This window comes from Dipodomys spectabilis, unplaced genomic scaffold (genome assembly GCF_019054845.1).
Source record: "Dipodomys spectabilis isolate Male_0828 unplaced genomic scaffold, ASM1905484v1 ptg000001l, whole genome shotgun sequence".
Taxonomy (NCBI): Eukaryota; Metazoa; Chordata; class Mammalia; order Rodentia; family Heteromyidae; genus Dipodomys; species Dipodomys spectabilis.
In genome coordinates, this window is record NW_024870678.1 from 15,794,061 (window position 1) to 15,938,239 (window position 144,179).

Sequence of the window (144,179 nt, forward strand, 5' to 3'; positions counted from 1 at the left end):
TCCTTTTTCTCTAAATAACAAAGAAACGAGGAGATCATGTCAAAGAATAAAATTATCTCTACCAATTACCTTATAATTGCTGTTTGTAAGGTAACATATAGTTTTTAGGACAGGCTGACTGAAGATCAGATGTGTCTGATGTGAAGCATGCCTGTCCTCCAGAAAGTCTTATCAAACAAGAGTATCTCCCAAACTATTTTCTGTGGTACACAGGCAATGGAAGAGTCCGACAAGACTTAATGTAACAGACAATCGGTCTTCTAGTCAAATAATTTTGGGAAACTTTGGATTAAAAAGAATTCATCAGGTTTCATTACCACAGAGATTCTTAATCTTTAATCAGTAAAAAACTGAAATCAATTTTTCCACATCACTAGTGCAATGTGGAAAATTCTACAAAAAAATAAGATAAATTATAAGCTAGAAAAAATAACTATACAAGTATTAATTCTTATTGAATAGCTTAGTAGGTAATAATAATCAGTAGGTACTATTAATTGATTAGATGTCTTGTCAGCCATCATTTCATTCCTTTAAAGTGAAATTTCTTTCTAATATAAAGTCACTTAATAATTATACTTGATAGAATTAATAAAGTTGTATTTCCCCCTAGGAGAAAGTCATATTGGATCGAAAACTATTATTGCGTTTTATTTTCTTATCAATGCCTAGTTCCTCAGAGATGATATGAAAAAGACCATCTTTTATTTGGCAAGTGTAAGACCTCTTATTAGTCAATAGGGAGGAAATAAAAAGATCCTGGGGTGTTGGATTTGTGTCTTCACATTTAAAAATTAATCACAGCTGTTGCATTTACCACGATGACAAATGAAATATGATAAGTCATTCACTCATCCAACAAATATTTGATTTTAAGACTTAGAATGGTAACTACTTACATTTGAAAAATGAATATTGAGCTTTTTTGAGACAAGTTCTCATTGTGTAGCTCAGACTTATCTTAAGTTTCTACTGCTTCTACCTCTTGAATACTGAGATTTCAGGCATGCACCACTATACCAGGAACTTGCTTATTTTATATTTTATTTCTCTAGTTGGGAATATTGATCTTATATAAAGAGCTTTCTGTGTGGATTTCTCATATTTCTAGAAGATAGATAAATTATAAACCTAGTATTCTGTGGCTAACTGAAAATTAGATTAGAGTAGATTTTTAGATTCCTTTTACATATTTTCTAAAAGCATGTTTATGTGTATGGATGTGTATATATGTATGCATATGCATAACCACATATATACATGCATACTGTGGTATAATATATACACTTATGTACACACACATATTAACGTTTAATACCTCTAAATTTTGTTTAAAAGATTTTTTAGGTTGAGTTTCAGCAAAAACCTGCCTTCTTTCCAGGTTTCAAAACAGAAAGGAATTAGAAAAGTAAAATTTTAAAAAAATAGATCTATCACCAACATCTGAAAACATGAGTTGGTAACATAATAATCTAGAGCATAGGCAAATATAATTAAATCTGTAATAACAATAAATAGCAAACACTACAAATATCATGGAAAGCAATTTGGAAAATTCTCGTAAGGTAATTCATGTTTTGAGATCTAGGAATCCTATTTCTAAGCATGTATTTCAGAGCCTAAAGAAATAGTCACATGTAATTATAGAAACATTGTGGTGGCGCAAAATTATAATAACACAAATGACTTTCCATAAGAGAAAGGATAAATTAATTGCAGAATACTCACAGTGAAATAACAGTAGTTTAAAAATAAAGAACAGGACCAACCCAGATGCCCCTCAGTAGATGAATGGATCAAGAAAATGTGGTATATATACACAATGGAATTCTATGCCTCCATCAGAAAGAATGACATTGCCCCATTTGTTAGGAAATGGAAAGGCTTGGAAAAAATTATATTAAGTGAAGTAAGCCAGGCCCAAAGAAACATAGGTCCCATGGTTTCCCTTATTTGCAATTTCTAGTATATGTATGAGTCAAGCGGAAAAAGTCAGATAATGTGATGTTAGGAAAACGAACCCTCAAATATGTATTTTAATGTTTTTGTTTCTTTCATGTATGTGTTTCTAACGCATTTATAAGATTATTTCTTGGTTGCTTTGTATGTCCTTCCCCCACAGTGTAACCCCCGCTTTCACTATATTTGATGTCAGTATAACATGTGGAGGAGATGGGGACAAACAAGTCGTTTAAGGATTCAGGTGGACCTGTTGCAACAATGAGAAGTACAAAATGTCATGTCAAAACCAGCTTTACAATGTCGGTGTGGGGGGGGGGGGAGGGAGGGTATGATTGGGTGGGGGGGAGGGGGGAGGCTGGGAAGGGAGGTGAAGGGTAAACAAAGGAGGAGGCTGTAATGCTTGGTAAGAAATGTATGCTTTATCCTGCCCATGTAAGTGTAACCCCTCTGTACAGTATGTTCTCAAATAAAATAAAATAAAATTAAAAAAAAATAAAATAAAAAAAAATAAAAATAAAAGAAAGTCTGGCCCATAAAAAAAAATAAAATAAAGAACAGGATGCATATGAAATATTTTCATAAATAGTAATGAACAATGAGGTTTCAGAAGGATAGTAAAGCTAGTTGTAAAAATTGTTCAAAAACTTGCAAATAATATTACATATTCTGGAAGAATATGCCCTTACATAGTACTTAAGAAGAAATATGTGTGTTTACATGTATATTTATATATGTATATGTGTAACAGATATTTGATGCCTGTATATGTCATCAAATTTGTGGACACCAATAACCATCAGGTATACGGTGTTATGCCTCTGGGGCTATAGAGCACTCTTAGGAAAGGCTGTGAGCATCAGTATAAACTATATTGGTAGCATCTTGTCACTGAACTGCTTGATGTGCCTCCATATATCATCATTCTATTATTCTTTTTCCCTTTGATACATTGCAGTAAATTAAAAACATCAAGCTAAAGCAAATTGTTCCCTGACTCTGTGATTTGGGTTTTCCAGTCAGGTCTGTAGTCTGGAGAAAGTCCCTCCATAGTGTCTTCTGGTACCAATCCAGTGCTGCGAATATATAGACATCTTCCTTTTCCCCTCTGCTATCTATTTGATATCCTTTGCAAATAACAGGCTGCTCAGAGCTATTATATGGACCTTACCATGAAGGCTTGTTTCTGCCCCCATATAGTAGCTTGACATACAGGCATTCATGGTAAATGCACCTTCTACTCAGAACTATGTAAAATCAACCATGGAATGAGCTGATACTTCCTGGGTCTCTCATCCTATAAGACTTTATGCCCTCTAATACCTACATACCCGCCAGTGCTCCTCAATGACCTGCAGCTCCCCTGAGGTTGTATATTGGCCCTTTCTTTCCATTTAAAATAGAGTGATCAAGAAGATGGTACATTTCCCAATATAGCTGGCAACATACTATTCATGGCCTTTTAGTAGTTCTCATCTTCATTCCCCAAAGCACTGCGTCTGATTTCATACATGAACCTTGCCATTTCTCTTAGTGTAATGAAAAACGGCTTCATACAGCATGACCCTGACCTATCTTTGTTATTTTCAGCATGCCCAGATTTTTTTTCACCCCGACATGTTTGCAATTCTGGAAGACAGTGTATACTGACATGGAGATTTATGGCCAGGGGCTCCCCAGCGGAGTCAGTGGCAGGAGAGAAAAAGTGGTCACAACTCACATGTGTTTGAAATGAACATTCCAAAGGGAAGTGATTAATTTCTGTTTAAAACCCAAAGGATAAAATACCTTATCCATAAGTATTACTACCTCTGCACTCTGTCTCTTCCTTGTTCATTTGTGTCTCATATTTACTTTCTTTCTCGTTTTCTGTGTGTTCCTTTTTATTTGCAAGCAACAAACTCTCAAAAGCTTTTTTTTTTTTAACCCTCTGGGGGGGGGGGGGAAATATTATGAACCTATAAAAGAGTTTCTTAAGTTACAGTTGCTCCCAGAAAATACTGCTCTAGAGATAAAGATCAAAAATAAACTTCTAACATAATATGCTAGTACTAAAACATACATTAACAATCATCTAGTGTCCTTGTTTTGTGAATTTGGAAGCTGAGCCTTTCTCCTCTAGTCTTTCCAACATGTGGGGAGCTGTGGAGACAGATTGACCCAATTCTGGGTTCTGATGGCCTGGAATTGCCACGCTGTTAGGGTGATACCCAAAGCTTGCATTTAGCTGTAAACTTTGAGGGTGGAAGAGATAGGGAAGAATGATGAAAGGGTTGACACTAATCAAGATGCATCATTCTCATACTGATACATTGACTTTAGCTACATGTTGTTTTGAACAACTTACTCAATTGAACAATATGTTCAATTGTAAAACTACTTAAAGATAATAGCTTCTTAAAATCTTTGATTAATATTTAAATGTTTGCTTCTCCCTCTCTCTCCAGTTAAGTCTTACTGCTCAATACCATGACACAAACCAAATCAAATATAGACAAACAAAGGAATGAGAAGTTTATATAATAAATTCTTTTAACCATGAGAATACCAAGTGGAACTGACTTATAAAAGTCAAATTACCTGAATATGAGAACTATATCAAATTATTTGTAGTGAATCTGCCTCATATAGTCAATTAATGGGTAAGATCAATGAAAAGGATATTTAGTAAGATATTTATTTATAGATGAACTAAAAACTAATAGCAATAAAATGGTCTCTGAGCCTAATGAAATGGAACATCTCTAAACACAAACTAGCAAAACCATTAAAGTAACTATTTAAAAGGGGAAAAAAAAAAACAGGTAAGAGCTAAGATACTCCATTTGTTTTACCACTCCAGCCTCTAGGCATGGTTCTTATCGCTGAGGATACAAAAGTGAATGAAATCTGGTCTTTGTCATAAGTCACGTCACATATTAATGGATCATTATTGTAAAGTAATGTATTATAAAGTAATGGAAGGCTATCTGTAAGATAAATTAACAGCACCTTCATAAGAATGCTTGCTAAAGAATTTGACTATTTGTGAAAAGAAAGAACTTTTTCTGTAAAGGTCTAGAGTCAAAGAAGTCAAAGTACTCCTGAGTCAGTAAAAGATCTGAGTTGGCACTATTTCATTATTTCTATTCTTTATTTTTTATTTAATTTTTTAAACTTTATTAAGAAAATTTTGTTTCTTGGCTTTGCTATGCAAGTGCTCTACCACTTGAGCCACATTTACAGCCTGTTTTTGATTTAGTGATTTTTCAGATAGAGCCTTGCACTTTTGTCTTGGACTGGTCCAAGTTAGCCTCAAGCCTCAGTCCTCCTACCAATGATTATCACTAGTTGGGATTACAGGTGCAAATCCTCACACCCAGCTGGTTATTTGAGATAGTATCTCTCTAACTTTTTACCCTACTGACCTCAAACTGTCATTCTCCTAAGTCTGACACCCAAGTAGCTATGATACCAAGTGACCTACCACTGTGCCTGGCTTACTTCTATTCTTTAAACTAATCCTCTATGGAAACACCTCTACCAACTGGATTCTCAGACTTCACTTGACTACAACTCCAATAACTATTATTGACATATTCCATTTTGAAACATTTAATCACTAAATTCTTTCTTACTATAAAATTAATCACCCCAGCTTATAGCTGATTGTGAGTTCAAGTGAAGTCTTAGTGAAATCAATACCCATATTTCACAGTTTCATGCTCCATACTGGCTCATGTAGGAGCCTTGTATTATTAGCTGTCCCAGAAAAAAAAGTCTCATAATTGCTAATTAGTAAATCTGATCAACTTTCCAATAAATTGTTATACAGAAGATGATACTTCAGCTAGGAAACTACTCAACCCATGTTATCAGTCAGATTTAAATTCCAAGGAGAAAGTCGGATGGTGCCAGTGGCTCAAGCCTTTAATCCTACCTATTCAAGATCTGCTTACCATAGTTCAAAGCAATCCCAAGCAGGAAAATCCCTGACTCTTTATTTCCAATTAACTACCAAAAAAAAAAAAAGAAAAGAAAAAGAAAAACAGAAATGGAGCTGTGGCTCAAAGTGGTAGAGTTCTAGCCCTAAGCACCAAAGCTCAGGGACAGTGCACAGGCCTTTGAGTTCAAGCTCCAGGACTGCCAAAAAATAACTAACTAAATAAATTAGTTAATAAATCCCAAGAAGAAACACAATTTAGACTCAACGTTGAATCTGGCAGACTGACTTAAATAAGAATATGTATCCTCTTGATTGTAAATTTCTGGTCACTCTAGCATAGTGCTTCACATACAGGATGTTTCTAATTATCAACATAACCACTATCTCTTGAATACTAGTCTTATGGTGATTATTTTATTTATTCCACACAGAAATTCTGGGATGTAGACCTTCTTTATGTCTATTTTACATAGAATAAACTGATTATGGAAACATTAACTAATATGCTCACGATCAAAAGGAAATCAGTAGTAGGGCTGGGATTTGAACTCAGAGAATTTAACTGCAGGTTTAACCACTACATGCCTTGCCTCCCTACCTTGCAAATAGAAGCACTCCATTTATAAAGTAAACTGATTGATGCTTCCCTTTAAGGACAATTAACCATTCATGGCAGACCCAGTCATCTATTTAAAGATAATTCTTAGGTTCCTTGGCAATTACAGAGTTTAGCAGTCCTGAAGAGAAGTCAGATACAAGGGATCTGCTTAGGTAAGTTGAAGTTGAGAATGGCTATATCACAGGAATCTGAAATTTCATGAATTTCTTTTGGAATGAGTGGCTTATTTGATCATACAATTAATTATTCTCTACTAACATTTTGGTATTTGGGGGGAGGGGGTTGTCCCTCCCTCCCTCCTTCTGTCCAATTAAGGATTTTCAGCATCTATAGGTTAAAAGCCAAGGATGGCCTTCCACACAACAATCCACAGTCTTCCCCAATCATCTTCTTTGCTCCACATTGTCTCCCTGTGCTTGCACTGGCTTATTATGGCCTTGAAACTGGAAGCTATTACCTTGGAAGTCATTAAGGTAGATACATTTATGTACTGATTGTGACTTCTTAGAACTTAGTATGCAGATTTATCAGAAATAAAAAATTCAAGGTATATACTTTGAAGTATAAGCATTATTATCTTTCTTTAGGGAGGATGAGAAAAGATTACAGTTTGCAAATCTCTTTTCAAAGGAGCACCACTGAATTTAATTCAAACTTTTCTGACCTTTTACATTGCTTTATTGCTTTATGTACAGAGATGGTTACAGCTACATAAGTCAATAAAGAGTACATTTCTTTTTCAACAGTGTCACCCTTTCTCTTGTTCTCTCCCAGTTTTTCCCTCCTTTCTCCATCCGCAAGTTGTATAGTTCATTTTAACATGGGTCTAGTGAATATTACCACTGCATTTGTTCACCCTTTGTCCTACAGTTTCTGTGCTTCCCCCTTACCCTCCTAAAGATAGATAAACAAACAAATAAGACAAAAGGAAATGAAAACAAAAACAGCAACAAAGAAAAGAAAAATAACCCTCTTGCTCCCATTTCCTGAGTTCATTTCCATAGATATTATTTTATATGGTCAGATGCATATAGCAATTGTGCCTATGTGATCCTCTCCTAAGAATACTCTCTTTTGGTCTCACACGGTGTTGACCTCTCTTATAAATTCAGTCCCTTAGCAAATTCTTATTCAGCTAAACAAAACTATTTTAAGTGAAGGGTGAAATAATTGAGGGGAACCTAGCATATCCTCTCTTCAGCAATGGTTTTTAGTTAATTAACCTAAGAGCAATCATTGAATAACTCGGAAGAAAGGTTTGCAGGAAACTAATGTGCAGTAAGTTGAATTTCTTTGCAAACACCATATGTGAGCAACAAGCTCCCTGACCATGAAGGAACTCAGCTGTGCTCTGGAAATGTGTCAGAGAAGTAGACCCTGGCCTATCTCTGGGAATGGCCACTAGAAACTCACCTGTACCCAAACGTCCCTCTCTCACTAAGGTTTAAGTTGGTCTCAAACCAGAAAACCCATCAGCATCACCTTTGGACTCATCTTTCAAAATATCCATCTATGTCTCCCATCTGTCTCTTCCCGAAACTGCACTCCAAGACTTTGTATTGAGTTCTTATATTAACTACTGCACTGACTCTTGCTTGTTTTGCTTCAATTCTTGGATCATATCATCATGCTGGACATAACAGGAAAAATAAAGTCAACCTTAGCTGTCAAAGTAAGTGCTATTATCTGGGTTTCCTTTGTACTATAATTATTTTGACTAGATACCAAAACAACTACAAGAAAGATGAACAAAAATGTACATAATGTCAGAGGTTTGGTTTATTTCTTTTTCCTTTACTTATTAAATAAGAGATAGCTTCCTTAGTCTGCCAATAGACTGCTGTGGCTTAAATCACCTCCCATTAATTTTGTTCTGTCTTCTATTTTTTTTTTTTTTTTACTAGATATGGCCATACAACTTGAGCACAGTAGCTTTCTTTAATTGACTTCAATAGAACTGTTTTCAAATTCATGTAATTGCTATATGATGCACATGATAGCAAAAAAAAAATAGGCCTTATTATCTTTTTTTTTCTATTTTAACCAGTTCTTTTCAGCAATTTTTGTCTTCCATCTTTGTTCTGTCAGCATTTGTAATCCCTTAATTACTTGTCATCATGAGTTTCGTTGGGCATTCAAAACCTTGCCTTGTGTAGGAAAATTCTTACCTTGATCTGGCTTCTCACAACTTTTGTGCATTTGAAAGAAAACCTTTCTAAAAGGAGATGAGAAGCAGTAGGATGAACTCTCAAATGGATATGTTGATTGGGAACACAATGGACAGTGCCAAACTACTTACAGATGTTTCACTTGGCCTCCTTCCCAGCCAGATATTTGCATGAGAGATAAAAAGCGTAATCTGTTCACATATAATGATTTGACTCCCCCAAAACTTTGGTTACATTTTAATAACCATTTACTCTTGAAAACTGATTTCTTTTTTAAAGACCCTGGGCATCTGTGCATCTAGACACCCATTGCTCCATTTTCTTCAATACTGAATGTTGGCCTTTTTCCACAATTGTGTTCACCTCTCTGCTGGTAGGTCCTGGTCCTGCTACAGTAATGGATGAGCAGATGAGTTTGAAGTAAAATCATCTGTTTTCTTATTCTGGCTTAAAAAATCTGTGAATTTGAATGCATTGTTTGACCTTTGAAGACTTCTCAGATTCTTTATTGCCAACTTATCTCCTAACCCATCTTCCTAAGACAATGCGACAGGCTGGACTTTGTTCTTGCTGCAGTTGATTTTGTTTGCTTTTATTTGTGTGGTATAGCCTCAGTAACCTAGGATCTTAGGCTTTTTAGGTAAACACTCTACTGCAGAGCTATATCCCTGGTCCTTTGTATTTTATTGTGAGGCAGGATCTCTCCTAAATCACCCAGGCTGCCTTACACTTGCCATCCTGCTCAGTTTCCCCAATAGCTGAGAATTCATGGGAACATGTTTTCAGTATGAGAATACAGAAAATAAGTGGCAAAGGGGGAAGGAAGGACCTATCATTTAGGATAAACATATTTAATTTAAGAGGTGTAATGACCACCAACTAGCCACTAAAACACAGTCTACTCCCATTATTATATTGCTGCCACTTTAAACTATGCTGTAGTCACAGAAAAGCAAAAGCCAGTGCACTTGGCAGCCTTCTCTAAACATTAGTTGACTAGGAAGTGGAGCAATGCCATGCCATGAATTCCATCCAAGCACATTTACTAACCACCTGCAGTTTACACCAACCAATCTTCACATTTCTTATGATGAATGTATCACTGTCAAAATGTTGTGGCCTCTGAAGTTCTCATGGACTTTCTTCTCTTTGGAGTCTGTGCAACTATGCCAGGGCCATAATACACTCTTCAATGAGATTAATCTGAATGTTGATTTATAGTAAATACTAGCATCTCAAAACAAAAAGTTCTTGTTTTTTGTTCAAACACCAGAAACTGATTTGAATGCCCTAAAGGATGATGGCCATAAACTGTATCATCCAAATTGTAGATATTAAGACTAAAAAGGAACAGTAAAAACAATAAATTAACATAATTATTGTTTTAAAAATTATTCTTTTTTTTTACCTCCATATATAGCATTTGCTTTCAAAAATGACTTTTGTTTTGGTTTTGTTTCTTAAATCTTTTTGAAGCAGAATATTACCATAAAGCCCAGTATGGCCACTAACTCGTTATCCATCCTTCTCAGCCTCCTAAGTATCAGGATATCAGGTGTGTACCACTACTCCTAGCTCAGATAGTTTTTCTTAAAGATTAAAAATAATACACAGTTGTGTACATTAAATCAGAAAGAGTAAATTGATTATATAAAGGCAAAGAAAGTCAGATTCAGTATTATCAGTACATACACGTGCATGTCAATCAGCTCTGTAGCTGAAATAGTACAGGATACATTGTTCAGAACCAGAATAATAGCTCCTTTTAAAACATAGTCTCACTGTTTTATTGTAGTTACAAGGGGGGGAGGCTGGGAAGGGATGTGAAGTGTAAACAAAGGAGGAGGCTGCAATGCTTGATAAGAAATGTACGCATTATCCTGCTCATGTAACTGTAACCCCTCTGTACAGCATGTTCACAAAATAAAATAAAATAAAATAAAAATAAATAAAAAAATGTATGAAAAAAATTGTCTGAAATTTGCATTCTAATTTTATGTTTAAAATTTTGAAGATATGAATATGTTTCTATCCCTTCTTTGTACAAGAAAATATTTCTATTGGTATCCTGGAAAGGTTGGTTATCTCTGAATAAATTATTCTAAAGGAGGTAGATTCCCAATTCCAATTCATTTTAATACTGAAATGTGTAAATACTTCAGCCCAAACATTTTTCCAGGCATTGCCTCTTTTGGAACTATTTAAAGTAACTTCCTTCAACAAATACTTTTTGTTATTCAAAATTTGTGAAATAAGCTTTCTCTACAATTTTCCTGAAATAAAAACCCTACCAAAACTGTACTGTCTTAATTTTATTCCATTATAGTACATAATAAGAAATTACCTCCATTAAAAATAGGATTTTTATCAACAAATTCTTCCTATTAGTTACTCCAAAGTCATAATTTCAAAATTAAATTTTCTATACTTTGTGTAATTACATTCTGCAATCAGTTCAATTCCTCCTTGCTTTATAGAAAGATGGCTCCCTGTTTCTGAGAGTATCTTCAGTAGTTACAGTTAAAAGCTCCAAGAAGAAGTTATTGTTATTACAACACCATATGTTGAATTCTTTGTTTAAAAATTTACAGCAGGTTTTGAACAAAACTTAGCCAAAGCGTAGATAATTCATTGACCAAAATGTGCCTATCATCGTTGGACACTGATGCTGATTTATATATAAAGTAGTTATTCAATGGTTCATTCTTAAAATCTTACTGATGAGAGTCTGTGAAGACATACTGTCATGTTGAAAATCGTTGTTTTCCCAATCCGTGGGCTTTCTATTGATCTTGCTAGCTATGTCCTTTGCCATGCAGAAGCTCTGCAACTTCATGCAATCCCATTTGTCCAACCTTTCTTTGATTTGTTGTGTTTCCGGGTCTCTATTCAGAAAATTTCGGCCTGAGCCAAGGAGACCTAGGGTTTCTCCTATTCCATCCTGTAATGTTTTCAGAGTGTCTGCTTTGAGTTCAAGGTCTTTGATCCATTTGGAGTTGAATCTGGTGCAGGGTGATATATAAGGATCTAGCTTTAGTTTTCTACATGTAGTTAACCAGTTTTGCCAGCACCATTTACTGAAGAGGCTGTCTCTCTTCCATTCTATTGTTTTAGCTCCCTTATCAAAGATTAGATGGCTATAGGTCTGTAGGTTCATTTCTGGGTTTTCAATTCTATTCCATTGGTCCTGAGGTCTGTTCTTAAGCCAATACCAAGCTGTTTAGATTACTCTGGCTTTCTAGTAGAGTTTGAAATTTGGTATTTGTATTCCTCCAGCAGTGTTCTTTCCGTTGAGGAGCGTTTTTGCTATTCGGGGTCTTTTATTGTTCCATATGAATTTTTGGATTGCCTCTTCTATTTCCTTGAAGAATGAGGTTGGAATTTTAATAGGTATCGCGTTGAATTTGTAGATAGCCTTGGGAAGTATTGCCATTTTCACTATGTTAATCTTCGAATCCAGGAGCATGGGAGGTTTTGCCATTTTCTAAGTTCTGTTTTGATTTCCTTTTTCAAGATTTTAAAGTTTTCATCATAGAGTTCCCTCACGTTTTTGGTTAATTCCTAGGTATTTTATTTTTAGTGGGGCTATTACAAATGGAGTTGCTTTCCTAATTTCAGCTAGCCATACAACAGACAAGGGTCTCATATCTAAAATATACTTGGAACTCAAAAAATTAAATCCCCCAACAACAAATCCTCAAAAAAACAACTGCCCAATAAATAAGTGAGCTAAAGACTTAAAGAGAAACTTCTCTGAAGAAGAAAGAAGGATGGCCAATAGACACATGAAGAAATGCTCAACCTTCCTAACCATAAAAGAAATGAAAATCAAAACAACATTGAGATACCACCTCACTCCAGTTAGAATGGCAAAAATCAAGAATTCTAACAACAACAGATGCTGGAGGGGATGTGGACAGAAGGGAACCTTACTTCATTGTTGGTGGGAATGTAAACTTGTTCAACCACTTTGGAAAGCAGTATGGAGGTTCCTCAAAAGACTTCACATAGAGCTCCCCTATGACCCAGCAATCCCACTTTTGGGCATTTACCCAAATATTTACAAACAAGACCACACTAAAGCTACCAGCACAACTATGTTTATTGCAGTATTATTTACCATAGCTAAGATATGGAACCAACCCAGATGCCTCTCAGTAGATGAATGGATCAAGAAAATGTGGTATATATACCCAATGGAATTCTATGCCTCCATCAGAAAGAATGACATTGCCCCATTTGTTAGGAAATGGAAAAACCTGGAAAAAATTATATTAAGTGAAGTAAGCCAGTCCCAAAGAAACATAGTTCCCTTATTTGCAATATCTAGTCTATGTATGAGTCAAGCAGAAAAGGTCAGATAATGTGATGCTAGGAAAATGAACCCTTATATATGTATTTTAATGTTTTTTTCTTTCTTGCATTTATTTCTAGCGCATTTATAAGATTATCTCTTTGTTGCTTTGTATGTCCCTCCCCCACAGTATAACCCCCGGCTTTCACTATATTTGATGTCAGTATAACTTGTGGAGGAGATGGGGAAAAACAAATCGTTTAAGGATACAGGTGGACCTGTCGCAACAATGAGAAGTACAAGTTGTCATGTCGAAAATGAGCTTTACAACGTTGGTGTGTGTGTGTGGGGGGGGGACTGGGTGGGGGTTGAGAGGGGAGGCTGGGAAGGGATGTGAAGGGTAAACAAAGGAGGAGGCTGCAATGCTTGATAAGAAATATATGCATTATCCTGCCCATGTAATTGTAACCCCTCTGTACAGTATGTTCACAAAAAATAAATAAATTAAATTAAATTAAAAAAAAAGAAAATCGTTTTTTTTTTAAATTGTTTTCAAGTAGTTATACAGAGGAATTTCAACTCAACCTGTTAGTTTTTGAGAATTAGGGCATTTTTTTCTTTTTTTGTTGGTTGTGGGGCTTGAACTCAGCCTGGGTGGTGTCCCGGTGCTCTTCAGCTCAAGGTGAGCGCTCTACCACTTGAGCCACAGCGTCACTTCCGGTTTTCTAGTGGTTTATTGGAGATAAGAGTCTCACAGACTTTCCTGCCCGGGCTGGCTTTGAACGGCAATCCTCAGATCTCAGCCTCCTGAGTAACTAGGATTTCAGGCATAAGCCACTGGCACCTGGCTGAATTAAGGCATTTTGATCAATGTAACCTCTTTCTTAATGCAGTATTAGCTTTAATCAAAAAAGTAATTAATAATTCCAATTGTGTAGATACATAAATAATTTTAGAAATTTGGCAACTATAGTTTCTTTCTCAACTGGTAGAATATTACCAATATTAGCTTGTTTGGAATTGCACCTAACTATACACCACAACCAACACCAGTGACATTTCTCCTCTATGAGCTTCTTAATTTACTGGATATATTGTTATTACCCATGATAATGTACTCTTCCAAAATGTCTATTCATGAAAACAAATACTTCAGAGTCCTACTTGACATTCACAATGATCTCACATGGTTCACTTTGAGAGAATGACTACCAAAAGTGTTACTTTGATTCCAGTCAACCTCATGGGGAGGGAAATGAACATTTCTGGAATTAACTGATGTTCAATTTGAGGCCTCTGCTGATACAAAATTGACATTCTTTAAAGTTGAGAAGTTCTGCTATTAATGAAGCCACATTTCCTGCCGTTGCGTCCTGTTTCATGGATGCACAATAAACCTAGAAATGAACATGAGCAAAATTAATTTAAACCAGCAGTCAATTGATTGAATTTGAAAAAGTGATGCGGAGATTCACCTTCTGTATTTGCATTTGTAAGGGTGGTTTGTTTTTTGGCATAGTCTCCCTCAAATAATAACCTTTGAAGTGGATGCCTATGAATTTTTAGCAGATTTTTGTCCTTTAGTTTTGATCTGGTCTGTGATATTGCCATGGCTTTTGTGATGCATATAGAATAAAGTGCCATGGATGACAGAAAGGTATTGAAACATTCACAGGGAATTTCTGAATAATATTGTAGCAACAGACTTTCAAGTGGTTGATGGCTAACATCCTTACAGGAATATTAGTACATTTTAGGCTGGATTGTTCAATTTCTCTTTTTTGAATATAATTTTTATTGTTATTCTTTTTTTGGGGGGAGGGTCCAGTTGTGGGGCTTGAACTCTGGGCCTGGGCGCTGTCCCTCAGCTCTTTAGCTCAAGGCTAGCGCTCTACCACTTGAGCCACAGCGCCACTTCCAGCTTTTTTTCTTTTTGCTTATGTGGTGCTGGGGAATCGAACCCAGAGCCTCAGGCATGCAAGGCAAGCACTCTACCACTGAGCCACCTTCCCAGCCCTTTATTGTTATTCTTAAGGTGTTGTACAAAAGGGTTACCATTTCACAAGTCAGGGAACAAGTACATTTCTTTTTGGGACAATGTCACCCTTTCCTTTGCTTTTCCCGTTTCTCCTTCCCATTCCTGCCCGAAAATTGCATGGCTCATTTGCCACATAGTGCCCTCCCTTCCTCCCTTTCTGTACCCCTTTTGCTCCCCTAAAAAGACAACAAAAAGTGAACGCAGAAACAAACAGCACACAATGATGACAATAACAACAACAAAAACCTATGTTTCTAATTCCTGGAATTCATTCCAATAAGTAGTATTTTAAATGTGCAAAGGAGTTATGCCTCTGGGTTCCTCCCTTAAGTGTATCTTCCTTCAGTCTGACTGTGTATGAATGCCTAGAGTCCAGTATAAGTTGACATGTCCAGTTATATTTTAGGCCTGACTTTCACATATGAAAGAATGCATGCACTGTTTGTTTCTCTGACCTTGGCTTACCTCACTTAGCATGATTTATTCTAGGTCCATCTATTTTCCTGAAAATGACATAATCTTATTACTTCTACTGGATGGGTAAAATGCCATGGTATGTATATAATGCACTCATCTACTGTAGGACATTTGGGCTGTTTCTATCACCTGTTATCGTGAATAGTGCAGCAGTGAACATGGATGCACAAGTGTCTTTACATTATCCTGACTTGTAGTGTTCTGGGTAGATGCCCAAGAGTGATATGGTTGGGTCATACCAAAGTTCTATGTTTAGTTTTTCAAGGAACCTCCAAACTACCTTCCAGACTGGTTTTACTAGTTTACATTCTCACCAACGGTGCAGTAGGGTTCCTTTTTTGCTACATCCCCACCAACATTTGTTGTTCCAATGCTTGATACTGGCCAATCTAACTGACATAAGATAGAATGTCAAAGTTGTTTTGCTTTGCATTTCCATTATGGCCAGGAATATTGACCCTTTCCTCATGCGTCTATTTGCCATTCTCACTTTTTCTTCTGAGAAGTCTCTCTTTACCTCATTTGCTCATTTATTTATTAGTCCATTAGTTTTGTGGGGGGATTAATTTTTTGAGTTGCTCGTATATTTTGGATATGAGACCTTTGTCAGATTTGTTGCTGGTAAAGATTTTCTCCCAGTCTGTTGGCTATCTTTCCAGTTTAGTAGCTATGTTCTTTGCTGTGCAGAAACTTTTAATTTTGATGTCATCTCATTTGTAAAGTCTCTCTCCTATCTGCTGTGTCCCTGGAACCCTTTTTGAAAAGTTCCTGCCTATGCCTATGTATTTCCCCTACTCTATCCTATAATGGTTTCAAAGTTTTAGGTCAGGTCTGACATTGAGGTCTTTGATCCACTATGAATTAATATTGGTGACAAACAGGGATTCTATTTTAGTTTTCTATACATGGATGTCCAGTTTTCTCAACACCAATGATTGAAGAGGCTATTTTTTCCACCATATGTTTTTGGCTTCTTTGTCAAATATCGTAACTCTAAGTATATGGTTTTATTTCTAGATCTTCTGGTCTGTTTCATTGATCTTTAGGCATGTTTCAGTTTCTTTTTTTGTATACATGTGTGATGTGTACATAGCTATTATTTCCCATATTTTTCAGTAACTCTTGATTTGATTATTATACAAAACCCTCCCCTCTCCTAGAGAACACCACAACTGCCTGTTAGATTTGGTAGCAGGAAGGGGTTAGACACACCTAATAACTCTTCCATCACCACCAGGACAAAAAGAATTATCTGCTCATTTCTGAGTACACTATGAATTGTCATGAATCTAGAAAGGATATAAAAATTTAAAGGAGAGAGAAATCGATTCTTTTTATATCTTACAGTGTGTATTTATTTCATACCTACCACCAGTAAGAAAATGACAGGAGTTGAAAATAGAGTTCTAACAGACATATCTTGACATATTTTATGCAACTAATATTAAAAATAGTTGAAAAATGGAAATATTTGGACAGATTAAACTAAGACTTTCTCATACAAATAGAATAATCACCTTTTATACCAATCTACTTCAGGGCCATTTATTAAGGGCCGGGCCTTAGGATATTTGAAGATAAATTAGTAACTGATTCATAAATCCCTATTCTTTGGGTATATTCGATTTGCATTGTTCATCTTTGGAAAATATGCAACATTCAAATACTGAATTAATTCCCTTGACTGAGACATGCGCTTTAAGAAAAGCACCATTTTCGTCTGCCACTGTTGTTTTCAAAGAGTTCCTCATCCAAGGGCAGTCATCACAGTGCAGCACAGCGGACAGTACTCTTGTGAGGACAGTGCCCCTTCTTGGCAGTACTGGGATGGACCATTGCTGGAACTAGCCTTTCTCTCTCAGCAGGGCCCCTCTGCTTGGTGCCACTCAGCTGCTTTGAATGTAGCCAAGCCACAGGAATGTTAGGGTGATTATTGGCCAATGTCAAACTTACTTTGGAGCAGAGGCCTTGTAAGTTCAGGAGACAGATTTACCTTTCTTATAGGCTTAATAGAATTAAGCAAATCAGCACTTCCTGTCCAAGGAGGGCTGCATAGCCACCAAGCTAGCAGTATCATTAAGAAAACACATGTGTTTGAAATAAAATTGTTTCTAACAGTAAGTCTCAAATACCTGCTTTTCTGGCATACATTTTGACTTTAAAGGTTGTTGTCAAGCTGAGATGACTTTAATCTTATTCTATGAAAAGCCTTCCCTATCTCTGCTTCTATTCATCAATACACTTGGATTTTTTTCTAATAAAAAGGGAAATACAGTATACTCGAAATATACTTGAGAGTTGAGCTGGTGTCAGTTTTTTTTTCCTTCTTCATAGGACATTGGCATTTCATTTCAACCAATGTCACCCATGTTTTCCTTTTCCCATACAAAATCTAGATACCAACAGCTTACAATGAAGTATCGTAGCTTAGGTATAACACATTTTTGCTGAAAACTGATTCTAGAATATTTCTAGGTCCTGCCAACTCTCTGGTTGTGTGTTCCATCTGAGCATTAGTAGCTTTTCTTTGTGAAAGCAACTCCAGTTTCCACCTTTACCAGCAGGACATTGAAATCAAGTAAAACTACCATGGTTTGGTTGATGTCTTCAGCTATGAATCTAGTAGGCAAACTACTTTTATATGTAGATTTATTTTATTTACATTTATTGTATATTGTATTTACATTTATATTATGTGACATACACATAGTCATATCTAATATTTATAATTAATATACTGTCCTTTTGTTTTTCATAAATAGAAGACAATTAAAGACTTATCTGGCAAAAACCAGATAATAGAAAGTAGTTCAGGTGGAATCAATAGCAAAAATATACACTAAAGAAAGTCTACAACTGGTTAACTACATGTAGAAAACTAAAGCTAGATCTTTATATAACACCCTGCACCAGAATCAACTCCAAATGGATCAAAGACCTTGAACTCAAAGCAGACACTCTGAAAACATTACAGGATGGAATAGGAGAAACCCTGGGTCTCCTTGGCTCAGGCCAAAATTTTCTGAATAGAGACCCGGAAACACAACAAATCAAAGAAAGGTTGGACAAATGGGATTGTATAAGGTTGCAGAGCTTCTGCAGGGCAAATGACATAGCTAGCAAGATCAATAGAAAGCCCACGGACTGGGAGAAGATCTTTACTAGCCATACAACGGACAAGGGTCTCATATCTAAAATATACTTGGAACTCAAAAAATTAAACCACCCAACAACAAATCCTCAAAGAAACAACTGCCCAATAAGTAAGTGGGCTAAAGACTTAAAGAGAAACTTCTCTGAAGAAGAAAGAAGGATGGCCAATAGACACATGAAGAAATGTTCAACATCCCTAGCCATAAAAGAAAGGCAAATCAAAACAACATTGAGATATCACCTCACTCCAGTTAGAACAGCAAAAATCAAGAACTCTAACAACAACAGATGCTGGAGGGGATGTGGACAGAAAGGAACCTTACTTCATTGTTGGTGGGAATGTAAACTTGTTCAACCACTTTGGAAAGCAGTATGGAGGTTCCTCAAAAGACTTCACATAGAACTCCCCTATGACCCAGCAATCCCACTTTTGGTCATTTACCCTAATGTTTACAAACAAGACCACACTAAAGCTACCAGCACAACAATGTTTATTGCAGCATTATTTACCATAGCTAAGATATGGAACCAACCCAGATGCCCCTCAATAGATGAATGGATCAAGAAAATGTGGTATATATACACAATGGAATTCTATGCCTCCATCAGAAAGAATGACATTGCCCCATTTGTTAGGAAATGGAAAGGCTTGGAAAAAATTATATTAAGTGAAGTAAGCCAGGCCCAAAGAAACATAGGTCCCATGGTTTCCCTTATTTGCAATATCTAGTATAGGTATGAGTCAAGCGGAAAAAGTCAGAGAATGTGATGTTAGGAAAACGAACCCTCAAATATGTATTTTAATGTTTTTGTTTCTTTCATGCATGTGTTTCTAACCCATTTATAAGATTATTTCTTGGTTGCTTTGTATGTCCCTCCCCCACAGTGTAACCACTGCTTTCACTATATTTGATGTCAGTATAACATGTGGAGGAGATGGGGACAAACAAGTCGTTTAAGGATTCAGGTGGACCTGTTGCAACAATGAGAAGTACAAATTGTCATGTCAAAACCAGCTTTACAATGTCATGGGGGGGGAGGGGGGTATGATTGGGTGGGGGGGAGGGGGGAGGCTGGGAAGGGAGGTGAAGGGTAAACAAAGGAGGAGGCTGCAATGCTTGGTAAGAAATGTATGCATTATCCTGACCATGTAATTGTAACCCCTCTGTACAGTATGTTCTCAAATAAAATAAAATAAAATTTAAAAAAAAAAAAAAGAAAGTCTACAAATTTAAATGTGCACATTATTAAGCAAGAATTAGTCAATCAAAAAGAAATAAAAGGAAAGAATAAAACAGTACTCTAAGAGAAATTTGCAATAGATTGAAATATGAAAAATAGAATTAATGCCCTCATGGATTATTTGCAATAAAAATAGATGTATGTCTAGAAAATCTGATTAAAAGAACAAAGTAAATGAACAGAATTAGAAAGAGAAAGGCTAGGGCTTGGGGAGTTAGCTTACTGGAAGAGCTCTTGCCTTGCAAGTGCAAGAGTTTGGTCCTCAGCTCTGCATAAAAGGAAAAAAGGAAATGTACTCAGAAAGATAAAGACTAATATCAAAAGCAAATTGAACAAAATGTGCAAGATCACTATTCAAAACTCTAATGTTAATAAATATGTAAAACTTGTGAAATAACAGATGTTTGCAAAATATGTACACAGCAAGAATAATTTATTTTAAAAATCTGAATTGAATAACAACCATAATACAAAACATTTCAAAAATTATCCCCAATTCTCAAGAAGTTGTTTTATTACTGAATGATTTGAGACTTTAAAGGAACTAGTAAATTCAATTCCATATAATTTATTCCAGAACACACACAAAAATGGAAGGTAATCAAATCTATCTCATGAATTCAAGATCATCTTAACATCAAAAATCTGACAGACATTGTATAAAAATAAATAAATAAATGAAACTAAAAGCTGATCTCTCTTATGAATATAGATCCATAAATGGATTGATATCAGGAAATGTGTGTCCCTGGCATTATGAGCCACCAAACAAATACTTCCTACATAACTGAGGACAACAGAATATCCAGAGTAAATCTCCAGGTCCCACATTTACACAATTCATTTTCAGAGTAACCCATGAAGATGGGCTACATTTCCTTCTGCTTCAAGGGGAGTAAAAGTGACTGTCTTTGCTTCAAGAATAGAAACTTTTGACCTTTTCTACTTTTCTACTTTGACCTTTTCTACCTTGTCCAAGATATATACTAGTTATTGCAAATAAGGGAAACCGTGGGACCTATGTTTCTTTGGGCCTGGCTTATTTCACTTAATATAATTTTCTCCAAATCTTTCCATTTCCTAACAAATGGGGCAATGTCATTCTTTCTGATGGAGGCATAGAATTCCATTGTGTATATATGCCATATTTTCTTGATCCATTCATCTACTGAGGGGCATCTGGGTGGGCTCCATATCTTAGCTATGGTAAATAATGCTGCAATAAACATAGTTGTGCTGGTAACTTTAGTGTGGTCTTGTTTGTGATCATTTGGGTAAATGCCCCAAAGTGGGATTGCTGGGTCATAGGGGAGCTCTATGTGGAGTCATTTGAGGAACCTCCATACTACTTTCCAAAGTGGTTGAACAAGTTTGCACTTGCACCAACAATTCAGTAAGGTTCCCTTCTGTCCACACCCCTCCAGCATCTGTTGTTATTAGAGTTCTTGGTTATAGCTATTCTAACTGGGGTGAGGTGGAATCCCAATGTTGTTTTGATTTGCATTTCTTTTATGGCTAGAGAGGTTGAGCTATACATATGACCAGATAAGATGAAGTTAAGGGAAATGACCCCCAAGATAGGGACACAAGTTTTTTTTTCTTCTTTCTTTCTTGCTATTGTTTCTAACGTATTTATAAGGTACCATGTGATGTGATTTTTTTGTTGTTGTTGCTTTGCATGTCCCTCCCCCACCGTATAAGCCCTGTTGTCACTGTTTTTGATGTTGGTATAATTTGGAGAGGAGAAGGAAAATAACAAAATGCTTAAACAGGGATACAGGTTGACCCATTGCAACAATGAGATGTACAAAGACACTATGTTGAAAAACGAACGTTACAAGGGGAAGGTGCAGAGTGTAGTTGTGGAGGTGGGAGGGCAGGGATGGTAGGGAAAAAACAAAGGAGGAGACAACAATGCTTGATAAGAAATGCATTCATTACCTTGTTCATGTAAGTGTAACACCTCTGTACAGTATTTTCACCATAAAAAACATAAATAAAAACTTTTGAAAAAATAGAATTTTTAGTATGTTCTGTGTCCTATCCTAAGGCAAATCAGTTGTCAGTGTGACTTTTTTGGTTACTTGTAACCTCTTGCTTTTTTGTATTGTTTTACTGATCACAATGATTATTTCCTCAGGTCTGCATCTTCCTCTGATTATCACCAATTAACATTTATGAAGTGCCAGGTGGGCCTGGCTTTCATGACTTTGCCTTTAAGATTTCTATCTATTGAGGAACCAACTGAAGTAATCAACTCCAGGGCATAATGAACACGTTCTAAAATGTGGCCCTGCACATGGCTAGTAGTAGACCTGCTAAGGGAGGTCTGGGAAAATGTCTTCCCAGTGCCATGTTTTTATCATTCTCCTTGCTACCAAATGAGTAGTTTGTCATCTTATTTCTTTACTATTCATTCATTTCTTCTTCCACTGCTCCTCAGGAACCCCCTGAAACTCCTTTGCCAGATCATAAATAGTTCTTTTGCAAAATCCAATAGAGACATTTAGTTTCAGCTATTTTAAAATTCCCTGTAACATTTGCTATCATGATCCCTTCTTTCAAATTCCCATGCTAAATTCTGATTTTACTTTTTATTTAGCCTTTCCTACATATCTTTTCTGTTTGATTCTTCCACCAGTCCTTTACTATGAATGAATTATTACCTTCTCAGTGTACATACTGTCTCTCCATACCCAATCCTTTTCACCTAGCTCCCCGGTTTTAGTCACTATCTAAACATTGCTCTTGATCTATTTCTACAACCTGTAACTCTCTTTTGAGATCTCCAAATTTCAACTGGATCTTTCCAAATTAATGCTCTTTTGATATAGTAAACATCTTCTTAAAATGACCCCAATGTCTTCTCAGATCTCTTCCTATACATGCTAGGACAATGAAAATCATCTCGGTCCTAGACTATCCCTCCCACCAACTTTGAAACTGCTGTTCTGATCATCACACTATTCAGGATGTTTGAAGTCTGCCTCTTCTCTCCCACAATCTCCACCTCAAGTTCAGACCAGTAGCATTTATAGGAATTGTTTAAGTGGTTTCCTGACTTTTTTCTTGTGTAAATATACTTTTTTTTTTAAATTGCCAGTAAAGGTAACTTTTAAAAGGCATACCTTTTTTGTTGGTGGTAGTGGTGGTCATGGGGCTTGAACTCTGGGCCTGGGCACTGTCCCTGAGCTCTTCAGCTCAAAGGGAGTGCTCTACCACTTGAGCTACAGCACCACTTCCAGTTTTTTGGTGGTTAACTGGAGATAAGAGTCTCACGGACTCATGGGCTGCCTTTGAACCATGATCCTCAGATCTCAGTTTCCTGAGGAGCTAGGATTACAGGCATGAGCCACGGGAGTCCAGGGAAAAGGCATATCTTTGAAGATCACTCTTTTGTGTAAATTTCTTCAATAATACATTGAGAGTTTTAATGCATCACAGAAGGGTCTGGTGACATGACTCCTATCTCCTCCTCTCTTCTCATCTCTCTATGATGAATAATTTCCTAAATATAGCTTTTTATCTTAGCTCTCACAGGAGGTATATATTTTGACCAGAGTCTGAATCCCAATGTTCATTTGTATCTGAATGCCCCAGAAACTCTTATCTTTGTTTTTCAGTTTTCTTGTAACTAAGTCAATCGGCTTTCATATTACAAACTTATATATGCTACCTCTTCTCTCTGAATACTCATAGCTTATCAGGAAGACAAAGGATATTTTAACAGCTGGTTGTATCTATGTTTATACCCTCAGCAAACACCACCACTTGAGCATACGATATTCCATGAATATTGAACTTCCCTGAGTCTTATTATAAGATCAGTGTTCTTTTTAAACTTGGAAACTAGTTATCCATTAAGGACTCAAGTATTAAGTAAAAAACAAAGTGGAGAGGAAAAGACATATAACATCATCATAAAATGAAATCAACGTCATTTTTAACTCCAGAAGATGTATTAGTATATATGTGAGTCAATCAGCAGGAGGTGGGAGATAGAGGTAAGAGAGTAGGAAGAGAGGAAACAAGAAGACACAATCTCCCCACTCTGTAAGAAGTTTCCTGTGGGCTTGGACTTTATCAACATAGCCACACATTTTTTACCATTATCAAAATGTAAGGCTCATCCACATTCCAATTTTAAAGTAGATGTCCTTGTTCTGATCTAAAGGTCACTAATTTTGAGGTTGAAATCTTCTATATAAGGACTTAATACTTGGTCTGAAATAGTGTAAACAACGTTTCCCAGTTATATTAGATATACAGTAACAAATTAATAAATGGGTGTTCATGCTTTGCATATGTAACATTTTGTGAGTGAAGTTTGCTGATTTATGTTTATGTGTATGTTCAAGTCTGGAACATTTTCTTAAAGACTAAATCATTAAGTTTTCCGGGGTGAGTCTAGACTCAGAAATGTGCCAAATTACCGTGATTTCTCTGATGAAGTATTGTGAGAGACTCAGAGGGCCTTTCTAGTGCTTCCTTTCTCTTCACTCTTCTCTGTGAAAGCTTCCTCTTCCGCATTTTCCCCTAATCGAGCTCTCTCTCTCTGCATTCCTGAGCATTGTTAAGACTCTCACCTTGTCTTATAATTACTTGTTTAGGTGTCTCCAAACAAATAATAGCTCTCATGAAGAACACATACTCCTAATCATATGAATAAATGAAATGAATAACGTACTCATAAATGCATACATCAATATATTGAAGTCTTAACATTTGATGTGGTTATTTTTCTTCATTGACTTTTTTTAAGGTCTAATCATTTACTTGTTATTCTTAAAGACTCGGATTCAGAAGTAGAAGCTCTCAGAGAAGACAGCCTCTGGTTGTCTGTTGCTGGTGTTTTGCTTTGGCTTCCTTCATTCTGGAGCCTCTTTCAGTAAATTGTTTCTTCAGTAGAATTGGGTGGCATTTGTGTGACAGGACACATGGAGAATAACACACTGAATCTTGGGTAATTTTTTACCTTCTTTGTTCAGGGAATTTTGAACAACATATTGGCGGACATCATCTTCTTTAGAGAGATTGAAAAGTTTGCAGATACTGCTAGCCCGCAGATCAGAGAGGTATCTGTCAATTCAGGGATATCTTTTTTTCCTTTTTCTTCCTCCTCTTCCCTTCACTCCCCGCCCCTTATCCACCTTCTCCCCCTCTCCCTCCTCCTTTCTCTCCCTTTCTCCTCCTCCTCCTCCTCCTCCTCCTATTTTTATTTTGTTTTATTTTTTACAAAGACACTCCAATTGGCACCTTGCTGGGTAGCAAAGAACTCAGCCAGGAGTCACGACACCTTGCTTCATGGGTAAACCTTGTTTGTCGTTACCACCACTGATTCAGACCATATATGCCTTCCATTCTTCACCACAGTGTCAGTGGCAACTTCTGTGGAGTTATGCTTCTTATAGAAGGTAGGAAGTTTGCATTCATCTTCCATTTCAGTTATTGCCAACAGCCAATGGCTGGAAAGGAGATACTCAGTTGCATGTTGAAGCAGCAATTTGCCCACACAAAACAGGATACTTCCTCAAAAACCAAGGCCAAGGTTGTTATCAAACAAGACAATTCAGTCTAGAAATTGTTATCATTCCCCCGGGTACTATATGTTTTAGAAACTTTGAGTATGCTCATTTGCTTATCATCCAATTATTTTCTGTTTTAATCAAACATTCATAACACATTTACTTCTTGTTTCACATAGGATCTACATGTGACTATTTTTGTTTGTTTTCCTCAAGTTTGGTTTGTAGCTATTAATGCCACTGGACTCAGCCCCATAGATTATGTTGTCTCTTAGTAAAACACCCACATAAGCAATGAAGCTGTTGTGTTCTGAAAATTGATTGTGCAAAATACTCCTATAAGCTGCAGCTTCTAGAATCAGTGTATATCCTAACAGTTGTTCAGTAAGTAGTTTAAGAGGTGTTTGAATTATTAGGTGAGGGAAGTCACTGTAACAGTTAAACAAAATAACTAAATACATCTGAAGCCATATAATTTAATGTATTAGGAGCAGATCTTTTGAAAATGTCTAGAAAGTTATCCAATATCCTAGTGACCAGCATTTTAAGACACATTTTATAGCTTAAACCCTCAACTTAAGTGCCTACATGGTCCACTGAGGGAGAAGGAAATGGCATACAGGTAACCCTAGCCATGGGAGTAAAAATGCTGTTTCTTGAGTGCAGCATTATTTCCTTGTAAGTATTGTAATTGACAAGAAACTTCCCTTAAATGTGCTAAATCAATTAATTACCCACACACACTTGCTTTAACATCCTGCACCATTGAAACAACTTCCAGATGTCCCATTTGCTAATAATTCTTGGGTCAATATGTTTCAGTGGTTCTACTGTATCAGTCCAGCCAGGAGTACACAGGGCTGAGTCATAGACAACTGACGTCAAATCACACTTGTCATGAGCTGACTCTTGGCATAGCCGCAAACTTATTTGTCATCTTGAGCACAGAATTTAATCATTTTCTACCTTGACTTGTTGTAATAAGTAAAAATGAATCAATCACAAAAATATCGAGAAGTACCCAAAATGAATAGCTTTGTGTTTTGATAGGAACTAGATGAGTGCTTAGCAGTGACAGTATTTTGAGGCTTCCCCTAATCAATCTTGCGTAAGAATGAACTCTTTAACTCATTTTCCCATTGAGAAAGTATATATGGCAACATTGTCCTCTGTTTGCTATTAAATCTGGCCTTTTTTTCATTTAGAGTCTAATGCTTGTTTTATTTTAGCGCATTTAAAAAAAATGTTATTCTAACATACCCAACGAATTAGATTTCTGAAGTCCACTGTTGTGGAGAAATCTGAATAGCTTCATGTTTATCCTAATAGTTAAGTTTTCTTCATTAAATGTCATTTTGCAAGATGAAGAGATACATTTGGAATTGTTTTGCTGCCTTTAGATTTTTTTTTTCTAGAATCTTTAAAACCACATTGCCATTAGTTGAACTTTTTCTCAAGTTTTATGCATTTTATTAACATAAAACCATAAGGCAAATTTGCTTTTAATACATTTCTTCAAGCTTTGTGCTTTATTAGAAATAACTCATTTACAGAAAACCTTTCATTTGGATTGGTGGTGAGAATAAACACATAGTTCTCGGTGACTTTTATTATTTATTATAAAGTAATTTGGCAGGGTGTTGTGTAGGCAACTAAATGAAATAAAAGATTAATCAGAACTACCAATCTTTTTTTGATTTGCAGAGTAACAGAAACCAGCAGTCCAGCTCTGTTTTACTCCCCAAAGGTCTGGCTCAGTATGTGCCAGTGATGGAAAACATCGTCCTCCTATAAAGCAACAATTAGGGCTGGTTTCCATTGACTCAATCAGTCAAATGTAAAAATACAAAAGACTAATATAAAATAAGCCCTTTTCTGTGGGGCTTCGCATGCCAGAAACGTGAACACCCTCGGATATGTGTTGCTCCTGCTGTTTACCAATGCTCTATTGGAATTTTAGGTTTAAAAGTTCATAGTTTAATTGTAGAATGAAATACAGGAGAGTAAACATCAGCAGCTTTCCTCTGGACAATGGCCTAGTTTAGAGAAAAAGACATCATTCACGAAAGGTGAGAGTCAAGGGGAAGCTAATGAATTAAATGACTTCGTCTCTTGGTACTTCATTTTCTATCATATTTGTTATATTAATTGAAATTAAATATTAGAAAGAGTTCAAACCCACATAAGTGTTTGGTATTTTTTTCAGACTTATTTGCAAAAACAACACTAAAAGGTCTTAGTTACATGTGCATTGTTGTGTATATATTTTAATGACAAGGCAGCAAAAAGTGTTTAAGTTGAACATTAAAATTCACTGTGAAGAAGTATTAAGGAAAGATGATCATGTAATTGTTGAGGAAAGATTTGGAATTCAGATATTTTCTGGGGAAGAATATTAAAGTGATATAACAGTTACAGATCATGAAATGCTATGATAGATTCACTCACAGTCAGCTATCTATTATTTACACATATACATGCATGCATACATGTTCATTTGCACACTTGCACACACACAATGTCTTTGAATTACATAGAAGAAATGGAGAGTAGATATAGGAAAGATCTGTCCAGAGCTAAGAGTAGAGAACTGAAAGTGCTGTAAATATAGAAACAGCTGTGTCTCAGTAATAACAAATGTCATTCTTTTGGGATGGATAGCTCCATCACTGCTTGAGAGAAAAGAAGGTAGCTAGATGATGCTTAAAGAGCTTTTTCAATTCAACCCTTCCCAAACAGTGTGCTAAGAAGCCATTATAACAGAAAGAGAACTATTAAAAGATGAAGGAAAAGCAGAGAACAAGAAAGATAAGAAAGAGTACTAAAAGGGATTAAAATGACCAAAATACCTAGATGCATCCATGGAAATATCATGAGGAAACAAATCAATTGCTGTGTACAATTATTAGAAACACATTATTATGATTATTATGGATTGTCATGTAAGTAACTTTTCAAACAGTTTGAATGTTTATTTTAAATAAATGTTTATTATAAATGAAAATATTTGTGATCACTTTAGATGATATAAAAAGCATTCTTTTCTTAAATCCTTCTAGCTAACATTTTGCAAATGTGTTGTTCTTATTAAGAAACTCAAAGAAGCAGAATATCAGTTACTATTTAATGACATAAGGGACTTTGCTTCAGTTTGGCAGGAATGTGTGTGTCTCTGTGTGTGTGTGTTTTATATTTTTGTCAGGGGCGGGGGGCACTGAATGTGAAAATTCTATGTCTCTGGGTTCTCTACCACCCAGCCTGGTTTTATGAGCATTTGTCTAGTTCTACTCAAGAATAAAAAATGAAAAAATATGTATCTATTCTGATTAAAATGAAGAAAAGACAAGCAGAGACCTAAGAGACTTCCTCATGGATCTGCATAGCTTACAGAGTAAGAGCACACTTCTCAATGAGCTGGTAATTACCAAGCCTGTAGCGAGTCTCTCTTTCACCTCATCTTAGTCCGTTTCCTGGTTGTTTGTACTGTGTCAGCACACAAAAGAAAAAACCTATTAGTAAAAGAACTTGAAACAAGTAGCATGAGAAGATATTAAACAACCAATAGGACAACATAGGGAAGGAGAGTGATAAGAACTAGCAGATGGTCTGACTGCCAAAGTCCTAAGTTACCAACTTCAAAGAGCTCTTTGAAAAGAGCCACTTGATATTTGATATTATATAACAATATATATTAATATTTGATATTATATATTTGAAAATGGCCACCATGATTCATTTAGCTAGATATTAGTATTTATCATTCTATTCAGGTCTTAAAATTCTCTAATTACTCTAATGCTTTTACTTTGCTTAAAATTCTCTAATTACTATAGTGCTTTTACTTTGAAAGGCTAACATCTTCATGATCACTTAGGTCCCAGTTAAAATTTCATGTATCTACTAGTACAAGTATCTACTCCTTCTTCCCATCAGCATGTTGCCACACATATTTTGATGTTGGCAGCATTAGCGATGGACCATCCATGTTGTAAGTAACTGAAGTGGCCGAAGGATGGGGATGAGTTATTTTATTACTTATCAGCAGCTCCCTGCTCAGGTACTGATGAATGCACTGTGCGTTTAGATTATTCTCAATGGACCTTTATTGAATGAATAAATGACCCAGTGCAATTTGCCAGATCAGAGTTGGTGAGGAATGGACTGGTAAACAAAGCTGCTATTACTTCCTACTGTTAGGAGCAGGAAGAATCAGATTCAGCTCTGCCAGTTCCTGTCTTGGTACCCAAAATAGTCATTACGGTCATTGGGGTATTGATTTTCTCTTCAATAAAAGGATTTGTACACCCTATTCAAACTTAACTTCTCCTGTGGCTTCTAATATTATCAATATATTGCAATAATACCTTATTGAGTTGGCATTACCAGTACATAAGAAGATATGGGTACCCATAGAACCTGTGCCATACAATACTGTCTGTATGACATAACTCTGAAAACAATTGGCATTAAAAACACTCCCTAAGCAGTTCAACTCCTTTAGAGGAAAAGTCTTCTGTTCCCTCATACCTACAGAAACCAAAATGGAAAACCAGTTTGTGGTATGTAAAATGGTCTTAGGGAAAAGATTAGTAATACGTAATCTACTTTAGGAAATATTCTGTATTATATGCTAAAATGTACTGTATATACTTTATAGGTTATAATGTACTTTACCAGTGGAAAAAAATTGGAATCCATTTCCTCTGGTAATATGAGCTAGTTACTACTTTTATACAAAAATGGAAGTATACCCAGAAAGATGAAATTATCTGCATAGTTAAAACCAGATGAGGGAATTACCAATGTATCAGTAACCTCTACCTAAAACTGAACTTGAGTGATATATTTCACCAACATCACAGCAGAAGAAGTATGCATTCTTCTTAAACTCCAAAATATGAACACTAACCAGATACTTTTCTACTTAACAACATCTAGTATATATGTTGTATATATAGTATATATGTTTTACACATATTATTTAAAGGCATGAAAAGACTGATAGCCTTATTTTTTTCTAGTTGAATAATGATCTTGATGAGGATGATGACGATGATGACGATGATGACAATGATGATGTAGCAAGGAAAACATTGTTAACACCGCCACCAGTAAGGAAAAACAAACATTCAAAGCTTAGAAACGTCCTTCTCCAGTTCAGATGAAACAATAGCAAAAAACAGGTAAAGTTCCCTGTATACCTGCTTAGATAACACACATGCATTGATTCTGTTTACTGTGAACAGTAGGTGGTTTTTAATTCTATGGGGGGCTGTGTAAGGCTACAGAGAGCCAATAGTACAAACATCTGACTGAGTAAATTCATTCCAATTGCTGATCAAGTTCAATAAAGTTAAAACAACAATTAGTGCACTAAGCTGGCTAAAACAGTTGATTGATTGAGCAAGTAATATATCTAACACTGCCAGCCAGACTAAGAACTCAATCCCTCAGAGACGGTTAAAGGAAGGCAGCGAAATGAGACTGGGTAAGTAACAAATTTCTCTATAGTTCCTCAGTCTATCTTGGGATAGACCCAAAACAAGTCCTGAATAGGGAGGTTTACACTTTTTGAAAGAATCTGGAACAAAACATTATACTCTTGCTTATCTTTTCTAATCTAAGTGTCAAATCTTATTCTTCCAATTTTTGAGCTTTATCTAAATGTTAGCTCAACAGCAATAATTCCTATTTCCAGTTGCAACCAAAAGTATCATGCTATTAGAACATTAAAGATATAGATCCTACGGCAATGGCTACCTGCCATCTTGGTGGAATGCATTTTCCATGCTGTAGCCATTGCTTTTTCTCATTCATGACAAGGAAATATTGCTGAAATTGGTACTGTGAATGACAAGCGCTGGAACGAAAAAGTATCATTGAAGGGTGTTCTATACTGATGAAAAATGAAATTTTTATCACTCTGAGCTTTGCTCTTACATCTGTTTCCTGGAAAGAAGAAATCAATGCCAATAACAAGTATGTTAATTACAATTTGGGCTATAGCTTCAAAAATCTTTAAGTAAATGCTGAATACTTTACTTTAGTCAGGAAATTTGCTAAGACACATTTCTCCTGGCAGCTGCCAAGGAGAATGTCTGTTTTTAATACTTGAAAGATATACCAGATTTGCACTTTTAAATAACCACAGTTTTATAGTTTCTATTGGAGTCCCATTGAGTTCTTGGGTCCATTTTCAGTTTTCAAAGGCAGAAAATGGGTTTCTTTGATGCCAGCTTATAACCACTCTGAACAGCATTTAGTTCAGAGTCAAAAAAGCTGATTGCTTTTTCAAACATTATTCTATATATACTCAGCATTATTTAATAATTCCAGGCATAAATGTCCAGTCTGCTAGAATCCAGAGGGTCTACGTTCATGAGCCAGATGAAGACAACACAGCCACCTTCTTTTAACAAGACCATTTGAATGAACAATTCTGATCTCATAATACATACATGTATGTATGTATACATATATACTGATATATGTATATATGTATGTATATATACATATGTATACATGTATGCATATACATACATTTGTGTATGTATCTATGTATAAATATACAATTTATGTATATATGTATATATATACATATATATGTATATATATACATATATGTATATATATGTGTATATATATATATATATATATATATATATATATATATATACCTTAACTTCCTTCATATAAAACTGGTTCAGAACTCTAAATTAAGAAACTAAGTTAGTGACAAATGGCAGAGAAGATTTTCCAACTTTAGTCTTCTTAATGATCATGTTTACAGAGGAAGTTGTAAAGGCAAAATTAAGTTTCATCTTACATGATCTAGTGCATTAACATGTCAAAGATATGAAAACATTTGATATAATTTATTTTGTGACTTCCACCTCTTCTTTCCCATTGTGGAAAAAAAAAAAAAAACAATCTCCCCTACCACAAGAAAAGTTCAGCTATGTTCTGGTTGCTCACACTTGTAATCCTAGATGAAATCTAAACATTAAATATAAAAGTTAAAGTTTGAAGCCATCTCAGGAAGGAAAAGTCTATGAGAGTCTTAGATACACTAGCCAAAAAACAGAAGTTGAGCTGTGTCTCAAGTAGTAGAGCACTAACCTTGAAGAAAACCTAAGGGATAGTGCCCAGGTCTTGATTTTGAGTACACGGTACAAACACACACACACACACACACACACACACACACACACACACACACACATGCACGCACACAAACACACACACAATCAAAATTAATTGACCACTAGAAGGGTGGACATGCTGATTTTTTTTCCTCAACCTTCTTTTGTGTTGTATTTTTATTATGGACCTGCTCGGCATTTGATTTCAATATGGCTGAATAAATCCTGACTTTCTTATACAGGCCATACTTTGAACAACGTGGAAGTTTGGGGACAAATGATATTTTTGTTGTTGTTTAAACAGCTTAATTAAACATCATAAAGAAAATATTATATATATATATATATATATACACACACACACACACACAATGCTATGCAATAGTTCTTTTCACATTTAGAATGCTGGCTGAACTTTGATATCTTTTATAGAAGGAGACAAAGTGAACAAGCTTTTTGTTTTGTTTTTTATCATCATCATGACAGTGCCTTTACCACTTCTGTTATAGTACACATTTAAGGAGAAATAATTCATTCAATCTCATAAAAGTCATGTACCATAAATACTTGTATCTAATTTCATAGACAAGGAAAGGATGTTCAGAAAAGCAAAGTGGCTTGCAGGTGCTTCTGCAGATCGTAAGTGGGAGAGCTGAAAGTCACAAGCACGTCTATTTGAGTAGAAAAGATTTGCTCTTTGTGTTAGGTTTTGTTCTAGGATTACTTAAGATTGACTTAGCCTGTGCTGGTGGCTTACACCTGTAATCCAACCTACTCAGGAGGCTGAGATCTGAGGACTGTGGTTCAAAGCCAGCCCAGGCAGGAAAGTCTGACAGCTCTTATCTCCAATTAGCCACCAGAAAACCAGAAGTGGTGCTGTGACTCAAAGTGGTAGAATGCTAGCAAAAGCACTCAGAGTCAGCATCTAGGCCCTGAGTTCAAACCCCATGACTGCCAAAAACAAACAAATGAAAAAAAGAAAGATTGACTTTCATGTTATGTTCAATGATGGTTGTTCGGGAATGACAAAATATGTAGAGATGGATTATTATTATAAGGGATAGTTATTTAAGAATTCCAGATTTTTAGATTGAAAGGACTAGAGATCTATCGAATTCCTGAATTACTCTTCCATATCTTGTCATTTACTTTTTTTTCCTGTTGGTCATGGGGCCTGAATTCTAGGCATGGGCTCTGTCCTTGAGCTCTTCAGCTCAAGGCTAGAGCTCTATCACTTGAGTCACAGCACCACTTCTGGCTTTTTCTGCTTATGTGGTGCTAAGGAATCAAACCCAGGGCCTCATACATGCAAGGCAAGAACTCTACCACTGAGCCACCTTACCAGACCCTGATTGTTTACTTTTGTGTCCTGAAACTGACAACAGGTGTTCACTCCTGAGTCATATTTTACTCCTTCAACTCATCCACAAATGTTCGTTAAAATTACCATATGCTATGTACTTTCCCAAACACAGAAAAGATGACGAAACCAAAGTCCATTTCTTCCTTTTATTGACCCAGACTCTTTTACCAGTACCTCTAATCTTTAGTACAAATTAGGCCCTCAAACTGTTCAGAATGTGTCTTTAAAGTGATATCATTTTGAATATCTTGAGTCACCAAACACATCACATGGATAGTTTTGTCTTTTGCTTTTAGAACAATCTTCCTTTAGAGAATTCCTCCTGCAGATATATCTTGTTTGGGAAAATGAGAGAGAGGAGCCAAAGGATAAAAAGTGGAGAAGGGAGAAGTAACTGAAGAACGTTTCTAGTATGGTTGTCAGGAGTGATGGTAATGAGCATTCTTGACATCTGTTACGTTGTTCTGAGGTGAAGAAACAAAACAATTTAGAGGCAAATTATAAATATATGTTTAACTGAAAATAACCCTTGTATCTCCTGATAATCTAATTATAGCTATGCATGGCTAGATGATGTAGAGACACAGAGGATGATATTGTACGGGTTTCTTCTTTTCTAACTGGTTATTTTTCTAACTGGTTTCTAACAGTTATTTTTATCTTTATTGAGTGGCTGTATGAAGAGGTTACAATTCTGTTAATCAGATTATGAGTACAACACATCTTGATCAATATCACCCCTTTCATCCCCCCCACCATGATTCCTACTCCCATTCCTACCTTCAAGTTATGTCATTCTGTTTTTGTATAATATATGTTGAATGCAATGACTACATTTGCTTATCTTTCCTCCCTTCATTCATGTGGCCTCCCTTGGCCTTCTCCCTCCAAATATGTTTTTGCTTCTAGGTATTCATTTTGATCATAGTTCATTAGTTGTTCAGAGGAGTTGCATCTTTTGATCCCTCCCTTAAGCATATCAGCCTTTAGTTAGCTTGTTTGTGGGCATAAAGGCCCATAGGTCATTTCCCACATGTGCAGTAGCATTTCACAAAGTAGAACGTTTCTCTTTATCTAATTGGTTGTCTTAGGATAGGCTTTGTCTATATATTTACATCCTGATCGCCTCAAGGCAAGGAGGATCTCTATATTCTTTGTTGCCCCTCATAGTCTTTGATTCAACACCAAAGGTAATTACAATTGCCATAAGAAGAAGGCTGAAAAGCATTATAAATGAATTTCTCTAAACATATGCCACACAATTACAAGGTCAATATCAGCAAAATATTTCTGTTGGGTCTATTGACCAAAGTGCCCTTCCTGAATCTCAAATCCATCAGGCTAAAATTGAATGCATCAAGTTCACTGCCAATTTCTATTTGAGTGGTTGGGGCTACCTGCCCAAAACAGATAAATACATCCTTAACTCACTTTCTTCCATCCCTATATTTAACCAGACCGTAGTCTTACCCACATTCCTCAAATCCACTTAGCTATTTTACTCCACACTGCTAATATCCACTTTCCATGCTTTCTGTCTTCCCCTGGAAATCTAGATCCTTATCTCTTCTTTCTGCTTCCTTCATAGAAAATACTCACAGCTTGGTGCTGGTGGCTCACACCTTTAATCCTAGCTACTCAGGGGGTTGAGATCTGAGGGTCAAGGTTCAAAGACAGCCTGGGCAGAAAAGTCTGTGAGACTTTTATCTCCAATTAACCACCAGAAAACTGGAAGTAGAGCTGTGGCTCAAAGTGATAGAGCACTTGCTTTGAGCAAAAAAGCTCAGGGACAACACCCTGGCCCCGAGTTCAGGCTCCACGAGCTACAAAGAAAACAAAACAAAACAAAATTTCATTTTCTCTTAGTTACATCCTTCACTAAATCTAATTACTTAAACCAAATTATCTATTTTTATAGACTTAATTAGAGCCCTGCTTTTCTGACTCTTATATTAAAAGATGAGTAGATTTAGGTTATACCTTTTCCATCATTTCTTTTCCCTCTAACTCTGTATCTGGCTCCTGATAGCAGGGGAGAAGTGGGTGGGGAGGGGAAAAGGAAGAAAGAAAGGAAGTTAGGAAGGTATAAAGAAATAATAGTAGGAAGTTTTATGATTCAACTTGTTCTCAAATAATTCGTGAATGTCAGTACTTACTATTTTGACTTGATTGCAGGCACATTCCCAGGGAACAGCAACCCATGCCCACCCCACTGTGCACTTCCAAAGTCAGAATCAACAACTACCAAAACAGCAACATCAACTGGAGCTAGTGCTTCCAAATAAATAGCAGGTAGAAGAACCCAAGCTACAACACATCCAGTGGAGTTACTAGATGTTTACTCACCAAAGTCTCTCAATTGTCATTGAGGCACAGTCATGATATCAAAAGAAAGAAAGAAAGAAAGAATATGATGAGGAGAAGGAACAGGTTCGGATTATACAGTTTGGTACTTTAGTCAGGCTTTCTCTGTTCTCCCTACCACTTACATGAAAAGCTCAAGGCCAAATATTGAGCATTCAGCAATCATTGAGTCAAGCCATCATTCTTCGCTAAAAACATCTCACTGAGGGAGAACATAGCCAAGGTGTCTGGATCAGGCACTGTGAAACTGCCTTGGCCCTCCAGACATCATGTGATTCCACACAGGAACTGCAAAACTCAGCCCTAAAGAAAGGATTTCAAAGCACTCTGTGATACGCTCTCCAGCTTTCAGTCAGTACCAGCTACAGAGATACGAGTGCTTTTGATGCTATCATTTTGCAACCAACAAAAGGCAATATTATTTGTTAAACACTTAAAAAAAACATGAAAATTTGTACAGTAAGTTTAGGCATTCTATGAGTCTATGTAGAAGGCAATTGCACTTCCAACATGGATCATTATGTAGAAGGTTGGAGAACAGTCAATGATATCAAAATAAAGAAAGAAAGAATATGATGAGGACAAGGAATGGGTTCGGATTATACAGTTTGGTACTTTAGTCAGTAACATTATTTCTTGAGAGGTGAAATTAAAAGAATACCTAATTTTCTTAATGGGATATTTAAAGTAGGAGGCCAAGAATGAAACACAAACACTTGTGTCTAGATAGCAAGACAGTATGCTTCATGGCTCCTTTTGTAATTGTATTAAATGACAGAGAAGAGGACTGTTGAGCAATAAAGAGAGTAAATTGGAGATAGTTTGTGTCTTGGCTCTGCCAGTGTTTAATCTAAGGCAGTTTGTTTAACCTTGCATGTCTGTGTTTCCCCATTAGTAAGGTGAGACCTATAATAATGTCTGCTTCACATGGTCTTTATGAGAATTTGATGGCATAAATGTTTGGTAACATGCCTAATACATGGTAAGCTTTACTATATGATAGCTACCTATTAATATGCTTGTCTTTTTTCCTTGTTTCTAGCTCTTGGCCATTATTTGTAATTTGAAGTATAAACCAACTTCAAAACCAACTTCAAAGTTCTGGGGCTTTGGTGCTTTCTCCAGAGAACAAAACCTTTTGAAGCCACTGTTCTTCCATGTAGATGGTCCTTATCAAATAAGTACTGGAGACTCCAGTTCACAGAAACTGCATACATCCCAAAGAATAACTGATGAGCACTCATTGCTGAATATTTTGAGAAATATGAGGATCTCTCAAAAAATGATATCCACCCTACACTAGTTTTACCATGTTCTTTCACTAGTAAGCAGAAAAACGTAATATATGTTGCTGTTGTTTTCTCTAAGAGACAGAGGGGAACATTAGCGAATAAGCACTGCTTACTATAGAGGAGGCAGAAAAAAGGAAACTAACACTAAAGTGTATTAATAATCCAACGTCCAGAAACAAAAATTGATAAATAGTTAGAACTGCAATGGAAGTTAGAATCAGTAAGTTCAATTCCCCTTACCAATATGGCAGCCCAGAAAACTGTCATAATAATGACAAGTGTTCCACCAAATTCAAGTAGGAAAGTACAGGCCAGAGCAGAAGGTAGCCCCAGAAGCTCCTGATGTGTTTGCTAGTACAGGTTCTCCAACAGCTGAGCCATTATGAAATATTAAATATTAAATAGAACATTAGTAAATGTTCCAAGTGAACATGTTCAACAAAACTTCAGTTTAGGTATACTTAAAAATAGGGACAGGATTTTTTTCCTTATTTTTATTTGTTTTTTCTTTGAAAATTATAAATATAGTTATTGGCAAATTTAAAACTATGCTTTATTTATCTTTTTTGATTTTGAGTGAAAATCAGTAGAAGCACTTGTTTCTTATGTACACTCTCATATTTAATTCTGTTCACATTTATTTCTAATACTGTTACTTCCAGACATGACATGTTCTTTCTTCCTCCCCTATGTATCTGAAGTCATTCTCTGTTACAAAATAGTTCAAGCACTTTAAATCAACCACAGATACTTCAAAGTTTCTGAAATTTTGCTCTTTGGACCCTTTCCTACCTTCCTTCCTTCCTTCTTTTCTTCCTTCCTTCCTTCCTTCCTTCCTTCCTTCCTTCCTTCCTTCCTTCCTTTCTTTTTTTCCTTCCTTTCTTCCTTCCTTTCTTTCTCTGATTTTGCATGTGTATGTATGTACATAGGTATGTGTTGCTAAGGATCAAACCAGAATCCCTTACATGCTAAACACACAATCTATCTTTAAGGTACATGTTCCCCATCCCTCCAACATTCACCTGTATTGATGTTTCTCTCAAGCTACATTTTTTTGGGGCTGGGAAGGGGTGGAGGTTGTATATTCCAGTCTTGATTTCAGGTTTTTTTGTTCTAGGCTAAAATTCTACCACTTCAGCCACGGATCCACTTACATCTTTTTGGTGGTTAACTGGAGATAAGTGTCTCATGAAATTTCCTGCCGGGACTGGTTTCAAGCTGAGGTCCTCAGTCTCCTGAGTTGGCTAGGATTACAAGAATAAGCCATCAACACCTGGCCCAAGCTATTTTCAACTTATTATTTAAATAATTTTATTACACCAATATCTCAATAATAGGCACTCAACGTCAATATCAGTAACAATGTTAAAAACTACCCAATTTGTATCTTTGCTTAAAATACCACAACCTAGCTGAAAGGGGTCAAGCTAATAACACAAAACCTTTTATCTGCAATAGGAATTCCAGGTTCTAGGAATTGAAATGATTTGTCAGAAAAACGAATCTCTCTCTCTCTCTCTTTTTCTCTCTCTCCCCCTCTATCATGCTTTTCATTTAACATATACTCAATACATTCTCTTTATAGAAATGAAATCCCTAAGAAAATTTTATTTCTACCATCAGCTAGGGTTTCAGACAAATCACTGATCACATCTTATTTCAAATTTTGAAATGACTTTCCTGAATGTGAAGAAGTTAAAGCACTGGGCAGATTTCCATGACAACAATAGCTAATAGTAATGGCCCCAGTTAGCTAGCTCAGCCAGTGTTTAGGCTGTACTACAGTTCCTGTTAAATGTCTTAGAAGAATGTCTACTCTATATTTTCCTATAAACTTTTGAGGTTAGCTTGATGCATTCAATTAAATCAACAGTAAGGTAAGAATAATCTTTAGAATACTCTACATTTGTGTGTGTGTGTGTGTGTGTGTGTGTAACTGAGTGATAGCATTTTGTTGTTACTGATGCTTTGCCAGAAATGCAGTCTGTAGACTACCTGAGTTACTAGCACCTGGGATGTTTGTCAAAAGGGAACCTCTGAGATCTGAAACTGGACTAGTCAATCAGGTATCTCTAGGACTAGGCCAGTAATCTGAGTTTGATGTACCTTCAAATTTGAAAATCAGTGAACAATAAAAGTAAAGCACAAGAAGTTACAAATGTATATGAAATTTAAAAAAAAAGCTCAAGCCAGGCACTGATGGCTCATGCCTATAACCCTAGCTATTCAGGAGGCTAAGATCTGAAGGTCACGGTTCAGAGCCAGCCTGGACAGGAAATCCATGAGACTCTTATCTCTAATAAACCACTAGAAAACCAGAAGTGACGCTGTGGCTCAAGCAGTAGAGCACTAGCTTTGAGCTGAAGAGAGAAGGGAAAGCTCCCAGACCCAGAGTTCAAGCCCCATGGCCAACAATAACAGCAAAAAAACTCAGCTTAAGGAAAACTTGGTGAAGCTCATTTACCAAACCAAATCGTTTATCTATGGCATTTCACTGACTGCTTTTTGATTCCCTGCTCTTCACATTTGTAGCACAAATCATTTCTCACCAAAGGTTATTAACTTCCCTTAAGTGATGAGATTTCATTGGAAAAGTACAATTGTTCTGCCAGAAATATCACCAGTGAGTTCAGAAGCAGAAGCTGGCTCCAGACAGCTTGTCTTCTGGATGACCATGAAGACAGCTTTCTGACTTGGTTTATAATGGACCCAAGGTCCATGTGTAGGTTGGGTGGTCTCTGAGAACAGTAGTTCAAGAAGTAGAACAGAAAACACCCAATGTAATTTAATATAGCATGCAGTTCTCAGGCTGGACAAGGCCCAGGGCTGATCCCATGTGGATATCAAATTTCCACTGTGTCCACAGAATGGAGGACACCCTGTCCCCAACCACCATTGGCAGCCTTTGTGGGAAGACTTATAAAGCAGCTGTGCTACTTTATCTAGTCAAAGAAAAGAAAGTGATCATTAGATTCCAGGGCTGCTACTCTTTTAAGTGTTATAAGAACCATGAAGGGAGTGTGGAGGTAGGGGAGGGGGCAACACCTTGAAGGTTTTTAAAAGAAAAGAGACACAAAAATTGTTCTCATTCCTTTGAGAATATGATCCAGGATTTATTTTCTGAAATAAAAACTTAGGAGGAAAAAATAAACACACATTAAACTATCAATGGCTAAATATCACTTTGGGATTTGACTATTTTCCTTCCTGTAATAATGCTATGGAGCCAAAACCAGAATGCTTAGAAAGACTAATTACAACTGAAATTGAAACTGCTAAGTATTTGATTCACTTCTGTCAAATATGTTTAGTATCTTATATTGGGTTACATTAGGAAAACACATTAAAATTTTTTAAAAAGTAGAACCTTTTAGCCGGATCAAAAATTTTTAAAAAGCCATTCAATGAATCAGTGGAACAATGGAAAAGTCTAGCCTTAGAAAACATTCCACCCAATAAAATACACAAAAGCATATTAGTAATAAATCTGGACTACATAGTGGTGGATATTATCTATGTGACACTAAAGGAAGCTGAAAGCAGACATATTTTGAATTGAGCCTTTTATTTCAACTTTCCTTACAAGAGCCTGAGCTTCAAACCTCAAGCTCTAAATTATTCTTGATTCTTAAAGTATCCAGAATTTTCTAGAAGTCAGTTTATTTTGATGACACTGAAGGTGAACAAATCTACTCTGGTTTGCCACAGCCTCTGGAGCTGATGTCTCTATGGCTCTGAGATGGACAGGTTTATGGCTATCTTACATCTGTTCACAACTATCTTCAAGTTTTATCCTCTTAGGTCAAGGACCCTGTCTTTGTTGGTTTATACTTTCTAAAGCAATATATTCATCTGTAAATAATTGTGTTTGGTCATCACAAGACACCTCAATTGGGTTTTTCCATAAATGAGAATGGTATTTATAGTTTAAGCTCACCAGGACATTTATTAAGCTGATTGATGTAAGCTCTATCGAGGCATACACAACCAAGAAAAGTGGAGTCATACCAAGGTGAAAGTCACAATCCAGAAAGACTGGTTTATCTTTTTAAAAAGAATATGAATGAGGGTCAAAGAATTGCTGGCAGCACCCTCTAAATCAGATAGAAAGTGATGGATATGTGCTTTGTTATTTGGGAAAATTTGAGGTGCAGTATTTTGCTTTGGAAATGACTGTTGGTTGAAGTGTTAAGGGTACAGTAAGATCCTTGTTTCCTAGCAGTCATTAGTGCATATTTGATGGATTTTTTTTCCACTAGCATATATTCTTGTTATGATTTCTAACTTTGTGGCACTTCAGAATCATTATAAAGCATAAGAATTGAAATCTCCACCACCACCAGATTTCAGTGCATTGACTATTCATTTGGGGAGCCTGGAAATCTGCTGATGTACAAAGCTTCAGCAGTGAGTCTAGTTTCTGATGGTCCATCAGGTTGAAGACCCCAATGTTTACTCATACACGAGATGCATTCCCACGATATATTGCTTGTGTTTCTTCCAAGGACCCTGGTGGTTCTCTGGTTAAAACACAGAAGGATATCATGGGAGTCAGACACAAAATTAAGAGGAAATTCATCACCTCACAGACTCCTTATTTGACAAAAAACAAAAAAGTCACCTGGAAAAGTTTGCAAAAGTTTGCAAAACATGGTCTTCTAAATGGGTTATCATCTATTTGATTTATTGACACCCTGGAATCTTCTAAAATTTTCTCAGATGATTTTTAACCTGAAGCCAAGGATGTGATTCGCTGAAAGAAATGAAAAGAAAATTCCTCAAACAGCACCAATGAAGTATAATTGGCACATGGCTTAGATTTTTGGATATGGAAGTCTCCCTTTAATAATTTTAGAGAAGCAGTGAAAAGCCCTCATATACAGGTGAAGAAGCAGAACTTTGTGACAGCCTTTCTCCTCAAAGTGCAATCCATGTACCAACAGCATTGTCATCATCAGGAAACTTCACAGAAGTACAAAGTACCAAGTTTGAAGCTGAGCCTTGAAAGCAGAATCTAACTTATTCCTAGGACCTCCCCAGTAGTGGGGAATTACAGCTTTGAAAGGTGCACTGCTGGAGAAGATTCATTTCTGCAAAGCTCCTCATGGCACTAAATGAACGAATGGTTTCTATGTCACCTGCCTTGTCTTCCAGAAACATATCTCATGCCTCAGTCCTTGTGTGAACTCTCAACTCCTGGCCTTGACCCTGTTGCTCCTTAAATCTCAGCAGAGCAATAAGTAAAAGAATCTTAAATCCTATACACAGATGAAGGACTTGTATTGGGAGGCCTTAAGCTATTCATTGTTCACATACACTACACTGGTGTTAGGAATCCAAGATGAATAGGCAGTATCCTTGGTTTTAAGAAATACATAAATTATTAGGGGACATATACAATATCAAATCACTATAATGTGTGTGACAAATGAGAATTCCGTATGTTGGTGAGGGCGTAATGAGATCCATACCTCATATATTGCTTGTTGGAATATGAATTGCTGCAACCTTCTGGCAAACAATTTGCTAAATACATTAAAAGTCTCCATGCATTCTCAAATTTGGATAGTTTATTCACAAAAGAGTGAGGAGCTATTGTATGAGACATAGTAGGAAGGACACCATCAGATTTATATTTTGGAAAGTTTACTTTGGCATAATGTAGAGGAGGAATTGGAAGGGTACAAACTGGAAGCAGGGAGATTAATTAATAGGCAGTTACAACAAACTGACATTTTTCTAATCTAAGAAAAATGAGATCTTGGAACAGGGCCAAGATTATGTCTACGTTCTTTGAGCCTAATACGTTTATAGTCTTATTTCAGATGCAGCTCTTCTAGAAACCAAAGATGCACGACTGACAAAGATTTATTTACAAAGATGTGTTGCCAGTGGTGTTTATAGTAGTGGAAAAAATTTAAATGTCTAACAATATTCAGTATCTAACTTACCTTTAAACGAATCTTACTATAGACATTTATTATAGCTTGTATAGTCATTCAAAGATTATTTATAAAGAATTGATATGGCATTAGGAAAATCCTGTGATCAAAATTTCTTCTTATCTTCTCCTAGTTTACTCACTAGAGCTCTAGTCTCAGCCTATGTCCCTTTTCTGTGTCCGTGATACTTCAATTATACTGAATTACCAGATATTCTCTAAACATACAAGTTCTCTCATGATCCCATGCTATTATACAAATGAGGTTTGTTTGGGTTCTTTCATAAAGCAAAACAAAACAAATAAAAAACACTTTATATATTTTACAACTAAGAAAAGTTGTGGTTGCACCTCCTCTCTGTACCCCCCAGCTGAGCTCTCTTCTTATATAAGTGAAGCTCACATCTCTGGAGTCAATTAGTATATTAAATAATTCTCTATTTAGTTGTCCCTTGGCATTTTATGAGCATTAACTATTTTTACTTTTCCTCAGGCTGGTTCTATGGCTACATCTGCAAAAGAACTTGGAAGTGCAATTTTCCCCGTGATGGTCTTATTCATAGCCTCTCCTCCAGGGGCATTACTTACCTTGCTATAATAAAAGGCTTCTGAGAGAAATATATTCCTTCTGAATATCTTAAAACCACCAACAGTGCAAAAAATGTCCTAAAGACACTGTTATTATTCTTCAGATTAAATAAAAATTGTTACAAATGAGTTAAATAATAAATGTTGGTGAAAACAGAAGACTAACTTATTGTGCCAACGACTTCATGGTATATAAAGATTTAATTCTCGAAAACACAGTACACAAGAAATATTCCTGGGATTCATTGTGTTAGGCAGAAAATGTTTTGAATGCTAAATCCAATATTAAAATTAAAAATAAGCATTTCAATAATACTTGATTTAATAAAAAATAAAAATCAATAGAGTGAGTAAAGACATTAGTATGCTAAATCATCTCATTTTATTACCACATAATATGTATGTGTATCAAAGCAACACATAGAATCCCCCAATCATGCATAATTATTTTGTCATTTTAAAAACATTATACACACACACACACACACACACAATCAAGTTTAAAGTTCCACTTTAATGCAGTGAGTGCCACACACATTTTAGATAAGAATATCTGCAAAACTTAAAAATCATGGAGTTTCTGGCCTTTAAAGTTCATCGTATGGATGGAGAGACAGACGGGAGTAAATACCATTCATGAGTAATGGATTAGTAGAGTGCAACCATTATGCAAAGGAAGAAATTCACCTGAGAAATGAGGAAAATGTCTTGTAGTAACAAAGGTTTTTAGCTGTCCTCTTGAAAATAGTGGGTTTCAAAGCAGTGTGGGCAGAGAAAACAGCTTAAGCAAAGGTAAAAAGGTGGGATATTGCTGACTATATACTATATACTCTTACTATATACTAGTAACTCTTCCTCCAGCTATATAATAATTCTTTGTATTTTGCACAATTCATTGTATTGCAATGAGATTAAGGTATGAAATGAAGGAACAATGATCTATCTAAAATACTATGAAATTAAAAGATATTTCTTTTGAAAATAATAAATGTATGGTAGCTCTTGTAAAATGGCAAAGGTTTATATGTAGTCTACAGACTTTGGAGCTTTAACATTTTACTCAACTTGGTTTCTGGTAAATATTACTGGAATCCATACTTAAGTGGATAGGTCAATCACATAGAAAATATTTAGTAAATGAAAGAATTAGCAATCATTTGGGGGAAATCCAAAAGAAAGAAACTTCATGCAGACAAATAACTATAAAAGAAAAAAAACAAAGTTTCAATAAAAAAATCTATTGGAAATAGTGGAGTCAATTCTTTTGAGTTTTGTATTCATATAAAAGGAAATAGAAATTGTGAAAATGAAAACTGGGGTAGCTGGAGTGAAAGCACAAAACCTCTATAGATGGAGTGCATAGGAAATAAGCACAGTGAGGCTATAATGCCCTGAGCCAGAAGAATGAGTTATGAAACTTTGACAATAACAGAAAAATAATAAGGCAATATGGAAAGGTCAGAAAGTAAAAAGGCAAGGGAAAGAAATTCCAATATCCATTTAATAGAAGTTCCAGCAAGAAGAAAGCAACTGGAGAGGAAAGAATGACAAAGAAGTCACTTAAATTCTAGAAAGAAGTTTGGATTTGGTAGTACAATTGAAGGAACTTTTAGAGTACCAATTAGGTCACCAAGATTAAATTTCTGAATACGAAAAGAAAATCCTAAAGGAGAAAATAGATACACTACTACAAAAAAACAAAACAGGAAACAAAAGCACAGAAACAACAAAACCATCTCACAAAGTAGATGAACAAGTCGCTGCTTGGCAACACTGAAAACCCGAAGGTAATGAAGCAATAGCTGAAGAGTTATCACCAGGAAAATCCTGTCCAAAAGTCTGCACTTCACTTCACTAGTATTTGACTTGGAGGGCAAACATAATGATGTTTTCAAACAAGTGATGAATCACAAAATTTACCACCCACAGTTCTCTGAAAACATTACTCACATGTAACCCCGGGAAAAGGAGCCCAAGAAATAAAGAAAAACAGGTTAACAAAGGGGAAAAAAAGATAAGCAAAAAAAAAATCAATTAAGTCAGTTATTCTTCTGGAATAAAAATCTTTGAGTCCATGCTCATACCACCCTGCATGTACTCAATCTGGTGTGAAATCCGAGTCTTTGGGATTTACTTTCTTTTCAATTTTTTATTAGCATAAAGTAATGGTACTAAGCCAGTTTTCACGATGATATTTACATCATGTATATACTATTCTTCAATCAATTCCTCCTGTCTATCTTAACAGTTTTTGGTGTACTTCATTATGTACTTTAATACAAATACAGATACTCTAATTCTTAATATTGACTATCATTCTCTCCTTTCCTCTCTCCTCTCTGTCATAACCTCTTCTCCATAAAATTGTTTTAATTTTTAAATAGTTTAACATTTTCGATATTTAATATTAGATTTTATTATTTGCTATTTAATATATCATTTAATATTTAAATTTTTTATATTTTACACTTTACATATTTTACATTTCATATTTTATATTATGCCTGAGGTATAATGTAAAGAATTAGGAATTATATTCTGGAATCATATTCTCAGATGATTTTAGCATAGAATGATGGTAGAGGGCTAGAAGTATGGCTTTGAAGATAGATATAGGATATTTTGTCCTAAATTTTCACAGAAAGCCCATAGATTCAAATAAGTGAATATATATATATGCATGTATATATTTATATGAAATGATGATTAAATTATACATTTGATCTGAGAAAATTGAATGATAAAATTGATTACAAATAATTTTTTTTTGGTCAGTCATGGTGCTTGAACTCTGGGCCTGGGTTCTGTCCCTCAGCTCTTCAGCTCAAGGTGAGCACTCTACCACGGGAGCCACAGTGCCACTTCTGGTTTTCTAGTGGTTTATTGGAGATAAGCATCTCATGGATTTTTCCTGCCTGGGCTGGCTTTGAATCACAATCCTCAGATCTCAGCCTCCTGAGTAGTTAGGATTACAGGTGTGAGCCACCGGCACCCAGCTACAAGGAAATACTTTTATCAACTATTAGCACATACATCAGCCAACACAACCAGAAAAAAAAAATCATGTCATGAAAAATTGATTTATTTTATAAGAGGGGAAGAGAAAACAACATAACTAAATAAAATAAAATCACGTCATCAATTAATAAAAGAACATGTTGAAAGATTAAAATCATCCATTAAAATGAAATAATCTGGTAGAGTTTTTAAAAGTCAGGCTCTTTGCTTATTAGAATAGTCTCTTTAAAAAAATACAGAAAACAAACACAAACAAAAGTTAAGCCAAATGGTAAAATGAATGCAGAAGGTTCTTGAACAATGTGAAATATAGAGATGCTACCATTTACATGATCAAAAGCACATCATATATAAAGAGCATAATGAAACCCTTTAAAACTGTCTTAAAAGGTAGGTTGGTGATTTAGCTCAATGGAAGGACACTTGCCCTGAGTTCATTACTAAACTATAAAATAAAGGGAAAAAAATGTCGGTAGGAAGGAGAGGATTAAGAAATAGTAATAGAGGTGGTTTGATCAAAGTAAAACTCTTTCACACAATTCATTTATGCCAAGTTTTAAAAAGAAAGAAATGTCATCTCCCAAGGTTGGGTAGAGTGATGCAAGATCCAGGTACATGGGAAGTAGAGATAAGAGGAGTTCAGTTCAAGGCCAATGCAACCATGAGCTCAGAGCCCAAGTTTACCATGATAGCAGTAGGAAGTGGCCCTGAACTGAATATATTAATACAGTATCCCCTATGGTGAATTTGATGCAGATTATGATGTAATACCGAGCATTTACATTTGTTTACATTTCTTTCAACTGAAAATGGTATCATGCATGAACTGTATTTTTGTGTAAGTTTTGATCAAAATTAACCTTTTATAATAGCTTTGTGCATATTTGATGCATAATGCTGGATTGTTGTCTGCATATATTTTATGCAATTTGTGGCATACCTAGCTATTTCTTAATTATTTCTTTTTTTTCTAGGCTACTCAGTTCATTGGAAAGTGTTTCCAAATTGCTGCAAATCTTTTGAAAAAAATCCATGTGTAGGTAGATCTTCAAATTGGTGTTTCAGGAACTCTACACTCAAAAATCAACAAGGTAGCTTTAAAAAGTATTGAAATGTACTATATCCCATATTCTTAAGTGATTCTATTGCTATAAGTTTTAACCGGTTCACAATAAACCTGAGCTTTGACTGCAGAAATCTTAGATGGAATAAATATAAGAAACTAACAAATCTGGTTATAATTTTGGTGTATAATAAAAAATAAGCAGTAAGCCAGGTGTCAGTGGCTCAAGCCTAAAATCCTAGCTACTCAGGAGGCTGAGATCTGAGAATTGTGGTTTGAAGACAGCCTAGGCAAGAAAGTCTATGGGACTCTTTTCTCCAATAAACTACTCACAGAAAGCCAGAAGTGGCGCTGTGGATCAAGGGGCAGAGTAGCCTAGAGCCAAAGAAACTCAGGGATAGTGCCCAGGCCCAGAGTTCAAGCCCCAAGACCACTAAAATAAATAAAAATTTTAAAAAAGTAGTAGATAAAAATAAACATAAAGTCTGTAAAAATACAATATATAACTCTTATTTGATAGATAATTATTTTGTATACTGAAAACAGAGAACCTACATTTAACATACAATAAATTCAATAATTCACAATTTATAAAGATCCAAAGAAGAAAGGAGGTGGAAAGTATTCTAACTGAAACAGAGAAAATATAGAACACGCAAATAGATGGGAGTGCGGTGAGGAGGGAAAGTAGGAAAAATGAGGGAAGGCGTAACAAGCTTGACAAGAAATGAGCCCCTTACCATACTTATGTAACTGTCACCTCTCAGTATATCACCTTGACAATATAAAAAAAAAAATAGATAGGAGTATGTCATGCACAGGGAAGAGGCAGGGCAAAGATTATCCTTGGCTTCTGCTCAGTCCCAGCTTACTAATTATGTCTTTTTTTTTACCATGTCTCCCTTGATGTCTTTTAATTAAGTCTTGAAAATACATTAAATGTTGGAAAATCTACGCTTTAAAATTTCACCAGTGGAAGGAAATATCTAGAAAATAAGCATATTTATCAGCAGCCATTAATCCTCTGATATATACAATAAATAGAGAGAACCATTTACTCTTGATCTTCTTAAATATTATCAATACATATTTAATTATAGATATATACATGGGCATTACATTCATGCATTTGTGCACATATTTTATGCATATTTACATACATTGGTATTATAACATGTATACATGTACAATATGCATATACAATATATACATATATGCATGTATGTATTACAATGTACTATATGTTAACATAAATGGGTGGATACTTTTGTGTATATAAGTACACACATGCACACATACATTTTATGTATGCATATCGATGTATGCATGTGCATTTTAATATAGAGAGAAAAATAGTAAATATTCAAGAAATGAATAACTCCATAAACATTGAATAATTATTAACTTTATTTGTTATGTCCTATTTACCTATAAGGTATATAGAATAGTATACTTTCATAAAAAATTATTATTTGCCAGCACAAAACTTTTAAAAGTCATTTGGTGAGCTGGGTACCACTGGCTCAGGGCTATAATCCTAACTACTCAGGAGGCTGAGATCTGGTGGATTCAGGCTCAGAGTAAGCCCAGACAGAAAAGAGATGGGAAGGGATGAGAAGGGGAAACAAAGGAGGAGGCAACAATGCTTGATAAGAAATGTACTCATTATCTTGCCCATGTAATTGTAACCTCTTTGTATGGTATTTTCACAATAAAAAAAAGAATGAATAGCACACCGTCCTTTGATAAATTCTGTGGCCATGATAGAGCACAGTTGCTTTGAAGCAACTGTCTTTTCCAAGATTGTATATGTTGAGCTTACACTGCCAATATTGCAGTATTTGGAGATGGGGCCTTTGGGAGATAATTAAGTTTATTTGAGGCATAAATGTGGAGCTTTCTTTATGAGATTATTGCCATTATTAGAAGAGAAGCCAGAGGGAAAGAAGCTGTCCACACACCAAGAGAAAGTCACTACAAAAATTCAAGCATGCTGACACCTTAATCTCAGACTTTGAGACTATAGATCAGGGAGAAAATAAATTTCTACTGTTTGAGGCATCCATGGTACTATAATATTCTGTTTATCATGGCAGCCCAAGATAAACCAAAACAAGATGATCATACCGAAGACAAGAAAAAACTTATTTCTACAAATATGACCGCATCTAGATATAAACTCAAATACCAAATATGTTTCATAACTCATGAGACACAAATCAAAACCCCAGTAAGGTTGTGTCAAATAACCCCAGTAGAAATCTTTAATTGCTAACTTCTTTGGTGACCTCCTGGATTGTTCTAATCAAGTAGAATCACCTAGATCCTGGGATCATATCCTATAACCTCATAAACCCTACTCTTGGCCAAATTTCTGGTAGTCTTTTTTTTTCCCCAGATTTCTGTGTAAGACCCCAGAGACATCCCTTTTAACCTGTACAAAACCTCAGTAATCACACAACCCTAAGAAGTTGTTGCCAACATATTTTTCTCTTTATAAATTTACACAAATATAAATGAGACAAAATGTGACCCAGAGGAAGAGCAAGCCCACGTTAAGTGCAAAGCAAGGCCATGTAAGTCAGTACACTGGGAATCATTGCTAACAAAGGGTGTCTCAGTCCCAGGTCAGATAGCCCTTTAAATGCTAGATGCGGGGAAATGGAAGACATTCCCTTTGTTGAGTCACTGGTGCTGTACTTCCTATCTTCTTTTCCATCTCTTCCCACTTTCCCATAGCTTTTATGTTTAATCTTCCTCCTGTACTGTTTCTTCTCTCTGTTCCCATGCTCACGCTGCCCATGTATCTTTCATTATATTTATTACTTGTGCAACTTACTTTGTAGGCTGAAAGACATACTTTTTCCTCTTCCATTAACTTCACAATGGTTACTTGGTAAATGTAAGTGGTTACATCACCCTTCTTACTAAAAATAATTTGCTATTTTTGGAAAAAAATGACTTTTTCCATTTCTCAAAGAATGTTTACTTCCTCCCTGTCTCATAGACCTACAGTGCTTTCTGTGGATTTTCTAATAAGCCTGCAAAGAAAGCATTAGGCATTAAATGTAGAGTATGACTTCAGGAGATGAAGGCTGAAGGAATATGGAAAGTAATCTGTCCCTTGTTGATGAAGTGATAATCCCTTGTGCACCAATCACAAAATTTTGATGGGAGGTGCTGGATCATTCCTGCACCTTACTAAGACCCATATCCATTGAACACCAAATGACAGACCTGCATTTGAGAATGTTGTCCATATGAATGCTTGTTGGTATAAAGACATTTGTTAAGTCTACAACATTTATCACAGACAGTTTAATTACAATGTCACTGATGAAAATTTAGATGAGATTATCTATAGTCTCTTACTCTGTGATTCAGTGTAAGAGAAGCAAATCTTAGATATTTAAAACTTTTATTTAGCAAAGGTAGTGTTTCATGTTTTGATCACAACAATCTTCAAAAAATGTATATAATTTTGACTGTCAATAGATGATGCCACGGTGCTGAGAGCTGTATTAGAGAATAAAGAGTCCCTGATTCTGGGGTCTAACTTTTCCTTATCTTTGGCTTTTGTCTGAATCACGGTCTTGGATTGACAGTTGCATTTCACATTGGCTGATTTTTTTCTGGTATCAAAAAGTTGGTAACTCACATAGAAAAACTGTTTTCATGCAAATTACTTCTCATAATCTCAATTATCTCATCTGAAAAGGCAATATAAAATTTGTACCTACTGAGAATTTTTTTCAGAATTGAAGAGTTAATGTACATATAAACATTCAAACAATTTTTGGTACCTATAAAACACTGTTCCTTTCTTCCTTTCTTTTTTCACTTTCTTCTCAAAACCTTGTGTTCTTACTTGGTACTCTACCACTTGAGCCATATTTCTAATTCAGTATTTTGCAGATAATGTGGACATGAAGTCTCACAGACTTTTCTGCCCAGGATGGCTTTGAACTTTGATCCTCCAGGTCTCAGTCTAGGAAGTAGCTCATAACCTCTGTCATAACCTCTAAAACTATAATAAACCCCAGAGACATCATCTGTGTGTGTTACTGAGTCATTTGAAGCTACAAGTTCTTCAATACATTAAAAATCTTAGCCTTAATCAGAAGTTGGACAAGTAATAAATAAGTATCCTGAAGCATAGTTTTATGAAAATGAAGAAAATAAATCTGGAATAAGAATATATAGTTCTGTTTTAACATTTTAGCCACATTGTAGATATTTATCAAGAAATTTATTCAGTAATTTCAGCATTTGTAAAATGAAAAACATAGATTCATAAAGTTGAGCAATTATGCAGCATGAACTTCCAATTATGAACACTGATTACATAAACATGGATTTTGTTACTCAATAAAATTAAAATTTCAGTAGTCATCTGGCACTTACTTAACAGGCAGTATAGATATGCAAGATAAGTTAATTTTATTCACATTGCTTTTATTTTATTTTATTTTATTTGTCAGTCGTGGGTCTGAACTCTGGGCCTGGGCTCTATCCCTCAGCTCTTTAGCTCAAGGGTACCACTTGAGCCACAGCGCCACTTCTGGCTTTTTCAGCTTATGTGGTGCTGAGGAATTGACCCAGGGCTTCATGCATACCACTGAGCCACATTCCCAGCCCTCACATTGCTTTTATAATACCATTTGGTGTGGTCAACATTTAAAAGCGATATCAATGGTTTTAGTATAAAAGTATATGACATTTCAATGTTCATTTAAATGTATTTCAGTTTAACAGATCACTTCATGATGGTCCTTTTTATCACCATGACTTGCATACCTCCAGATGGGTTAGGATAAATGGGCGCAAGAACTCAAGAATACAGTGGGAAATTGGGGGTCATGTTCATGGTCTATGGCTAATTCCCCTGGGTATCTCTTGTTTAATTTCTGTTCAAATTCTTTTCTTCTAGGAGATGCTGAGAGTGCTTGCTCTAGACTCACTATCCAGGATTGAATCAGATAAGAAGAACTCAGGCTAGCAGATTATTCGATTCTGTGGCCTGTGAATCTGTCCATTTCCTTCTTTAAATGATCAGCACATTTAAGCTTTCAAAGAAGATCTAAAGTTTTAAAGAACATAAGTAAATAGAGGAGGGAGAAGTGGGAAAGAGAGACAGACACAGAGAGACAGACACAGAGGGACAGAAAGAAGGAAGAAAAGGTTTTAGAGTTCAGAAAGAAAGATCACCCCAACACTTTTGTATACTTCTGACCAGTTTCCAGACATTTCTGATCACTCAATAGGTGTAATGTGTGACTAGGGGCTGAGAATAGGTGCAATATTTTATTTTAATTTTCTGGGTTTTTTTTTACAGTGGTTTATTGTGGAATTATATAGTATCCTTTCTGAGCTAAGTAAATTTTGTACTAGACAGTGGGAATTGGAGAAGGGAATAGTGATTAACAGGATGATAAAAGACATGCTATCTAACCTAAGAAGGTTTGCAGTCTGGTGCAAGAACATGATAAGGGCATAGAAACATTAATCTAGGGCCCTGAGTTAATAAATGTAAGCACTAGACGTGTGTACAGGGGAATGGATGGATAGTTCTGCTTTTGGAATCAGGAACGTTTTCCCAGAGGATTTAACACTTGACTAAGTTTCCAAGGACCATAGGACTTACTCCCCAGACTAACATAAAGCATATTTTTAGGGCTTCAGGCATGCAGAAGCCTGGTGTGTTCTAGTAGTAGGTCACTATGGCTGGGATCCTGGGAGTGTGGGTGGAGGCAGAAAACACAGAGGAAGATGTGGAGGGGTGGAGAAACCATATGCACACATAGAATTAATATGCCTCTTTCATCTTGCTTGTCCTCCTCCACAAACTGCCCTAGTGTGACAAAATGAGACATGTTCAGAAATTCCTATTTTGGTTCCTGAAAGGCAGTGAATCCAAGCAACTTGAAGAAGAATGGTCCAGGTTATCCTGGTGAGTGGGTGGTAGTGTCACCAAGTGAGTCAACAGGTTGGATTATCATGTCACAGTTAATAGTGTGAACAAAATATAAAGCATTACTTAGAAATGACTATCAGATGGGTTTTCTTGCTGTGTTGAAAATTCCATCAATGCTGCGTTGGTACAGTGAATTCAGTGGTGTGTGTGTGTGTGTGTGTGTGTGTGTGTGTGTGTGTGTGTGTGTGTGATTTGCTGAGAAATTAACATAATATGACCAGTTAATTCTTTACTGGTAACAGGATATGACAAAGCTATCATCTAACCAGTTCTTTCTCCTAGTCTGGCCTTTACATTATGGTTCAAATAAATACTTATAGCTTTTATATCTCTGTCTCTATAGTGAGCAAAATCTTTCAGTTTGGCAGAAAAAGACTGTTCAATCCAGAGACTTCTTTGTCCATCCATCCTTGCATCTGATACCAGTAACACTCCCTATAAAGGAATACTGAACAGCTTGGTAGAGCAGGAAATGGATATGAATGGTGGACAAGAAGTTGCCAAAATATTTGCATTTACATTTCAGCATAAAACTACAAAAAGTCACAAATAACTGGTTTTCTAACAATTAAAAGAAGCATTTAACTGCCTGAAATGGTATTGAACTAGAAGGAAAAAATCAACATATTAATTTGTGTACTGTGAGGTGCTTGTTATTATTAAGTCTGTTGGATGGTGATTCAGGGCCTAGGTACTGTCCCTGAGCTTCTCTGCTCAGGGCTACTGCTCTACTGCTTTGAGCCATATCTCCATATCCAGTTTTCTGGCGGTGAATTGGAGATGAGTCTCATGGATTTTCCTCCCTGAGCTGGCTTCAAACTGAGATCCTCACACCTCAGCATCTTGAGTAGCTAGGACTGCAGGCGTGAGCCACCAGCACCCAGATGCTTGTAAGGTATCATACACCTACAACGAATATGCTTTTTGTTGGCATCTCACAACAACAAAAAATTCTTACATAATCTCAGTCTAATAGTTCTCATCAGCATTACCAATCTTAAGCAGTTCTCTTGAAAGCTCTCTGCAGTAAATCTCTAAAAATGTCCACTTAAGCAGTGGAGGTCATAAATACTTCGTGAGAGCAATAAAATAGAACAGAATTTTGGAAGTTATAATTTTAGTGGATATAACTGCACTATAAAAGGAAAGCCTTGGGGACTCAGAATAAATGCAAAACTCTGTCTGACTAACCGTAGTCCTAACCCATCTGCAAGTGGTAAATTATCCTTAGTCCCAGGTGTGGTGTATTATCCTAAGGGTGTCCAGTGATTAAAGGTAAGAACGTGGCTAAAATCCAAGGGAACACTGAACATTAATGATGGCTGGAAATTGTCAACCGTCTTTCTGGATGTTTGATTCGCTACTATATGCTCAGGCACTAAGTTTAGCAGCTTGTCTATGATCAGTTTCTGACAGGTACAGCTACTCCTGTGAGAGAAGTCTAGAGGGTGAAAAGCAGACTTTGGCTCTTCATTTGCTCTGGAAGGAGTTCTTAGAGGAGGAAAGTTGAGTGCTAATCCTATTATGAACAATCTCTTCAGGTGGAAACCTGTACCCTGAATCCATGATCAAATAGTTATTGCCAAAAAAATTAGGAAAATTTCATTACAGTTGTGTTTTTACTACTATATCATTTATTTTGTTGGGTATATAGTCACATAAACAATGTTGTTTTACATTAAATCTGGTTGGATCTTCGAAATTCTCCATGGGTTAAGAAAGTTTGATTGCCTAAACTTCCCTTCTACTCTACTTTTCGCATCTATATACACAGAAACAATCCAATGCAATTTGAATTCAAGTCATTATTTTTTTTCATGATTTCATCCTTAATTTGTGTGTGTGTGTGAGTGTGTGTATCTTTGGAGTAAAAATATTCTCAACCTTTATGTTTTTATACCAAGTCACCAGATTTTATTTTAGACCCCAACTTAATTTAGTTTGATTATAATTTTGAATAAGGGTGGCAGGAGTAAGAAAGTTACATCTGAAGAGCAGATGAAGAAAAATTTTCATGCAAGGAAGCCAAAGCTTCCAATTTTTAATCAGCGTTTGATTGTGGCCTATTAAAATTCCAAATCACTCCACAGTGTTGTGTTATGTCTTCACAGCTTAAAATAGTCACTGTGTTTTCACCCTAGTTTTCCAAGCTGAAGTAGTAACACATTGTACCTTTCACTGTTTCTTCTAACTTTTTGCTTTTTCTTATTGTATAGCTGAAATGGAACCCACCTGTATCTAAGCGTTACCTTGTCATTTATTTGGAAAACAGAGAAATAAGGTGGGCTGTCTCATGTCAGCTTAACTCCGTATCACGTGTCTGCTCAGGAAGCCTGGCTTTCTGCATGGCCTCTGGTCACTGCTGCATTCACTGCTATTTAGCACCTGGGCCTCAAGATTTCCTAGGTAGTAGATAGTCAGTTCGAGGTTGACCCTTGTCTTCCATTAATGCCTAACTAACCTCAAAGTTTATGTGTAGTATGGATTTGACTGCAGGTTTACAGACTGTTCCAGAGAACTTTCCAGTTCTCTATAAGAAAAAAAAAAATTAAGTGCCTGATCTTCACACAGGTTGGCTTTACCTGTGTGGCCTTTTTACAATCTGTGCATTCCCGAGACACTGGGCTCAGATTGAGGGACAAGGTAAGTCTGGACAGCAAGGAGTGAGTTGATGGATTTGGGAGAAGGTAGCCTGCAGAAAAATGTAATGGATCCTGCAGATTACTCTCTGATTAAGATCTAGGCCTCTCAGTCAGTCTAAAGCAAAACCAGCCTAGGGTGGACATGTGTTGTTTTTGCAAACCCAGCATCATTGTTCTTACTTGTAATACTGTCTTCAGTTTCCTTAGGGAATCAACCCCACCTACTTTCATTCCATGTGGTTTAGGTGGGGCTGACCTAACCCCTGGAATCTGAGGTAAGCTCATGACCCAGATCTGGTATTGTGGTCTGGCTATCCTGATTTGTTAAGCACTCTTCCATAATCAAATGTATCCTAGGAATTTTTCTGGAGCAACTAGGAAAGATGCAGAGAGAGAGAGAGAGAGAGACAGAGACAGAGAGACAGAGACAGAGAGATACTGAGAGAGAGGAAGAGAGAGAGGGGAGGAGCACTAAAAATCTAGGAGAAAAGAAGAAATAAGTCTAAGTTGACATCAGACACCATAAAAAAATACAAATAAGGACAATTGAGAGTAAAGCAGAGCTGAGATGTGAAAAGAGGCTGGCTCTGATGATGGCATCTGAGACCCCGGGATCCAGCTATGATTAAAGCTGGTACTGCTGGAATTTTCAGTATAGGAGCCAAGATTTTTTTTTAAACTTAGGCCAATTTGAGTTGATTTCCTGTCAGTTGCAATCCAAAGGTTCCTGAATAATGTATTCTTGACTTTTCCTTATTTATACCAGATCTCCCATGGATAACAGAATAAATGCACTCCATACACACATACACGCGCATACACATGCACGCAGACACCTACACACACACACACACACACACACACACATCTTCAAGAAAAAAACAATAACTTCAAGGATGTTGAAGTCTAAAACCATACTGAGAGAGGATGGTTTAGAGAATATGCACAGATAACCTGCAGAAACAAAGACTATGACAATTTAGTGTCAGTGTTTGTTTTCCTTTCTTATTTTTAGACAATAAGCAGAGACACAAACTATATAAGCTCCATTACAAGTCCAGAATCAATAACACAACTACACAATTCTTTCATTATATAAAAATTAAAGCAGAAGGCTGGGTGGCTTAATGGTAGAGTACTTGCCTAGCATGCACAAAGCTCTGGGTTCGATTCCTTGGCACCACATCAACAGAGAAAGCCAGAAGTGGTGTTGTGACTCAAGTGGTAGAGTGCTAGCCTCGAACAAAAAGAAGCTCAAGGACAGTGCTCACACCCTGAGTTCAAGGTGGCAATTTTTTTGAAAAACTAAAGCAGAGGTGAAATTACAATTTTTGAGATCCAAGCTCAAATTAATAGGCATGCATCTGTCCCACTTCTTCAGTCTATTTTTTTTATTTTCATGTGACTTTTATTGTGAAGATGTTGTACAGAGGGGTTACAGTTGCATGAGTAAGGCGATGAGTTCATTACTTGTCGGTCATTGCTCTCCCTTCCCTCGCTGTCATTTTCAGTCTATTTTTTGTAAGCAGGTGATCACAAGGTAGGGTTCTTTTGTGTGTTCAAATTCCTGAGGTAAAGAAAAGAAGAAGACTAAATATTCCAGTAGCATTTTGAGTTTAGACAATTTTTACCATTGATTACAATGAGCACAAAAACTATTTGCATTTTTCCCAATCTTTATACTCTTTCTCAATACATGTATATTCATTTCTATTTATGAGAATAGAATGGTTTATATTAGATAAAAATAAATGAATAGTAGGAGGAAAAATTGAGAAATCACTACACTACTCTAGAACAGATGGATTTTATTGGAAAATCTTTATCATTGGGTTGAACACATGACTTAATTATACTCAACTTGAAATGAAAACATTTCCAAATTTTCTAATTTTTATGTAAGAATACTTGTCCAAAGCTAACCATTTTAATAAGTCAGTTTGGTTTGCCATGTGGATTAGCTGGTTTCTTGTGTATCCCTGTATATACATTATAATAATGAAGGCAGGAATAAGAAGAATGAATGAGAGCTGGAATAATTATTTAAAAATAAGAAATTCTTTCTATTTTGTAACACCAAATCTTGGTTTTTCATTTATACAAAATAGAAACTAAATGTTCATGTTCAAATACAAGATCTATCTAGATAGATAGACAGACAGATATCTTTAAGTAGTTTTACAAGGCAGTTTCAATTCAACATGTCAATAGATAGATAGACAGGTATCTTTAAGTAGTACAAGGGCAACATGTCAATTTATGAGTATAGTGGCTGGGTTTTTAATATTAAAACAAATTTCTATTTACATGTTATTAATACAAATATATGATTAGGAGAGCATTTTGACCAGTGATTATTTTCTAATGCTATGTTTGTTACTTTTCCTGCTAAAACATTAGTTTCTGCTAATGGCTTTCCACATTATACAAGTTTGCTTCTTGGAATAAACTCCATGTGGGCACAGCCAATAATTATTTCAATGTGATATAGTCTGCTTTATTTTTTTATAGAACTTATACATATTCATAAGGGGTTAAATCATGTAATTGGTCTTTTTGACTTTGGGATAGTCCTTTTGAGGTTTCTTTAATGTAACACTTTATAATTTCATATTCTTGTTTGAGGACATTATGGTTATGCAATTATCACACTTATTAGTGCAGTTTGCTTTTTAGTAAAAGCAATAGCATTTCCTTTGCCCCAGTACTTGGTTTGCAACTTCATCCAATAGGAGTATGTTATGGTCCTTAAGAGTATAGACCACCTGGGTGTTATTAGTGTCTCCTTAAGTTTTTCATGCCACAAAATTACTGTGAAGATTAAATAAATTGCTACATAGAGAGTCTTACAAATGCCCACAGTGCATAAAATACAGCTACTGCTTTATCTACTGGTTATTTAATAAGTACCTCACACTTAAAGTTTTCAAAACTGGCTAGATCCCCTCCAAAGTATTGCTCTTATAAAGTCCTAAAAAATGGACCACATTTTCACAAAGTTGTTAGATAGGTACAACAAAAAGCTCTTGCCATAATCTTCTCATTCTGTCATCCCTTAGCAGAACAAAAGATTACATTTTATTTATCATATAGAGAAGGGAGTAGATGAACTACAGGCATACTACTCATTGAACCTTCCCAATGTGTGTGTATATATACATACATATCTATAGTAACAACATAGATTATATGGTAAGAAGAATGAGACTGAGATTCAAAGTGGGTCAAAGGCAGTACATTATATAACATATAACCCTTGCTTTTCATACTTGAGGTATAAAGAGGCTCAAGCTCAGGAAAACAAAGTAACCAGGCAATGGTCCAGGTATAATGTATAGAAATGCAAAGTCCCTTCTGCCTTTGTGTGTGCAATTCATGGTCCTTTTCTAAATCTAAATTTCTTGTAAGTTTCTGATGATACTTAAAATGAGAGGAACTCCATGGTATACAATATTATTAATCATTGAAACAAGTGAAATGAGTTGCTATTTAATTCCAGGTATAGAAACACCAGGCACAGGGAGACTGTTTTAAAGAAGATTGAAGTTCCGGGGGCTGGGAAGGTGGCTCAGTGGTAGAGTGCTTGCCTTGCATGCATGAGGCCCTGGGTTCGATTCTTCAGCACCACATAAGCAGAAAAAGCTGAAAGTGGTGCGGTGGCTCAAGTGGTAGAACTCTGGTTTTGAGCTGAAGAGCTCAGGGACAGTGCCCAGGCCCAGAGTTCAGGCCCCATGACTAACAACAAAAAAAAAAGATTGAAGTTCCATAATGACATATATAAGCAAGAAACTTACAAAATATTTGAATTGGTATTTTCACAGCACCTGTCACAGTGTACGAGAGGGATTTCTTGAACATTAACATGCACTTCCTGCTATTCCATGCTATGGATGAGGGAACAGGCACAAAAAAAGCTTAATAACTTCTAAGCTTACATACAACCGCAGGACCCATCGGGGCACTCACTGGTCATTGATCAAAACAAATTAAGCAACTCAACAGCGCGATAGGAGGAGGGAATGAGCAGGAAAGAAGACACCACTAACACTAAGCAAAATGGAGAAAATGTACATATCACCCGATGTGGAAGAAATAACTATATTGTCAAAGCTCATAGAACTCATAAAATTTATAGATCACAATAAAGACAATTTGCTTCATGAATGTTAGAATGTGTTTGTGACTTTAACCAAGTATCACTATCCCACAATACTGTGAAATTCGTGAAATTTATTTAGTATCTTCTACCACAAGCATATTCCTCATATATTTCTAGGTCTCTAAGCACAACCAATATAAGAAATCAGCAAATGCTTCTTTTAACAGTATTACATGGATACAAAGAAATGTATTCAGTACATGTTTAAGTTTCATAATGAAGGTTGAGCCATCTTAATTGTTTAATGAACAGTGTATTTACACTGATGTATAACTATAGTTATGTTTAAAATAAGGACTCCCAATAGCTCCTATGTGAGGGTAAAGATGCAACATATTTTGAAGCCTATTAATTCTCTTATTGATTCACCAAAAGAGAAATAAGCCCCATAAGCAATATGCCTAGCTGATAGTTTAAAAGGAGAAATACATACAACTAAGCCTCCTCTCATTGCTATGTGGTATGTTTAATTCACTTCTCTTCATGGCATCATGAAAATAGTTAACAAGAGGCAAGAAAAAAAAAAAGGAAATGTTGAAGATCTTTTTGTCGGTTGACAAAATATTCATCACATAGTATTTCCAACATTCTAATTGAAAATCACACAGGGATGTATCTTACAACAAGATTCAACAGTGGAAAGAATATCTTTAACTTCAAAAATATGTTTTAAAATGAAAGCATAGGAGCTGGGATGTGGCTGAGTGCTTGCCTTGCATGCATGAAGCCCTGGATTCAATTCCTCAGTACCACATAAACAGAAAAGGCTAGATGTAGCACTGTGGCTCAAGTGTAGAGTGCTTAGCCTTGAGCCAAAGAAGCTCAGGGACAGAGCCCAGGCCCTGAGTTCCACCCCAGGACTGGCTATATATACACACATATATAACTTAAAAAGGACAGTTATAAATTAATACATATTGTTTTAAAGCATTCATTACGTTTACAACAATTTTGTTTGTATCTTGTCTCTTGCTGCTACAAGACTTTTTCTTTCTTTGTTTCTTTTTTTATTTACTTTAAGTAGTTGTATGAAGGAGTTAACATTGAATTACCTTTGACCTCCCAAGTTCCACAAAGATATTTGACACCACATTTATAGGTAAGTACTAAAACTTTACTGAGTAAATAATAGGACATCTAAATTTATAAATCAAGAAGTATTTTTCTTCTTTTCCCTGAATGTTTTTCATGATTTCTTATTCTCCAACATGTACAATGATTACTACCATTGTCTATACATGTAACTTTCATAAGCAATTGAGGAAATTAAACTTCTAAAGTCATTTTAAATAAATAGGATGTGATTAAAATAAGGTAGAACTTTCTGAGACTTAATCTTGAAGTTTGCCCTTTTCCCTAAGCAAAACTGCATGAACATCCATGAATTTACTATGGCTTTCTGTTTCAGGGAGACAAATTAGTTAAGAATTATAAAACCAACACTCAGTTTCATGTTTGTGGGCTGGGTTACTACATGGAATTGGAATATATTTTCTGTGGCATAATATTTTTATAGCAAAGCAGCCAAAATACCACAAACGCATAGCACAAGTTGCAAGCATTCTGGCCCTTCCAGGCATTTCTGTGGCTTGGCATTGATAAATGCAGGTAACATATAGGTTGCAGTTAGGATCAAATTACAGCAAACACTGCCTTTTCCAAAAACCTAAGAGTTGCTGAAACAGCTTCCCTATTACCTTGGGAGGGAATGCCTGTCCGTCAGCACGGGGAGATTTTAGAGCAAGTTCTCACAATTGTCTCTTTTCAATGAGCACAATGTCTGAGCTTAGTCAAAATAAACAATAATAAAAGACCCTTCCCTCCTATTTCCACAACAAGCGTGGTGTGGTGAACACTGAAGCTCCTGTTGATTTCCTTCTCCTGTGTGAAGCCTCCCTGTTCTTAATGGCTTATCTTACCTGCTGCTGAATCAAGAAGAAAAGTTTTTGATTTTACAAATCAACGAAAGGGTTAAGATTAATATGTGTACACATCTTATGGAATCATTTTATCATTTTTCTAGGCCCATCTAACAAGCACATCCACCACTCAAATGATTTCCTAATATAGTTATTATTATTATGTATTATATAGTAGGTTATTATTATAAATGTCATGAATTTTTCTTCTGTATTTTCTCATTAATTTCTAACAAGGTCACATCTGAGAACAACATTATGTAGCTCGGGAAAACAGTGTATTACATATGATATAAGGAATAGCTTGGAATTATAAACAGACTATTATTTAACATAATAGATTAAAAAATAATATTGCTTGTGATTATTTTACATGACTAATTTGGTTTCAGGCATAATAAATACAAAATACATTCTACAGTCTTCTATTTTTTTTACCATATTCACAGTGCATTTTCAGTTGGTGTGTGTGTGTGTGTGTGTGTGTGTGTGTGTGTGTGTGTGTGTGTGTGTGTGTGTGTGTGTGTGCACCATTACTGTGGCTTGAAATCAGGGCCATGCAATCTCACTAAGCTTTTTTACTCAAGGCTGGTGCCTAACCACTTGAGTTACACCTTCACTTCTGTCAGTTATTTTTTGTAATTGTCTAAGAACAGTAATTAGACTCATCAGAGTCAATTTAGTCTTTCATGAGTATCTGTTGAGTATTTCTTTCTTTAGCATTTCTTTCATGTGGCTCTTTCTGTGGGAGCTAAGACTATTGTTGCATTTGAAACAATAAACTGAATGTAGTGGGCTCATACCTTTGGATCCCTTATGAGGTTGAACTGTGCTAAACATATTTCTACTTTAGAAGAAATACATTGTAAACCATGGCAAAAAAAACTATAAGTTTCCAATTATTCTCACAGAAAGAGGTCTTCACACATAATCACTCATTTTCCTTTGTTTCTCTTCTCTGTGATGTCCATTCCTACCACTTTCAACAAACTCCCTGTGGATATTTTGACCTTAAGACAACTGCCATTATTCTTATAGCTACAGAAAAGACATTTATTTTAGTCAGATCAATGCAAAACTGATGCAGTTAAACCATATACTAATTAGTTCCCTCTCCAATTAATCTCTGATGAATGCTTTCTCTAACTGACTGATGTTTTGTTCTTTTGTTTTTATTTTGACAAAGACAAATTGAAATTTTCATTGCCTAGGAAAATACTTGCAACCATCACAATTACTTATATTTGCATTGGTAAAAATTTCATCCCATCCAAAATTTTAGTCTTGCTTATGTTGGAAACAGTAGAAAGGGAATTACCCCATAGTCTAAATCTAGCCTTTGTATTGAATGTTTCCATTAGCAATGTAGAAGATGATTGCTAAGTCCCTGGAAATCAAATGGGACAGGATAGATGTTAGACAATGAAACAGTTTTCTGACTTCCACATCATTTATGTGGCCTGCAAAGCCTCATGGGACCTTAATTGCCTTCTGATATTAGGAACGACTGCTTAGGTTCTGAAGTTAGGAAAGTGTCTGGGTAGCTCAGACATAGCTTTGACAATGCCAAAACAAGCCTGGATGGGGAAACAGTCAGTCTCAGCAAAGATTTGGCAGCATAAAAACCCAACAAATATGTTAATTGATGTTTGTTTTAATATTGAATATAGTCTATCCTTTTTATGTAAAACCAGTCCACTAAAGGAGACACTCTGAAGGAGAGTAATTGAGCAAGGAGGGTCAAAGTGCCAACAGAGCCTTTCTTTATGAAAAGTTATAAAAAAAACCTTTAACTTTCTTGGTAAAATTTCCAAATGAGAGGGAAGAGAAAGTATGAAAACAATACATGCCTTTAGATTATGTATGTCATCATGAGTAAATATTTGTAAAATATTTTCTCACATCATGCTCAGAGGTAGTAAAAGATTAATTGCAGCTGAATATTTACAATATGCCTTAAAGCATTAAACAGTAACATTTTAATTGAACAATCAGGATTCATACCTATGTAAAGGCTACGCACTTAGATTCTCCCTGTGGGAAATTTATCTGCATTAAAATATACTTTGAATGAAGCTTCTCTTTTTTTTTTTTTTTTTTTTGGTCCGGTCGTGGGGCCTGAATTCTGGGCCTGGGCGCTGTCCCTCAGCTAGCACTCTACCACTTGAGCCACAGCGCCACTTCCGGCTTTTTTCTTTTTTTGCTTATATGGTACTGAGGAATCGAACCCAGGGCCTCAGGCATGCAAGGCAAGCGCTCTACCACTGAGCCATCTTCCCAGCCCAGAATGAAGCTTCTCTTAAAACTTAGTTTGTACTTTTGCTAACTATGACTACATGGTGCAATATATAAAAATGCAGTTGATAAAATGATGACATATATATAAACACCCTATTAATTCCTAAGCATATCTATTATTCTGATTGTAGTATGAGTCCTATTAATCTAAGCCTGTTGGAAAAGAAAGGTGAAAGTCACATATGTATCAGAACTAAGAACAGTGGCAATAATAACCTCAAATCAAAATCCACTGAAAGCTGGTCTCTGGTGACTCATGCCTGTAACCCTAGCTACTCAGGAGCTTATGATCGGTGGATCAGTGTTAAAACCAACCAGGGTAGAAAAGTCAGTGATAATCTTAGTTCCAATTAACCAGCAAAAAGCCAGAAGTAGAGGTGTGGCTTACATGGTAAAGCCTCAGCCCTGAGTTGAAAAGTCAACATTATTTGAATTGATTCTAATATTTCTTCTCTTAGCACTTACTGTTGAAATAAGATATTTTTCTTATTCATGATAAGAATGTTTTATTGTTTAATTGAGAAATAATCTTTCAGTTTATTTTTAGTGACAATTTTAGTCAAGTTTGGTATTTAAAACCCAATTCAGAAATTTGTCTTCTTTTTCTACATTCTTAACAATGAAATAGAGTTAACTCTAATTTTGTGAGGCCCAATGCTTTAGGGTAGAGATGGGAGAATATAGTACATTTTTTCCTTTGTTTTTGTGAAACTTCAACTCTAGATTTTCACCTTCTGGGGATTGTTTTGAAAACTTTTTTACAAAATCTCCCATTTCATTAAGATGTGTAAAATTGCTTGAATAAGAAAAATAGTATCATGTGATCTCAGTTTCTTCAATCAATTCCCCTTGTCAATCCTTATTTGCCCTACCTCCTTTTGTTTTTCTTATTAAAGTTACCTGTTTGATTAATTTTCTCTTGAGATTTACAAAATAAAATTCTAAACTTCTAGTGTATTAGTTTACTATATTCTTTCTACTTTACTTGAGATTATTTTCCTAGTTTTTTCTTTCTTTTTCCTGTTTTCTGGGATAAATGCTCAATTTGTTTCTCTTTTTGTATTCTTTATTGACATAAATATTAAACCTGTTATGATTTGAGTATTTCATAATGTTTTCTAAGAAATCTTTCACTTAGACTTTATTTTTTTTTGGTTGTTGTTTAATACTATTTGTTTATTTCTGTTACAGCATTTGTAACTTTCCAATTTGGTTTTTATTTCTGCTTACATCATGTTGGAATCAAAGAATGTTGTCTGTGTTATTTCTGCTGTTTAATGTACACTTATATATTTTATGTGGTATATTTAATTAAATAAATATGAAAGGTTATCATACTTGTAATATGCACATTGTTTCCTAAGCATATGCAGACTTTTTCCTACCCGTCAGAACTAGCTTATCTTCTGTTTGTATGCTGGTATTTAGATCTTTAAAATTTTCTACTAAATCTATCAAATGTAAAAGAAGTGAATGAATATATATTACTAGTGTGTATTTTTAGGTAAGTGCAATTTTGTTTTTGCTGTGAAAACGTTGTTGCTATGTTTTTGTTGTTTTCTTGGTGAAGAGATATGCACAGGTCTCGTATTTTCACTGCTAAAGACACTAAGTGTCATCATAATTTTCTCTTGTTCAGTGTTTCTATCCTATTTTTACACAATTCTGATGTTATAGATTTATACTTCTAATGTATTGTTGTCTCTTTCATTTTCAATCTCTCTGTGCTAAATAAAACACATAAGTAAATCCACAACTGCTGAGTTTCCATGTAGTACAAACTGAGCATGCTTTCCTCTCAATATTACCATGAGCATGTGTGTCTATTCTTAGTTGTGGCAGCAAACTTCATATTGTGCTTCCTGTTTTGCAGTGCATTGTGTGTATGTGTGTATATGCATGTTTATGTGTTTATATGTGTGCCCATTTCTAAATAACACTGCAAATGATTTTATATTTCCCATATCACAAGTGGTTAAAGAGGCAGTTTTCTAGAAGAAAATACCCTGGAGTAAGTCTCCGGAGTAAGTCTCCAGAGCCATGGATTATCATTCTCATTCCAAATTTTTCTAGCCAGAACACTTGGCAGGATGTCACTGGACTTCTCTGTACTATTAAAATAAGATATCTGTTCCATTTACCTTATAGTGGTAACTGAAAATATTGTGAGTATTCTTTTAAAAGATAAAGTATTTTAGACACTAAAATGCCTCTCTCTCCACTTTTCTAACTTTCTCAAGCGATCACACAGCGCAACAGAGCTGTAAGTGAAAGCATTCGGAGGGACTCTGCCTGGGACAATGAGACATTGAGAACCTCGATGAGCGTCATCACATCAGTTACCCTCTGCAAGGATTTCGACACTTGTGGGCTCAGAGGTCACCCTGGCTGGGTGTGCAATCTGCGTAAGTGTTTCTGGTGACTTTTAAGTAGAAGTGACAGAAGGCACCTGATGCTGGCTGCCAGGAGAACATGGCATTACGTGTGATGAACTGACAGCAGGTGAACTGGAAAGTTCCAAAGTAATGGAGGGTCCTCTGTCACTTAGAGTTAATCATGAAAGGGCCTAAAGAGACTGTAGGCATCCCAACATGGGCATAAAAGAGCAAGCATTCTGCACACAAGAAAGAAATGAGAAGACCGGGCCACAGTGGGAAATGTAATGTGAGCCTGGCTGGTGTCCGGGCCCGTTCGTCATCTTCTGTCCTTGGTTGTGACTCAAAATAGAAAACAAAGGCTACCGGCACCTCCTGTGCACCAATCCAGGTCTACACCAATGTATAATCTCAGTTCCTCTGTCACCTAGGAACCTCATGGACATAAATCATCCCTGTAATGTTACTGTAAATAACAGCTCACTGGGCTGTTGATTCATTAACTCCTCGCCGTCGCCAACAACACATCATTTCGTGACACACGGGATCTCTGCAGGCGTGAAGAAAAGCACTGTAAGGAACTGTAATAGGACACATTGCTGTGCATTCCGTGTACAGCAGAATTTTTTTTCTGGATGAGAATTAGATACAATGAATCTTAGAGATAAACAAATTGGATAAGATCATGAGAAAAATATGTATATTTTATAAATTGGTGAATATACAAGAAATCCATGCACCTTACAAAACACAAGATAATTCTATTGAAATTAAAATTTAAAAACTCTTGTGCAAGAAAGAAGCAAATAATTCCTTACTATCCTCTAAATGTACTTAGATGTACTCTATATCAAACTTGTCAGTTATGTGTTAATATTCTTATTTTAATTTTTTTATTATAAAGGTGATGTACAGAGGATTACAGTTACATAAGTAAGGAAATAAGTGCAATTCTTGTCTAACATTGTCACTCCTCCTTTGTTTTATTCTACTATATATTTTGTGTGTTAATAAAAACAACAAATTGAACAATGACACAGAGAGTTTATGTATATTTTATAAAGTTACTAAGTAAAGCATTGTAAACACAAAATTAGGTTTGTGTATTCTGGTGCATATACCATAGTACTTCACAAGTTCTATTATATGAGATTCTGGTCTAATAGATAATTTATAGCACATGCCACTATTTTACCATAAAAGTTAGTAGAGTCCACAAGTAAATCAACATAAGATATGAGGGAAAAAATTTTGATATTTACAGTCAGAAATTAATAAAAGTAGATTTTAAATTTGATTTGGAAAATTCAGAAAGTAATTCGGAAAAAAAGTAGCATTTCACATACTTCCTTAAAGACTGAAAGAAAAGATACTGCAGCAATAAACACACCTCAAAATTGTGTAACAATGTATATGTGATACTTTTGTTTTATAGATGCATAGTGAATACTTTGCAAGTTAACCTACGCTGATTTGTGAAAGAGTTTTTGGCAGGCAATAGATTACTGTAGGTAAGATTTATTAAATCTGTACTTAAACTATGCCTGGGAAAATATGGGTGGCTATTTTTTGAAATAATATATTTTTTAAATAATATGATTTCTTTATAATATGTTAACATATTTGTATCTTAAACAAATTCAGAGTAATGACTCTACTCTTGTTTATGAATGAATGCACCAAAACATTTTCAACAACCAATTACAAAGAATTTAGTATAAAGATATGCAAATTAAAGTTTGGGGTACAGAATACATTGTGTATATATTTAATACCTAGAAAACTGGTTCACATGTGGTCTTAGGAAATCGCTGCAACAGTTTAAAATTCAGCTGTATCGAGGTTCTGGGGTTAGGTTGGACCTAAAACCCTCAACAAACCATATGATCTTAAGGACAGTGGGCTAAATTCTTACAATTGTTATTGACCTCAGGGAAAAGGATCAGACTTCAGTGGAAAGTGACACTGAGCAATTTAGAGTAATACTTGTCTTCAAAGTTACTGTGAGCTTCATTTAAAGTTAACCCATGTAAGAATAAAAACATTCTAATTTGACACCATAAGTAAGCAATGTTTTTCTGCATCTGTAGGAATCTCTCATCAATACAGAAAAGTATAGGTACAGCCATTGCTTAATTAGTTCATGACAGGTATTGCAGTCTTTCCAAAGGAGTCTATGCCATGTTGGAAATATTTCTTGTTAGGAAATTATTTCTGCTGGTTAACATTTTAGATTCACAATTGCTTACATGTTTTCAGTGTGAGGGCAAATAATATTTAACTTTCTAGTCTAAGAGGTTTAATCTAGTTTTGTTTGACCATTTATGTTTTGGAAGCATTACTTTTTTTAAAAAATCTATTTTATTCTTTTTCTTTTTTTATACTTTTAATTGTAAAAATACTGTACAGAGGGATTACAGTTACATGAGTAAGATAATGAGTACATTTCCTATCGAGCATTTTTACCTCCTTCTTTGATTTTTCCCCTACCATCCCTTCCCTCCGGACATCCTCAACTCCTCCCTCCCTCTCCCAAGCTGTAAAGTTCATTTTCAACATAGTATCTTGTACATCTCATTGTTACAATGGGTCAACCTGTATCCTTATTTCAGCATTTTGTTATTTCCCTTCTCCTCCCCAAATTAGAAAAATGTATATACAAGATGCAGAGCAATGACATCAACTACAGTGAAAACAGGGGTTATACTGTGGGGGAAGAACATACAAGAGAAACAAAAAAATCACATAGTAATTTTAAAGATGTTAAAACCAATAGCAAGAAAGAAAAAAACCACTTTTGTCCCTATCTTGGGGTTCATTTCACTTAACATCATTTCATGTGGTCATATGTATATAACCTTTGACCTTTTCTGCTTGTCGTAGACATATACTAGTTATGGCAAATAAGGGAAACCATGGGACCTATGTTTCTTTGGGACTGGCTTACTTCACTTAATATAATTTTTTCCATTTCCTAACAAATGGGACAATGTCATTCTTTCTGATGGAGGCATAGAATTCCATTATATATATACATATGCATATATATGTATGTATATGTAAAATATATATTATATATATATAACATTTTCTTGATCCATTCATCTACTGAAGAGTATCTGGGTTGGTTCCATATCTTAGCTATGGTAAATAATGCTGCGATAAACATAGTTGTGCTGGTAGCCTTAGTATAGCCTTGTTTGTGATTGTTTGATTAATGCCCAAAAGTGGGATTGCTGGGTCATAAGGGAGCTCTATGTGGAGTCTTTGGAGTAACCTCCATACTGCTTTCCAAAGTGGTTGAACAAGTTTACACTCCCACTTAGAATGCAGTAGGGTTCCCTTTTGGCCACATTCCCACCAGCATTTGCTGTTATTAGAAAAAAAAATCTATTTTTAATCAACTTGCAGTAATTGTGGAATACAGTTTGACATTTCAACATATGCATATAACAGGTAATTATTAGATGAAGTTTGCTGGTATAGCTATCATCTCAGATATGAATTGTTTCTCTGCATTGGGAATACGTGTGATTCTTTCTACTAGCCATTTTGAAATATTCAACAAATTGCCCACCATAGCCATTTGTTTTTACAAATCTCTTTTCATTGACTAAGAATGACATCACCTCTCTCTCAATCACAAACTATGATTCCATTGAGAATGGAATGTATTTACTATTTTGATTATATTTGTGTATTTATACATAGTAAAATCTGAATGCCAGGGCAATGAAAATTGATGTTAAAGGTTTGGAAGCTGACTGGGCTGGTACAATGTATTTCTAATGGAATTCACAAAGGCTCCACAAATAGTGTTGCTGAACTTGAAATTCCTGGCCAAGTTCATATCTAACAGAGCTTCCTTCTCTAGAAGCCACTACATTTGGTCTTCCTCCACCTTGATGCTTCAGACAGACAGATTAGCCTTCAGTTACCATCACACAAACACATCCTCACCTTTCATCTTGTGTGTGCACTTTGATCCAAGGTTGTTCAAATGACTAACTTTATGAATCACAACCCACCCATCAATTGTTACATCATCCTTTTCTTCATGTATTCTTCCTGCACTTTCCTATAGCTCATATATTACCCTTATTGATCTTGTAATTGCATGTTGACTGGTATGAATCTCACCACTTGTACTAAGCTCACTGAGAGAAACATATTTGATTATTCCTAGTCACCATGATATATCTCATAGTGTGTGCACATGAAAGACAAGCAATAAATATTTATTTAATGAATTAATGAATGACTTTATGATGTATCTGTACTGGTATGCCAGAGGAACAGTTACTGAGTTTCTATATATCATGGCTATTATTCTTCTTCTAATCTACTTCTATTGCAGCAAGCAAAGAAAGAAAACATAGCAATATTATGACTTTTAAATAAGCTATATAGTAGATATAAGGACTTTGGGCATAGATTTAATGTCTTGTATAGCTACTATAAAGAAAATTAACTTAGGAAGTGACACTGTGGTTCAAGTGGTAGAGCACTAGCCTTGAGCTGAAGAGCCTGAAGGATAGTGCTCAGATCCAGAGTTCAAGCCCCATGACCAACAGAAGAAGAAGAAGAAAAAGAAGGAGGAGGAGGAGGAGGAAGAAGAAGAAGAAGAAGAAGAAGAAGAAGAAGAAGAAGAAGAAGAAGAAGAAGAAGAAGAAGAAGAAGAAGAAGAAGAAGAAGAAGAAGAAGAAGAAATTTTTTAACTTTCTTGATGTTTCTGAATTTACTCTGTTACTGTATTTAGTCTAGTCCCTTCTTAAGTTACAAAAATGTACTAAGCAATTCCACAGATTAAATCCATTGAGAATTTTTCTGGGTCCTTAACACTAGTCTATAGTACTTGTTACAAGGAAAGTGACAGCTTCAGGACCACACACCTGAGAGCATATTGTTTGTTTTTTACTCACTTGAAACTACACTAGAATGTGTGACTCTTACTCATTGATAGTTATGTCAGGCATCCAGCCATATAGATCACTATAAAAGCTCCAGTGCACTCGTGGCTAAATATTGATGGACTACGAGAGACATCTTTAACCTGTATGCTTCTTTCTTCATTCTGACATCTGTGAATGACACATTCACAAATTTAGTACAATTTTCACTCTTAGATAGGCTGGAATCTTGGGGCAAGGGAAAGGAAAAAAAATATGATGTTGATATATATATATATATATATATATATATATATATATATATATATATAATTAAATAAAAAGACTGTGAATGGAAAGGGACCAGGACGTCAGGGGAGTAAGGTTGTCACATATAATGAAGATTTAGTGTTTCAACAATAAATCTAATTCAGCTAGAAGAACGTGCTGCCAAAACGCTGTGCAAGAAATAGCCCCAAGGTATCCAGCAGGGTCTTTTTAAACCCTGTTCACTTCACATTGCATATTTGAACACAGACAGTTGGAGTTCAGAGAGCACACATCTGGGTCATTGTGTAAATCCCTACTCTCCTTTTAAACAAAATGAAATACACACACTCCACCTACTCTAGACTTATTCTACTGCAGCGCTTGCCAAGGAAAACTCTCCCAATCTGGAATACAAAAGCCAAAACACAAAGTGGGAACCAACCCACCCAGAGTCATGTTCTGCTATGTTATGTATCCAAAGAAAGAAACATATCTAAAGCACAGATTCTCAGATTACTTCTCCAACCGGCAACTGTGTACCCAAGGTTACTTTTTTATTACTATTATCTTCTCCAACAAGAACCAGAAATCTCCAGGAAATCAGATTTAACAAAACTATATTCAGCTCCATTTATTTTTCTTGTGCCCGATGTAGGCTTATGTGACATGTGGTACTATTTGTATTTTATACACGGGTGGTGGGGGGGGGGAGGCTCAAAAGGATAATCTAAGGAAAACTGTTTTCTAACTTCAATATCTAGTTATCTATAAAAACAAAAAACTTTCTGTTTGTAAATTGATTTCATCTCTTTTTCTTATTGTTTCTTGGTACTTTAATATAGGAAAGCATTCATATAAGTTGTGGTCAACTTGTAGCAAGTTGCTTTTGTTTTCCCAAAAATAAATGCTTCCATGCATACTTCCCATGTATTTTTAATGATATATATATTTATTTTACTGTAAAGATACTGTACAAAGGGGTTACAGTTACATGAGCGAGGTAATAAGTACATTTCCTATCTAGCATTGTTACCTCCTCCTTTGTTTTTCTCCTACCATCCCTTCCAGACATCCCCAACTCCTCCCCTCCCCTCCGGAAGTTTTAAAGTTCGTTTTCAACACCGGAAGTTTTAAAGTTCGTTTTCAACATAGTGTCTTGTACATCTCATTGTTACAATAGGTCAACCTGTATCCTTATTTCAGCGTTTTGTTATTTCCCTTCTCCTCTCCAAATTAGAAAAATGTGTATATAAGATGCAGAGCACTGTTGCAGCAATGAGAAGTACAAAATGTCATGTCAAAAACGAGCTTTACAATGTCGGTGTGGAGGGGGGAGGGGGGGAAGGATTGGGTGGGAGGGAGGGGGGAGGCTGGGAAGGGAGGTGAAGGGTAAACAAAGGAGGAGGCTGCAATGCTTGGTAAGAAATGTATGCATTATCTTGCCCATGTAATTGTAACCCCTCTGTACAGTATGTTCACAAATAAAATAAAATATTAAAAAAAAAGAAATGTACTCACTATCTTGCCCATGTAATTGTAACCCCTCTGTATAGTATTTTCACAATAAAAAAAAATTAAAATTTAAAAAAAAAAAAGATGCAGAGCACTGACATCAAGTACAGTGAAAATGGGTTATATTGTGGGGAAAGAACAAACAAGAGAAACAAAAAAAATCATAGTACATTTTAAAGACATTAAAAACAATAGCAAGAAAGAGAAAGCCACTTTTGTCTCTATCTTAGGGTTCATTTCACTTAATATCACCTCATATGGTGATATGTATATAACCTTTGACCTTTTCTGCTTGTCTTAGACATAATAGTTATGGCAAATGAGGGAAACCATGGGACCTATGTTTCTTTGGGCCTGGCTTACTTCACTTAATATGATTTTTTCCAAGTCTTTCCATTTTTAACAAATGGGGCAATGTCATTCTCTTTGATGGAGGCATAGAATTCATATATATATATATATATATATATATGTATATATATATATATATATATATCTGAGGGGGATCTGGGTTGGTTCCAAATTTAGCTCTGGTAAATAATGCTGCAATAAACATAGTTGTGCTGGTAGCTTTAGTATGGCCTTGTTTGTGATCATTTGGGTAAATGCCCAAAAGCTGGGTCATTGGGGGCTCTATATGTAGTCTTTTGCGTAACCTCCATACTGCTTTCCAAAGTGGTTGAACAAGTTTACACTCCCACCAACAATGCAGTAGGGTTCCCCTTTGGCCATATCCTCTCCAGCATCTGTTATTATTAGATTTCTTGATTATAGCCATTCTAACTGGGGTGAGGTGGAATCTAATGCTGTTTTGATTTGCATTTCTTTTATGGCTAAAGAAGTTTAGCATTTCTTCATGTGTCTATTGACCATTCTTAATTCCTCTTCAGAGATGTTTCTCTGTAAGTCTTTAGCCCACTTATTCACCGGGTGGTAGTTTCTTTGAGGATTTGCTTTTGGAGGATTTAATTTTTTGAGTTCTAAGTATATTTTAGATATGAGACCCTTATCTGTTGTATGGCTAGTGAAGATCTTCTCCCAATTCGTGGACTTTCTATTGATCTTGCTAGCTATGTCCTTTGCCATGCAGAAGCTCTGCAGTTTAATGCAATCCCATTAGTCCAATCTTTCTTTGATTTGTTGTGTTTCTGGGTCTCTATTAAGAATATTTCGACCTGTCCTGAGGATACCTAGAGTTTGTCCTACTCTTTCCTCTAATGTTTTCAGAATGTCTGCTTTGCCTTCGAGGTATTTGATCCATTTGTAGTTGCTTCTAGTGCAAGGTGATATATAAGGATCTAGCTTTAGTTTTCTACAAGTAGTTAACCAATTTTGCCAACACCATTTACTGAGAGGCTGTCTTTTTTCCATTCTATTTTTTTAGCTCTCTTATCGAAGATTAAGTGGCTATAGGTCTGTAGCTTCATTTCTGGGTCTTCAGTTCTATTCTATTGGTCCTCAGGTCTGTTCATGTGCCACTAACAAGCTGTTTTGATTACTATGGCTTTGTAAGAGAGTTTGAAGTCTGGTATTGATATTCCTCCAGCACTCTTCTTTCTACTAAGGATTATTTTTGCTACTCAGGGTCTTTTAATGTTCCATATGAATTTTTGGATTGTTACTATTTCATTGAAAAATGAGGTTGGGATATTGATAGGCATTACATTGAATTTGTAGATATCCTTTGGCATTATTGCCATTTTCATGATGTTAATTCTCCCAATCCAAGAGCATGGGAGATTTTTCCTCTTCCTTAGTTCTGCTTTAATTTCCTTTTTCAGGTTTTTAAAGTTTACATCATAGAGGGCTTTCACTTCTTTAGTTAACTCCTAGTTATTTTATTTTTTGTGGAGCTATTACTAAAAGAGTTGCCTTCCTGATTTCAGCCACCCTTGTCTCATTATTGGTATACAGGAAAGCTGTTGGTTTTTTAAGAATTAATTTTATACCTTGCTACTTTTCCAAAGTTTCAAATCAGCTTGAGTAACTTGGGGGTGGAGTCCATGGGGTGCTTTAAATACAAGATAATGTCATCTGCCTAGAGGGTGAGTTTTATTTCATCTTCTCCTACTTGGACCCCCTTTATGTTTGCATCTTGTCTTAATGCTGTAGCTAGACATTCTAATACTAAATTGAAGAGAAGTAGAGAGAATGGACATCCTTGTCTCATGCCTGAATTTAGAGGAAATGGCTTTAGCTTTTCACCATTAAGTATAATGCTGGCTGTAGGTTTGTCATATACAGCCTTTATTGTATTGAGGAATGTTCCATGGATTCCTAGTTTTCCCAGAGCTTTCATCATGAAGGGGTGGTGGATCTTGTCAAATGCTTTTTCTGCATCTATTGAGATAATCATGTGGTTCTTATCCTTGCTCTTGTTGATGTGATGAATTATATTAATTGATTTGTATATATTGAACCAGCTCTGTGTCCCTGAAATGAATTCTGTTTGGTCATAGTGTGTGATTTTTTTTTGATGAGTTGTTGAAGTCCATTGGCCAAAAATTTGTTGAGAATTTTGCATCAATGTCCATCAAAGAAATTGGTCTATAGTTCTCTTTCTTTGACAAGTCCCTGCCTGGTTTTGAGATGAGGCTAATGATAGCTTCATAGAAAGAGTTTGGTAGTGAACTTTCACTTTCAATTTCATTGAAGAGTTGGAGGAGTACTGGTGTGAATTCTGCTTTGAAGGCCTTGTAGAATTCCTCCGTAAATCCATCTGGTCCTGGAGTTTTCTTGGGTGGGAGGTCTCTTATTGCTATTTCTATTTTGATGCTTGATATGGGTCTGTTAAGTTGGTTTAAATCATCTCTTCCTTTGTTTTGACTTATGGGAAAAGTGAGAGTCCTCAGATCCCAGCCTGGACTACAGAGAATCAACATGCTTCTTGTATGACTACCTATATCAATTCTGGGCATGTTGGTTCATGTTTAGAGGAAAGAGTTATTTGGCACATATTAGATTAAATCTGAACCTAGACTTATCATCAGCTTTGATGGATATTTTGAGAGTTTGTTGCACACAGATATAAAAGAAATTAGATCCATATAAACTATGATAAAAGTTTGAGAATATAAATATTAGGTTATACATGGAATTCACAGGTCATACCAAGCTAGGTAGATCTCTGAGACAATAAGGCATAGCAAGGCTCTAAATTTCTCATCATTTTTTGTTTCTTGCAGAAACCCTTTTCATTCCATCAAATATCACTATGCTTAATTAACTCAATTTTTTTATTTCCATGCTCAAAAATCTTGCTTAATTCACTCAAATGAAATTTACCACAATGTACTTTTATTGTAATTATAATAGATGTCATAGTGATTAATTTATTTCAGAGATACAGTTGAAAAGGAAAATGATCAATGTACAAGTTTTCAGATCTAAAGAAATTTGCAATCCCAAATTCTTAATAGTCTAAACAGGAACTTTTCCTGTCCTTCAGAGTTTGCAATGAACTCTAAAAGAACTAAAAGTTCCTTAGCTATAACAGAGTTGTATGAGTTAAAAGGTATTCCTATGTACACAGTTACTTACTTACACTGCTAATAATTCTTACTTAGTAGATTTAAGATGAATCTGAAATGTTTGAATTTTTAAAGAGGTTTATTTTACTTGGACAAATATCCTAACATAAATGAGGGAATTAACACAGAAACCATCATGGTAAAACATTTCATTATCTGTGTACAAGGTATTACAGTTATAGTACCAATGAGTCTACCATAAACATTTCATGAACAGTGTTTCATAGAGGACTAGTTTATGGAAGAGGTACTATAAGTCAATATTAATATAGTGGATACTGTTATCAGAATTATTTACTAATCTGCTACAATATGAACCATATCGTAGACCAAGAACACCATATTGACTCATCTACCAAATTAATTTATATATACTATATTACATTCATATATATATATATATATATATATATATATATATGAGGTTACAAATTACTTTGTCTTTTAGTTATTTTACTGATCAGTTTCAGGTACAAGGAATGCATAAGAACATAGATGATTTTAAGCAATCTAGAAGAGATAAAATTGAATCATCCTAAAGTAACTAAGTGAAAATGTTTAGATGTAAAAGTAACTAATAAAGATTTATTGCAGTATTTTAAACTGATATGACTGAACATGTCTTTTTAAATGATCATAAAGAAGAAATATAAAATAGACAAGAGGAGATATTATAAGCAAAGATGATAAGCGTTGAAAAACACTTCAGTGCGGGATACACAGGAAAAGAATAATAACATCTAAATACTTTCTATGTGCCATTCAATGTACTTAACCCTTCACACTTGCTAATTCATTTATTCTTTTCTATGACCTTATGAGGTAGGTTTATCCACTGGCTTTTTCTGTTAAATCACTGTCATCAGCTTGGAGGGCTAGTCACTGCCCCATATCACTTCTTATTCTCCGGAAGACTGAGCCAGGCTTAGACACAGGGGAGTTGGACAAATTTAATGGAGCAGACACATTCAAGGCCTCTGAAGAAACATGTTTAAAACAGACACACTAGTCTATCTTTGTCACTATGTTGACCAAAGCAGTAGTCCTCCCAAATTCTTTTGTTGGTGGTGGTGGTGGTAGTGATGGTGGTCGTGGGTCTTGAACTCTGGGCCAGAGTTCCTTGCACTCTTCAGCTCAAGGCAAGTGCTGTACCACTTGAGCCACAGCGCCACTTCCTCCTCCCAAATTCTAAAATAGGAAAATCAACTTCATTTCTTGATATTGGAACTGTAAAGTCACATTGCAAAGTGAAAAAGTAGAGGCAGGGAGAAAGGATTGTGGTGATGTTGGCCATCTGCTTTTGGTAAGTATTATCACTATCGTGCCCATTTAACAGATAGGAAAACAGAAGGGCAGAGTTATTGAGTAATTTGCCTGAGGTCTTCAACTAATAGTTTATCCAACAGTCCAACTTCAGTGTCATGTTGTTAAGGAATTTATCTCTATGTTTCTAAGATTTTTATAACAGGACAAATGGTTAGAGAGCCTGTGTAAGCAAAAATAATGAACGTAAATAAATGGTTGATTAGATTTGAGAAGCATCAAATTTAGAATGGCACCATTAAAAAGTGACATTTGTTGAGACATTATCCAAAAATTAAGAAATGGTCAGATAATATGATTAGGTCCTGAGCATGGTAGAAATTAGTCTAGTAAGCATACATATTAAATATTCATAACTGAGATAGCTTTAGATTACTCAGATAGGGAAGTCCATTAAAAATTATTGGTCAAAATGTATATATAAACTATTTTGTTGAATGCCACCTCTGTACAACTATCTAAAAATAATTTAAAAATAAAAATTGTGTTTAATTCACAAGTAATAAGAAAAATGCAAATTGAAAATAATACTCAGAGCTGGGAATGAAGCTTATTGGTAGATTGCTTGCCTAGTATGCATGAAACCCTGGGTATGATTCCTCAGTACCACATAAAGAGAAAAAAAAAAAAACCAGAAGTAGTAGTGTGGCTCAAGTAGAAGAGTAAAAGAAGCTCAGGGACAGTGCCCAGGTCTGATCTCAAGCTCCAGGACTGGCAAAAAAAAAAAAAAGAAAGAAAGGAAGGAAGAAAGGAAGAAAGAAAGAGAAGGAAAGAGAAAGAGAGAAAGAAAGAGAAGGAAAGAGAAAAAGAAAGAAGAAAGAGAGAAAGAAAAAGAAGGGAAAAAGAAATTCTCAAAGTAACTAAAATAGACTTAAAATTCTAGGTTTAGGTAAGGGTGTGAGGTGAGCAATTAACATGTACTTCTAGCCAAATAAGCAAGAGAGTAAACCATTAATGGGAAAGATGGAGGTAGACAAAAAGTTTAGCTTGGATGATACAAAACCTACTCTGTCTTTGAGAGGTATGAATGACAGCTAGATATTAGTTTAGGCCCAAAATGTTAGAGAGGTTTTATGTGAGGAAGTTCAGTATGGACTTTGTTCTTTCTCATGTGATAGTGAAGAGGAAAACAAAGGTGGTTTTGGAATTTGCAGAAAATGAATAACATTTTGGGGTCACTATTATGAAGGCTGCAAATAGGAGCTGATGGGCCATATATACAAGGGTAGAGGAAACTACAGAAACAAACTGACAAGGAAAGCAAGGAGATTTAGGTAGCAACAATCGTAGTATTTTAGGGCTTTCTTTGATCTCAGTGGTGTAGTAATATTAAAGGTTTTGCTCCAGATGTCGTGCCAGTTCCTTCATTAAGTGAGAAATGTTTATACACTGAAATGACTATAATCATTGTACCCATACTGTATTTGCCCAGAAACTATTATTTATAATGAATAGCAAAGAAAGTGAGGGGCTGAGCACTTACCTTGAGTCTGAAATCAAGTGGTGAACTTAGTGGAGAACTGCTGAATCTACATGTTTGCTAGAGATATCCATGTAAACCAGCTTAGGCCTTCCAGCATCCATCTCATCAAGCCAACTCCAGCAAAATGATGCAGGCATTTCAATGTCACTCAGCTATTCTAGCAGGAGAGATAAAGCATTTGTAAACCATTCTAGTTTCTCCCAATTCTTATGGCCTGGTCATACTTTCTTACATGCTTCACGGTCTATTTAACTTTCCTCCAAGTCTGGGAAGCTTCAAAGGCCCGCTGAAAGCAAGGATTTTTAAAAACTCTTTCCTAAGACAGCCAAGAGGATAGCTTAGAGTTTACATAGGAACCTTGATTTTCACAAGCAGATCCATGATATAAGCTTCCCTTCTACACTCAATCAAATCCCTTCATTTTATTCCAGCTTTTCATTTGAGTTTAACAAAGCTGAGTTCGATGAGATGAAATGTTATTAGGAAACTAAAAGTCAGGAGCAGAGAAACACCTGACCACAGACAAATTAAATGATTCACCCAGACAGCCAAAGAACAGGTAATTTTGAAGGCTTCCCTTAAGATTTTTTTCTTCTTCTTACCAGCAAACTTTATAGAACATTTTTTTTAAAAATTAAAAAGAAAAGCAGAACAAAACAAAACAAAAATTCCAATGATCCAGAGACTCTGATGATAAGAGATTTGGGAAGGCAGATGTGTTTGCTGGATAGCCTCCAAGAGTCAGAACAGGGCAGAAAAAATTTAGAAGCCCAGGAGAGACTTCCAACAACAATCTTATCTTGTTTGAAAATTTGCTCTTGGGTCATGTGGACAAGCCATAATCCAAATGACAATGTGTCAAAAGGCCTCAGAGCTAGTGAAAGAAAGCACCATTGAGTTCACAAAGGTCGGACATCTTTGGACGTGGATAAATTAAAACAATATGATACATCTTGTCTAAAACCATATTCCACTTTTTTTTAACCTTGCCAATACAATTTGTGGCTCAGATTGCTAGCACCAGAGAAACTAGAAATGAACAAAATAAAAGTAATACCAGTGTGCTGGATATTTTCTTGGTGGTGATGATAAGGGTGGTATTAAAAATACAACAACACAGGCGCACACCTATATACAAAGATAGGCGTTCCTACAAAACCTTGAAAAATTTGGGCAATCCAAAAATGAAGAACCTACCATACAGTCAGTTGGAGAATCAGGACAGTATTGGATTTCACAGATAGCACCACAGACAGCTATTAAAGTCTAATCCAGTGTCACATTTCTGCCCAGTGCTGGCTAACTACCAGCCCAACGTGCTAGCTTCACTTGCTCTGTGTTTCTTCATTGTTTCAAGTCAGTCAGAGAGTTATCTTAATAATGGGTCAATCCTCAGCCAAATGTGTTCAATTGAAGGCCACCATGGGAGAATGGCAGGATATTGTCTTTCCAACAGCAAGTGAATTGCAGGCAGCTTAAGGCAATATCCATTTCACTATAATGCTGGTTTATGTTACAGACCTTTTCAAACTTCTAATTGCCCTGTATTGCTGACATTTATAGACATGCCCTATTTTAAATGAAAACACAACACTGAGGTCAGAAGGAGGTTCTGGGACAGCAGAGACCCCAGGTGAAGCCAAAAGGGGAAATTACTTTAAAACTTCTAAATGCCAAACATGTTTGAGAAAAAGAGAGGAAAAAAAAATAAAGACTTAGGTCAGAAAAAAACATTAATCATAGCTCCATGGTATAAATTAATAATAGTTATATTTAATACTCTTATGTAAACATTCTATGGTTGGATTATATAATTTTTAAATGAAAGTAAATATTATTCACTTGGCTTGGTAAGTCTGGTAAGTCTCAGCTTGTACAGAATAAGTTTGAATATGAATTTAACTTCCAATTTCACTTTCATTTGTTAAAAGCAAATACACCAAACTAACTAGGTTTGTCAGTTGCTTTTGGCAATCACTATATGTTATGAGTCTTTCAGATCATTCTAAACGTCACAATGAATAAAATAATATTTGATATTTACACAAGACTTTTCACCTAGTATCTCATACCCTTTCACAAACAATAAATCGTTCATTCCAAGATTGAAACCAAGGCATCTTAAATGCAGTTCTAATGAGCAATTTCTCCTAGGCAGCTCTAGAAGAAGCAAGGCATAAATTGAATACAATCTTACTAGTCTAATCACACATTCAGTGACTGAATTATTAAGTCATTGACACATACCTGGAACAATAAATATGGTATGCACATCTGTAGCTTTCAGCCTATATAAATAAGCATTAAAGAGCTTATACACTAGTTGGATCCTGGCTAGGAAATCAATTAAGAGCCTCCTCTGAATCACCAGGACAAATTCTTTTCATTATTTTGTTCACTTATTCTCCTATTACCAGCTTATTGAAGAGTAAGAAATCAATGACTAGACAAAATAAGCACTTTACTTTCAAAAAGAGCTATATATCAAATAAAAATTTAGAAAACAAAGAAAATTATCTTTTTTAATTTTAAAATAGCCATTGTTTCCAGTACATTTAGACATTAATACTTTAGCATACAAATTGCTCATTTGTTTTAAATTTTTCTGAGTGTAATCTTTTTACATAAAGAGATCAACAAGGCACACATAATAATTTACAACAATGTTTAAAAAGATATATCAGATATTGATTAAATTTTGATTTTGATTAAATTTAAACATTGAGGTTAATGAAGTCATACATAATAGAAACATAATTTTTTGTTTTAATTATACTTCAAGTTGCTTTATTTATGTCTCAGGTTTGTTTTTAATTCTACCTCTAAACCACAATTTGAATTCATGTGTAGAATCAAAGAGAACAAGTAAAGTAACTATAAAACAAGTATAAGACATGAGTTCAAACTGTAGTACTACCAAAATAATAAAAAATAAAATAAGGTATTAGCTATAAGAAAACTCTAGATGACAATAAAAATACATTTTCTACTGATATGTCTCTATTTTTTTCTACCTGATTTAAAAACTGAAAATTAAATAATTACATATCTACATCAATGTATATATAACTATAATGTAATAAAAGAAGAGAAAAACATCTATACAGGACCAAAATGTTTGTATGATGTTAAAATTAAATTTATATTACTAGCTAAATTGTTTAGATTAAAGTCTGCTGCAAAGTAATATATAATGGCTCCTCCCCACATCCCAGAAGGTTGAAATAATTCAAGGCAAAACCTTGGTTTCAAAACAAAACTAAGATTTATAGAATGATCCAAGTCAGCCATCATAAAATAAACTAACAGCATAGTGTTTGCTAAACAGGGAATTGAAGTGATATCTAATAACACAAAAGAAGGAAGTAGTAGAAGGATGGTGGCTAACCATATTAACAAATATAAAAAGTGAGTAGCAAAAGGACAAAATATAAATTCTTTTATATCAGCAATTAGATTAAATGTAAATGGGTTAAATTTTCTGAGCAAAACTAAGAGACTGAGAAACTGGAGAAAAAGAAAAAGAAATAAAGGGAAATAGAAATGAAGAGAGAGAAGGAGAAGGACAGAAAAAGGAATTGAGAAAGGGACAGAGGAAGAAAAATAACTTGAGCATCCAGCTCTATTCTGTTAACAAAAGACTCACTCTAGACTCAACATCACAAATAGACTGAAAACATAGGATAGAAAAAGTTATTCTTTGTAAACATTAACCAAAGCAACAATAGAATGACTGTATTAATAACAGACAAAACAGATTTTAAGCAATAATTACCAAAACTTAAAGACATCAAGAAGATATAAAAATTAAAAGTAAATATAAGCTTAGAAAATGTTCCCAACAAATTATGAGACAAAAAGTGACTGAACTAAATGTAGAAATAGATCAATCAAGGCTAGTTAAAATGATGGAAGGCCGAGAATGAATAAAAGAAAACTGATGAGTTGGAAAACACTATAAGCCAACTAGAACTAACATACATCTATAGCATAAGTTACTTGGAGCAGCAGATCACACATTCTTCTCAAATACACATAGAACATTTTCTGGCACCTACCATATGCTGAGATATTCATTAAGCCTGATTAAATGCAAAAACATCGAGGTTGTACAAAAAAATAAGCATATTAACCATCAGAGAATAAAATTTGAGGTTGGCATTATAAAGAAACTGAAGAAATACACATATGTGCACAAAAATTAAACACATTCCTGTATGAGCAATGAAACAAAAAATCATGAATGTACAAATTATTATTGAATGAAAGTGAAAACAAAAACTACTGAAAGTTATACAATACAGAAAATGATGATCACAAGAAAAAAATTGAATGTCTCCAGTATATAGAGAGATACAAATGAAAAGAATAAATTTGGACTTCTACCCAACACTACATGAGAAAATTAATACCAAATGGATACAAACTTAAATGTAAGTGCTAAAACCAGAGAACATTTACAATAAAATGTAGTTGTAATGCTTGGCAACTGAATTAGTCAACAGTTTCTTAGACACAAAATAACTTAAATAACAAAAAATAGATAAATCAGACTTTTAATTACTCAGAGTTCCTTTAGAACAATAAATTAATTGGATATAGCCATGTATGTAGATGGATAGTTGGGTGGTTGAATGGGTATACGGATAGGTGGATGAGTGAGGACTACAAGGGAAATTGGCTCACACAATTATAAAAGCTAAGAAGTCCGGGGCTGGGAAGATGGCTCAGTGGTAGAGCACTTGCCTTGCAATGCATGAGGCCCTGGGTTCAATTCCTCAGCACCACATAAGCAAAAAGAAAAAAGCTGGAAGTGGCGCAAGTGGTAGAGCACTAGCCTTGAGCTGAAGAGCTGAGGGATAGCGCCCAGACCCAGAGTTCAGGCCCCACAACCGGACCCAAAAAAAAAAAAAAAAAAAAAAAAGCTAAGAAGTCCCATGACAATCTAAAGGCTGGAGTATCAGGGAGTCCATAGCAGACCTTTTTCCAAATCTGAAGTCTGCAAGTTCACGGGTGTAGACTCTGTGGCACAGTTTGAGGCTGAAGGCCTCAGGAATTAAGGGGTAGAGCAAGGGATTGCTGGTACATGTTCCAGAGTCCAAGGCCAGACAAGCTGCAGTTCTGATGTCAAGGGAATAAAAAGAAAAGCTTCCTAGTTCCAGCAGACACAGACAATCTGCTTTGTTCTATCCTGGTCCTTGGCTGTTTGTGGTGCCACCCACCTTCAGGATGTATTTTCCCCCATCTCAACTGACAAACCAGTCTCTCTGAAAACACCCTGACAGACACACTCTGAGTTAATGCTTCATCATTTATCTGGTGTCCTTTAATTCAGTCAGTTACACACCAGGATTAATCATGACAGCTTGTATCAAAAGTTAAAAACTTCCTACATGCCGGGCGCTGGTAGCTCACACCTGTAATCCTAGATACTCAGGAGGCTGAGATCTGAGGATCATGGCTCAAACCCAGCCTGGGCAAGAAAAGTCTGTTAGACTCTTGTCTCCAATAAACCACCCAGAAAACCGGAAGTGGTGCTGTGGCCCAAGTGGTAGAGCCTTGAGCTGAGGGACAGTGCCCAGGCCCAGAGTTCAATCCCCACAACCAACAAAAACAAACAAACAAACAAAAAACACTTCCTACATAAAAGGATAGTATAAATGAAGCTATAGAAACTCAAAATATGGAAGAATGTGTTTGCCAGCTTTATATATATATAAAATTAAGACCTATTATATATAAAAAACAGAAGGTAAAAAGCCAAATTAAAAACAAGCAAAGTAAACATTCTTCTAAAGAAGACATTCCTGTGGCTAATAAGTACACTAGATGCTCAATTATCATTAGTCATTAACAGCATCATTCAAAACCACAGTGTCACATAGATGATTATTAATTTAAAAATACTAAACACTTGGCTGGGTAGGTGGCTCCATGGTAGAATGCTTTCCTTGCATGAATGAGGTCCTGGGTCTAATTCCTCAACACCACATAAACAGAAATAAATAAATACATAACCTAAACTGTAGATAAGTACAAGAAAGGGTAGATTTGGAGGGGTGAATGAGAATGTTGAAAGGATGACATTGATCAAGATGCACTGTATCCCTAAAGTGCTTCAATAACTGGCAATTCCCTTGTACAACTACTTAAAGATAACATATTTTTAAAGCATTTTGTAAAAAAATAACAGGTCCTAGAAAGCACGTAGGCCATTGGGAAATCTCACAGGGTACCAGGGAAGATGTAAAATGTTCCAGTCACTTTGGCAAACAGTTGGGCATTCATGCAAGAAACTGAAGTGAAGAAAGACTACATAATCGGGTAGTTATTCTCTTATGTATGTATCAATGAAAGCTGAATACATATTCCCACAAAAGCTGGTACCCGAATAGTCATATCAGCATTATTCATATTTTATTTAACAAGGTAAAAACAACTTGAAATTCTATCACATGAAGAATGGATAAACAAAATGCAATCTCTTCCTGCAATAGAATATTATTTACCCACAAAGATGAACCAAGTATTGGTACACTTCACGTGTAAATAATCTCTGAACAAACTATGCTAAGTAAAAGAAGCCAGACATAGAGGCTAACAATTTGCACAATTGCATTTATATTAAGCATTCAAAATAGTCAAATTCATAGCATTCATAAAATAAAATAATGGTTGCCAGGAACTTGGATTCAGAGGAGATGAAGAGTGACTGCAAAGGAACAGCAGAACTTTTTGTGAATGGGAATGAAATGTTCTGCAATTAGTAGCTGTGTCTGAGCAGCTTTGCAAATATGCTAAAACCTACTGATTCATACAATTTAATGTGGCATGTGGATTATATTGTAGTCTTTTAATTTTGTCTGGAAAATATTGGCATGCATGCTAGAAGGACATGGCTAAATAAAAGGAAGAAACAAAATACAGAAGAATATATGGCAATAAAAGAAAAATAGAAAAAGAAAATTATGAACAAACAATGATGAGGTAGAACACTGTTCTACTTATTTGGCCACTTAGAAAATATCTGACTTGCATCCATTTGCATGTTTGGGATTGGCAAAATATACAACATGACAATAGTAAACATCATTTAAAAAAATCCAGATCAAACAGAGCACCAGTGGCTCATGCGTGTAATCCTATCTACTCAAGAGGCTGAGATCTGAGGACCACGGTTCAAAGCCAGCCTGGGCAGGAAAGTCTGTGACACTCTGATCTCCCGCTAATCACCAGAAAACTGGAAATTGTGCTGTGGCTCAAGTGGTAGAGAACTGGTCTTGAACTGAAGAGCTCAGGGACAGCTCCCAGCCCCAGAATTCAGGCCCACACTGATTTAAAAAAAAAAAAAATCCAGGGCTGGGAAGGTGGCTGGCCCTTGCCTTGCATGCATGTGGTCCTGGGTTCGATTCCTCAGCACCATATAAGAAAAAAGAAAAAAGCTGGAAGTGGCGCTGTGGCTCAAGTGGTAGAGCGCTAGCCTTGAGCTGAAGAGCTGAGGGACAGCGCCCAGGCCCAGAGTTCAGGCCCCATGATTGGACCCCCCCCCCAAAAAAAAAATCCAGATAACTCTAGAAATGCAACCCATGGATTATTATTTTACCTTGAGATTATGTTTATAATTGTGCTCTACAAAATGGGTCAAGTAATATCTAAAAAATATGAAAGGACCACATGCTTAATAAGTGAACTACTGAGTATGTATTAAGATTTATACTCGTATAAATTTAGTACATGTACAAAATTCTAGCTTTAAATTTTTCTCCATAATCTATTCTGTGGAAGTCTCTGGTCAAATAAAAGGAGACATTATAAGTTCAAGACATAAAAGTAATTTTACCACAGGACACACAAAAATGTCCCTATTTTAGGAATTTAAGATTAGCTATACAGATACCCATTACATAGTATATATATATATTTAATACTAATTAGTTATTGCATACACATAGCCATACCATCTCTTCTCTTCTGTGTCTCCCCTTGAAATGAGTTGCGATTTTAACTATTTTTGTGAACATATTTAATTTCCACTGGAAGTAAGAATTTTAGTGGCCAGGAATGTATATTCCCCATTTCTGTTGCAACTATGACAATTATGGTGAAATTTAATAAATCGCAGAAAAACTGTACATATTGAATATGAGAAGAAAGGAAGGGAAGGAGGGCAGGGAGATGAGAAGGGAAAGGAAATATTAGATGACTTACAGCATTGTATCATGTCTTCTACTATTTGGAATACTTAGAAGAGTAGTCCTCAAAGCCATCAGACCTACCGACTTAAAACAGGAAATTTGTAATAATTTCCTTTCCTATTTGCAATAATAATTCAATGGACACTGGTTGCTCACACCTGTAATGCTAGTTACTTACGAGGCTGAGATCTGAGGATCACAGTTCAAAGCCAGACTGGGCAGGAAAGTCCCTGAGACTCTATCTCCAGTAAACTACTCAGAAAAAGACAGAAGTGGTGCTGTGGCTTAAAGAGTGCTAGCCTTGAGCACAGAGAGGGTCAAAGACAGAGCCCAGGCCCTGAGTTCAAGCCCCAGGACCAGAAAAAAAATAAGCAATGGAAAATCAAAAACCATTATATAAAAGAAATAAAGGAAAATTAAATATTGATACTGGTTAAATTAGGATAAAAGAATTAGAGAAATATTAACCAATTAAACTTAATTATGTATTATAAATCAAAGGAGAAAATATGAAATGAGAAAGATTAAATTGCATCCTGTCAAAATAAAGAAAAAGTATTCTGTACCTTTATTGATGTACTATTCTGTTTCTCTGTAAACTGTTCATTTAGTCTTATGACTTCCTTTTTAATTATTTATAAAACAATTTGTTGTCAGAGGACATTTTAACTTTTAATGTGTGAGCAGAACTACGAAATCCAATTACAGACTGTCAAGTGAATGTTATTAACATTATTCTTTGTGTTTGTTGTTAAATAAAACCCTTAGCAATATAAGTCTGTGTGTCTCTCTGTCTGTCTGTATGTCTTTGGCATGAAGTTAAACAAACAAAGCAAGCAGAGAATAGATATGATGTCGTGGCCTTTCAAGTAGCAACATGGCAGTGCCAGAGGTAGTGTAATTTTTCAAAATGGTATAACATCTTAAATTTTAAAAGATTCCTGAAAAATTGAATGTGTTGTCAGCTTTTCATACCCATGGGTTTCACACTTGAAATTTCAACAGCTGTGGATGCAATAAAAAGTATTGGGAAAAATTGGCATCTATATGGAATGTGTATAGAAAATTTTTCTTTTTTTCTTTTTCTTTTTTTTTTTGTCAGTCATGGGGCTTGAAGTCTGGGCTTGGGCACTGTCCCTGCGCTCTTCAGCTCAAGGCGAGCACTCTACCGCTTGAGCCACAGCACCCCTTCCAGTTTTTTCTAGTGGTTTATTGTAGAAAAGAGTCTCACAGACTTTCCTGCCCAGGCTGGCTTTGAACCGTGATTCTCAGATCTCAGCCTCCTGAGTAGCTAGGCTTACAGGCATGAGCCACCAGTGCTGGCTAGAAAATTTTTCTTATCACTGGTCTTTAAATCATATCACAAAATAACAGTATGTATGGAATTTTTCTTGTTATTAGATACTGTTAGCAATCTCTAGGTGACTTAAAGGATATGGTAGACTGTTCATAAAAGTTATATGTAAATGCTTTTCTTTTTTTATATAAGGGACTTGAGCAGCTGTAGATTTTAGTATCCACACCAGGTCCTAAACCCAATCCACCATGAAGATTGAGGGATGACTATATATAAAGATGTTGCAAAATTCTTGTATCTATGATTCAATGATTGCATTATGACTCAACTATTTCCAAATTGCTTTTTCACTTATTTTATTGCCTAAAAGAATAGTCAAAAGCTATGTGGAATGAGACAATTCTATATCATATGAGATTTCCTCAATCATTGCAACTTATTAACCTTGCTATATTAATCCCAGCCTCTTGCTATATAAATATAAATAGCAATGTATTAAAAGATATGATTTGTCCCTGGTTGTCTTATTTTTGAAAAGATCAAATGAATGAAATATGACTATAGAGACATAGTTGCTAGTTGATTTGGAAAATTTCAAAGGCTGCTAATGTCTCAGATTAAAATTTCATTAATTTAGGATACAAGGTATTTAAATACAGCAATTTAAAATTAGCAGTCCAGTGTTATTAAAAAAGAGTTGCTGAAGAATCCCAGTTGCTTACTGTTAGCTTAATTGTAGTTTACTATAATCAGTACTATTACATGAAACTTATAAACCCTTTTAGAAGAACTCTTTTTAGTAAAGACAATATAAATTACAAAGGACTGCATCTCTCTTTGAATCAAATTGTCCAAGTATAAAACTGAATGAGACAAAATTTGCTGTAAATATGAATGTTTGCTTCTTTCTACAAGTTCTATCCTTTCCACAAAATTATTCAACAGGGAAATAAAATCAGTGGTTTACATTTTACTTTTCCCAAGGTCTCCAAAATATTTGAAAGTACAGAGTTGAGCTAGAGTCTGTAGATATGCACAATAACAGAATTTACCACTTCGTATGATTTTAAGAATATTTCCTTCATAATTTCAGAAGAAATAAATAGTATCATTCATTCTGCTCTTAATATTGAGAACATAAATGAACGAAATAACTCATTCACTTATATCAAGATATACCACATCAAATAAGTAATGTAAATGTACAAAGTATCCAAAGTACTAATGCTTAATGGATTTATGCTTAAACTATGTCATAATAAAAAGGGCAAGATTGTCCACATGATATCAGGATCACAACAAAATGTGGTTCAAAAAGTATAGAGACTGTTTCCATTAGCATCATTTTACATGATCATACATGCACATAGCAATTGAGCCCTTGTGATCCTCTCCTAAGAATACCCTTCTTTGGACTTAGAGTGCAAATATTTAGACTCCTGTTACACTTATCCAAGTTTAATTTTTTGTATTTTACTATCCATTGGGTTTACTTGTAGGTTTATAGGCACATTCTAATTATTACAAATGAGGGAGACCACACAACCTATGTGTCTTTGAGTCTGGTTTACTTCATTTATTATAAGTTTTTCCAATTCTTTCCATTTCCTTATGAATGGGACAATGTCATTCATTTTGATGAAAGCATATACTTCCACTGTGTATATATATCACATTTTCTTGATCCATTCATCCACGGAGGGGCATCTGGATTGATTCCATATCATAGATATGGTAAACAATATGGCAATGAACATGGTTGTTCTGGTAGCTTTAGTGTGGCCTGGTTTTTCTATTTTACTTTAGTGGCTCTTTTTATTTCTTCTTTCCCTCTGTTGTTGCTGTTTTTTTATTTCTATACCCTTTTTCTTGTATGTTAGTTTGTCTGATTTGGGGAGAAGGGAAAGTCCAGAAACAGAGGGACAACAGATGAATTAATTCACCAGTGATACTCACTAGACACTAAGACATTGTATTGGAAATGAATAATACAACTGTGAGGGAAGGGGTTAGAATGGAAAAAAAAAAAACTGGAAAAAAAAACTAGAAAAAAAAATAACAAAAAAGGTGACACTGTTCAAAAAGAAATATACTCAATACCTGACTTACGCAACTGTAACCCCTCTGTTTATCACCTTCACAATAAGGCAAGAAGTATTTTCTAGCAGAAGCTGAGCATCCATAATCCAAACTGTTTGTGCCAAGAAATAGTTGGGATTTTGGAACTCTGGGATTTTTTAATATTGAAATACATGGTAAGGGGCTGGGAAGATGGCTCAGTGGTAGAGCGCTTGCCTTGCATGCCTGAGGCCCTGGGTTCAATTCCTCAGCACCACATAAGCAAAAAGAAAAAAGCCGGAAGTGGCACTGTGGCTCAAGTGGTAGAGCACTAGCCTTGAGCTGAAGAGCTGAGGGACAGCGCCCAGGCCCAGAGTTCAGGCCCCACGACCGGACCCAATAAATAAATAAATAAATAAATAAAAAAGAAAAAAAAAAGAAAAAAATGAAATATATGGTAAGCTATCTTGGAGAGGGATGAGGCATAAACTAAACTTTACTTATTTATTTTTATGCCTTATAACATATGTAGCTTGAAATAAAATTATAGAATGTTTTCTGTATGCCTGTTTTGACTGTTATCACATGATGGAATGCTCTATTTTTGACACCATGCTAACATTCAAATAATTTCAGAATTCTGGTGAAAAATATTTGGAATTTTAGATTTTTCAGATTAAAGATATTCAACCTACACAATAAAATAATATATACTCATACTAAACACTGGTCTAAATCTTATGATTTTATATTTAGGAAATACAAGTGAGATGAGAATTGGGTAGTTGAAATGTACAAGAATATTCATAAAAATGCCTATATGAAATATGGATATAACCTAAAACTACCTAATAAGATAAATATCAAAACTTGATATTTTCTTACCAAAAAAAGTTATGCTTAGAGAATGATCAATATGGAATAGGAGTGTCCTGATGAGTGAAATATAGACAGAGTATCTCCTCATGAATAAAATCCTTATTTATCCATTTATCCCCTCCTTGGTGCCCAAGTACTAGGGTAATATGCTCATCTTTGTTGTCTGCTACATCAGTCAAGGAGAAGTTAGTAATGCTGTAATAGCAGCCACAACTTCAAAGGTTCGTTCTGTGTTCACTTTGCCTGTCCAATACAGCATGCATTGTCTTAGTCCTTGGTCTACAACTCATCCAAAACAAGTAACTTCTCTCTACAGCATTCCAATAACAAACTTGCATTGTTCAAAATTAAATGAACTCTTTACTTGACATAATCTGTAGAATAATAATAAAATAACTTCTTAAAGCTTTAGTTTGGGCAAGGCAAGAAGAGCATTAGGCTTTCTTTATTTACTTCTTCCCCTCCCCCAAAAAATCATCTGGTAAAGCAAGAAAATATAATTTTTCCTCAAGGAAAAGAAGAAAAAATTGATGAACAATATAATTAAACTATAAGCACTTACCAGAACTTTGGTTCCTCCTTAATTTCATGTTTTTACATGGGAATAGTCTTGTACTTTTCTTATAGTTTATTTTTTAAAAGCAATTTTAGGTTCACAGCAAAATTAGGAAAGTAGAGATTTCTCATAAGCCTCCTTCTCCCACACATGCACAGTCTTCAGTTACAACATCTCTCCCAAGGGAAGTACATTTGTTACAACTGATAAACCTACATTGACACAACATAATCACCCAAAGTCCATAGTTTACATTACTGGGATCAACGCTTGATGTTGAACCATCCTTATGTTTTACTTCACATGGTTTTCACTGTCTATAAGAAAGCAAAGAAAGAAATAACACTGAAAGAGTTATACAGTGAAAAGGGTTTTCAAAAAAATCCCCTGTGCTAGTCTCTGATTATTAAAATCTGTCTCCTCATTCTTAGACTTTTCTTTCAACTATAATGAAAACCCATTGGGTAGTTTGTTATAAACTATTGTTATTGTCTACCTGATCTTTGCTTTTGCTTTCATTCACTACCAGTAGAATTCTTGTGAGAGATGAGAATTTTATGCCATGCTACAGATTTAATTTCTATTCTCCTTTACTGCTAGATGTAGCCCTATAGAAAATTGTGTGTCAGCTGGGCACTGGTGGCTCACACCTGTAATCCTAGCTACTAAGGAGGCTGAGATCTGAGGCTCACAGTTCAAAGCCAGCCCAGTCAGGAAAGTCTGTGAGTCTCTTATCTCCAATTAACCACCAGAAAACCAAAAGTGGCACTGCAGTTCAAGTGGTAGAGCACTAGCCTTGAGCTGAAAAGCTGAGAGACAATGCCCAGGCCTATAGTTCAAGCACCATGACTGACAAAAAAAATTGTCAATAAGTCAAAAATGGAAATGCATTATCATATTTTGTATAATTTCATTGATAAATTGGATGATATCAGTTTGAGGAACTAACCACAACACATTAGAAGAAAACAGATGTCTACCTGAGCCACTCATCTCTATCTGATCTTTTCAATTCAAGAGAAATTAATAACTAATGTTGAAAGTGTTATCTGTATGTTTTTGTTGCTAGAAGATGGATATACTATAAATAATACTCAGACATTACATTCAAAGATTAGAGTCCAAAGTCTGTGTAAATCCAGGCTCACAGCTAGAGACAGTGTGGGGCTGGACTTAGAGGGCCTAATTTAAGATATTTTCATTGTGTTCAAATCACCACAGGACTCTCATACATGGCTTGCTTCTAATCTGAGAATCATCTTATTCTAAATTCACCTGCAGAGCAGAGTGAAATACCAAGCCCTGAGTTCAGTTACTAGAGCTCCCTATTTTGATGATTCTACTTATTTTCTCTTTACCTATACCCAATACTACTGACCCATGCAAAGGTATGATCTCCCTGAATTCTAGTGGGCTTGCTTAACTATTAAACATCTTCAAAATGAAATTTTCAAAGTAGAAATAATTGAGGAACTGGGAGCCATTTTTCCAAGACGATTTCACTGTACATTAATTATTCCATTTATTCTACTATGTTCTAGGGGGTAATGGAATTGGTGAGAGGAAAGTTATATTTTGGTTTATCTAATATTTAGAATCAAAGCATCCTCTGTGAATAATAGCCTATTTTATTTTTGTTTTCTCTATAAAATATTATAATTCCAAATGTTCCTTGGCTGTCTATTTCAAAGTGCTAATAAAAACATGCCCTTGGCTAGTATTGTTTTATAAAATGTCTATTGTTCATATGACACAAAAGGCTTTTCTAAATCACTAACAATTCATTTTCTGTCATAAATTTAGTTGAAGTCTTAAAAGTTGTTTAAGGAGTCTCTATGTGTCTCATCCCACTGTTTCTTCTTTTATCCTGTCTGGAATCTATAGAGACTGCTACCAAATGCTTACCCTGTCCTCACAGATCTCATTATGGTCTTCACAAGTAAGCTGTAAGCTTGCATAATCCAGAACTTCTACTTCTTTTGACTCTGTATCTCCAGTGTCAGTCATCCGCCCAGTCTTCAATTGCCAGGTGCTAACTAATATGAACAGATGAGATATGTCTCTATGCATATAAATGGAGAAAAACTGAAGTACTAAGATAATCCAGGCTCATAATTTTCCCGCTAAAATAATGTACAGAAAAAAATGCCATATAAATGGCACCAAAATTTCTCTTTTGTATCTATTACCTAAAATTATCGAGATCGCTTAATGAATCGTGATTTGGTAAAAAGCTACATTTTACTCTTAACCTCAAAGTGCAAATAAAGATAGCACTAAATAAATGGAAATGGAGAACAGAGACTACACTACATTACTACATCTTTCCCCTGGAAGCAGAGTCTGGGGTGAGAATAGAAACTGTTGGGTGGAGAAGTCCATGGAAAACATCTGCCAGTAGTGTTTCAAACAGTGAAAAGGACACTTACTGTGAGTGCTCTTGCCAAAGGCCCCCCAAAACACAACATCAATGGAGTACTGTTTGTTTTTTCTATAGTCAATAGATCAAAAGCTGAGCAGCAGTGTGATCTGCTCTTTGTAAGGAGAAAAGGTCTATCCAGAGAAATGAGGGGGACACATCTGGAAATATCTGTCTATGAAGCTGCTTGAAAAATCACCATGTAGCAGCAATAGGAGAAACATCTGTGCAGTGTACAACAGACTAACAGAGGAAGGGAGCTGCAGGGAAGGGATCCACATAAGGAGACAGAGACAAAGGCTAGGGTGGAGACCGGCACCCCTTGAATGACAAAGTTTCCCAGATCCCATTTTTAACCATATGTAATCAATATGGACAGTTTTCCTCCTTCCAAAGTATTTAGATTAGCAGCACCTGTTCTAGACAGGGCAAAGGAAGAATACCATATATTAGGTAAGTACTCAGAGAACTCTACCAATGCATTTTGAAGCAGAACCTGTGTGGTACCTGTTCAGTGTAAAGTTAAGAAAACTATTTTTAAATTCCACACTGCAATCACTTCTTTTTTACTGTGTCATGTGTCTTCCTTTTTAAACTTTTATTTTTTATTATATTGAAGGTGTTATACAGAAAGGTTATAGTTACATAAGTCAGGTAATGAGTACATTTCCTGTTGGACAAAGTCACCCCTTCCCTTGCTCTCTCCCAGTTTTCCCGTTCTGTACCTACCCAGAAGTTGCATGTTTCATTTTCAACATAATGTCTAATGGATACCTCTTCTGCATTTATTGGCATTTGTCCCTTCATTTATAAACATGAATTTTAAGCCAAAATATTGTCAATATGACTTTATGCAACTTACATAAATGAGTTTTAATGAACTATAATTTGAGAACATATTTTTCACAAAAACTAGCACAAATTGAGCATCATAGTTCTATCAATTCATTTTTAAAAGAAAAATGTACAAGTAAATATTCAGTTGCCAGCCCTTTCAAATACAAATTCACTAACTTATTTCCACGTTCTTTTTTTCTTTTTTTTTTTTTTTGTCCAATATAGGGCTTGAACTCAGAGCCTGGGTGCTGTCTCTGAACTTTTTTATTCAAGGCTACTACTGCTCTACCACTTTGAGCCATAGCTTCCCTTCTAGTTTTCCAGGTGGTTAACTGGTCCTGCCCTTTCCTGCTCAGGCTGGCTTCAAACGTCTATTCTCAGATCTCAGCCTCCTGAATAGCTAGAATTACAAGTATGGGCAACCAGCACTCGCCTTATTTCCATACTGTTGATGTGATGTTTCTATCATTTTTTCTAAGTTAACTCTTCAATGCAATGAAAATACAAAGTTAAATGAGTCTTCGTTTTCACCCACCATTAAAACATCCTACAATATTGTAAAATTAGTGTAAAAAAGTATATTTGATATGTTTGTTACTTATGAAATTTGGCCTATAAGCAGGCGAGGTCCAATACTTATTTTAATGAACAAGTTGTTGCTTTTCATTAGGCTAATGTTGACTAATTCTTTTTTTTGCCTCTTGATACTGTATTTATAACTATGAACTGCCACATGGAAGAAATGAGGTGAACACTCCATGTTGAAGATACTTCATGTTGAAGAAAGCATCCAGGAATTTCCATCATTTTGGTTTTCTCCATTTGACCATTTCACTAAAAAAAAAAAAAAAAAAATTGTTTAAGTTTTTTTTTCATCCCATTTTGGTAGAATTTTAAAAGAAAAAGAAAGATTATTTTTAACTACTTTCAAAACCTTCTCCAAATAGACTGCCTTGCACATATAATTTACAAGTTAACTTTATATTAATTCACTTAAACCTCTCTGCACACTGTGTGAAGGTTTCATTAATCTCATTTTATGCATGGTAAAACTGAAGCTGTGGAGAATGATTTAACTTGTTGCTTATGGTCTGGATAAAAGTGCTGAAAAGGTCCATGTACATTATACTTGGTGCCCGGCCCACAGGACTATGTGGAGGTTGTAAAACCTTTAAGAGTAGTCTTCTGCTCAAGCAAAGGCGTACTTTTGAAGGGGATAGTAGAGCCATAGTCCCTCTTGTTTTCTCTTTTGCTTCCCAACTGCAGCTGTATTCCATGTTCTGGCCATGATACTCTGACTTCCTTCAAGCCCCAAATCAATGGCACCTACTGGCAGTGGGCTGAACCCTCTAAAATCTCAGATACTTTGGTACAGTAATGGAAAGATAACTAACACCCTTGTTTGAAGTTAAATAATGAAAATTCCAAATTTCCTGGCTTTTTTCCCCTAACATCTTTTTTTTTCATTGACAAAGCTAACAAAGACAAAGAGAGAAGAATAGCCCACAATTACAGTCTCTACATGCTAGTCATATAGTAAGTAACTTATAGAACTCCTTTCAATTATTTGTCCTAATTTTGTGAGCTAGATACTCCTTTTCTGGGACACATAGTAAAGCCTAGTGCAAGGATGAGTATGCCATGCTACAGCAGTCATCAGAGAGCACACAGGGAAGGCAATGTTTCAACTGTGTCTACGAAGTTATGTCACCAGGTAGGGCAATCAGAGAAAAGGATTTAAGAAAGACAGAAGGTGAAGATACTAGAGCATTGTGAAGAAATTAATCTGTGCAGGTGGACTTTGTAGGTGAATTCTTGCTGGTTTCCCCTAAAGCAATGGGTGAAAAAACTGTTCATTCTAAGCCAGTTTGTGTAAATTATGGAGATCATCTCCACACAGTTGATGTTTATCTAATTCCAATGTTGTTCTTCAGCCTCTCAAAGAAAATGGCTGTTGTACTGATCTATGGATACACATAACCAATAACCAGATAACCACCAAATCTATCTTTTATATTTTTGCCTTCATGTATTAATGGTAACTCCATTTCTCAATATTCATTTCAGAATTTTTTAATTGCCTTTCTTAATTAACAAATTGTCTAGTTACAGTTCTCTCCAAACACCACAAACTGGTTAAGTAATGGAGACTCCAGGCAATATATTCAAAGTCCTCAGATCCAGCTAAGAGAGCTCTGCTACATGCAAGCTAATCAACACCAGCAGCACTTCTTGACACTAGAAGCAAGGACACATCTAACACTTGGAACATTAACTTCATAGACATTTGCCAGTTTCCAACTCGTGAATAAAGATAATATTTTGTTAATTCTATTACAAAAAGCTTCCCACAAATTATGCATTTACAAGGTCAACTTTTAAAAGCTTAACTAAAGTGAACTGGACCATAAACTAAGTAGAAACTGGTGTAGAGAAAGAAGGAATGCCCCAAACATTACTTTCTACAAGAAAACCAACAGTTGGGTTTTATTTGGAGTGAAGAATAAAGAAGTGGGGTGAAGATGTTGAAAGGGGTGGCATTGATCAAGATCCATTGGATTAATAAGCTGCTTTGTTGAGTGGCAACTCTTTTGTACAACTACTTAAAGATAATAAAAAAAGTAAAAAATGAAAAAGAATGAAGAAGTTTTTGCTCTTCTTAGAAGAAACTCAGCAATAGGTTTCAAATCCAATATTGGCCCAACATTAGCAATTATAAACACATTAGTGCAGCCAACATTATAAGGAACCCCCTTGCTACAGGGTGATAGGCACATTTCACTTCTTTTCAGATCACTAGCTCTATTTGCATACTTGGTGTCTTTCTCTTCAGCTAAAGAGCTTTTGGATATTGGGAACAGCAATCTCTTTGGGAATTTCCCCCTGAATCACATGTCTTGCACATTACCTTCCAGCGAAACTTTGATATGTGGTTTACCACCAAAGTAACTTTGAAGAGTGTTCTTTGTTCAACTTTTAGGAATTCTTGGTTCCAAGTGGATGTCCTAGCTGTTTCTTTTCTTGGATCCATCATCCTGAGGAGGAGGCAGGTGGTACTGGTGACGGGGAGACCACTGCTGAATATTCCTGCATTAGCATTTGGCAGAACTCAATCATCATCTTGTTCATTGTCCTTTCCCACATCTCACATGGGCTTGATGGTCACAGATTATTTGCCAGTTTCTATATTACCTTAAAAAATCCTCAACTTCAGAGCTCTGAAATGTAATTAAAAGACAAGGTGTTTGCTTTCCAAAAAAAAAAAAAAATACAGGGCTGGGAAGGTAGCTCAGCGGTAGAGTGCATGCCTTGCAAGCATGAGGGCCTGGGTTCCATTCCTCAACGCCACATAAACAGAAAAAGCCGGAAGTGGCGCTGTGGCTCCAGTGGTAGAGCACTAGCCTTGAGCTGAAGAGCTGAGGGACAGTGCCCAGGCCCAGAGTTCAGGCCCCATGACTGGCAAAAAAAAAAAAAAATTACATGGAGTAGGAGATGGCAGGAGCTAAGCACTAGCTACATAAGACAAAGACAAAGGAAAAAAGAAGGCCACTGCACTTCAGAGTTTTCTGTCTTTTCATTTACCCTTCCATTAGTTAGCACTAGGTACTTTAGCCTACTCCTTTATAAAACTTTTTCCCCTTTTTCTTATTTTCTATGCCAATTATCCTACTTCTAATTTAAGTTATTATTGGTTTATACCTCAATTATTATAACCACATTCTTGGGCTCTTTGGTTTTTTTTTTTAAATAGAATACTTAAAAACTTTGTTTTCTCAAATGAGCAGTCTTTCTGTAGTTCCTTACTTTTCAAAATTGCCCTGTCTGCCTGTCATAATAGTGCTAGTAATCATCACCTTACAAGCTACCAGCCAGACCCAGTTCCTCTGGGATTGCCTACAATTAAGATGAAGCCTTCTACAAACAAACAAAGCCTTATTCCTTCACAGCTTTATCAGGATTTATTTTATCCATGGCTTTTAACACAAAATTATTGGCCAGAATATTGAGCGACCAGATTCTTAAGTATTTGAATAGGACATGAGAATCAAATGGAAATTTTTTCATAACAGATACTCTACCATCTATTTTCCTAAGGAAAAAAAAACATATATGGGACCATTCATAACACATTTATTCATAATAATCCCAAACTAAAAACAGACCAGGCAGACAAAAGATAACAGACAAAAGAAAGTTTTTTTCATAAGAAATCCTGAAAACAAAAGGCAAATTAATCTATGGTTGAAATGGTCAGAATATTGGTTGTGTTCAAAGCATCAAGTATAAAATTTTAAAAAGAAATGAATTGAGGAATTAATGGCATTTTTTGTGTCTTTATATGATTTGTTTCATGAATAGCCGTGCAATCATCAGTCTCATTGAATGATATACCTAAGACTTGTGCATTTATTATACATAACTTTTTCTTTAAAAAAATGTACCTAAGCAAATTAACCCACTATCAATAGATAGATGTAAATGGTAAGATACATAATAAAGTAACTAAATTAAAGTCATAAAATTTAGGGAATGGCATTTGAAATTTTTACTGTACATCTCTTCCATTATTTTTCTGAAAATTTGAAATTTTCTTAGTAAAATCTTGTGAAAGGGAATATAAATTCTCATTACTTCTCTATTGATGTACCCTGTTTGAGCCAATATGGCCCACTAGGGTTTTACTAGTGTGGTCTATTTCGTTCTGTCAGATCCTCTTTCTAGAAATACCGCTTTAACTGAACAATCACTTCTAGGAAATACATAACAAAATTACTTACAAATGGAGGACTATGTATTTTAACACATGCTTTTCCACTGCTGTTTTAGAAGGACATCTATGTTTTGACTGCCTTTACAAATAAAAGAAATGTTTTCCACTGCTATTTTGCCAGTGTTTCTCCATGGACTGGGGCCCAATTAGCCATTCATTCATCTTCTAGAGTGGGAAGTCCTGAAGTTCCAAAGAGGCTAAACTTTGAAGGCCTGTAATACAGAACAGAATCAAACGGGAGTTTTATGTCTTTCTTTGCAATTTCCTTAGAGAAAAATTAAAACATTGTTGGAAGCTGTAATTTTACAAACTTCAAAAGCTAGACAAAATCAAATATCCAAACAGATGATGGCAAGACTAAGCCCCTTCATCAGCACCACAGTGATGACAACACAGTCATTTCTCGGGGATACAGAGGCATAAAAAGCTTATGATAAACTGAGTGAGAAAATTAGCAAGTTATATTGCCAGTTGGAAAGGCCTAGCTTACCACGAAAGTAGAGGGCCCTATAGATACCATAAGTACATGTAAATCTTTACAACAAGTATGCCAGAATGATAAGTTTGAATCTTACATAATTTTATTTAGGATTCCAGAGCCATGGAATAGTTCCATGGATGCTCTTGTGTGAACAATCTCCTTTGTACATGACATAACAAGAATTTAAGGCTTATACACAGATGGCTTTGAAATGTTAACATAGCTCTTCTGCACTTTCCAATACCCAGAACTTTTTCAGGAGCTTTGCCATCTCTAATTTATGCAAAAGGCCAGACTAGAACATAGTTCTAAAGAAAGAAAGCCTAATGTCTTTGTTCTGCTTTATAGCCAAAGCTGGGTGTGTTCCAGCCTCTTAGAAAGAAAGCTCTCAGTCATGAAAAGCTTGGTGAGGCAGTAGATGTACACACAAATGCACTATTTCCATAGCTTAGGAAAAGAGACACAAAGTTCTGGGCAAGCAGATACATTTGATGAGAAAGGGTTCTCATCTCCTGCATACTAAAAATAGTAGCAGAAATAGCATTGTCCCCAGTCCAAAAGAGTCTTTCAAGAAGTATTGTCTCAAGGCTCAGAGAAAGGCTATTTAGTCATGAGTGCCAGTCTTTGTGGTCCTTTACTTACTACACTTTATTAACAAGTTCCCACATATCTGGTCTTGATTCTCATTATGTGCTTACTAGGTATCTTCCTGAACAAAGGTAGTCATCTACCAATGAACATGAAATGCTGTGCAAGCACAGCATTAACAAAAATGTTTTATTTTTTTGATGACATTTCTTGGTCCATTTTTCTGATCATTACCCACCCTGCTGAGAAATCCCAATGTCTGATGATTGTTCTAGTAATTTCAAATTCATGTCCATACTTTCTTAATTATAGATTAGAATTGCTTTCTATCCAAGTCTTGTTTCTCAAAAGTTTCCTTCTTTCAGCCTCTAAGATCTAGAAAACCTTAACCACATAGATAGAGCAGACAATACTAATATTCTGCTTACATTTAAACATATGTATTTGCAAATGTATACTTACATACACATATCTATTAGTTAGCCCTATGCCCAGCATTGGTCAATAGGAAGCTTCAAACCATGTAATACTAAATTTTAAATGAGTGCATCATTTCCCTCTCCAGTTGTCTTCTGTAGCTGTTGTATGTACTTATGTGATTTTTGAACAGCGTTTTATAATCTCACAGCTTGGGGGCCAAAAGTCCCAACATCAATAACACTGAAACCAAATCAAGATTTCAATAAGCCAGTATTCCCTCTCATGGCCCTAGGGGAGAACTGGTTCCTGATTTCTTCCAGTGTGTGGTTACTGCTGGCATTCCTTGGCTAGTAGCCTTTTGTCTCCAATCTCCACCTCTATCTACACATTATCTTATCTCTCCGTATATGTTCTTCTGCATTTTCTGTTTTAATCTTCCTTTACTTATTCTTTGCTAGGACAAATGTGATTGTGTTGTGGGTGTACCTGGATAATCCCTGATAATTTCTCTATCTCAAAATATCTATCTCAAGAACATTTTGTACAGACTTTCTTCCCTTCTGAAGTAAGTTTGTAGTTTCCAGGAACAAGGACCTGATATCTTTGAGGGGCCATTATCCAGTTTCCTCTACCCCGGACCCATCCTCATCCCCTGCTGAGTGCTTTCTCTTGATATGATAGCATCACTCTTACTCTGTCACAAGAAGTGATGTTCTTAACATATGAATTGTGTATGGCTATGCATTAAAAACAGAAAGCAAAACTCATCTACTCTGTATAGAAGAAAGAAAATTATGATCAATGAAGCCGGTTCTGGTAGTTCTTAAATAAGGCATGTAAACAAATAAAATTTCCCAGATATTAAAGGACAACTTTCCATTATTGAAGGGAAAACATAGCTTGCTCTACCTTAATCCTGGGCATGCCAAGGTATATCATAGGAAAGAAATAACAAAATGTATCCTGAAGGGTAGATCTAAAATGATGCTTAGTAGAAACAGGAAAGCCTATGATGTCATAGCAGCCCAGGGGAAGTTTGAAGACCCCATGGAATGATCAGAAACAAAATGGAGACAAAAATGAGACTAGTTCACCAGTCTAGTGTCACTATTTCTATTACAGCTTTAGAAAACGAGATAGTTTACTTTTTTGTGCTTTAAAATTTCTCTTGACCTCTCTGTGCTTTTCTCCTCTGATGGCACATGGTACTCTCAGTTACCCAATCCAGATAAGTTCATTGAATATCCAGTGTGTACCAGTCCCAGTCTTATGCCATGAGGATGCAAATCTGAACAAAACAAGCATTGTCTCTATCCTTCTTAAGTTTATAGTTTGGGGAGGTGGCTATTTAGCTTTTAGTACTACGAGATCACAATCTACCAGCCCTGAGTGGAGGTAGCCACAGCAAGGTTTTGGTAAGAGTAATCATGAGGAAAATAATGAATTCTAAGTGTGCAAGACAGAAGAGGGATGTGAAACTGAAAGAAGCAGAGAAGCACAACGTGATCAATTGTTCCCTTCCACTTGGAGATTCTCCTTCAAGGGCAAATCCATGGTGTTCCTAAATGGTGTTTCAATGAAGAAATTAGAATTGTTATTCAGCAAAGGACTTCAAAGTTCTCAGAGATGCCAAAGAGTAGCTTCAATGGAGCAACTGTTTTCATCTGTTTTACATCTTGGGCTTTTAAACAAAGGCTACTATTAAAAAAAATAAAAAAGAACAATGGAGACTGAAAACACTTGATTTGGAAGAGCAGTCCCCATAGTGACCAGGAAACATCTGCAATGTGCGTGGGAAACAACTCAAAAACCCATGTACAGTAGCTGGCAGGTCAGGTACCATCTTAGATGATGAACCAACTGTTCAAGTTAACCAGTGATAGTAACTGGTATAAATGGTGATGATGATGATGATGATGATGATAACTTGATTCATTCTGATGTTTCATTTCTTTGTCCTGTAACAAGAGTGATAACCAGAAAGAAAACAAAGAAACGCAAACTATGGTTCATATGTGTCTTCTGTCAAATGTCAATTTCTTTGATTATATTCAGATTATTCTCCTTTTTGAAGTACTTTACCTTTTTAAGAGTTTCCAGGGGGGCAGAGGGGTGGGGGAGGGGAGCATTGGAAACACAAGGATCATAGAAAATTGTGTAAGTCAGAGTTAAAAAAATAAAAAATTAAAAAAAAAAAAAACAAGGCAGAGGAAGAAATTGGGCTGAGGACTGAACCTGCTCTCACTTTTTATCTATGTATCATTTTTTTTATCTTATAAAGTTTTAGAAACACAAGTGTAATTCTGATTTCCAAGACTACAACAGCATCTGAGTCAGATATAGTAACAACAGCATAATTGTCAGTGTGTTCTGGCTCTGTTTCTATCCAATCTAGCCTTTGGAAAATTCTTCTCAAGTGTTCGGAGTTTCCCTGCATAATATCTTACGCTTTGGCACTTCATGCTGGGAGGTTCTTTGATTCTTGTTTGCAGTCATCATGTCTTTAGAAAATAAATAATCTCTAATAGTTGCAGCACTCTGGTCTTGCAGCCTCTCACCATCAATGACCAGAGTTCTCGCTCATCACCTAACCCTGCTTTGGTCTTACTTGTGCTCAGCCCTAGAGCCCTTCAGATAGAAATGAAGACAGCTAAGACATGTCTGCCAGCACTGAATACCAGATGGTAGAATAGGTTCATTTTTGCAAAGACAGATAACAGACAGAACCAGATTGTGAACCCCTGCTCCCTGTATCTTGGCAATATCTGCCCAAATTTTTCTGGATGCAAATACAATCCTGGGGATTGGAGTGCAAGAGATATTGTCTTACTACATGTTTCTGTCTCCAGAAGAATATGTCCGTAAAGATAACAACATTTTATTTTCTGGTTACTTGAATTCACTGACATAATTTTCCCCTTTATGTAAATTATCAAATAAATAACTATACACAATTAATTATTAGATTATAATGAGTACATGCTGTAACATAATAGATTACTATAAAGGGATTTAATAATAATACATTAACATTATCTATAGTTAAATTTCTAAATATTAATAACATATAAGCAAATGTTTCATCTTTCTATTTTCTATTTTTTTTATTTTTTGTTGTGAAAATACTGTACAATTACATGGGCAAGATGGTGAGTACATTCCTTATCAAGCATTGTAGCCTCCTCCTTTGTTTTACCCTTCCCATCCCTTCCCAGCCTCCCTCCGCCCCCCTCTATTTTCTACTTTTATCTAGTGGGATATTTCATTTAATCAGCTAAGCATTATCTACATATTGTGCCCAACTTTTCAACCTTTTGTTCCTTCATAAGTGGTTTGTCCCAACTGTTTCCCTGCACCTCACATTTGTGGAGAAAAAAAAGCAAGGAATCATGAACAAAAGATGTAAAAGAAGTAGTAGAGGAAGAAACCAAGTTCTCAAGCTCGGAGCCCCAGTGAGAAATGCCTCTTGGATATGTGAAACTTCTAAAAGTTAGTCTTTTTTAAGCATGCTCTTTGTTTATTTAAAGAAGTTTCTAGGTAATCACTGGGTACAATTACACCTGGTACATTTCCATTCAGAACTCAAAAAATGTATTACCGTTGGGAGTGGGAAGACTAAAGTAACTCTCTACCACTACTACAGGCCAACACATTAACCCAGTGCACCTGAAAACATCAGCTGTGCAGGGAAGGTTGGGTAACAGAGTATTGTTTAAAGAGAACAATAGATCTTGTAGATTCACGAGAGACATGAGCAACAAAGCAACTACTGGAAAGTCTGGTGAATCTTTGCATGCATCTGGAATTGATAGGAAGAAATGACATAGGACTATTATTTGTCTTATATGAATTCAAAAAGTCATCTTGTTGAGCACTTTATTTTTTTTCCTAAGGATATTTGTACTTGAACATAGTATAGCTCTTTCTTGTACACAGATGTACATGATGGATGAATAGAGCAAGGGTCTATGGTTTCAATGTTCTCACCCTCCAGAACTGAATTATACCAAGATGCTGCTAATTACACAATAGTTCGTCCAAATGAAAGCTCATAGCAACAAAACTCACAGTAGGGGGTTCTAGTGGATAGTCATAGAATACTAAAGTGAAGCCTTTAGCTCTTAAAAAAGTCTTCTGTTCTTAAAGGCAACCAAACCTGGACTGGGAAGAAGAAACAAAATGATTAATTAAGAAAAGACATAGTACCAAGAAACACAATAATATTCTTTCCCTTTTTAGTTTTCCTTCTTTTTTCAGCTCCTTTTCCACAAAAATTTGAACATCTATTATGGAAGAATATTCTCTTGTTTGTCAATCTGCCAATATTTAAGCATCATGCTTACTGTACATGAGAAAATTTATTGTCATTTTAAATGGAATATCTATTGGAACCAAGACAATATTGTTCATCATTTTTTAGGCTGAAATATATGATTCCTCATGTTACTTATTATTATCATCAGCTACCATTTTAAATGGTACTCTAACTTCTAACTTAGTACTCTAACTTCAGACTAATTTTCTTAATCATCCATCTGTACCATGCTGTACTGTAATCATTCTACAGTTAGGGAAATGGAATAAGAAACTTGACCAAGGTTATAGAGCTGAAGAGCATTGAGGAGGTTTGCAAGTGCAGGGCTTTCTGAATCAACAATGTAAGAAATTTTAACTAAAAGATCTTTAGATTTCTACTAAATTCCAATATTTAGATTTTTACCAAATGGTTATTACTTGCTAAAAATAATATTATATTGTTTTAGCTATTGTTACCTATTTAATTGGAATGATTAAAAAGAAGTGTTCAGAAGCCCAAAAACAGACTGTGGCTCTAGATCTCTTCTCAAGTTCCTTGATGAAATACATTGTTAGCTTTAGAGAAAGACATGGTGCCTCAAGCAAACAATTTGGAACTCTTTTTCTTTCATATGACAACTTAGCAAAAAGTCAAGGCCTTATGTTACTGCCTAGCTGTTTACACCAATGTTGAGATACCTCAAGCTGTTTTGAAGCATAGGTATTATTGGCTGAGATGAAACCCACTCTTCCTGGTGATGGACTGACCCAATCATTGTAGCACATTTGTATCCTTGCCTATTACCCACAAAAGAGGCCCCCTTACAAACACAACCTCCGCATGGGGCAAGACCACCTCTAAAAAAAAAAAAAATCAGACTACATCTTATAACGATCTATCATCCACAAGCAGCTACAAGATATATGCAATACTTAGATCTAATACAGCTTTATATTAGGGAGTCATGTGCAGAATTTGAAAGATGGTCAGATTCTATATTAAATCTCAGACATCGATAAGAAGGAAAAGCAAGAGAAAACAATGTCGAAGGTGACCTGTCTCTAAACACAAGCAGAAAGGAGCAGAAGTAAAGCCTAGTCCAGGCTCTCTCTGGCTGGCTGCCAGCTTCCTGCATGCTATTGGCTCATGATATAGCAATTTTCTGTCTGAAACCCAACAGTCTCTTCAGCCTTTCCAATCTCTCCTTAATCACCTAGTAACTACCCATAGGCCCCACGAAAGACAGGCCAACTGTCTACTTTCATGTCTGTTGTAACTTATTCTTGAAATATGTCACTACGAAAAGACTAAAAAGCTTGATGCCCCCTTCAACACATTTTGAGTTATATTTTTGAAAGAGGATGTTTGGGCAATGACACACAAATTGCATGCACAAAGCAAATTAATTATTTGCAGATATGCAGTGTAATTATATGGGCTGATGCTATCCATCTGTGAACCTTCGTCTCCCCTGGTGCAAGCACTGCTTATAATAAAAAGGGCTTAATAGCTTTATGAAAAATGTATTGTGCTTACATTTGCACGAGAGTAAACTTCATTATTTGATGGCATTCTTGGGTTCAAATGGATGCAGGGAACCTTGAAGGGCTAAGTGGTCCATTCTCTGGCATTCAAGGGGAAACTATTCAACCCTGAAACACGTTATAGAGGAATAGCTGCAGTCACTTGAAGAATCTCATATTTGTTTAATATTTTTTGCCCTCAGGAAATTCTATTACTGTAGCTACATTTCCTGCAGCAATTTAAGCTATTTGCAATCATCCCAAGCTTCGTGTGGCAAGGTAATGACTTGTATTCTCCTGTGTCTTAAAAATGTGTCAAGACATGGTTGTTATTCAGTAAGTTCTACCTTTTCTTGAAGACTTGATCATGCCAATACATTTATTCTTTCCTCATAGATCTTATGTATATTTGAATCATTTTCAGTCACTCCTATACAAAATTTTCCTAAGCATACCCAGTTTTGGAGATAGCACACAGGGCTTCATGCATATCAAGCAAGCTCTTTTTGCATTTCATGCTCTCATGCTCATCCTGGAGTTTTAGAGCAGAGTTTTAGTGTGGCTTAGGGTTGCACTGAACTTTCAGTACTCCTGACTCAGCCGCCTAAGTGCTAGGCTTACAGCACTCCCCACCAGCTATACTCATTTTCAATGAAGCTCTTTCAAAAGACACTGGTCAGTGCAAGACTTTGCAGATGGGAAGATCATCTCAGAAATCTTTTCATGCATTTTTTTTTGTTTAGTTGGATTGGCTTCATACCAGCTTTTAATGAGCATCATATGACTGACTGGGTACCCCTCATGTCCAACTGCTGCATTATTATGGCATAATAACATAGGAGCTGACTTGGCAAAAACACAAGATATGGAAAGAAGCAGGAAAGATGCCATGGGTATTAAAGGATGCCTTACAAAAGATGTGACCTTTAGCTTTGTCTTTAAGAATGAGAAATTGTTTTCCAGAAAGAAAGAGAATAGATTTTTTAGAGGAAATGTATAAAAATAAAATCATAGATGGGTAGAGTTTTATAAAAAAAGATATTCTAAGCAGTTTGTGCAAATCAGCATGCTGACCCATAGATCAAAGAGAATCAAAGAAAGTGAAGTTTATTGAGCATTGTCTATGTAATGGGTGTAGCATACACAGTTTCCATTTGTCTTCATCATAGATATATATGCTGACCCACATTTTACCTGAAAGTTCAGAGTGGTTGATAGTTTGTTCATAGCCATACAGTGAATAGTAAAGCCAAGAGAAGAGGCTAGAGTGGGCTGATGTCTTCATAATATCCTTCTTCTTTCCTAAGCATAGTGGCCAGATCATTAGTACCATGGTTGCACTGCCAAAAAATCTTGAACTCTTTTTTGTTTGTTTGCCAGTCCTGGGGCTTTTACTCTGGGACTGGACACTGTCCCTGAATTTCTTTTGTTCAAGGCTAGTGCTCTACCACTTCAACCATGGCATCACTTTGGACTTTTTCTGAGTAATTTATTGGAGATAAAAGTTTCATGGGCTTTTTGAGACTGGGCTAGCTTGGAACCACAATTCTCATCTTAGCTTCCTGAGTAGCTAGGATGATAAACATGAGCCATGGATGCCCGGTTGGACTCTCCTTTTACAGATTAAAAAGGCTTCAAATAATTCTTTGGAAAAAAAATAGCAAAGCAGCCCTTGTGATAGTGGAGGTTAGAAATTTAAACTAGCAGATATGAACATACTGAAGAAGGCTAAGTAATAGCCCAGCTAAGATCCAGTGGCAGTGAGGATGACATGGAACAGATAGACTCGTGAGCTCTTTCAAAGAAAGACTTTATCTCCAGGCTGGGTTGCTGCTTTGATGTAGGAATGAAGGTCGGTGAAGAGTCTGGGATCTCTCCCAGGTTACTGGAGTTAGCAGAGGGTGGTTAACACTAGTGCCATAAATTAAGGTAGTAAATGCCAGAAGAGGCAGTCAGTTTGGAAGCAAGAGATAAAGAGTTCAGTTTAGGGACATGTTTAATGTGAAATCTATGTCCTATAGGCAAGGACTTTTCTGGGATTAGAGTTCAGGGTAGCTGAGGGTTAGATGAGAAGAGAAAAATCACCCTGGAGAAAGACATAGAGTCAGAAAAGTATAGTCTGTAAGATGAATCCCCAGACACATCAACTTTTTTAAAAAAGAAAGGATCAGTATAGGAGGAATTGATCCAAAAGATAGAAAATAAGCCGATAATATGGTAGATAGCTAAGTGTTAGAAAACAAACCAAAGTGAGTAAAAGTAAATGCTACAGAGAATTAAAATGCTATTTGGACTCATAACAAGGAAAATGAACAATGGTAGAATTGAAAAATTAATAAGAGCTGAAGAAGTAAACATAATGGATTAAAGTGACTTATAACAGCTTAGAGCAAAATTAATCAATTGAATATGCAGAAATCTTATGAGACATACATGAAAATAGCTTTACCATTGGTCTAAATGTCTTCCATGGAGAAAGTCCTTCCCTGTCTGGAGATAAAACAAGAACAGATTCCATAATTCTTCTTTTACAGATACGTCAAGTCACAATGCTAGTCTTATTTCAAGAATGAAAATTTATGCCTCATGTATTAGACTTAGCCCAAAGGGACACAAGAAAAAAATAAAGGAGCAGGTGAATGTCTCTCTATGGCCTCTATCAGAGGAATGTTCCAAGATGTAATTGGGGGAGTGGGGGTTAGTCTAGAAGATGAGCCCTGGGAGCAAGCCATCACCTGTGTGTCCCTATCAATGTGTGATTTGCTCAGCAACATACTGCATTTCTTTATTTTCTTGTCTAACCATTTTATTTTCCTAATCCTGCTGTGTGCATTTGTCCTTCACAATAATATCTAAGATTTCAGAAGCTTTCTTTCTTTCTTTCTTTTTTCTTTTTTTTTGGTTGTGGGGCTTGAACTCTGGGCCTGAACGCTGTTCCTCAGCTCTTCAGCTCAAGGCTAACGTTAGCTCTACCACTTGAGCCACTATGCCACTTCCGGTTTTCTGAGTGGTTTATTGCAGATAAAAGTCTCACGGACTTTCCTGCCCCGGGCTGGCTTTGAACCGTGATCCTCAGATCTCAGCCTCCTGAGTAGCTAGGATTACAGGCATGAGCCACTGGCGCCCGGCTTGAAGCTTTCTTTTTTAAAGTTACCTGTTCAAGATAGGTGGTTGGCTTCTCTCTTTCTCTCTGCTGATAGCTGCCCTTAATCTGATATAAAGAGTGTTTGACTGGTCTGATCATATAACACTCAAGACACTTAAACATTTGTAAGATACTATCTATTTGGAGCAAAGATTTTTATAACTAGTTTGTTTCTTTTTTAAATAAAGTAATCTAAAAATAAAAAAAAACCACACTAATTGAGCACAAATAAGTTAGACTTCTTTTTCTTTTGCAATTTCTTCTTTTTTGAATGTTTTAATAAGTTTTTTATTGTGAAAATACTGTACAGAGGTGTTACAGTTACACGAGCAAGGGAATGAGTACATTTTGGGGGGGGGGGCAGGGGGTCCGGTCATGGGGCCTGAACTCTGGGCCTGGGCGCTGTCTCTCAGCTCTTCAGCTCAAGGCTAGCGCTCTACCACTTGAGCCACAGTGTCACTTCCGGCATTGTTTTTCTGCTTATGTGGTGCTGAGGAATCCAACCCAGGGCTTCATGCATGCAAGGCAAACGCTGTACCACTGAGCCACCTTCCGAGCCCTAATGAGTCCATTTCTTATCAAGCGTTCCTTGTTGCAGGCAATGCCTCTCATGCAACTTCTTCCAAGCTCTGCACAACCATCTCTAGTGATACAATTCACAGTATCTTACTTCTGGGCACCCCAAGTCATGTTCTGTAGTCTCCACTTGTTGCTGTTCTTGAAATTACCAGATAATCTTTAAGTTAAAAAGTTCTTAAGAAATTATTAGGTCTCACTTCTCATCTGTCTTTCAAGAAAAGTATTTACTTATTTCTTCTCTGGATAAGATTATTCATATGTGAAGAGTTAAAAAAATCAAAAATGTACTTTTGGTTATCATGAGATCTACCTAAGGACCAGTATCACCTCTGAAATTCAACATCTTTTGTTTTGCCTCTACCTTCAATACTATTTTCTAATGAAAAAGGATAGGACACTAGCTAAAGAACGGGTGGAAATTTACATAGTGTTTGTAAATTTTATATTGTGTGATGTAAAGCCAGAATTATTTGAAGAGGTTCAAAATTGTGCTTGTATGGATCCACTAGAAAGGAAATCATTTAAAACATGTAAGAACCAAGGGTATTTATTTCTTGTTAGTGTTCTAAATCTGTAAAAACAGAGCTAAGGATTCCTGTTCACACAGAAAGGTTGTGAAAATGAAATGGAATAAATCTGAATGTTAAAAATATGGACTATGGACTATTTGAATCTCAAAATGTGGGATTTTGATATCAAGCAAACTAGGCTTTGTAATTATAGCTTCAAGCTTTCTAGACAAACACTCTACAACTTGAGCCACACTTCCAGCCCTCAGCAGATATTAAATGATTTTTTTTAGATTTATGACATAGAGGTATTTTCCCAGCTCAGCTATTAATGTTCACATTAGAGTAATCTGAGAGAACTTTTTTCTTCAGACTATGAAACGCTTGTCTTTTCAATGAAACTACATTTCCTGTTATTTTAAATGTCACTCAAATATGTGCATAAATATATCAGAAAGTTTTTAATAATACCATTTCCCTTTTCAAGAACATTGTGGTCCATTATAGAGTTCGATAAAACCACAGTTTTATGGAATGCCTTGATTCAATTGTACTAAATGGAATGTACTATGGAATATACTTTTCTATTATGACAATATATACCTTCACTTCCATGATAATAAGAAAAATAACAGATGCTAAGTGATTATGTATGTGCTGTGCTCATTAGGTCATTTAATGCTTTCAGTATACACAATGATCTCACAAGATGTATTTTTACTATTGCTCTGATAGGCATAGTCCCACTATTGCAGCAACTACATGGATAATTGACTTAAAAAGAAGAGGGGTGAATTTTCTCCCACAGTTTGGGAGGTTTCAGTCCATGGCTTTGGCCTGTTGCTATGGGATCTGTGGTAAGGAAGCATCTGATGGCTTGAGTGTGTGGTGAAGAAGCTGCTCGTCTCAAAGAAAGATAGGAAATGAAAACAGAGAGAGAGGAGGGCTTGGAGTTCCAATATTACTTTAAAGGGCACATTTACCAGGCTTCATTACTTAAATTTTTTACATGGACTTTGGAAACACATTGTGCAAACCATCGAAATCACCCTTTCACAGATGCAGAAAACAAGGCTTGGAGGGATTAGGATTATAAAAACAAAGTAGAAAAGAGAAGTGACCATGTCCCACAGACGAACATACCACATTCCTGAAGCAACACCTGGCCTCAACGCAGGGCAATGTCAATTCTTTCCACCCTACAAACATATCACACTCATAATGCTTTAGTATGAAGGAAGACTTGATTGAGTCCATAATGGTATAAAATACAGAAAAATGTCTGCAAAAGAGTTTATAACACAGCTTCACTATGTTATATCATCCAGGTATTTACTTTCTATTCCTTTACATTCTGCTTTTCCTGAAGGTCTTGATACCATATTGACTAATAGAGAATGTTGAACCACAGGAATTAAAAGTAAGCACTCCTGAGGCAGAAGCCTAGGGCTCAGAGTCCAAGAGATGTGGAAGATTTTCTGTTTCAATTTGCAAATAACCATCATAACTAGTATCAAGAATTATTTTACTACTCTCTATTTATACTGAAGAGAAATATCCTAGATATATCATTTGTTAACTAGTTTACTTAGAAAACAAAACTATAAGGGGCTCCAACACATTAAAAATATAAGAAATAATCAGATATAAAAACTTTGCATACCATATTACTACTTGGTAAATTATTCTTGCGAAGTTACTATTCCTTGATTATAAAATTAAAATGAAAAGAGCCTCCTTATTTTTATAATATTATTAATACTGAATGTTCTTTGGCATATTTACAAAAAAAACTTCTGAGTTATCTACAAAAAAAATCAAGTTAGATTCTTTACTAAGTGCTTATTTTTTTAATCTAGAAAAATTTTTATAAGTCCTAACAGCAATGTATGTAAGGATGAATATATGAATATAGGCCTTTTGACAGAACCTTGGCTATTCATTATTGTGTCCATAGCACCTACATAAGCCAGTGGTATGACACAGGAATGCAATCAGTTCAATGACCTCTATCAAATTCTGGCAATGAAAATTATGAGACATTCTCATTGCTCGTTGTTTTCAATGAGATTACAGCTAAATAGAGGAGACATAGTCTCCTGTATAAAGTTATTAGGGGCCTATTAGAGAGTAAATATCTTGAGATAACAATGCAGGATGATAAATATGTGGCTAGGTGTGAACAACTGCACTTAATAACAGAACCAGACAATGGTGTTACATTTCATCAACTGAGCTCAGAACAGATCTTGTCCTCTTGTATCCAAAACAGAGGTGTCCATATTACATAGCTATTTGCAGAGTTAGGGCAATTCCAACCTTGAAGTAGAGATGACTAGAGCCTCTACTCATGCTCCAACACGCTTCCTTGTTAATGATACCCGTAGTCTTGATTGAGACCAACAGGTGTCATTGTACTTATTTGGTTGCTGTCTGCCTCATCTATGAGGTTAAAATGCTTTCTGATACCTCTAATACTGACATAATAGCTAATAATACAAGTGAAATGAAAGACTATCCCATAGTCCTTGCATGGTATTGAGCAGAATGTAATGAGCCCTGCAGGCAGACATCAAAGGTTTTTTTCCCAAAAAGGACAAAAGTTCTTGATGCAGATAATATAGAAACAAACCACTTCATTTCCAAGAGAGATATTATTTTAAAAATTCAAGAACAGTTTTACTTGAAAAGCATGGAAACCAGGAAGAATTAAGTATTAAATGAGCATAGAATATGTGGAATATAATTTTATACTAAGATGAAATTGCTTTATATCCAAAATAGTCTTGCCAAAAGCAAGGTAAAAGTTTCTTTTGTTCAATCTAAACCAGTAGTTTTCCAGTAGTGTCATATACAGAAGCTTCCAATGAAGGACTAATGTTGATATACATAGAATTCCTAAACATACATTGAGTATTTTAAAATTTAGAAAAACACATAATACACATACCACACATACACACAAACACGCACATGTGCACATGCACAAACACAAGAACCTGTGATGCTCTCTTGGTCACAGCTACATGAGCAATGCCTCTAGTCCAGCTTTTTTGCTGGTTAATTGAACATAATGTCCCTGGAATTTTTTTTTTTTTTTTGCTCAATGCTCAGATCTCAACCTCCTGTGTAGCTAGAGTTAAAGGTGTGAGTCACTAGTACTGAACATCTTTGCTTTTAAAATGTAGTTGCTCATGGTCATTAATAGTTAATCTAAAGTACTTTGATATTATTAAGCATTTCCAAAAATTAAGCCACATTCCTGCTCGGTTTTGTTTTGCTATTCACTCTAACACACTTGTCCTATATGAGATCAATATGGACTATGACAATTTCATTAAGCCCCTAGTCCTTCTGTTATGTCTGTCATTCCCTTCAATATGTTGACCCTCAAAGGCAGTATGTGTCCTGGTTTAACCCTTATCTATGTTTTCTTTGCTACCATCCAAGGTATTTTCACCCTAACCTTTAAGACCTCAAATGGACGGCATATGTGAACCACTGCTTTATTTTACTTATTGGTAGGCACAAGAAGAGCTCTAATTGAAGGGGTTGGATATTCTTGATATCAGGTTAGATTACCAGGATGGCTAGAGAATGTCCTTCTTCAAGCCTTCTCTGTCTGACTTGTGTTTGTCTCGGTCCTTGTACCATCCAGTTCCCTGACTCTATGTGATTAGGACTACTATGTTGTTATTATAGCCACATAATTTCAGTTCTTACATGGCAATTGAGTGAAGAGTCTGACTAAATATCACTTTTTCTTTATAGTGGAATATTACTACCAAATATGAGATCCTGTGTCCACTCTTCTTCCTTTGACTTCCCTTCTCTCTTCCAAGTCATGTCTTTTGGCTACCACATTCTCTTGTGACTTAGTTCTAAAATAATTTCACACGCCTAATCAGTTTTTCTCCTTTAGAACTTAGACACCATCTTGCATATTATTATTTGTCATGGACATCTCTTGGTGTCTGACTTTTTGCCTACCTAACTATAACAAATCCAGAATTATTTGAGGAAGTGATCATTTGGTAGAAATATTTGAAGCTATTAGACAACGCCTCCAAGAGAAACTACATTCAGTTTCTCTGGAATTAGTAAGATGCTTCTATATTAGGCGAAGTGGATACATTTTAAGGAATTGGCTCACATTATTATGGAGATGTGATGAGTACAAACCTGGGTAGATAAGCAGAAAATCCGGAAAGATCTTCCTTTCAAGACAAAAGGTTGTCTTATCAGATGACTTTTTTGCCTGGAAGAGGTCAGTCCTTGATTTTTCTATAAGGACATCAAGTAGTGAGATAAGGCCCATTTACATTATGGAAAGTAATTAATCTTTAATCAAAGTTTACTGATTACATTGTTAATTTGATCCCAGACATTGAAAGAGATATTCAGAAAAGCATTGGAGCTGCAACCCCAGTACTATAGCTTATCCAAGTAAATTAGGTCTTTTGAAGAACAAGATGCCACAGAGTGGACATCCAATACAAGCTTAAGGAATAACATGGTGAATCTTAAGGAATTATATCAGGAAAACAATAGGCCATATTCATGATAACAGTGGTCACAGAAAAAGTATGCTGCCCAAACTTACTCCTGAGTCATGAATGAGGCTAGAGTTTCTGTTGCCCACATCTCTGCAGATTCTCCAGTTTCTTATAGTTGACAAACATGGTCCTCAGGCCTCCCAGTGACTCTCACACTTCTATATATACTTCTGATAAACTCATTGCTTTACAGGAAATAGATAGTATTGGTTTCTGCTGCTTGGAACCAAGTTATACTTAATTCCATGATGCACTAATTATGTAAATGCGTTTGACTGAGAATAAACAAGTTTATATTTGAGAAGCATATTAGAAAGACTTCATGACATGGTAGAATAACCAATAGATTCATATACTCTTTAACTTTGCTAATATTTTCATACTATTCTTTCTTGTTATTAATATTATTGGTATTTTTATTGAAATGTATATGAAATATAGCATATGTGATTTATATAGACAAAATATATAGTTCTTAGCATAAATTCTTGGAAAAACTCTCTACCTATTAATAGCCTACTTGGCTCATCATCAATGAGACTACAGTTTTGAGACTGCTCACAGAATATGGTGTCCAGTTTAGTCCTGAACTCTTTATACTACATTTTACTGCATACTTGAAATAGCTTCATTATCTACAGAAAAAAAGAACTTAATAGCATAGAAATTGAAGCTGAAAAAATCTAAGTTGACAATTCAGAACTACAAATGCATCATTATTCTAATTAGACGTTTAAAAAGGGTGTAGCAGCTCTTTGAAAATTTCTATCACTAATCTTCACAAAGCACTGTTAATGGATATGATATTTCTTTTGGGGTATTGAAGTGTACTGGATTAGGTAGAGGCAATGTTTGCACAATTTTGTAGAAATAGTAAAAAAAAAAAAAGGTACTTTAACTGTCTACACTTCTAATTTTATGTCAAATGAATTATATCTCAATATAAAGGACTTGAATAAGTACCTAACTATGCTGTGAATATCCAATAAGAGATTCCAATTATAGGTGCCTATATTTTAGACATTTATGATGTATTGTGCAACCTGGGATTCTCCTGTTTCTGAAGAAAATTTCAAAAATCACTGTTATTTATTTCTTGGGCAGTTTCTAAACCTGTCAAGTTATGCACTTATTTTAAATGAAAACTTCATCATTCCAATTTCAGGTAGAATCTAGTTGTGGAATTCAGTCATTCCTAATGGACGCATATTTTATCATGTCTAGAGGTTTATCTGGCAGCTACTTAGTTAAGTAAGGAGATGGATTGATTCCAACAATATTTGAAGTTATGTGGTGAGCCAAAGTATCCAAAGCACATGAATAAATCAATGACACCTTTCTATTTCTTTGTCATAGTTGAACTACTCAACTATGCCTAGGAGTGGTCACATCTAAACATGTTTGAGACAAAGCATTTATTGCTGTTTTGTTCTATTTTCTCAGCATATAATTTGGAGCAAATGGAGGTTTACCTGAAGGGATGTAAATGGCCGTGTGTGGCATAGAAAGGACTCAAGTACAAATGTTTTGACTATAGCGAATATAGTTTGAGAAACAAAGAGTGAACTATTTCAAAGCCCTCACAGTCAAATGTAAGAAGAAACATTTTATAGCAATTCACCTGCTTCTTCCACTCAAGGAGCCTGTAGGATACCCAAGTCAGTTACTTCATAGGGAGTATATTTATATAGTCTCTGTAAAACTTAAAAAAGGAGAGAGAGGAGAAATTAAGGTGAAATAGGGAAAGGAAGAGGAAAGAGAGATGAAGAGACAATAATGTTTTGTATTAATCTGGGTAAAATAGTAATGGCCATTTTATCTTGTGAATCTCCCTTCCTCCTCCTCTTCCTCCTTCTCCTCCTCCTCTGTCTTCTTCCTCCTTCTTTCTTGTTCCTTCTTCCTTCCTTCTTCTTCCACCTCCTTCCTCCCCTTCCTCCTATCCCTCCTCCTCCTATTCCTCCTTCTTCTCTTCTTCTTCCTCCTCCTCTTCTTCCTCTTCTTCCTCTTCTTCCTCTTCTCTTCCTCCTCCTCCCCCTCCTCCTCCTTCTTCCTCTTCTTCTTCTTCTTCTTCTTCTTCTTCTTCTTCTTCTTCTTCTTCTTCTTCTTCTTCTTCTTCTTCTTCTTCTTCTTCTTCTTCTTTCTTCTCCTCCTCCTTCTCCTCCTCCTCCTTCTTCTCGTCCTCCTCCTCCTTCTTCTCGTCCTCCTCCTCCTTCTTCTCGTACTCCTCCTGCTTCTTCTCTTCCTCCTCCTGCTTCTTCTTCCTCCTCTTCCTCCTTCTCTCTCTCTCTTCTTCTCCTCCCCCTCCTCCTCTTCTTTCTCTTCTTCCTCTTCCTCCTCCTCCTCTTTTTATCCTCTTCCTCCTCCTTCTTCTTCTTCCTCTTCTTTCTTCCCTCCTCCTCCTACTTCTCTCCCTCCCTCTCTCCTCTTTCTCCCCTCTCTTTCTCTCTCCCTCTTTGCTCTTTTCCCATATAAGCAACCTACTTATCATTGTGCTCAAACTTGATTAGATTTATAGTTTGTTTATCTGAGAGCTCAATGCTTTATTGCATCCAGAAGCCAAAATACGTGCACCTCCACAACCCAGCTGAATAAAACAAACTCATTTTGATCTTTGTGTACAAAGCCATCAGCACTGGTTCAAAGTGTAGCGCAGCCAGTTCTGGACAACAGATGCAGAGTTCAGCTCTTCTCCCGGGCCCTTGGTTTCAATTAGGCTGTCTGCCAACCAGCCCATGTGCCTCTGTGTGCTGAAACATTTCTTTGAGGCAGCTTTTTTAAATTAGGAAATAAAGACTTCCCATGTGATTTGCTATATATACAATTTATGACAATTGATTTTTATAGTTAAAATACGTACATTTTTTACATATTTCTCTTTCTGCAGAACAGCAGCTTTCTAACAAGAGATGAGAATTAACAAAATGTAAATAGGGCATTTCATTTTTTCTTCCAACTCTTATACATTAAAATGATACCGAAGACCCACAGAGTTTTCCAAATAAATTTCTTCTTTGTCTGAAAATTAACAAAAGACAGTTAAAATATGAGAAAGTACTTTTGATCTTCTAGGATCAGTAGAAAAAATAGGGAGAGAGAAAGAAAGAAAAACAAAAAGCTAGAATCAACTTGCATTTGGCCAAGTCTTTCAACCAGAGTAGAAATTGGTTCTCATTTTCATTATCATTGAGGTCTTTTGCCTCCTTGACTTTCAGACAAGACCTTAGGACTTCGCAGTTGATAGAAAAAAAAATCCTAAAACCAAGTTGTAATGTTTACCTGATCGCTGGTAGAAGCACCAGCTAAATGGACAGCAAATGTCTGTACTTCACACTTCCAAATGCACACATTCTGTATAAATACACTTCTTGCTGAAGACAGCCTTACTTGGCTAAACTCTAGAAAAATATTGAAAGCAGTAATCTAGTTGCCCCAAGCTATTAATCAGAAGCCCTCCTGTTGCTACTTAGACAAGGTGGCAGCCAAGTCCTATGAGGCCCGGGTAGGGCAGCAATAATTCCACAGGATGTTCAAGATATGCAAAAGTCAAAAAGACATGACTGCTTACAGCCTTTTGAAAGTGTGCAGGAAAACTCTACATAAGCTCCCATGTCAGCTTAGGTCTACCCCCCTGAAAAATGGATTCAGGGCCATTTCATCTCTAAAGATGTGGAGTCAAAATTTAGCCACAACTTACCAGATGTTAGCCACTGCCACAGCCAAACCAAACTGAAAATAACTGGGCACCGGTACTAGCAACTGAATGGCAACCAGCTGTCGGTGGCTTTGAGTAGGCTGGCTATCATGCTAGGACATTCACACAGGAAAGCCATATGAATGGGGCCTATACTAGTTATGACATCATGTTCAAACAGCCATCTACTGGTATTCATACCAGTCTATGGTCTTATTGTCTTGCCATGAAATATCTACATACAGAACTAATCAGTTTGGAAAAGAACAAGTTCAAGTAGTTAAATACTAGATTTGAAATTATTTCTTAAGAAAACTTAAAACTTTTTGTTGGGAAGTTTTGCCAATGAATTGTATAGTAGAAATTAGACTTTTTTTGGAAGCTGCAGAGTATCACTTGGTACAGTAAAAATAAATTTGCTGAATGGGTCTCAAGTAAACTGAATTAGTAGAGATACCAAATGTATCCTTAAGAACTAGATATTTATTTTATACACCAAAATGTCATTCAAGCACACATACATTCACATTCATTGAGATCTGTGGCATTGTCATAACTAGTTTGTAAACTTAAATATTAAGGTCCCTTTTCTTCCCATAGCCTTCTAAACATGGAGAAATCACCCTGTTATGTACTGCTTCAGAGGCCCTGAGAACCAGCTGCCAACAATTTCTGCTTCAAGCAAATACTCCCGTCTCCTGGAATTCATCTTATTACTCTTACATTACCAAATCTTATTTTGGCACTTCATTCTTGGTGGAAGATTCAAAGGCATCTTATTGGCTGGTGGTATATTGACTTTCATCCAGTGCTTTGCTCTTTTCATTATTCTGATTTGAATAGCTACCACACCTGGAGGGGAGAGTCCTTTCTCAAGTCATAGTACTCCCAGGAAAAGACTTTGCACCATGGAATAGAACCTACACACATGTAAGGAAAAGAAAAGATAGCAGAAAATGATTTAAAATATCATCACTGTCTATTTGAGATGTATCACTATTAATTTTGATTCTTATAATCTATACCATTAATCTTTAGAGATGTTTCTAGGTGATTATAAGCAACTGGATGCTATAAGATAAATCACAGAAATTAGATATGAGTCAGTTTTTTTCTCAGATAATTATTAAGCATCTTCTGTCACCCAAAGTTAAGTGCTACTAAGAATCACATTGCACATCAGTGAAAAAGCACTAGGTGATATGAACTTATCAAATGTTATCCTTAAGATGAAAGGTTGCAATATTGATGAATGGGTAACACAGTCTTCAATATTTTTTCCTGAAGAAGTCAAGCACAAGAAAAGTATAAAAGTAACTCTGGTTAAAAAATGACCTTCTTGTGCAATCACCCATTTCCTGGTACTTATTTTGTTGGGCTTTGACTTTTTAAAGAATAAGATAATATATGCTCTCCATAGAGTCTATTTACACTTCAGTTAATTCATTTGTAACACCTTGCCTACCAACCAGTGTGTTTGCTTGTAGATATGTAGGCACATGCTAGCTACCAGAAATGAAGGAAAGCATGCAACCGATGTTTCTGTGGATTTGGCTTATTTGGCTTATTTTTCCAAGTCTTTCCATTTCCTTACAAATGGTACAGTATCATTCTTTCTGATGGATGAATAGAATTTCATTGTGTATATATATATATATAGATATAGATATAGATATATATCTCACATTTTCTTAATCTATTTGTCCATTTAGGGACATGTGGGCTAATTCCATATCTTGGCTATAATAAATATTTCTGCAATGAACATGGACATGCTGGTAGCTTTAGTGTATGGAGCCAAGGAAACAAGGGTAGAGGAATGAAAGGTGGAAATGGGGAGCATGCAGGCAAGAATTCATTGTATATACCACAGAATTGAGAGATATAAGGGAAGGGGTAGGTGGAAGGGATGTGAAGATGTTAAAGGGGTGATACAGATCAAGATGCAGTGTACACATAAAATGCTTTGTTAAATTGCAAAAAGAAAATCAATACATAACCTAAAATTAGGGAAGGGGTGGGTTGAGGGGGGGATGAGGGCGTTGAAGGGGTGACATTGATCAAGGTGCACTGTATTGATAAACGGCTTCAATGAATAGCAACACCTTTCGTACAACTGCTTTAAAGGTAATAAAAATATGTTTAAAACATGACCTATTTTTGTCTCAGATTTTGGCCTAGAACCTAATTTAGTTGGAAGATTAGGCTGAATCACCTAGAAGTACATGTCAACTCAAATCCTAAAGGCAGTACTCAAGTTTTCCATGTACCTGCCAATGCCAAGAGGCCATGCCTCTGTCTCATATCACAGGAAATTATATCCAAGGAATAGCAAGCAAAGCAAAGGCTCGTCGACTTTATTCACCTCGCCACTTCTCAAAAAGTAGCAGATGCTTAAAAAGAAAGATCATGAGTTTATTTTCCCACAATCACACTAGAAGAATGCAGTTATACCAATGTAGTAGACCAAATTAAAAGACTTCTCCTACCCTATAGATTAAGGATCCTAGTCCTGAATTCAATTATAACTATGGTCCACATCCTTGGCCAGGAGTAGACTGAAAGTATCTTATGTAATCAATGGAGGCCAATATTAATGTGGTGGTAATATGGACAATATGTGAAGTTTAAAATGGACACTTGTTTAGGTTTAGGATTATCATGAACCTAAAATTTCCTGGCAACAAGGGAAGCATCAGGGCCTCTGACCTTCATAGACTTCATTAGCTACAAAATCCTGACTCACAAGAATTTCTGGGTTCCCAGAGAATCACCTGCAGGAAATACTAAAGTAAGATCCCAATGGTACCATCAGGAGCTTGAATAAATAACCTAACAATGGAAAGAAAAATGATTCACCAAAGAAGAATGTGGGCACATAAAAAGAAAGCCAAGTTTTAACCTATAAAAAATGTTAAAGTAGAAAACACAATGGCAAATCCAATGAAACAGCGATTTATCAGTACTTGTGTGAAAAATATGTATTAATAATATTAGCCAATACATGTATGTAATTTGGCTGGGAAGGCTAAGTGAAATATGATATAACCAAGAATAAATGTAAAAAACAATATGGTGGCCACTTGTAAACAAATGTGAAATAATTTAAAATAATAGTCATGAGTTTCCAGATGTTTTAAAATATTGTTTGTTAGTTGAATTTTCCTGATAGCTGTTATAGTCTTTTCAAGATCCAATAGTATTTCGTTTTAATCATTATCCTAAAATTTTTTAAATTAACCAGCTTTTTTAGAGTTTACTTACACAGTGCAATCTTTTTAAAATTTACTTTATATATAAGCAATACAAAATTCCCTTTATTTTTACCAACATGACTACCATTTAAGAAAAATTAGGAACATATATACAGGTAGAGCATCCTTTTGCTTAAATGCTTAGGATCAGACATGCTTCATACTTCAAAAAATTCATTTTGAAGTTTGGAATATTTCTCTCTATCTAATGGGATATGTTGGTGATAAGACCTAAGTCTAAAAGCAAAAATTAATGTTTCATATTTTTCTTGTACACATAACCTGTGGGAAATCTTTGATAATGTTTTTCATGTGCTATGTTTTGATATCATCAGAGATCAATTATTGCTGTAGCATTTATGTTGGTGTTAAAAATGTTTCTCATTTGGGAAAATTTTGAATTTTGATTTTTGGATTAGGGAGGCTCAACATTTTATACTACCAAGTGCAAATACTGTTGGTAGTATTTATGTATTCAGCCACATAAAGACAAATCTATAGGATGAGTATATTGAGCTATATAAATTTTGTTAAGTTTCTCAAGGAAAGGGAACCTTAAAAGTGGCAAATTTGGAAACCAAGCTAGGTATTCGAAATTCTACCTTTGTGCTCATTGTTGCTATACTTTGTCAGTACCATTTCATTTGTTCAAAATCACAGTACTGAGGTTTGAACTCAGAGCTTTGCTGCTAAGAAGGTGCAGTAATGCTTGAGCCACACTCCTAGGCCTTTTTGTCTTGGTTGTTTTTGAGATAGCACCTTTTTTTGCCTGAGATCAGACTGGCTTGGGATCCTTCTACTTACAGTCAGTCCCCACTGTAGCTATGATGAGTGATGCATACCACCAGCTCAGGTTCAACGTTTTCTCTTGTAAACTTTTATGCCCAGACTGGCCTCAAATCATAATTCCCCAAACTTTGCCTCTGTCATAGGTCGTATGTCCAGGTGCTAAATTCATTCTCACTCTTCTCCTTAACACTGTTGGTATTGCTCCGTGTTTTTGCATGGAGCAATTGTCATGTAAATAGCTATATCATATTTTGTTGAGTTTGGGGACCGCCTTTCAGTTAATCGCTCCTCACTGTGGAATTCTTAGACCTTTTCTGTTGTTTTGATTGCATTTATATTTGTTGGAAACATTTTTTGTATCAAACTTCATAAGCTCCTTGACCTAAATTTGATATCATTTTGGAAAAGAACTTCATGCTTTGTATAATAAATCATAATTATTTAACTTATTTGAGAAAATTCAAAGCCTTATCACACAATTTCAACTGTTTAAATGCAATGTGCCTCAAAGCTACCTTGGGATTTAGCTGGAAAGTATAGAATGTTTATCTAAGTATATAAAATTAACAAAGACCGCACTGCGTTTTGAGTTATGTCTGGCTCATATAGATTCGTTTTGCCCCTTGTATTTTTTTTTTTGTAATAAAGCTGACAAGCCTCACTTCTGTTTTCAGAATGTGTATTCACCTCTTCTTTGAATTTATTGTCATAATAATAGTTATATTGGGTAAGCAATAAATCAGACCAGAGAAAAGTTGACAGATCTCTTTTAGTAATAAAATGTGGAATTTGCTATTCCTGTTTCACCCATGAATAGCTCTTTAACACACACTCCTCCGATGTGTCACACAGGCCACAGTATGAAGTGGCAGTTCAATTCAGGCTTGAACTCTAGCAACACACCTGTTCCTCTACTCACAGAGAGGTTATGTGGAAAACAGTGAATATACTTCACTGATTGATCCACTCAGTATATTATGGAGCCTCCACAGTTTCCCCTCAGGATTCTAGGGCTGACTAGGAACTACAGTTCTCTGCCACTGACTAGACTCACATAGAATCACTAGATGTCACATAGATATCTCCAGACACCATACATACTACTAGATCAGGAAAAGATTAAAAATAAAAATACTAAATAGATTTTTCTACTGCATGCCTAGCACCCTCATACTGTTTTAAAGTCATTGTCAATCAAACCATTGTAAAACAGGAACAGTATGCAGGAGTAAGGGAATATAGGAATTGTATAGTTTGCAGAGCAAAGGAATGCCGAAAATATCACCTTGTTAGGGAAAGGTAAGAAGCTATATTTCTTGAGGCAGTTGATATATTAGGTATGTAAATAAACCTAAGTTATCTCCTTTCTAGGGATTTATGCATTAATATTTTGATACCTTTTCAACAAACTAATGTTTAAGAATGCTGTATTAATGACATTAACAGGTTAAGCCTGATGTAGTTTTAATATCATTGACACTGTTTGTATACTAGAACTATGCAATGTGGTGCATTGTACTCATAAAATATGTTTATGATCTGATATCTTCTTTGAAAACTTCAAATCCACTGAGGTAGAGCCACATGTAGCCAAGGAATAACCAGCATTGGCATGCATTTATAATGAGAAGCCTATGTGTAACCAATGTTTTTCTTAATAGTTACATACTTCTGTTCATATGTGAGTCCAGGTAAGTGCTTTTGAGTATGGTGGATGCTGTCTTTAGGGTAAAAACAAATAAAAATATAGTGAATAGCCTCTCAACTATGCAGAAAAGGTGGAAAACATCAGAAAAGAGGAAAAAACCCTATAATTCTCTAGGAATTCAATAGATTGGTAAAGTCTTGGCTGTAATGGATTACATTAGAAGATGAGAAAGAAATACCATTCACTGTTCTATAGTAATTTCCTGTTAACTGCCCCTTTGCCATTACTTTAACGTATTAATGTATTATATATTAATAGCAACTGATATGGAATAATCAACAAATGAGCCATAAATCCAAAGAGAAAATTGCAAAGAAGTTAAATATTTGCTCTCATATAATTCTGCTACACAAATGAAAAGTAGCCAAGGAAATAGGATAAAATTAAAGAATTATTGTAGTTAAATTTTATGCATGTGGTCTTTTTGTAGAATTTTTGCTGAAATATAAAAGTGTACCCAAAATATGCAAAAGTATCTGGTAGGCAAGTACAAATTACTAGTGTCAGAGAAGCAAAAGAGAAAAGTCATAAATTATTGTGATCACCATCATCAACAAGATTCATGTGTTAAATTCCCATATTGTTATTTGTATTGGATTCAAAAGGTTAAAGACTAATTGGCGTGGTCCCTATGATGTAGGAATCTGCCATGTAAGACAGACTACACAACTAAGGAGAAGAGGGGAGAAGCACAGGCAAGGGTACCTCCAAGTGATATATAAATTAAGTAGATGGAGAATAAGTAAAATTAAAGCCTTTCTGTCGTTTAGAAGTTGTATGCTGAGAAACAAGGAATGGCATGTCCCTGTCATGTTCTGACCTTGGAGTTGAACCATTAGTTTGGTCTCAAGTGAATGATTTGGGGGATATGTTGTTCTCATAACGGTAGAAAATATTCTGAGCAAATTAAAATTCTGAAAGCTAGAACATTTGAGGTTTTGAACAAATACTTAGCAAACATTGTTTCCCCATAGAAAGATTCTTGAATAAGGATTCAGTACACCACAGAGGCACATTTTAGCATGGCAGGGCAACTCTGAATTACTTCAAAAAAGCATCACTGGGATAAAAATGATGGATAGAGAATACAGTGTAACTCTTCTTATGAAATAAGTTTTACAATGCTACCCATTTTCTGGCCCATAATTCATGTGGTAATTTTGTAAGATTAGACATCATCTTAGTAGTTGAAATTATGTTTGGTCTCTAGTCATGTGATGATCTTCACATAAATTCCACACTACCCTAATCACCAAAAATGAAATGTCAGAAAAAGTAACATATAATGATTACATTAAATTTCAATAGCACTGAAATTAGTTTGTTATATATTTAAATTTAACTTTGCTTTCCTAAGGAAAGGGATTTTCTTAGTGAATTTGTAAAATTCTCAGTGAATTTCACTTAGTGAATTATACAGATTCACTAAGGAATGTGACAAGTAGATGTATAAAGTGCTAGCTTTAATGGCTCACTCTTTATGATTCAATTATTTAAAAAAATAGCACCATCAATAGTGTTCTCTAATATTTACAAGTGTAAAAAGTGGTTGTAGTAGTTGCACAATTTTTCAATTTTTTAAAACACCATTGGTGTCATTTAATATTTCTTAGTGAAACCATCTCTGTGTTGTTTATTTTTTAATTTGTTCTTCATTGCAGGCTTTGCAACAGAACATATGTTTGCAATTGTATTTAGCAAAATTCATGATCTTAACATTACACACCAAAGTCAATGTGCCTTCCTGGCACAAAGTGGGCCAATATTCAAACACTTTTCTAATGTTTGGGGTTTCTGTCTCAATTGACAAAATTGAAAAATACGTATTAGCCAAGCAAAACCACTATCTCAAAGCCACGTTGAAAATTACTCCAACCTGTCAAGGCCAATTGAAATTCTCTTCCCAGCCCAATTCCCAACTTGATTTTGTATGTGAAATAGGAAAAGTTGGATTTGATTATAACCACATGCAGAAGGAATCAAGAAGTCACATCTATCTTATATTTCTAATAGTACATATGTTTTTCTTCTCAAAGACTGTTTTATCTATTTCTTTTTCCATTATGAATTTCATCTCACCTGTTCTGAACAAGCCACTTATTTGTAGAATCTATGCATGAACAGCTTGATTAGTGGTAAGTTGTGCAACATGCTTCAAAATCACAAGTGGGCCATAGCATTTTTAATTTTCTTTTGGGGGGAAGCAATCCTAAAGTAAGGGATCTAACCTGTTCCTCATGTAGATTCAGCAATGTAGCATGATAGATAGGTAGATGCACAATATAATAATTTGTGTAATTTATAACAAATATACATATGTAACAAATGCATATATAAAATACAGTATAATAAGTTACATACTATACCTTTCCAGGTGATCTAAATGATGACCCAGCTGTCAGTAAGCCAGTTCTAACTGAAGGTTTTAACTAGATGGGTTCAAAGCTCCTTTGTAGAATAAATTCCAATCTGTAGGATAAAAACAAAACAAAACACCACATTTTACAACAGAATCAGCTATGATTCTGCATGCAGATCTAAGGCAAGATTAGACACAAGATGAGGAGCACCACCCTTCCCCCAGTCAATGTTGGGCAATACAAGCTGCTTGAAAGTCTCATAAAATCCCTGGCAAAACTTATGAGAACAACAAAAACAAAATAATGGCACCAACTGGAGAAAATAAAGGCAGGTTACTTGGAATAAACAATGTGATTTCCACCTATAAAATCACCCTACAATCCACTGAATTTAACATTTCAGATCATTAGCTAAAGGAGAAAGGAAAGGTGTCCGAGGATGCCTGGCCCCCACCCTACTCCCCGCAAAAATAAGCTTTATATCACATCTCACTTCACTGTTATTTCTTAATGAGGTATTCTGGCAATTTTCATCAAGGCTTTGATGCAAATAGTTTTCATTTTATCTAGGGCAATTTAAACTGAACAAATGGCACGTTGGAGATTAGCTGCAAGATTGTCAAGGAATGAAAGCAATTGGTATCTAACGTTCAAATACTAGAAAGATCTGAGATACTTCATAGTTTGGGACAAGTGAAGGTTTGGATGAGAACTTGGGAAACGTAAGTACTTATCATTCATAATTGTTTATGGATGAAATATCAGTTCCAGGGAAAGCAAACCTGTAGGATTTCACAGGCTGTCTCTCCCCCTCACAGCAATCGTGGGAGCACTTGTTATGAAGTGCCACATGATCAACTTAGCCCGGGGCTCTGATCCCACATGGAAGACAGCTGCCCTGGACAGATGCCTGTACCCTCAACAGATCTTGAGAGGGCAAATAAATAAGCTGTCGTGTATTAAGCTGCTGGGATTTTGGTGGTGTTTGCTTCCAAATCACAATGTAACCTATCTTGACTGATATACCAACCACTAAAAATACTGCTGACAGATTTAGCTTTCGAGTGTTATTTTCTATATATAGGGATTTGCATTGTGTGATGCATGTTGCTTATAAACCTTTCTTTACCAAATAAATAGTTTATCAGCTTATCAATTCATGGTTTACAATTGACTTATTTATATTTTTGACATTTAAATAAATAATCTCTATGCCTAACTCTATACACACTGTCTAAAAAGTTTCCACTTCAGGCTCATGGATGAAGTGGACATGATAAATTTGTCACTCATCTGTTAAAGATGAAGAAATTAAACCTCCATGTTAAAAGAAACTGACATTAAGGGATCTATATATGAACATAGTAAACTCCATTACCTGAGCTAGAGAAGAGGCAAATGATGCAGAGGATGACTTAACATTTGCCTTTTGATATCAGAAAGCCAGGACAGAAATGAATCATCATAGCAGCTTCTTGTTTCTAAGTTCAAGAGTACTTGCAGTAGAAGCATCAACTACCACCTGCCTCCTGATCCCCAGTGCTATGTTCTTGAACTTGATAATTCACGTGGTGCTCACTGATTATACACTGCCCTAATTTTGGTAAAAGTAGCAGTCACTCTGGCTTATTTGGTCTTGTGACTTCATCTTGGGAAATGGGCCCACAGGCTTCACTTGCCATTCTAGAAATTTTGGAAGAACAAACAAAATTACCTGTACCAAGGTCCTTTGGCCTAAAATAGTGAGAATAATCTGCTTCTTATAACTGAGCTAATGACTGGTATAAATAGTACTTTTCACTTATCTTTTCTTAGCAGTTTATAAAATTTGAAATGCCTGGAATTATGATTGACTGGTTGACCATATTGCTTTGTTCATACTTTTCTTCTCATGCCTATTTGCTTAGGAACAAAAAGAGTTATATAAAGTTTATTTTATGATTGTGATTGATTTTCTTTTCTACTTGATTTGTAATTGTTTTTCTTCCATGAATGTTCATGTTGCATTTGGTTTGTGAAAACTTCATTTGGCAAAACTTTATTGCCTTTGATGTCCTTTGCTTACTAAAGATCTGCCACTTCATCCAGTTTAATGAACTTCTTCCTCCATAAATTCTTTTGTGTCTGATAACCAGACTGAAATTAGAGCTTCATTCTGTTTGCATTAGTATGACTAATATAAATTTCTTTATTTTTAACTTTCATAATTTACTTTGACTTCACATGGGCAGAATTTCATATATAATTAAAAAAATACTTTTTATTAGGTGAGGTAAAAATGTCTTTGAGTAGATAAAAATTAGTAAGTAGGAAGAAAGTAAAAAATAGTTAAAATCAAATATAGTTACTACTGGAATTTAGAATGAATTTAATCCCACAATAGTCCAAGTATTTTTCAATCTTATTATATCAGTGTGGTCCAATACAGACTGCTTAGTTAATTTTCCAAAGGTAAAATTATCAACATGTAATTTTGCCTTATGTTATCATGTAAAATATAACTGTGCCTTTAGACACAACTCCACTATCTATGCTAAACATGAAATATGTGGAAAAATAATCACAGCTAATGACAGGAAACCTTTGAGAGACTAAAATCTTTTCATACAAATGTTGTTTCATTTAACATATTCTGTTTCATCTCATGCTAACTCCATAAAGATATGTTAAGCAGAAATCATGGCAAAAATTTCTTTTAAAAAGCAATGCCTTGTGTGAATCAGATGTACATAACTTGAATGAACTAAAAATTGTATAAACACAAAATACTTACAAGGCTTAGTTTGTATATGTGTGGGTAATAACTGCTACATAATAGCCCAGTCATTTGCTCTCAGGGAGAAAATTTCTCTCTCAAGCAACCTAAGATGTCACATTTTCAGAAACAAACATAGCAAAACACTTCAGAGTCGAGAAAATATGTGAGGACACATAGTGTTTACATAAACAATAAAATTCATTTCATAAAACTAGTTATCTTCAAGGAATGTTCTGCTATTTTTATAAATTTCTGAATAAAAAACACATTAGGGAATGTTTAAGACAAATATGTCAAATGAGAAAGCACACAGGTCTAAATGCAGATGTAACTCAGGTAAGCAGCACTTATGGGGTGTGGATCTAACACGTCCTGCATCTGTTTCAGTTTGCTGCAGGATAACATTACAATAATTGCTCTTATAGCACATTTTGCTTTAATTCTGTAAAGCTTTTTGCTATTGGTAGATCATTTATGGTAGAAAGAAAAAGAAAAATGTAGAAAGGAGGTCAGGTAGGATTAGTTTTCTGTTGCTGCATAAAAAGTTATATGGTACATGGCTCAATTCAGGGCCATGAACTTACGAGGCAGGTGTTCTACCCCCTGACCATGGCACCAATCTTTTGTGCTTGAATCATTTTTTATTCAGGTATTGCCTCACACTTTTATTCAAGACTGGCCTCAAATTATAATACAAATAATAAACTTCCCATGTGGTTGGAATGACATGCAATCACTACTTGACTTGTTGATTAAAAGAGGATCTTCCTAACTTTTAATCTGGGATGGCTCAAATTGTGCTTCTCCTGATATCTGCCTCTTGAGTATCTGGAATTCCAGGTGTGAGCCACCGTCTATGGTCAGTATTTATTTATTATAGTACCTGTAGTTCAGGCGCAGAGCAACTATCTAACAAGATCTAGTATAGATGTAGTCCAGGCATTAACCAAGGTTGTATTTTGATTTGGGGTTATTTGGGTTAGTAATAGAATTACAGGTGCCCATTTTCTTGCTGCCTTTCTACTCACTCTCTCAGTTGTAAGGTTCTGTGATAACAAGACTGCATCTCCAAATGCAAGGGAACTAACCAGAAACTCTTAAATCACGGAAGAAAAACATGGGAAAGACATTTCAAGATACAGGCATTACACAATGACTTTGTGACTCAGATTCCAACAACTCCGGAAATAATACCAGGAATAGAGAAACAGGAGGGTATTATTTCCTTACTTGCATAAAGCATAAGTCAGTTAATGAGTAAGACATCAGTTAAACTAAGATTTAACTACAGTGGAGCATGATAGAATTAGTTTTCCTCAAAATTAGCAGGTAATAGTTGAATGATTTTTTCAAAGTCTTTCCATTTCCTTACAAATGGGGCAATGTCATTCTTTCTGATGGAGGTATAGAATTCCAGTGTGTGTGTGTGTGTGTGTGTGTGTGTGTGTGTGTGTGTGTGTGTGTGTGTGTATACATACATATCTCACATTTTCTTGATCCATTCATCTACTGAGGGGCATCTGGGGTTGGTTCCATAGCTTAAATATGGTAAATAATGCTGCAATAAACATTGTTGTGCTGGTAGCTTTAGTATGGCCTTGTTTGTGATCATTTGGGTAAACACTCAAAAGTGGGATTGCTGGTCATAGAGGAGCTCTATGTGTTTGAGAAAACTCCATACTGCTTTCCAAAGTGGTTGAACAAGTTCACACTCCCACCAACAATGCAGTCGGGTTCCCTTCTTGCCACATCCCCTCCGGCATCTTTGTTATAAGTGTTCTTGATTATAGCCATTCTAACTGGGGTGAGGTGGTATCTCAATGTTGTTTTGATTTGCATTTCTTTTATGTCTAGGGAAGTTGGGCATTTCTTCAGGTGTCTATCAGCCATTCTTATTTCCTTTTCAGAGAGGTTTCTCTGTAAGTCTTTAGCCTACTTATTTAACAGGCAGTTGTTTTTTTTTTTGAGGATTTTTTTGTTGGGGGATTTAATTTTTTGAGTTCCAGGTATATTTTAGATATGAGATCCTTATCCATTGTGTGGCTGGTGAATATCTTCTCCCAATTTGTGGGGTTTCTATTGATCTTTCTATTGATCTATGTCCTTTGCCATGCAGAAGCTCTGCAGCTTCATGCAATCCCATTTATCCAACCATTCTTTGATTTGTTGTGTTTCTGGGTCTCTATTAAGAAAATTTCAGCCTGTGCCAAGGAGACCTAGGGTTTCTCCTATTCTGTCCTGTAATGCTTTCAGGGTGTCTGCTTTGACTCTGAGGTCTTTGATCCATTTGGAGTTGATTCTGGTGCAGGGTGATATATAAGGATCTAGCTTTAGTTTTCTACATGTAGTTAACCAATTTTTCCAGCACCATTTACTGAAGAGGCTGTCTTTCTTCCATTCTATTTTTTTTTTAGCTCCCTTATCGAAGATTAGGTGGCTATAGGTCTGTGGGTTCATGTCTAGGTTTTCAATTCTATTCCATTGGTCCTGAGGTCTGTTCTTGTGCCAGTACCAAGCTGTTTTGATTACTATGGCTTTGTAGTAGAGTTTGAAATTTGGTATTGATATTCCTCCAGCACTGTTCTTTCTGTTGAGGATCGTTTTTGCTATTCCAGGTCTTTTATTGTTCCATATGAACTTTTGGATTGCCTCTTCTATTTCCTTGAAGAATGAGGTTGGAATACTGATAGGTATCGCATTGAATTTGTAGATAGCCTTGGGAAGTATTGCCATTTTCACAATGTTGATCGTTCCAATCCAGGAGCATGGGAGGTTTAAGTGAAGTAAGCCAGGCCCACAGAAACATAGGTCCCATGGTTTCCCTTATTTGCAATAACTAGTATTTGTCTAGGACGAGCAGAAAAGGTCAAAAGCTATGTACATATGACCAGATAAGATGATATTAAAAGAAATGAACCCCAAGATAGGGAAACAAGTGTTTTTTTTCTTTTTTACTATTGTTTCTAACTTATTTATAATGTACCATGTGATTTTTTTGTTTCTTTGTATGTTCCTCCCCCACAGTATAACCCCTGTTTTCACTGTATTTGATGTCGGTGCCCTGCATCTTGTATATACATTTCTCTAATTCGGGGAGGGGAAGGGAAAAAAAGAAAATGCTTAAATAGGGATATAGGTAGTTGTGGAGGTGGGAGGGAAGGGATGGTAGGGGAAAAACAAAAGAGGAGGTAGCAATGCTTGATAGGAAATGTACTCATTACCTTGCTCATGTAACTGCAAATGCTCTGTACAGTATCTTTACAATAAAAATGTATAAAAATGGTTGAATGATTATGCCAAAATTTTTGAAGCAAAATTGTAATAAAAGTAATTAAACAAACCACATGGTTATACAATGAGCAGTCAATGTAGTATATTTTGTCCATTGCTGAATGAGTGTTTCAGTCCAGATCATGCCCTCAGGCCTCCATCTCTCATCCAAAAAGAATTATTCTGGTTGTAATGGCCTATAACCTGGAGGTTATTAGATATGCCAAAAAAGAGTGTTGACATCTAATCCAATAAGAGCTCAACTCAATGATCAATAAAAACTTCAAGTTAAATAACATAATATGCACAATGAGTTATTTTTAAATAGCTAGTCTATCTATGAAGTTAATTTATTTACTCAGTCTTTCTTGTTTCTTATTTTAAAATAAGACCTTAAAGGTTGTAACCCTGAAACCGATAAGGTATATGACAAATTAATAAAAGTGTAACTATGTCACTATTGCTTTTTCTTTTAATTTAATATACTTCAATGAGGAAACAATTTTTAAAGTTTCTGTTTGTTACCCACATTTATATTATCACCAACTAATCTTAGAAGGATTCTGCTCATAATTGCATTCAGTGAATATTTCCACCACCTCCTCACAAACCAGTCTCAACAAACATCATTGTTTTAATTTCACATATGTACATAAAGATTTTGACCATGTTCACCATCTTTCCCCCTGTCCTACCCTTTTCTTTTCCCACTAGTACCTACTTCTGGAAAGGATTTCTTTTTTGCATCCTGTTTTATTGTCAAGGTGATGCACGGAGGGGTTACAGTTACCTAAGTCAGGTAATGAGCCCATTGTTTTAACCACGTCTCCTCTAGTTTTCTCAGCGTTTTTTCCTCCTCCATAAGTGTATAGCTCATTTTCAACGTAGTGTCCAGTGAGAATCATTGCTGCATTCGCTGTTCTGCCATTTCTGTGCTCTCCCTTATACTCCCCCAAACAGATAAATTTACATACAAGACAGAAAATAAAAACAATAACAAAGGGGAAAAGAAAAAGTAAAGTAACAAAAAACTTGTTACCAATTCTTGGAGCTCATTTCAATACGCATCATTTTATATGATCCTATGCACATAGCTATTGAGCAGTTGTAATCCTCATCTGAGAATCGTCTCCTTTTGTCTCACTCTGTGAATGTAATTTATCATGTCCAGGTGTAATCTTTAGTCTTTTACCAACTCTTGTCTTTACTTTTAGATTTATAGACATATTCTAATTACTACAACTGAGGGAAACCATGAAGCCTATGCTTCTTTGGGTCTGCTTGCTTCACTTAATATAATTTGAGGATTTGCTTTTGGGTGTTTATTCTTTTGAGCTCTAAGTATATTTTAGACATGAGGTCCTTGTTCCATTCTGTGAGCTTTTTACTTATATTGCTAGCACTTTTGAAAAAGAAGATGGAGTGGGCCTTATTTTTGTTAAAAGACAGAAACTCAACTCAAAATAGCACGATTGCTTCTTAACTAGATAAATAAAGAATACCTTGAGATTTCGCCTTCATTTTCTTTTGAGATTTTGTCCCCAATATTCTACAAATATTGTTCATATCACAATCCCAGATGACCTTTTTATTGCAAAACTATCTCACATTAGGCTTTCTATCATGTTACCCATCAGCACCAGTGGTCACGGTTGATAAGTCACTGTGACTTTATCCCCTCTACTTTGCTTGTCTTTCTGGCTACCATCACAGTAGATTGTTTTTATTTCTCTTTTTCAAAATTCTAAGTAATTTACTTCTTTTAATAAAGTCGTCTAAGCGCTATCTATATTGTTAAAATTAAAATAATGATCCTACACCCTCCATAATACCTCATAGCCTCCTCCTGGTCTCACATTTTCTGCCCTTTCTCAATCTACTCCTTCCACTCTGAATATCTCGCTACACCTCTGGAAGTTTGTGTTTGCTATTTCCTCACAGAATTGAAGATCCTGCTTTAATTTTTTTCTTTCTTGTATTGTTTTCCTTGATTATTCCCTGTTAAGAACAAAAGAAAAGAGAAAAACGTATCTCTCACCTCCTCTGTTGCTCCCTACTGCCTTTTTATTCAATAACTTTTAGGGAAATGACTTACACAATCTTCATACAAAGACACAATACAATTCTGTTACTCAAATCATTCTCTTTCTCTCTCCCTTCATAATTCTTGTCCTAAATAGTCCTATAATAATAGATATTCAGAGTTATAATGCATATATGTCTACAAATATGCAAAAACTTGCAATATTTATTTGTAACAAATGTAATTGCAATAAAATATAGTTTTATTTTTCTTTATGACTGTATAATATTACATAGTAGTTACATATTTTATTTTCTTTATCCATTCATTGATTGTTGGGAACCTTGGATTATTCCATAATTTGGCTTTTATGAACAGGACTATAAGAAATATAGGATGCAAGTATCTTTCCTGAATATTTATATAGCTGTCTAATTTTGGACAGAGTAACCAAAAACTTACACTGGAGAAAAGATGGACCCTTCAACAAATGATGCTGGGAAAATTGGTTATCTATGCACAGGAGTCTTAAATTAGACCCCTGACTTTCATCCTGTACAAAAATCAGTGCAACGGATCAAGATCTTAATATAAATTTGAAACTACTATGGAAAACCTCTGAGTGCTGTAATTATTTTCTGATTAGGGCTTCAGCTGCCAAGCAAAAATTGACAAATTGAATTGCATCAAATTTAGAAATTTCTGCACATAAGCAGAAAAAAATTACTAAAATCAAGAGACAACATACAAAATAGGGGAAATCTGTGCTAGCTATTCAATAGACAAAAGGAGTAATATGTAAAATGTGTAAAGGACTCATAAAGCTGAACAACAAAAGAACAAATAACCCAACCAATAAATGGATAAATGAATTGAACAAATGGTTCTTAGCGAAAGAAATACAAGTGGCTAATAGATACTTGAAAAAATGTTCAACACTTTTAGCCATAGAGAAAATGTTAATCAAGGCTATACTCAGATTCCATCTCACCAGAATGCCAATCATCAATAAAACAAACATCAAATTCTGAGGTGAGAATGTGAACAAAAGAAACCATCATAGACTGTTAGTGGTAATGGAAACTAGTACAACCACTATGGAAATCAATGTGGAAGTTTTCTGAAGAAAAAAGAACTTTAAAAAATCACTATCCATGTTATGGGCATGTCTTGGTGAATGTTCCATGAATATTTGTAAAGACTGTATATTCCACACTTACCTGTAACATATACCAGATGTGGTGTGTATATCAGTTAGACATACATTTTATTCTATTAGTGTATTATGTCACTCGAATATCATGTATTCTGTTTACCTAATATTTTAAGAAGTTGCCAAGATGGAGGGGTGGGAAATTTCAAGCAATAGCCTGTACTGGTCTCTTTCTTCTTTCAACTCTGTTTGTTCTTTGTGGGTTTTTTTTCCTGCATTTCTTAACAGAATCACTTCTTGTTTCTATGTCAGTGAATGACTGCAGAAAGCCTCTTGACACAGATCAGTACAAATCTCAAGCTGGTTACCAGACTGGAAAGTGCTTTCTCTAGTCTTCCAGCTAAGAAGGGTGTAAATTTAAATTAGTATCTTCTTTCTCTATACCATTTATTCATGGAATTTAGAGCCATTCTCCCAAGTTCTATCTTGGCTCTTGATCTTGGAGAAGTTAAACTGGTAGGTAGGAAAGAGAAAAGAAGGGAAGAAGGGGCTAATGAAAGTAAATGTCTCTATTTTGAATATTATCTGCCACAAGCTTTAAAACACATGATTTAATTAAACCAATAACATAATCATAATGCTAATAGAGTCGCAATGAAGTGTGTGAGACAGGCAAAAATAAGGAAGGCAGCATCTTGACAATTTGCTTAACATTATCAGGGTGCGGCACCATGTGCCGAGGCCTGGCTTCTCTGAAATGGGCAAATGTTTCTGATGCCAATTGTAAGAGATTTTTAAAAGGCATGATCAGAGAGCACAAGCTGCTTTATGAGTGAATTCATTTTTCTGATGTGGTCTTTAGCAGTAAACGAACTAGATATTGAAAATGTGAAACAAATCATCCTCCAGCATGGAAAAAATTCACACAGCAGCTATCTTTGGTAGAGAAATGAATAAAAGATAAAATTAACTCGATGGTACATTTTAATCCTCCCTCTCTAATTACTAAATATAATGTGACTGAAACAACTGAAATGAACATTACAGAATTTAGGTAGTTTCTATACCCAGATTCTAGCAATGATTTTATATTAAACAATATACACTCATGACTACTCTAGAAATCATTTGATTGAGTTAGTCTTTGTTGTTGTGTTTGTAGGAATTAACAGGAAAGTTCTAGGAGAATGATGATGCCTTATCTATTTTCCAAGGTAGCAATAGATTTGTTTCCCATGCAGCAGACAATCTATTCTATTTGAAATCCATCCAAGTTATTATTCCAATCAGATATTTTTCAGTATGTCCCTGTTGGTCACAGGACGAAAGCCAGAATAATTAATTTTTACATATAATATTTTGGGGACCCTCCTATTCGACTACACTTCCTATTTTACTTTCCAAGTTTTTTCAATTAACATCTCATAGCCAAACTAGAAAACTTATTGCATTTTTTGAGAACCACATTTTTTTTCCCCACAGTTTGGCGACTTTGATCCTGTCTTCTGTTCTTAGAGTTCATCTATCAGCCACCATTTTATGACAATATCTACCTAGATTGTAGGTCCTATCCAAATAACATGTCCTCTCAATTCAAGTGATTACCTAATCACTCATCACATTATTTCTGTCAACTCATTGAGGACAGAGACAAATTTCTAACTTTTCTTTACCTTTAGAAGAGCAGCTAGAAAAGACTTGTAAGTAATAAAACCCAGTAAATGTTGCTACATGGATGTGTGAATAAATAGCTGGAATGGGAGTTTAAAGATTTCTTAATCAATACATTTATTTCCAGAAATAAACTTTTTAAATATATGCAAGACCTGTAAAAAAGCATTGTAAAACTCTGAAAACAGGGGGCTGGGGATGTGGCTTAGTGGTAGAGTGTTGCCTAGCATGCATGAAACCCTGGGTTCGATTCCTCAATACCACATAACACAGAAAAGGATGGAAGTGGAGATATGGCTCAAGTGGTAGAGTGCTAACCTTGAGCAAAGAAGCTCAGGGACAGTGCCCAGGCCCTAAGTTTAAGTCCCAGGACTTGCAAAAAAACCCCAAAAACAAAAACAAACAAACAAGAACTCTGTAACAACAGGTAATAAGGGCATATCTGATTCTGCCCAAATATCATCATAAGTGTGAACCAGATTTAGCCTCCCATCTGAAACAACTGAAAACCTGGGGAAAATGTCGCATCATTTTAAAGACACAGGTAACAGGCAGAGATGATGCAATGCAAACTTTCCTCTTATGTATTTGTTCCAGCTGAGTAACATGATCTTACCTGAAAAAAAGTCACAATTATGTAATCTCTGATGAGATAATATGCTTCTCTATCAGGCCTGGTTGTCCCAAATTAATTTGGTAAGTTGAATATGAATCTAATCAATCTAATATAAAAAGAATTAGTTCTTTGGCTCCTTTCAGCACACGAGTCGTTGATATTGTTGATACCTTGATAAAGCAAAACTGGTAGGTAGAGAAGTTACCAGATAAAGGAGGTAAGGGAAAGGGCCAGGAAATAGAGAAAGTAGAACAACATATAAAACTATATAATAGGGATATGATCAGAAAATTCCAGACTAGTAAACATTGGAACACACTTTTTTCAAGGATTGAACTGAAAGAGGGAAAAAGAGATGGGAGAGAAACAGATTCTAGGACAGTTAAAAGAAAACAAACCAATCAGACCTTGTTTGTATCTTATTAAAATAATGCTAAGAATAAAATAACAATTGTGAGACATTTATAATTTTCTGGTATTATAGAAAGTGTTTAACTGAGTCCTTTTCTTTTGGTCTTAGCTTGTGTCTTACTATTATAAGAAGGTGCATGAGAGTGGGTAATTTATTAAAAATAGTCATTCTTCTCACAACTATGGAGGCTTGAAAGTCTGAGAGTAAGACACTAATCTATAGTGAGAGCCTTTGTGCCATATCATACCATGGCAGAGAGTATGGGAAAGCACTGGAAGTGTGCAAAGTAAGATCACTCTCTCTCTTATAAAACCAACAATATCACCTGAGAGCCTGTCCCTGGAGACCCATGCAACCCTAATTATCTTGCAATGGTTCCCAAACTCTAAATATCATCAGTATATGAACTTGGAAAGAATGTTTGTAAAACATTTGAAGAACATATCCAACCTATAGAAGACTTGAACTGGCAATAGTTGAAGTAGATTTTTCTAATTAAAAAGAAAACATGTTTCTTAATGTTATTTTCCCCACACAGAAGGCTTCTGGGGAAAGTGGGAATGTCCTAAGTCTCAGTATGGTTGCTCTTATACAGATGTGATCATTTGGAGAAAATCAATAGACTACAAATTTGACAAGGGTTCAGTTTGCTGACTGGGTTTTCCTACATTAAATTAAGGGATTCCTTTGGCTGGGTCTCTCCCCTTCTTGACCCATCCCTCCTTTCTTCCCTACTCCTGTTTTGGTCTATCTTAAGGGTTATTCTACTTTGCCTGGTGAACATTTGGGGCCAAATAATTCTTTGTTGTAAACGGCTATCCTCTGCATTGTAGAATGTTTAGTCTAGAACTAGACTTTCTGGATTTAATTTCCTGCTATATTATTTTATAGCTATGTTGCCCAAGGGAAATTTCCTAATATCTTTTGATTTAGCATTCTTCTTTCCAAAGAACAAATACTAGTTTAACATATAGAACTGTCTTAATTATATGATTATTGTATCATTTAATTTTGGGGAAATGTGTCAAGTTTATACTCACTGGATAACTTTATTATAGGCACCTGATAAAAATACAGCAACCACAAGGCAAACATTAATGGAATGGAGCCTGAATATCTCAGATAAAGCTTATTCATCTTCTCTTTAATCAGTCACAGAGAATGGCACAAAGTACAATGGTACAGAGAAAAGCCCACTTGAAATAGTCTCTTTAAATGAGGTGGTCCTCTGTACATACTCCAGCCAAATAACCGTCCTTCGCCTAAACATCTTTCAGTATCCACCAAAACTAGCTTCCCAGGGACCATTACTCCCACAGTCTATTATAAAGCAATGTTGATAGGCTAGTATATTCTCTTCTAAAGAAACAATTCATGAAGTCATGGCTAGCAGACATAATCATTAGTACATATACCTTATAGCACTGGCCAAATGTTATTTCCATATTCTAGGGAGTTCAATATAAATGTGAAGTCAATCCAGATAAAATGAGATTAACCCATGCTACATAATATCTCAAAGGACTTTTGTGAAGCTTAGAAAAGAAATAAAGCAAAAAATATGTGAATTCAGGCCAGGCCTGATGATACATAATCCCAGCACTCAGGATGCTAAGGCAGCAGGAGTCGCAGGAATTCAAAGCTAGCTTGAGCTGTATAGCAAGACCCTATCATAAACAGATTTTTTAAGTATGTAAAAATAAATTTAATATTTTTTAATAAATGGTAGTTATTTTATTGTATTTAAGGTATGATTCGGAAGTGAAACTTTGGCTGAAGTGGTAGAGTGCTAGCCTTAAGCATAAGGCTCCAGGACTGCTCCCAGATCCTGAGTTCAAGCCCTACAACCGACAAATAAAAAACGGTATGATGCTCCTAAATGTAACTGATTTTATGTTTTAAATGAAAAAGTTATTTTTAATTGTATGAAAATTATCTTCACATTGCCATCATACATGCTGGGCTAGAGTAAACTCTTACTTTGGCTAATTGTAACAATTTCAAGACTACCTTCTGAGCCACAAATCAACACTAATTTGCTTGACAAAACCAGAAATTATATCTGGTCTCATAAAGTGAAGCTTCCCATGTGTATGTAGGTTTTCCAAAACGCAAAAATCACAAGCTAGAAAAACTCAAGTTCATTCAACTTGAAATCAAATATTGTTTGTCTTGCTGATGTTTCTGGCATATATAATATATGACTAAATATATAATATTATATAATATGTAATATTATATGCCATATAATATATAATATGACATAATATAAAATGTATGCTTATGATACATATTATATACACAATAAAAATATATAATACACATTTGATATATTACTCATGGAGATTCATGAAATCAGGCTTGATTTATATATTATTTAGTATATATCCTATTCATATAATAGGTGGTTTGCAGCACTGTATTTATTACCAAATGGCTGTAATGATATTGGTTACTACTTCTGTCGGAACCCTAATTAGAAGTTCAATGTCTTTCATCTATATGAGGTAAGGAACTAGTTATTATTTAAATAAGAAATCGTAGGCAAAACCAAACAAATATTTTCATAGTGATGTGGTTTTCAGGTATGAGTGGTTATGATTTAAGCCACTGTCATTAAAATGAAGGACCCATGTATTGTTTATTTCCTATAACCTGGTTATATTTGCTATTTTCCCTTTTGTTCTCTTGAATTACTGTATCCTATAGTGTGGTTAGCAAAGCACTGTTCTAGGGGTTGGGTCTTCCTAGCTAAGAAGTTTATAATATTTCTTTGACAATGCATACAGATCCCCGTGGACCGTGCAAACTTCCCCACC

General features: G+C 35.6%; 1 pseudogene; it reads right to left on the reverse strand.

Moving 5' to 3' along the window:
• Positions 1-24,643: 24,643 nt before the first annotated feature.
• On the reverse strand, positions 24,644-25,365 carry LOC122121686 (annotated as a pseudogene).
• Between the last annotated feature and the right edge of the window lie 118,814 nt (positions 25,366-144,179).